This window comes from Berghia stephanieae, chromosome 12 (genome assembly GCF_034508935.2).
Source record: "Berghia stephanieae isolate SIO BIC M18660-M18661 chromosome 12, UCSD_Bste_1.3, whole genome shotgun sequence".
Taxonomy (NCBI): Eukaryota; Metazoa; Mollusca; class Gastropoda; order Nudibranchia; family Aeolidiidae; genus Berghia; species Berghia stephanieae.
In genome coordinates, this window is record NC_088371.1 from 27,422,035 (window position 1) to 27,548,493 (window position 126,459).

The 126,459-nt window shown below is 37.1% G+C and overlaps 1 protein-coding gene across 1 annotated transcript; it reads left to right on the forward strand.

The window, feature by feature from the left end:
- The first annotated feature begins 1,864 nt into the window (after positions 1-1,864).
- LOC144957987 (uncharacterized) lies at positions 1,865-117,052 on the forward strand. The gene is made up of 6 exons (XM_078889559.1): positions 1,865-1,992; positions 30,560-31,186; positions 86,604-86,690; positions 106,808-106,834; positions 115,048-115,158; positions 116,317-117,052. Exons 2-5 carry the CDS (start codon positions 31,005-31,007, stop codon positions 115,103-115,105), a joined length of 354 nt encoding a protein of 117 aa, XP_078745685.1. The 5' UTR covers positions 1,865-1,992; positions 30,560-31,004; the 3' UTR covers positions 115,106-115,158; positions 116,317-117,052.
- Positions 117,053-126,459: the final 9,407 nt, after the last annotated feature.

Consider the following 126,459-nt stretch of genomic DNA (forward strand, 5'->3'; position numbering starts at 1 on the left):
CCAAGACAAAGACAGAAAGCATGTTGGAAAACATATATAGAGGGATAGAAGACACAGTATCAGTATCAGTAAGTGCCTCTCTATCCTCTATGTGAGGTAAGGAACCAGACCCAGCTTTTGATTAGAACGAATGGCGAAGTGATAAGAATAAGTAGAGAGGTTTCGGTTATGCAAAACGGCTATGGAATGTGTGAGTGTGAGTGGTAGTGGTAGACAGATCTGCTCACGATAGCATAATATAATATGTAACTGTAAATATCACAGTAAATCATCAGTGGTCGAAATCACCGGGTGCATAAGAAATCCTTTAATTATTTAAAAACATTTTTACATTGGCCGGGTGAAATTAGTTCGAGGAAACCGTGTCCGGGGTAAAAAAAAAAATAGTTCGAGAAAGGGATGGAATGATAACAAAGAATAATAAGGAAAAAATTCGGGACACCGTGCTGGAGTGTATATAATTAATTTTTCCCCCTCTTTATTTCGTTTGTTTGTTTGTCTTGCAGCTATCTGGTCTTATGGCTTGACACTCGACATCTTACAGGAAGGTCCTTTTTTAAAAAAAAACCGAGATAACCCAGGCGTCAACCGCAGTACAGCGATACAAATGGGGCAATAACGGTTTAGCGTTGTGCCGACCGCAGATAAGTGGAAAGTTATCTTTATCAATCCGGCCCGACGTATACTTTTGTGCAGGTCTGATAACCCAAATTGTTATAGGCTCATTGTTATAATGGAAATACCCTCAACCTTACTCGCTCAATCCTCTCCGGGTCTGCCGGCACTTGAGGCGATGCAAGGGATCTCCAGCTGGTCCTGTCAGCAGCTATTCTTGGGGCCATCTCGAGGGATAGACCTCAACCTTACCTTAACCTTAATTCTCTCAGCACCAGGAGGCGCATAATGGGACAGCGTAGCTCAGCGGCACGGTCTTTGCTTCGTATACGAAAGGTACCGAGTTTGATTACCCGCTGCGCTGTGTGGCCTTGAACAAGTCACCTCGCCCTAGCTCAATTTACGGCGCTGCGCTGCGGCTGACGCCTGGGTTATTCCAGTCTTCCCTTGGAATAGATCCTAGAGACACATTCCCCTTAAGGGTTGAATAAAGGGAATTTTATTTTATTTATTTTTTTGTTTCAAGGCCTGAACAGAGTTTCCCTTCATAATTTGTAACAGTCCCTTGCTTTAGTTCTTGTTCGCTGCCAGGAGTAAGTTATAATATTATGCCAACATATATTCTTTCCCTCTCCACCATTTTGCGCCATGTTGTTCTCTAATTCCTCCTAGTGTCCATCCCATCGCTATAGAGCACAATCAAACCCATTTTCCTTTCTCCATACATGTCCAAGCCAGTTCCATCTCTTCCTCTTAACCATTACCATCTCCGTTCCTGCCAGTTCTACCAATACTCTCAAACCGAGCTGATGTCGCCGTCTCAACTCGAAGTATATATCAATGTCCATTACATGGTTTTTTTTTTTAAAAAAAAAGCTTTTATACAGAGCAATATCCACTAAAGTGCTCAAAGCGCTTTACAAAAGGATCCCTGACCAACAGCAACACGTAACATATGGGACGAGACATTTTTCCAACATATACAATGCTGTTAACTGCCAGGTACTCACTTTACTCCTTAGTACGGTGAGAGTATGTGACTAAAGAGCCTTTTCCAAGGACTCAACTATGCACCAAGAGAGGCTCGAACCCAGGACCTTCCGATCCAAAAGCGAGTTTCATACCACAAGACCACATAGACCGTGCAAATCAAGCCCATCATTTGCGATCGGTTATAAGACCTGCATATACGGTCACATCGCTCCCCGTTTACGCTACGCCCACATCTTTACCAGCCTGTCCACCGTCAGGGTCCTCGTCGCGACACCAACGCGTGTGACTGGTCGTGAGTTGTCGCGAGTACTCACTCACTGCAACCTTTATTATTGTTACAACGTGCACGACCAGGGACAGTCCTTTGATTTCATTACACTCCAGGTATGTGAGTTCTCTTTTCTTTGTGCTGAAATCAACGTTTACATATATGCAAGTCTGACAACCGGACCCACTTATGGGCCTGGTTTAACTTTGTTGAAATGAACAATATTATTTTGTGTCATTTTTTTTTTTAGATTTCCATTACAACAATAAGCCCATAAAGTTGTCAGACCTGCAAATAAGTGCACGTCGGTTGAAATTAAAACCGTTTATTTGTCTACAAGTTGATATTTAGTCTAAGCGTGACCCATCGTCTCAAAGCGGTATTATGTCGGATTGAACTGGATGCTGGAAATTGAAGTTATAACCACAAACATGTAGCTTGGGATTCATTTCTAATCGTTATGGAAGGGAATAAATACACGTTCTAGTCGTTATAGATGGGAATAAATACACGTTCTAGTCGTAATAGAAGGGAATAAATACACGTTCTAGTCGTTATAGAAGGGAATAAATACACGTTCTAATCGTTATAGAAGGGAATAAATACACGTTCTAATCGTTATAGAAGGGAATAAATACACGTTCTAGTCGTTATAGAAGGGAATAAATACACGTTCTAATCGTTATAGAAGGGAATAAATACAATTTCTTATAATATAAGACCACGGTTCGTGTTTCTTATCATTTTAATTATAAATTCTCTTTTCAGATTCATCCCGACATAATGCCGTTAGGAGACAGTAATGGCCATATTTGTTTTCGCATCTATCTATCTATTTATCTATCTATCTATCTATCTATCAATTTATCTAATCTATCCATCTTATCTATCTATCTACCTTATCTATTCATCTTATCTATCTACTTACCTACCTACCTACCCATCTATTTTATCTATCTTATCTATCTATTTTATCTATCTAACTATCTATCACATTCTATCTATCTCATTATCTATCATTATCTATCCATCCTATCATTTTATCTATCCTATCTATTATATCTATCTATCTATCTATCTATCTATCTATTATCTTATCTATTTCAATTTATCTACATATCTACCTACCTACAAACCAACCTATCTATCTACTGCATTTTTCTCACCTCACGACAGCGTTGTTTCGGCTGGGTGTTTTTTAAATGTTTTTTTATTGTTTGTTTTTTTTTTTTTTGTCTTTTTTTTTTTTGGGGGGGGGGGGGGGGGGGGTTCTTCTTCATCGGGGCTAAGTTGATGATAGGTCACAAAATTCTGTATACAAATTAAGTGTTATGGTTTAAGGTTTGAAAAACCTTACACAGGGCGAATACAAATAAAATCAAGTTATTATTTCTCGACTCAGGTGTGATACAATACCTGGTCATGGACAATGACGGACATTACAAGTACAAGAGTGCCAATAGAAAAAGGACTCTTGAGAAACTACTTGTAATGGACTTAGTATAATTTTGGTTCCATGTTGCCTGAAAGGAGGGGTGGGAGGGAGGGGGAAGGTGGTGGATAAATGAAGCATTGTGAAGCACATAAATCATGGGGGAATCCACAGGAAAAGGCCGTATCAATGTTCATCATGTTTATTTAAATTCGATTTACTTTGTTACTGGTGGATAAATTAATGAACAAAAAATCGTTAATATTAATAATAACTCCATAAACAAAAGTAGACAAAGAACGCTTTTTTTCAATTCCCCTCTTAAGCCCACAACAAAAACAATTGTGACATAGCGCCTTGTTCCGGTATTACTCGTATAATATCAGGGTGATCTCGGCACTAACTATATTCACTCCTGAATCATCAAGTTTTGTTTGAAGTTATCCATCCCATTGATTGGTTGAACAAAATGTACAATCGTGGTCATTGTGTGCATACACATGTACAAATAGAACGAAGTTGACGTCATTCAGACTTTTTGTTATTGTTTTCTGCCATCCATGTTTATGAGTAGTTCTCACTAAACTGTATTAACCAGACTATTAAAGTTCAAGGTTACACATAGTTTTGTGTGTTGGTTCATAATACTCGAATGAATGTTATTTCTTACAGCGGCTATATAAAAAATACAATGTATAAACATAAATGCGATTTATAGAACACCAATTGGATTCAATAGTCTGATGTCACGTCGCCCAGCAACGGCGAGCAGCGTAGTTCTAAACAAAGAAAATCGGTACTTTTTATTCTTCGTGCTGGCTAGAACTTTTCATGTCATGTGATCAGAATGTTCTAAAGTCAAAACATGATCAGATTTATAATGTTTATCTCCTCTGGATACACTTTTTTGCTCGTCGGAGAAATATTTCATAAGGGCGTCCGCCATTGTTCCGATAGTTTAGAACCAGTTACTAAGTTACCATGGGTCATTACGATGGAAGTGACGTTACGACTGTTGAGTCGTATTTCCAACGAACGGCCTCAACGGCGCATGACAGGACATCGTTGACACAATAATTTAAAGAAAAGAAATGTTACAATTTCAGATGATTTTAATTATTCGGCTATGACAATGTGGTCTAGTGGTATGACACTCGCCTTCGGATCGGAAGATCCTGGGTTCGAGCCTCGCTCGGTGCATAGTTGAGTCCTTGGAAAGGGCTCTTTATTCACATTCTCTCACCGACTCAGGTGTAAAAGGAATACCTGGCCGTTAACAGGGTTGTCTCGGTCCGAAAAAAAATTTGTAGCATCGCCTAACAGGCGTCAGGTTTCGTCCTACATGTTAAGCATTGCTGTTGGTCAGGGACCCCTTGTCAAGCGCGTTGGACCAAATGCGAAATCACGTGGTTTATAGTTGAAATTATATGAAATATATGACATCCATTAACCTGGGGTGTACGTATATGCAGGTCTGATAACCTAAATTGCTATGGGCTCAGTTTTGTCATGGAAATATATACTCTCAAAACAACGCAAGATACTGCACTTCGAAACAACGCTAAAACAAATTCATAATTGAGTTTACGGCAATCAGATAAGAAAAAAAAAAAACAAAAACAAAAAAATCAAAAAAAAACTTGAGCTTTTAAATAATGCAATGTCCACTAAATAAATGTGCTCATAACGCTTTACAATGCGTCCCTGGCCTACAGCAATGCTTAACATATAGGACGAGACATGACGCCTGTTAGGCGATATTATATTTTTTTTTCAGATAGAGAGAACGTTTAATCTGGGTTCAGTGAGAGAATGGTAGGAAAGAGCCTTTTCCAAGCACATAACTGTGTGCCACTCAGAGCGAGTACTCGAACTAAGGACCGTCCGATCCGAAGGCCACTAGAGCACAGCCACACACATTTTCACACATTGCATTGTTCCCAATTAAATTTAACTCGAGTCTTGATTATTTTTTTTTTTAATGTTTTACCACAAATTCAATTTCTAGCGTTATATAAACAGCCAGACAAAAACCGTAGCCATCGTTAACTTATAGCCTGACACTGATCAAAAAAATTACGTCAAAAGACAAGTCTTTGGCCGCAAAAAAAAAAATCGTGGTTTTCAATAGTTAACCAATAATCAACTTGTTTCTTGATCAATGCTAACGATAACCACTAGAGTACTCACGCTTAAATGACGTCAAACTACAAGAGGATCCGTGAGACCGGTACCGCATAAACTTTAGTGAACAATGAAAATTGAGTGAAGGATTGAATGTAACCAATGACGCTACTGCACTATCAAGTCAATTTTTTAATCTGAAATTGTGTGCGAGAAAAACTGTTCAACTAACTGTGGTCATGCTTTTGTGTAGTGAGAAATAGGAGGAAGCACGCACCACAACTAGATATGAGTTGACACGAGTCGATACCACTAGATCTACTCAGTATCACTAAACACCGTTCCGTGTTTAATTAAATTAAAGTGGTCTGAATTTTTACTGTTCCTTGTTATACATACAGAAAGTCTATATTTTTAAAAGCAGAGACAATATGGATGTCGATGCAACTGGACGGAAAAACGTATTTCAGATGATGACCAACTCTTCTCTACAATAAACGTTATCCTGCAAAGTGATCAGAGTCCACGATTGCGTAGAAGTAAAACTTTTTGTCATCTAAAATGCTAAAAACTTTCGAATAATCTCGAAGATCCTGGTAAAGGGTATAAAATTTCCCTTTAAATTATCGCTGACTAAGAATTGGATGAACCCAATACTTCTTTGGTTTTTTCTTTTTCCGAATGGAAAGTGTCAAAGCACAACCACAAGCAACCTCTGTCACATCCAGTTTTGTAATGATCGAGACAAGGCCCTACAATGACGCAGCTGGTAAAAAATCGACCAACTATTTAGTTGTGCTGAGGTAAGACATCAACTCGACAACACGATTTCAATTTTTCAGTTGATCAACTTAAAGTTGTAGTGCGGTACCGGCCTTAGCCTATTAACGATGGCTACGCCAAAACCCACCAGGAATTATCTTTTGACGTCATTTTTTAAAGGTTTGTGCATCGTCTAGTGAGTTTTGAAATATTGAATACAACTCACGATTTGTTTTCTTTTGTGGCCAAAGACGTGCCTTTTGGCGTCATTTTTTGGTCAGTGTCAGGCTAGTTACGATTGGACGTTCAATTAGCTTAAGTTATGATTGTGACGTTCAAGTGTCAGCTAATAACGATGTCGATAAACCTGTTTGAAGAGGTTGTCCAAAATTTCCTAAGGTAACTGTTAATGGATTTGTTTTTAAATGACAATTTTACAGCGGCGAAGTCTCAGGTTTGAGAGTCGTTTTTTGTTGTTTTTTTTGTTTGTTTTTTTTGTTGTTGCCAAGATGAGGGTCATTTAAATCGATCGATATTTGCAGGACGAGTTTTCTGGCCAAATTTTTAAATATGGGATTTTCCAGAGTACGTAGTACGGCTGTTTATGGGCTCTGACCTGAAATATCTAAAACACCATCGCACTCGTGAACACAAAACAAAACAAACCACCCGCGATCGTCTGTTAATTTGTTTGTCATTTGACTCCCATTACGGTGTTTAGTTAAAAAGTCACGCTCTTGAATTTAATACAAATTTCAAAAGATAGAGTAAATGAGTTTAAGTGCATTAAAACACGCACGAGATGGCAGGTTTCTTAACTCGTTACATCCGTGAGTTTACTGTCATTGATGTAGGACATCTATAGAAGGAATGAAGTTAACGCCACTCAGCGCTTGGTTATTGTTTTTAGACAGCCTGTCAGTGATTAGTTATTACTAAATTATAATATCAATCAGACTATAAACGTTAAAAGTCACACGCAGTTTTGTGTGTTGGTATGTTTAATTTGGCTGGCGGATGTTGTGAGAATTTTACTTAAACTCATACCATAAATACAAGACCTCACTTATTTAACCAAGATGGCATTCAAATCGTCATGAATAGCGATAAGACCCACGGATCCAGAATTTATCCCCGTTTCTATTACGCTAAACAGACAAAAGCAATTGCTTGCTATCCTTTAGATAGGACTCACATTTTCTCACCACACTCAGATGTAAAATAAACACCGTTAATGTAAAATTAAAAGAGGAGTTCGTCAAGGATGTATCCTCTCTCCATATCTATTTAACCTGTACACAGAGTTTATCTTCCGTAAAACCGAGCACATTCCAGGTATTGTTATTGGAGGTAGGAGGATAAATAATCTGAGATATGCAGATGATACAGTATTGTTGGCATCGAACGAGACAAATCTACAGATCCTTGCAAATCAAGTAAACCTGAACAGTACAGCAAAGGGTCTAGAGATGAATGTTCAAGAGACGAAGTTAATGGTCATGTCAAAGAAGCCTGAAAAAAGCGCAAAAATCCAAATTAATAATCAAAACATCGAACAAGTAGATTCTTTTAAATATCTTGGACAGACAATGACCAACAACGGAAAGAATGAGCTGGAAGTGAAAAACAGGATTGCTATAGCTAAGTCGAGGTTCAGTCAACTGAATAACATTTTAACTTCGCAACAAACGCAGATGAAAACGAGAATAAGAATACTCAAATGTTATGTCCACTCAACACTTCTCTACGGCTCAGAAACATGGAACTTGAACAAACAAATAGAGAAAAGAATTGAGGCCTTTGAAATGTGGACTTTCCGTCGCCTTGGAAAAATCAGTTGGAAAGAAAAGAAAACAAATCAAGAAGTCTGTGACATCCTTGATATCAGACCGACCCTAATGAAAGTAATAAAAACAAGAAAACTTAAGTATTTTGGACAGGATTGTCGGCAGCCGAATGCAGTCAGCAAGCTGTCAACAGGGAAGATTGGCGTGTCATTTCAAGTCGACCTCAACCCATGAGATGACACTGGAAGAAGAAGAATGTAAAAACAAAACAAAAAACAAACAAACACGGACCGGATGCAGCGTCATTGTTTCTGTCGAAATAAGAATATAATACAATATAAAAGCGCCAAGCGAGCATCATGTCAGGTCATGCCTTGTCCTACATATTGAGTATTGCTGTTGGCTTTGGACTGACCCCATGTAAAGTGATTTGAACTCAATTTAGTTGATTGCGCTACATAAGAGTCCACGTATTTGTTTTTAAGTGAAAACATTATTAAGTCTATAGATAGTATGCGCTTGGCTAAGAAGCTCATAACATTGCCATCCGGAAGTATAACGGACCAACACACAAAACATTGTGTAATCATGAACTTTTTTAGTCGGGGTAATACAGTTTAGTGAGAATAACTCAAAAACGCAGAAGGCAAAATACAATAACAAAGGCTTGGATGACGTCATCTTCGTTCTATCTATACAGTTGAAAACATAGATATGTGCTGCTATGTTGTCTAGTGGTATGACACTCGCTTTCGGATAGGAAGGTCCTGGGTTCGAACCTCGCTCGGCCCATAGTTGAGTCCTTGGAGAAGGCTCTTTACTCACATTCTCTCACCGTACTCAGGTGTAAAGTGAGTACATGACCAATGACGGTGTCTTTGTCGGAAAAAAATTGTAATATCGCCTAACAGGCGTCATGTCTCGTTCTATATGTGACGTGTTGCTGTTGGTCAGGGATCCTTTGTAAAGCGCTTTGAGCACGTTTAGTGGATATTGCGCTTTATAAAAGCTCAATTGCTCTCAGCTGGAAAACGCCAATCTCGCCGTTAGAGATAATGTGGGAGTTTGATGAGGTGGTGCCTTTGTAAATCGTGAGTGGTTTATTAAGTGTTGAATGATTGGACTCCCTCATGGCAAGCTTTTACTCAATCACTCTTGTTGTGTTTTTGACGGAACACCAGAGTATTATTGTGGAATCACTCAACTCAGAAGCGTTAAATGATTACTTTTTTTTTTTTTAGACCCAGTTAAATGATTACTATATATGTGCGGAGAGAACAATTTATTACTGAGTATAAGTTAGAGTAGGCTATATACAAATATATCGCAAAAACATTGTAAGTAGAAAAACAGTATAAATAACTCAAATATAGAAAGTAAGGAACAAAGAGTGCATCCTTCTCCGGGGCATGCCACTCTGATATTTGTAAGCACAAATAACATTTTAAACAATGAACTTAATGAATAATAACTAATTAAGCTGTAACTAAAATCAATTAGCTAATAACAAAGGGGAGCAACTCTTTCCTAGCGTAACTCGATGTTTTAGTCCATAACAACCCCATTGAACAAATCACCACACATGATGAGGTGATCAAACATTTCACGTCGGGAATGAATTTCTTTCAACTTACCATTATTTCTCCCATTATTCGTCTGGTTATGACCAGGCACTCGACACTTTCCATCGTTTGAGCAGTTAAAAAAAAATAGCGAGCTTTAACATAGAGCATTAGCCAAGAAATTAGATGTGATCAAAGTGCTTTACAGGGGTTAACAAGCTAACGGTCGCAGTGAAGGTGTCGGTGATGTTTACCTTAGTTATTTCTTTCTTCTCTATAAAAACACCCGGAGGGCTTTGCAATGTTTGTAATAGGCTTCAACAGTCGTGACGTCACTTCCCTCGTAATGGCGCATAGTAACCTAGTAACTGGTTCTAAACTATCGGAACAATGGCGGACGCCCTTAAATGAAATACTTATCCGACAAGCATAAAAGTGTATCCAGAGGAGAAAAACATTATAAATCTGATCATGTTACGACTTTTATACATTCTGATCATATGACATGTGAAAAAGTTCTAACCAGCATGAAGATTAAAAAGTACCGATTGTCTTTGTTCAAAACCAAGCTGCCCGTGACATCAACTATTGAATCCTATTGTAGAAGTTTCTCTGATAAAACTGATCATCTCAGTGATAATGGCTAATTTAAAACGTAGCTAATTCAACCGATTAATTCCTTTAAAATGTTTAATTACCGTTTAAAACTCCCTTCATTTACAATGGGCTACACTTGTTAGGTTCCTATCGACGTGTACATATACGCAGGTCCGACGTTCGAACCCACTTATGGGCCTAGTTTAACATTGTTGTAATAGACAATATTTTGCGTAATTTTTTTGTTTTTTTTTTTGTTTTTGAGATTTCCATTACAACAATGAGCCCATAATTATCAGACCTGCAAATAAGTGCACGTCGGTTCCTATGCTTGAGACCCATGATCACAAGTACAAAACAATATTTGTAAAGACAATCGTGTGCTTTATATAAAAGGAGGCCGCAGAAATGTGGTTTCTTAGAAGGTTGTTAAGAATCTCATGGACAGAGAAGAAAACTAATGAAGAAGTATTAGAGCAAGCTGAAACTAAAATGTTATTAATTCGTACAATAAGAAAAAGACCAATGCAATTTTTAGGACACCTAAATCGACATAAATGTATTGAACATCTTGCTCTCACAGGAAAGATAGAAGGTAAAAAGAGTTTCAGAATTTTCCCCAAAACTTCACATCCACCCAACACAAAAATAGATTTTTCTTACTCAAACAGAAAATTAACAAGTACATTCTATGGATAATATTGTTCAGCAAAATGAGATCTACAATACAGTGTCAATACAGTTTTTATGACTATAATAACAAATTTTCTTCAAAGTTTATGAGAAAAAAGAATAATAAGATGAGAAAGTTGTTGTTTGCATTGTAACGAATGTGGCGATTTTCCTGTCGTTGGTAAGGAAAGGGCTAAAGGGAAATTTTGCCTCCTTTATTCGGGAACAAAATTTTTCCTTTGATAATAGTCACGTGTTTTAACCATGAAAATAACTGCAACAAAGCAGAGATTACTCAAAATGCTCCAAATTCACAGGGGCAAAGTTTCCCCTTTAGGCAAAGTCACCCCATTTAACGGTATTACGATCAGAGAATGTAAGGAACATCCTCCAAGAAAAACAACTTCGGGCAACCGACATCGAGACTCAAACCAGTGACCTTTACAGCTAGTGTCATGCCATAAAAGATACAGTTTTCGACCACAAGTCTTTTATAAAGGCTGGAGGATAAGTTTGAAACACACACACACACACACACACACACACACACACTCTCTCTCTCTCTCTCTCTCTCTCTCTGTGTGTGTGTGTGTAGCCTTTACAAAAAACAATAGGCTGACACGGACCAAAAAATACGTTATAAAACAAGGTCAGACAACAAAAATACGTTATAAAACAAGGATAGATCACAAAAATACGTTATAATACAACGATAGATCACAAAAATACGTTAAAATGCAAGTCCAGATCACAAAAATACGTTATAATACAAGGCCAGATCACAAAAATACGTTATAAAACAAGGATAGATCACAAAAATACGTTATAAAACAAGGATAGATCACAAAAATACGTTATAATGCAAGGCCAGATCACAAAAATACGTTATAATACAAGGCCAGATCACAAAAATACGTTATAAAACAAGGATAGATCACAAAAATACGTTATAATGCAAGGCCAGATCACAAAAATACGTTATAATACAAGGCCAGATCACAAAAATACGTTATAAAACAAGGATAGATCACAAAAATACGTTATAAAACAAGGATAGATCACAAAAATACGTTATAAAACAAGGATAGATCACAAAAATACGTTATAATGCAAAGCCAGATCACAAAAATACGTTATAATGCAAGGCCAGATCACAAAAATACGTTATAAAACAAGGATAGATCACAAAAATATGTTATAAAACAGGGCCAGACCACACAACTCACGAGTTGTATTCAATAGTTCAACCAATGGGATCATTTGTTTCATTGAGCATTATAACTATATAACGACAACTCGCAAGGCGCTGCACTAATTTAAGTAATGATGTCAAAATATAAGTCCTGGTTTCAGACTATAACTTAACGAAGGCTACGCTCTGTCAGTCAGGCAAACAAGTTTTGTCAAGACTTTTTTTTAAAAGACTCAAAACTCACCTTATCAAGAAAATTGACTTTTAATAACTGTATAATCTCGTGATTCACGCCAAATGTGCGGTTATGTGGTCTTGTGGTATGACGCTCGCTTTTGGATCGGAAGGTCGTGAGTTCGAGCCCCGCTCGGTGCATAGTTGAGTCCTTGGAAAAGGCTCTTTACTCACATTCTCTCACCGTACTCAGGTGAAAAATGAGTACCTGGCTGCTAGCAGCATTATCTCTGTCCGAAATTTAAAAAAAACTATTATCACCTAACAGTCGTTATGTCGTGTCGTCCTACAGGTTACGTGTTGCTGTTGTCCAGGGAGCCCTTGTAAAGTGATTTGAGCACGTTTAGTGGATATTGCCCTATATAAAAGCTCATTTATTTATTTTATTAAAATGTTAGATCGGGTGGGTTTTGTTTGAGCGACGTTGTCGTGTGGCGACGAGGTCTTGAAATGGCCGATAAAATAATTGGGTTTATGAAGCGCTTGAGGTTTTGATCATCATCATCATCATCATCATCATCATCATCACCATCACCATCATCACCATCACCATCACCATCATCATCATCATCATCATCATCATCATCATCACAATCATCATCATCACAATCATCATCATCATCATCATCATCATCACAATCATCATCACCATCATCATCATCATCATCATCATCACAATCATCATCATCATCATCATCATCATCATCATCATCATCATCACCATCATCATCACCATCATCATCATCATCATCATCACCATCATCATCACCATCATCATCATCATCATCATCGGCATCATCATCGGCATCATCATCATCATCATCATCATCATCATCATCATCGTCATCGTCATCGTCATCATCATCATCATCATGTTTTACACCAAAAAAATTGGCCTGAAAACTCATCCTTCAAATACCGATCGGCTGAAATGACCATCACCTTGTCAAAAACTCTCAAAACCTCCAGGCGGTCTCAGGATGGCCATGGCAAGAAAAAAAAAAGAAATCGTGATGAAATAGATATCCTCCTGTTCTTCAGATTGGGGTCCCAATAGCTCAGTTGGTAGAGCACTCGCTTCACACGCAAAGGAACCGAGATCGATCATAGGGTGCAGTCGATATTTTTTTCTGAGCCCCCTGTCTACCCAGTAGTGAATGGGTAGATGTGTCTGTTAGATTTGGCGGAAAGTTCATTGCGATAGAGCGTCCTATACAAAGGATAGCAAAAAATTGCTATTGTCCGTTTCACGCTATAGAAACCGGGATAACCTCCGGCCCCATGGGCTAAATGGCTCTGAAGGACTACCATCAGGTCTATGGAACCAAAGTTTATTCATGTTTCTATAGCGTGAGTCGGGCAATATCAATTGCTTGAAAACCTTTGGAGAGGACGCTAGTCTATTGCAAATTACTTTCAGCCACATATAACAGACTAAACTACCCATTCAATACTGGGTGGACTGGAGGGGTCATAAAAAAATATCTAATTCATCCAGGAATGCTCAACCATCTGAGCTATCGGAACCCACCTGAAATAGATAAAATAAAATTCCCTTTATTCGTCCCATAGGGGAAATTTGTCTCTAGGGTCTATTCCAAGGGAAGACCTGAATAACACAGGCAACCGCCGCAGTGCAGCACCGCAAAATGAGCTAGGGCGAGGTGACTTGCTCCAGGCCACACAACGCAGCGGCGAGTGAACGAATCGGTACCTTTCATTGTACGAAGCAAAGGGTGTGTCTTTTTTACGAAACCCCACAAAGTTATGGGAAGTAGGTAGCAGTGGGGAGTGTACCTGGGACTTAGGGAAGTGTACACCATTGGGCAGTGAACCTGGGACTGGGTTTCGGCGAATTTCGTAATAAAGATATACCGTGAAGCAAAGACCGTACCGCTGAGCCACGCTGGCCCCAGATATGGCGGAAACCAGAATAGATCGGTTGTCCACCCATTTAACACAATCGAAAATAGATCAAAGTCCATTAGAGGGAAATCACTCTCGTCAGTTCACGGCTATTCGATCGTCAATTAATTGAATTGACTTTTAACCTTTTCCAGACGGGATTCGATTTCACTCTCATCGTATCGTTATCATAATATCGTATCGTTTTCATCAAGAGAGAAGTGACAGCGATTTTACTTCGGTTCTTTTCGGCTTTGGTCGATGATGATGATGATGGTGATAATGATGATGATGATGATGATGATGATGATGATGATGATGATGATGATGATGATGATGATGATGATGATGATGATGATACTGTTGTTGACCTTGATAATGATGACGAAAATAAAGATGATTCTGCTTTATCATTAGCCACATCTATCTCATAGAATACCGTAAACATCTTGACCGGTTTGGTAGGCGTAAAGGAAATGAAATAGTTTACCTACTTTGTCACCAATTGGCCACACTTTACGTCAGTAGCTATATTATCATTGTCTTTAATTCTGATAACTGAACGCAATAATTAATTATGGATTTGATTTAACGATGTTGCGCACTAGACAACAACTTGCGTTAGTTTGATAGTATTTCCATAACAACAATAATAGGATCAAAGCAATTAATTTTTTAAATAAGATTTGTATTATGCGTACATGTTCGTCTTGACCACATAATCGCACATCTATCTAATCTTATCCAAGGCCAAGTGTCAATATATTGTTTACGAGTTTAACTTTCAGCATTTAATTATCTAGACGCAATACCTGTACTGGGCGATGGTCTTGTGGTATGACACTCGCTTTCGGATCGGAAGGTCCTGAAGTTCGAGCCTCGCTCGGCGCATAGTTGAGTCCTTGAAAAAGGCTCTTTACTCACATTCTCTCACCGTACTCAGGTGTAAAATGAGTACCTGATCGTTAACAGCGCTGTCTCTGTCGGAAAAAAAATGTTATATCGCCTAAAAACATGCTCTACAACAAACTGTTCATTTTCGTTTCTACCCGTGTGCAAAAAATGTCAAATCACACCAACTACGCATGCGCACAAGCCACAACGCTTAACGACAGTTCCGTGACTGAATGGGAAACAGAAATCGTGACATCACACCTTCCTCTGTTCCGGTTCAAAATTCATTGGAAGTGTGTAACCGGTTCTCCACCGGACTAGTAAAGTAGTAGCGTATCGCTACATACCTCCAAATTCATTTCGTCAACCCAGCTTCGAAAGTCTTCCTCCGCCCTAAGAACTGTTTCATAGCTACCTTCAAGTTTTGTTACTGGAAAATGGAGGACGATGTCATCGCTGGTCTCGAGAACTGCCTGACAATTCCAGCAGGCATAACTGTTCCCAAGTTTCCATCTGCACATATTTATTTGATGCAGTTCTGCCATGTCCTGTTAAGGGTCGATTTGAGGAAAACTAGTATTTCCCGGCATGGTGGAAAGCATGCATTCTTTTGTTGAGATATTTTATGATGTATGTTTCCTCCTCTTGGTATTTCCCTGCTCCACATGTCTCTCCATGGTCCGGACTAACAATGAATAGATTACGTTGCACGTTGAATGATAAGATGGCATTAACTATTTTAATAACAGGATATATATAATGTGACCCATCGTCTCAATACGGTATTGTGTCGGAACGACCCATATGCTTAAAAGCCGAATTAAATGTTAAACTGGTCAAAAATATAGATTGTTGGCATTAGCATAATAAAATATGGTATCCATTATCCTAAATAAAACATACATAAAACTCAACGCAAGTCTGATATTTCTGGCTATAAATTCAATTTTCAGCATCTTAACCAACCCGACTTAATACCGTTTTGAGGCGAAGAGTCAGATATGGGCAGATTCATACTATTACTTGGGGTAAAAGAGCGAGAATGAATGATCTTCATTGACGACCATCATTTATTTAGGCCAGAAAACAAGATGCAATCGCTCTGAAACCAGAAGATCTGTTGTACGATGTGTGTACCCAGTCCTCCGTGGGATTGGCGTCACACTTCCATGGAGATTGGAACCAGTACTTTGACAGCACATTATAGTTGTTCCCTATCATACAGTATGCATTCAAACAATGACTTCATTTGTTCCATTGTAAGAGTTGCCAGATTGCCTTATTTACGCCCGCGTGTATGTGTGACCAATCGTATCTAACTGGTATTATGTTTGGGTGAACCAAATGTTTAAGGTTTATTGTTCATGTTCAGCTTCATTTGTCAAATTATGTCTGCTTTATATTAAATAATAATATAAAATTAATTTTTCTGTTTTTTGTTTTTTTGTTTTTTTTTTTTTTTTTGTTGTTGATTTTTTATTTTTTATTTTAATTTTTCTTTTCTTTTCTTTTTTATTTTTGGTGCTTTTTTTATACCAACCATGAAGTTTCAGTTTGACGTTGTATGGGCTGTGAAAGAATTTGATCTCTAACCTTACAGTCAATGCCTTTCCATCTGACCATCTTACTTCCTATTCTCTCCCTCCCTCCTTCCTCCTCCCCCTTTCCCCCCCCCCTCTCTCTCTCTCTCTCTCTCTCATCCCCCTCTCTATCTCGCTATCTTCCCATCTCCGTCCCTCCCTCCCTCCCTTTCTTTCTTTCTTTCTTTAACTCCATCTCCCTTCTTCACTCCCTCTATCTCCCGCCTTTCCCCCTCTGCCCCCCCCCATCCTATCTAATGATCTCATTACCCGCAATTAATTTAATTTGAGCATTGTATGACGTATGTTATATTATACTTACTCTTGTTATCATTATATTACAAACCCTTTACACACCGGATTCCATTTGAGTCGACCCGTCATACTATAAACTTGAGCTTTTGTATAGTGCAATATCCACGAAACGTTCTCAAAACGCTCTACAATGGGTCCCTGACCAAAAGCAACACGTAACATGTAGAACGGGACATGACGCCTGTTAGGTGATATCACAAATAATAATAATAATAATAATAATAATAATAATAATAATAATAATAATAATAATAATAATAATAATGATAACAATAATAACAATAATAATAATAACAATAATAGTAACAACAACAACAACAACAACAACAAAATAATAATAATAATAATAATAATAATAATAATAATAATAATAAATAATAATGGTGATGATAATGATAATAATAATGATAACAATAATAATAATAATAATGATAACAACAACAATAATAAATAATAATAATAATAATAATATAATAATAATAATAATAATAATAATAATAATAATAATAATAATAATAATAATAATAATAATAATAATAATAGGCAGTTTAATACCGGTTTGAGGTGGCAGGCCACATTAACAAATTTTAATTATTATACCCAAGATGACAAAACCAGCTGAAGCTTTCAATGCGTTCTTGTGTGTAGCCGATTAAACAAACCTACAGGGCTTATAATGCCAAAATACCCTTTCTCATTTTTGCCCCCCAAAAAAAAATTAAAAAAAAAAAAAAAGATTAGAAAAGAATAGGAAAAAAAAAGCAATTAAAAGAGAACAACAAAAAAACAAACAACAGTACAAAACAGAAAAAAAAACAACACAAAAAAAAAAGAAAAAAAAACAAAAAAAAAAACAAAAACAAAAAAAAAAAACAAACAAAACAGCCCCAGAAGAAAACAACACCAAAGAACACCAAACAGACAAGGAACAAAACAAGAAACAACTTTTATAAAATCAGTCCATTAAAATCCCCCTCCCTCCAGTTCTTCAATCCAAGACACTAATCCAGTTGAGGAGGTGTTTTTTTTTTTCTTCTTTTTTCTTGAAATCTGAAAAAGTTTGTATGAAAAAGTGCCAGACAAATCAGAAAGAATAAAAAAAAAACAAGAAAAAACAAACAAGAAAAAAAAAAAAAGACCATTCCAAACAATTACGTTTAATTTTGTACAATGATATGCAGCTATGTGGTCTAGTGGTATGACACTCGCTTTCGGATGGGAAGGGCCTGGGTTTGAGCCTTGGAAAAGGCTCTTTACTCACATTCTCTCGCCGTGCTCAGGTGTAAAATGAGTACCTGGCCGCTAACAGCGTTGGCCCTGTCGGAAAAAATTGCAATATCGCCTAACAGGCGTCATGTTTCGTTCTACATGTTATGTGTTGCTGTTGGTCAGGGACCCCTTGTAAAGCGCTTTAAGCATGTTTAGTGGATGTTGTGCTATATAAAAGCTCGATTAAACTATACATTTTTTTGCTTGTTTGTAGTTTTTTTCTGGTACTGAGTCGTACACACCTTTTGACATAATTTATCTTACTTCAGTGCCAGCTCCCTAATCTGTCACCCTTGATATCCTTAAATTTAGGATTTTTGGGACACATTTCGGGTTATCTGTGCGGCTATGTGGTGTTGTCATAGGAACGGAAGGTCCTGTGTTCGACTCCGGCTCTGTGTGGTGCATAGTTGAGTCCTTGGAATAAGGCTGTTTACTCACGTTCTCTCATCCTATTCAGGTGTATAATGGGTACCTGGTCGTTAACGTTATCTCTGTCCGACAAGATAATTGTTATACACCGCCTACAAAATATTACGTGTAACTGTTGGCTAGGGATTTGCAAAGCGCTTTGAGAACGTTTAGTGTATAACACGGTATATAAAAAGACCAACGTTTATTTAATCATTCATTATAATTTGAAGTAAAATCAACCTGGTCATTTTTGTTTATAAAAAAAAATGTTTTATTTGATTTCAGCAAAATTAACAATGAAAACAACGCAAATATATGTGTATGTATGTATATATATATATATATATATATATATATATATATATATATATATATATATATATATATAATATATATATATATATATATACATATATATATATATATATATATATATATATATATATATATATATATATATATATATATTCTATTTTATCCGATGGTATTTACAAACCTTATCACGTTGTTAGTTCTCTAATGAAGCATCCAAGTGGGTTATTTGGATAAGACCTTACAGCGTCTTATCATAACATCATCTTATTTACCCCTAATGATAGGCTATGTCTATTATCCTGCCTTATTATGTTTACAATATCCACGGATTGGATCTCTTTATATCCATTATACTTAGAGATCTCATCTGGGGCGTGGAGTGGTCGAGTAGTTAAGGCATGGCCCTGTGACCCGGAAAGTCCCGGGTTCGAGCTACGCTTCAGGCACGTTCGTTTTTGTTGTTTTTTTTTTCCCTTGGGCAAGATTATGAACCCCCCAATTTACTCACTTTGGACTACACGGGGGATTCCCGTTGACATCAAAACATCCTGTATGATGGTTTATCTATATACGTTTTTGGAACGCCTAGGCGACTGTATCTAATTGGTTTCAATAGTCTGATGTCAAGTCGCCCAGCAACGGCGGCCATCGTGGTTCTAAACAAAGACAATCTGTACTTTTTATTCTTCATGCTGGCTAGAATTTTTCATATGTCTTGTGATCATAATGTGTAAAAGTCAAAACATGATCAGATTTGTAATGTTTTTTTTTTCATCTCGGTACGCTTTTATGCACGTCGGAGAAATATTTCATAAGGGCGTCCGCCATTGTTCCGATAGTTTAGAGCCAGTTACTAAGTTACCAAGCGTCATTACGAGGGAAGTGATGTTACGACTGTTGAAGAGTATTGGTAGCGTGACGACAGGGCGTAATTGTTTTAAAGAAACATTATATATTTGTGAATGACCGTTTCAAGGTGGTATTACGGCGGATGAAATAAGTACCGGAAGTTGAATTTATAGCCACAAAAATGTAGAACTGAACAAGTGTGTATGAAAGATGCCGGTAATCAGGAGGTCTGAGGTTCAATCCCCAGTCGAGGTCGACTGATTTTTTTTGGGATGGTTATTTTTCTTGTATAGTTTTTTTCTTTCTTGCTTTGTCTGGCACCTTTCACACACACACACACTTGTGTTCAGTTCTTACACCGGTGCCTGTTCCTTAATTTCTTAATTTGATACAGACGTCTAGACACAAAAATGAATAGTTGGATTAATTTCTAATCGTTTTTGTGGAGGATGATTATGTATCTTTATTTTACATTGAAAAAGATTCAGAAGTTCATATTTCTCGCTCATCATTTAATTGGTAAATTCACTCGTGAAGGTCCTAAGCCGAAACATCTGGAGACAAACTCGTTTGAGACGGAAGGGCTTCTCTACATTTCATTGAGTCTATGAAAAATATGCCTCAAGGCATATCTCTTTCCGGGATGACAAACACACACACACATCCACACACACACACACACACACACACACATATATATATATACACACACACACATTATATATATATATATATATATATATATATATATATATATATATATATATTATATTATATATATAAACAAAAACCATGAAATAATAGTGCTCAACCTTTCGATAAAAGGAGCTATTTATAAACATTTCATCTGATAATTATAATTATATATATATATATATATATATATATATATATATATATATATATATATATATATATATATATATATATATATTTCAAAACCTGGAACGTGTAAAGACAGCAAAATACATTGGCATTGAGTTTGCTAAAAACCGTATATGGAACGACCACACATGTCACCTGGCTTCAAAGGCAAACCAAACAAGCGCTTAAATCACCCGACATTTAAAAGATGCCCAATCACAACTCAAACCCTTGCTTTTAAAACTATCGTTAGACCAATTTTGGAGTATGGCAGCTCAATTTGGGACCCATATACAAAGAAAAACATCGACACCTTAGAAAATATCCAAAGAAAAACAACAAGACGCATCACAAACACATTCGATCCTTTCTCAAGTGCGTCTGAAATATCACAACGGATTGGCCTTGAACCTCTGGAAAAGAGAAGAAAGATAGATAAACTTAAATTGTTCCAAACGATCTACTACAAACATTCGTGCCTTAAACTTCCAAACGACATCAAAGATATCGGCACAAGAAATACGAGGGGACACACAGCAAGAGTAACCATCCCAACATCAAAAACAGACGCCCACATGTATTCGTTTTTCCCTTCCACTGCCCGACTATGGAATAGCCTCCCAGCTGAAGTGGCTGAAAACGGTTGCCAACATGCCTTCACGCGATTGCTAGAGTTCAGAACGTGACTTTTTAATCTATGTGTTTTTTGTTTTTTTTAAAATTAGTATTATGTGCAGAGTTTTAGCAAGTTTAAAATGTAAAACACTCCAAACTGTGGAGTGATCCTCGACAATATTGGAGGTTTCCACAAGACGAAGAAGAAGAAGAAGAAGAAGATACATATATATATATATATGTGTGTGTGTGTGTGTGTGTGTGTGTATATATATAAGAGAGAAGCTTATGAGAGATAGATAGATGAGTAGAAGATAGATAGATGATAGATAGATAGATAGATAGATAGATAGATAGATAGATAGATAGATAGATAGATTAGATAGATAGATAGATAGATAGATAGATAGATAGATAGATAGATAGATAGATAGATAGATAGATAGATAGATAGATAGATAGATAGATAGATAGATAGATAGATAGATAGATAGATAGATAGAAGAAGAAGAAGAGATGAGAGAGAGAAAGAGAGAGAGAAAGAGAGAGAAAGAGAGAGAAAGAGAAAGAGAGAGACAGACAGAGAGAGGTGGATAAGATGGGATCTCGCCAACACAGGGTAAATCACTTATTTACCAACGTCCGTCGCACCCCCCCCCCCCCCCCCCCCCCCCAACAAGTGTTGACACTTATCCGGTATACTCAATGCCCGTCGCATTGTCCAATTTATCCCGCTCCGACTTATTACCTGTAAGTATTCTGTTTGGGCTGCTATGTGATCTAGTGATATAGCTGTTGCCTTCGGATCGGAAAGTCCAAGGTTCGAGACCCACTCTGAGCGGCTCATAGTTGAGCCCTTGGAAAATGCTCTTTACTCACATTTTCTCCAGTTACTGAAGTGTAAAATGAGTACCTGGCCGTTAACACCGTTGTATAACAGGCGTCATGACTCGTCCTACATGTTAAGTGTTGCTGTTGGCTAGGAAGACCCTTGTAAAGCGCTCTGGGCACGTTTAGTGGATATTGCGCCGTATAAATGATTTATTTTTAAATTTATTTTAAATTCCCTTTATTCATACCATAGGAAAAATGTCTCTAGGGTCTATTCCAAAGAAAGACTGGAATAATCAAGGCGTCAACCGCAGTGCAGCGCCGCAAATTGAGCTAGGGCGAGGTGACTTGCTCAAGGCCACACAGCGCAGCGGCGGGTGATCGAACTCTGTACTTTTCGGGTACGAAGCAAAGACCGTACCACTGAGCTGCCCCCAAGCTTCATACTCTTGGTTCATAAATAAACTAATAAAATGGCATAACTTCCAACGAGATAGGAACCAGTTTGTACCCCGACATCCCAGGTTGGTATTTTGTCAGGATGAACCAGGTAGACCGGCCATTGGATTCATAGCCTATTATAATGGGGGAATTACATCACGACAGAGCTCCGGCAAAGTCATTTCCTGTGTTATTGTGCCATACTCTGGAAAAACACATATTAAACAATTTGGCCAGAAAACTCGTCACCACCTATATTCAGATTTTTGTTCCAAACGAGTCATCGATCACATGATGTGTTGCTGTCCAACGATTGGATATTGCTTAATGAATGTAAAACACGCTGTTTTGTTTATGAAGATTGTAAACATTCCCATGTGTCAAGATTAACTAGATAATCTATTCTGACGCACTGTGGAAAAACACATATTTAAAAATTTGGCCAAAAATCTCCTCCTTCAAATATCGATCGATTTAAATGACTGTCATCTTGGCAAAAACTCTCGATCCCGGGACTTCGCGACATCAACAATTAACTTGTAGGACGAGACGTTACGCCTCTTAGGCGATCTTATATTTTTTTTTCGACAGAGACAACTCTTTTAACGGCTAGGTACTTATTTTGCACCTGAGTAAGATGAGAGAATGGGACTAAAGAGTATTTTTCAAAGACTCAACTATGCGCTGAGCGAGGCTCGAACCCAGGACCTACCGATCCGAAAGCGAGTATCATACCACTCGACCACATAGCCGCACATCTATCACCGTCTTGAGCCGATAGGTCATAAATGAGTGACAAATATCTTAAACATCTGATTCCAGTGTTGTGTCCTTGAGGAAGACACTTAGCAAGGAAGAAGTTAATTATTCCTATCCATTTTCACTGTGAGTCGTGACGTGACTATGGTCATATTAAGTAAGTACTTGCCTTGTCACCAAGAACAATCAGCCCAACAGTTTGTGAGTAATTATCACAACATTTTGACACGCTAATGACGGAATTGCATGGTGACACCGCTGGCATCGCCATCATTGCCTGTGGTATTGTGAGTGACGCTTCATCCTCCTCTCCTTACCAACTGTAGGAAAATTCTCACATTCGTTACGATACAAAAACATTTTTCTTATCCAGATTTGTTTAATAATGGGGAAAAGATCTTTGTTATATATGATATACAAGAACTTAACCCCCTCCTTACCAACTGTAGGAAAATTCTCACATTCGTTACGATACAAAAACATTTTTCTTATCCAGATTTGTTTAATAATGGGGAAAAGATCTTTGTTATATATGATATACAAGAACTTAACCCCCTCCTTACCACCCATAGGAAAATCATCACATTCGTCACGATGCAACCGACAATTTTCTCGTTCTGATTTCTCTTGTACATCACAACATGTAAAGAAATGCTTTGATTACAGCTATAAATACTACACACTGTGTTGTAGAGCTCTTGCTTACTTTTTTTGTGTTGGGTGGGAGTGAATTTTCAGGCGAAATTCTAAAAATAGCTGGTAAGGAGAAAGTTACCGATGTTTTCTAAAGCTTGTTTTGAACATTCAAATTTTGTAGACGTCTATAGCATGCACTTATTGCTTGTCAGTTTAAGTTTAAAAATACAATTCAGGTGTTTGGTCGACATGACGTTTTAGTAAAAATCTTGAAAATGATCGGTAAAGAGAGAGAATTAAGACCTGTGGGGGCTGGTTTATTCGGGTGACAGGAATGGGAAACAAAAGTGTGATGGCCAAAAAAAAAAAAAACTGGTTCCTATCTCATTGGAAGTGTAAAACAACTCTTCCGGAGGACTGGATTCATACCTTGTGTAATTGATCTTCTGGTTTCAGATCGATTGTATCTTATTTTCTAGTCCAAATTTATGCTGGTCGTCAACATAAGATCATTCCTTCCTCCCTCGTTTTCGTCCCATAATCCTTAGAATCTAACAATAAAACATACTACTGAAATAGTTATGCAACCTTGTTATTCAATATGTAGCTGTAACCTATTCATTTTTAGTCCTCGCCTCCGAGGGATTGGTTAAATACACACTTCCAATGATTTTAGAACCGAAAGGCAGAAGGTGTGACGTCACGACTTACTTTCAAATTCTTTGGAAATATATTTTTTTAATTTAATCTTATTTGGTCTTGGGCTTAATTTCAAACCAATTTTAACATTATACATTTCTGTCTTTGGTGATCAAGGATTAGTAAACAGATTACTGTTTTCAAATAATGTCGGTTCTAAAATCTTGTATAATATTTTATAATATTGTTATGATATATTGTGCCTTTTGTTTTTATTATTTTTTATCTTCAGATTTATCAGATTGAAACTTATCACCATCATCATCATCATCATCATCATCATCATCATCATCATCATCGCCACCACACCCACGATCACAAACACCACAACACCACCACCGTCATCATTGTCATAAAAAAACATCTCCATCAAAATGGAAACACAATGTATAAATTGTGCTAATTTGTTTATCTAATATTATTATCCATCCCACCTAACTCCTCATTATCGCCCGTAGACCAACACCGCCATTAACACCACACATCTGCCGTACTCTGGAAAAACACATATTTAGAAATTTGGCCAGAAAACTCGTCCTTCAAATATCGATCGATTTAAATGACTCTCGTCTTAGCAAAAGCTTTCAAACCTGGGACATGACGCCTGCAAAGCGATATCACATTTTTTTTTCTTCCGACAAAGACAACATGTTAACGACCAGGTACTCATTTTACACCAGAGTACGGTGAGATCATGTGAGTAAAGCGCTTTTCCCAAGCACTCCACTATGCGCCGCTCAGAGCGGGATTCGAACCCTGGACCTTCCGACTTCCGACCCGAAAGCAAATATCATACCAATAGACCACATAGTCCCCCCCCCCCCCCCCCCCCCACACACACACACGCACACACACACGCACACAAACACACACGCACACAAACACACACAAAACAAACCTAAAACAACAAAAATAATGTTTACAAATGTGACCCACCGGCCTAGTATAGATAGTATGCGCTTGGCTAAGAAGCTCACAACATTGCCATCCGAAAGTGAAACGTACCAACACACAAAACTGTGTGTAACCTTAAACGTTTATAGTCTGGTTAACACACCAGTTTAGTGAGAATTACTCATAAACGCGGATGGCAAAAACAATAACAAAGACCCAAGTGACGTCAACTTCATTTTATCTAGATAAAGTCAAGATGATCTGGATGCTGACAAGTCAGTCGTTCTCGGAAAAACAAAAAACAAACATATTAACAATTTTGGCCAGAAAACCCGTCCTTAAAATATTGATCGGTTTAAATTGACCCTCATCTTAAAAAAAAACAACTCTCAAACCTGAAATTTCGAGACATCATCATCATCATCATCATCATCATCATCATCATCATCATCATCTTCATCATCACCATCATCATCATCATCATCATCATCATCATCATCATCATCACCACCACCGCAATCATCATCATCATTATCATCATCATCATCATCATCATCATCATCATCATCATCATCATTACCACCACCACTACCACCACCATCATCATCACCACCATCACCACCATCACCACCACCACCATCATCATCACCATCATCATTACCACCACCACCACCACCACCATCATCATCATCATCATCATCATCATCATCATCATCATCATCATCATCATCATCATCATCATCACCACCACCACCACCACTATCATCATCTCGATCACACTCACGATCACCAACACCACAACAATGATGAGAGTACGGTGAGAAAATGTCGGTGAAGAGTCTTTTCCAAGGACTCAACTATGCGCCGAGCGAGGTTAGAACCCAGGATATTCCGATCCGAAAACGAGTGTCACACCACAAATCCGCATAGCTGATAATTTTCAAGACGACTTTGGACATCAGATGGATTCCTTCATATGAATCGAACGGAATTTGAAATGAAAGCTTTCGCTGAATCAATACAAACATAATATTGTCCAAGAAATTTGAACATTGATAGCATATATGCATTGATCTGCTTAGAAAATAATCTGTCCTTATAAAGATTGCTATTGTAAAAAGACAAAAAAAAACTGTTTATCAATTGGCCAATCTGGTCACACACTGATAAAACACATTTTTAACAAAAGAGGAAATTTGTCTCTAGGGTCTATTCCAAGGGAAGACTGAAATAACCTAGGCGTCAGCCGCAATGCAGCGCTCCAAATTGAGCTAGGGCGTGATGACTTGTTCAAGGCCTTCTTCTCCTCCTCCTTCCTCCTCCTCCTCCTTCTTCTCCTTCTATGTTGTTGTTGTTGTTGTTGTTGTTGTTGTTTCTTCTTCTTCTTCTTCTTCTTCTTCTTTTTCTTCTTCTGCGCAGTTATGTAGTCTTGTGGTATGACACTCTCCTTCGGATTGGAAGGTCCAGGGTTCGAGTCCCACTCTCCCAGTTAAGTCACTGAAAAAGGCTCTTTACACTCATTCTCTCACCGTACTCGGGTATAAAATGATTACTTGGCCGTTAACAGCTTTGTCTCTGTCGGAAAATTTGTAATATCGCCTAACGGGCGTCATGTCTCATCCTACATATTGAGTGCTGCTATTGGCAACAACTTGCAAAGTGCTATGAGCACGTTCAGCTATATGAAAGTTCAAGTATTTTTTCTTTATAGTTTCTAAGACGGATGGATACTTGATGGTCGTAGCCCCCCAAACAACCCGACACAATCCCTTTCTGGTTTTCAACTGTCCCGTGCGTCTTGCCTCTGTGGTTGTTCTCCATGTTCAGCCTGTTGTGTCTTAGAATCACCTCCTCCTAGGCCTCCATCTGCTCCACTTGCCCTCCCAGGCACCCACCCAGGCACCCACCCAGGCACCCACCCAGGCATCCACCCAGGCACCCACCCAGGCACCCACCCAGGCACCCACCCAGGCACCCACCCAGGCACCCACCCTCCAAGCAAATCTTTTCAATCGAATCGTGTCTTTTGGTGTGGCCAAAGCACGAAAAAAAAGAAATTATTTTTCTGATCATGATAATTTCCCAACACTCGGTTGATCCTGACAATATACCGGACTAAGGGGGTGGGATCGACCTGCGCTTATTTGCAGGTCTGATAACCCAATTCACGATGGGCTCATGGTTGTAAATAAAATCTCAAAAATGACACAAAATATTGTCCATTACAACAATCTTAAACTAGGCCAACGATTGCAGGACGCCAGACCTGCATATATGTATACGTCCGGTGAGATGCAATGAACTAAAATACATTTCTTGCCAAATTAAAGAAAATCTGTTTTGACCGATTATGACTGAATTGAGAATTGATGTGGAGATTTTAATATTTGTGTACACAAAATAATAATAGGAATAGAGAGCTCGTAATCACGCACGACAACAAACTAATCCATTTGGTTTTATGGACCATTAAGATGATATTGTTTCGTGTATTTTCTCTTTGCTCATCCTTTTTCTCTTTCATCATAATCATCATCGTCATCATCATCATCATCATCATCATCATCATCAACATCAACATCATCATCATCATCATCATCATGATCATCATCATCATCATCATGATCATCATCATCGTCATCATCATCATCATCATCATCATCATCACCATCATCATCCTCACCATCATCATTGTCGTACTCCTAATAGGCCCGTTTTCATGAACGCGGACTTGAGATTTAGTTATTCACTAGTCTAGTAAATGACCTTCTAGTTTTAAGCCTAAGCGGATCAAGTGACTTAAAAATTCGGATTTCATGAACGCTTTCTAGTCTCAGACTAGCTAGTCTCTTGCCTAGAACTGGGTGTTGTAAGGACGGTGACTAATTCGGCTGTTATTTGCTGGTAACACCACGCTCTCTAGTGCATGATGGCATGTAATATACCCGCCGTCATACTTTCAACGCAAAAGATTTCCAAAGAGGAAATTAGCAACACACCTGGTATAGATTATATTTCGGTCTTTTTCATATTTGAACTTACTTTTGTCATGATGAATCAAATCACGTGATATTGACATTCGACTGCTAGACTACAATGATGTGGTCGACTGTCAATTCTATATTTAGGCCCATGAAAGTTACAGTGAAACTCAACCAAATTGAACCAAAAAAAAAAAATTAAACAAAATAAAATTAAAAGCAAACAAACAAAAGAGAAAGTGTGTTCTGACGAATCACATTATTTCAGTCAGTTACAATGCCAGCAGAATAAATTTTGTCTCCTCTATACTTTCTAATCATTTCTTTTGGTTGTTCTTTGACGCAAATCCTTCGATTTAGAGTCTCCAGTCACTCGCACTCACGAGCCGATAATATTCAGTTTTTTTTATTTTAGTTTTTTTCCGAGTCGAAACTCTCTCATCTAAAAATAGCTGCTATCTTGTTGACGCTATGACGAAACCTAATTACTAGTCTCAGTGTAAGCTTGTGAAGTCCTGCCTCAGCAAATGACTAAAACTTGGCCGAAGGTGCCGTGATTTTAGTCTCGGACTTGCTTAGTCAGCTCAAATGGAATCCAATTTTTTCAAGTCCTAGACTAAAGTCAGAGGTAGTCAGAAACTTAGCGCTAGTCCGCTTTCATGAATACGGCCCCTGATGCTCCTCAATTTCCTCTTCATCCGTCCATCTCTTCTCACTCAATCAACCCCCCCCCCCCCCATATACACATACTTTTTTTTAATTCATCCAATACCATTTAATCCTCGGTTTCTTCTTTGATTAAACAAAAATCAAAAATGTTAAAAAATGAATGAAAACCCTTTTCTGCTGATATTTGGAAACGCCGGGAGGCAATTCAAATTCCATACTTCCGTATTTCTTTGATAAAATTGAAAATAAAGGGGAGAAAAGCTCTAGTACATCAAATTTGATAATTTAGGACCGTTCAATCAAAGTAGTCCATAGTTGACATTTAAAACCTCGTAAATAATAAATACCGTCTCCAGAGGGGAGGAATGGGACATGGACATTTGTCATCGCAGAGTGTGGGCAGCCAACGTCAATGAGGACGACGCTGGATAGTAAGTAAGTAAGTAAGTAAGTAAGTAAGTAAGTAAGTAAGTAAGTAAGTAAGTAAGTAAATAAAAAATATCCTATCAATTATCGGAGCGAGTTAAAACGGGAGGAAAAAAAGTGCTGGTCATTAAATTTCTATCAATGAACATGGGATTTCGGGTAAATTTCTATGCGAAATGTTGGAAAATAGATAAAGTCTTAGATTGCTAAAAACTTTAAGCTCATAAATCGTGTAGTTTTAACTCTAAATTGACTTTTCAGGATCCGATTCATACCGATCTAGTACCGTTTGAGTTTGGTCTTTGATTCCCTTGACATACGTTGGGGATAGAAAGGAAGGATGGAATCAAAACGTGTATTGGCCCAAGAATGTGTCTTGCCGTGACTACCTTTCATGTGTGAATTAATTGACACAAAATAATAATAGTGATAATAATAATAGTGAAAATAATAATAACAATATAATAATAATAATAATAATAATAATAATAATAATAATAATAATAATAATAATAATAATAATAAAAATAAAAATAATAATAATAATAATAATTTCCATTCGCCCCTCTCCACCAAAAGTGCTCGGAAGCGCTTTGTAATATATATATATATATATATATATATATATATATATATATATATATATATATATATATAATATCACGTGCGACCTCATATATCATTCAATAAACTCACTCACAAAAAAACTGAAAGGAAGTAACTCTGTCTTCAAAGAGGCTTTAAAAGAGGACAGGGAATCACGATGTCTGGTGTCTGCTGAAAGGGCATTGCACACATAGGTAGCTGAATGCGCGAAAGCATGTCGTGAAAAATTCGACTTATGCATTAAACGGTTATCTTTGAACTTTACTTTCATTATGAGGGAAGTAGGGTCGGGGGGATGTGTCACATACTCTATAAAATAAACCTGAATTCTATTCTTGTTCATTTTGCTTTCAATCCAGCCAAACAGTTTGAATCAAGACCCCAAACCTCCCAGCCACCGACGGAAAACCATCAGACGATTACAGCAACGACGAATCAACATAACATCAGAGAGACAAGCGTCAATAATTTCATTATATAAAGTATCATATTTTAAAAAATAGTACTAAAGTCAAAAGAGATCTAAACTGGAGTCGTAAATTCATAAGAATAGAAGTAGGGTTTTGATATTTCAACAATACTTTTTCAAGAGAAAAAAATCCCTCTCAAAACAAGAAAATAGAAAGTGGGTCACCATAGTACTCTCATCTTGAAATTATTAATTCGACAATAAACAACGGCCAGAAGAACTTTCTGACAAAACCAAATTGATCAAAGTTGTCATTTTAATTTGACATTTTCTACAGCACTAACTTGTACTCTGCCAATTTCTCTACGCACAAAATTAAACGCACACCGCACAAAATGGTCACGTCTTGCAAATCCTGCCTCCTGTCAGCCGTCGTCTTCACGTCAATGCTATGTCTGTCTCACTGTCTCCCAGCTTCGTTTCACCCGAAACAAGTGTTGGTATCGAAACCGGGAGCAGCACCTTTGACGAGAAATCATCAGCTGTTTCCAGATATTTGTGACAACATGTGTAAAAGGTAAGTGTTACAGAATGTGTGTGCGTGCGTGCGTGTGTGGATGTGTGTGTGTGTGTGGATGTGTGTGTGTGTGTGCGAGTGTTTTGCGGAATAGGAACATTGGTTATACCGTATATTATCACCTTTTACTTTTTGGGAAAAGCAGATTTTGCTCTAACTGTGATGTCGCGCGACGGTTTGGTCCGGAAGGTACATCTGGCTGAACTGAGAAAACAGCCAGCATATCTGAAAAGTGACTAAACATGTCAAAATGCTTTTTTTTTTCAATTTTTGAGTTTTTTAGTTATTTTTTTCTATCATAAATCGTACTTTTTAAAAGTTAAAAACGGTCTCGAAGTAATATAAAATTTATTTTTAAAGGGAGTAAACCCTGTTTTCACCCATTGAAAGAGGGATGATTTCATCAATGAAACAGGTATCAAATTAAAGAGAAAAGAATGATCTATTTCAGAAATATCAAAAGGTTGAAAATGTCCAAAATGTGATTCGCAGCTTCAAAACTGCATTGTGTTGAATGTATCAGTTGTAGAGTGACTTGCAATTTATAACAATAAGAAAATAGACTTATTCTTTCCTTTGTGACGTAAGCAAGCGTTAATATCCCATTAATGAACAATCATGAGTCATCAATCGTGCATAATGATCTGCGTGAAAAGTGATGACGTAATTGTACATTCATCTGTCGTCTATCTGGTTATTAAGTAATTTATTAATTATTTCATTGTTGTCTGAAGAAGGCTTTTGAGTCCTTGTTACGATAAAAAAAATTTTAAAACCACAACTATACACCAGTAAAGTAACCTCACTGCCTATAATGTCATGGTTTTTTTGCTCACCTTGTCCATCCTGACATAATACCGTTTCGAGACGAAATGGTCACATTTTTTCATTTATTCATTTTGAAAAAGCTCTTAATTATTTTGACATAGGAACTACATCATAACAAATTATAAGGTCATATTAATATGTGTCAATTTAAATGGTATCCGTTGACGACCAGACGACATCTGACACAGGAGGATGGGTGTGTTTATCAGTTGACTGTCGTCGATGCCTAGCAAGACACGTACTCTTTTTATTTTTAATTTGGCCAGAAAACTCGTCCTTCAAATATCGATCTAATTAAATGACCCTTGTCTTCGCATAAACTCTCCAACCTGGGACTTTAATCAAGTACTAGCATGGTCCCAGGTTTGATAGTTTTTGCCAAGATGAGGGATTCATTTAAATTAAATCGATCAATATTTAAAGGACTAGTTTTCTTGCCAAATATTTGAATACATGTCTTTCCAAAGCACGCCCGCCATTAACGGGTCAATGAGCTTGTACCATGGCGTACTAAAAGAGTATTATAATAGGGCTATGGCTTGTACTTGTTCTGTTCTGTCTGTATTCCCGAAAGGGTTTAAATTGCTGTGGATCGAAATGTGAGTATGTAAGAAAAGCGTCTGTGTGTGTGTGTGTGTGTGTGTGTGTGGATGTACACGTGTGCCGATCTGTATGTTTGACTCTTGAGAGAGAGAGAGAGAGAGAGAGAGAGAGAGAGAGAGAGAGGAGAGAGAGAGAGGGGGAGAGAGAGGGGGGGAGAGAGAGGGAGAGAGATAGAGCGAGAGATAGAGCGAGAGAGAGAGAGAGAGAGAGAGTAAAGAGAAAGAAAGAAAGAGATAGATAAATAAATTAGTAGATGGATGGATAGATAGATAGAGAGATAAATAGATAGAGTAGTAGTAGTAGTAGTAGTAGTAGTAGTATTAGTAGTGGTAGTAGTAGTAGCAGCAGCAGCAGCAGCAGCAGCAGCAGCAGCAGCAGCAGCAGCAGCAGCAAGTAGTAGTAGTAGTAGTAGTAGTAGTAGTAGTAGTAGTAGTAGTAGTAGTAGTAGTAGTAGCAGCAGCAGCAGCAGCAGTAGTAGTAGTAGTAGTAGTAGTAGTAGTAGGAGTAGTAGTAGTAGTAATAGTAGCAGCAGCAGCAGCAGCAGCAGTAGTATAGTAGTAGTAGTAGTAGTAGTAGTAGTAGTAGTAGTAGTAGTAGCAGTAGTAGTAGTAGCAGTAGTAGTAGTAGCAGGAGTAGTAATAGTAGTAGTAGTAGTAGTAGTAGTAGTAGTAGTAGTAGTAGTAGTAGTAGTAGTAGCAGCAGCAATGATGATAGGAAAGATGATATGCCATTGTTCTATACCCCAATAGAATGCCGGCGTACAAGAATACATGAGATAGTAGGTTATGATAAATGGTGGTATAGCCATCATCTCCGACCATCCAGTGGAATTACTGGAATAGTTCAAAACATGAAATATTTTCACGATTATCTTCAAACGTGACATACCGTGTTGATCTGGTATATGGGAGTAATGAATCCGACGTGTACATATATGCAGGTCTAACAAATGGTTAACACCCCCCATCCTCCTGTGTCAGATTTCGTCTCGCCGTAAACGGATACCATTCAAATTGACACATATTAATATGACATTATAATTTGTTATGATTTATTTCTTATGTCAAAATAATTAACACCCGATTACCCAATTTATTATTGGCTAAGTTAACATTGTTGTAATGGACAATATTTTGCGTCATTAAAAAAAAAAGATTTCCATTACAACAATGCGCCCATAATGAATTTGGTTATCAGACCTGCAAATAAGTGTACGTCGAATGAACCAGATGAGTTTAAAGTTCAAATGATCAAAATTGGGAAATTCAGTATTTCGGGCGATTTTTCTTGGAATACAAAACTCATTCTATTCATGGCGATACTAGGATGCTGGAAGCTGTGGACTGTTATAAGTAATGAACACAAATTTAAATTAAAGAACAGTTTGGAAAATAACAAAATATCAAACACAGAATGATTCGGGTTCAAAGCCCTTCTTCAGCCAATAAAAAACCCCAATAAAAGCATGAATACATCACTTAGTATGCAGAGGGACTATGTGGTTTAGTGGTAAGACACTTGCTTTCGGATCGGAAGGGCCTAGGTTCGAGCCTTACTCGGCGCATAGTTGAGTCCTTGAAAAAAGGCTCTTTTCTCACATTCTTTCACCGTACTTAGAAGTAAAATGAGTACCTGGCCGTTGACAGCGATGTCTCTGTCACACAAAAAAAGTTGTAATATCGCCTAACAGGCGTCATGTCTCGTTCTACATGTTACGTGTTGGTGTTGGTCAGGGACCCCTTGTAAAGCGCTTTGAGCACATTTAGTGGATATTGCGCTATATAAAAGCTCAATTTAATCCATAAGGACGGCACAGAAATACTATTTGGCACATCTGACTCAAATATCCTTTGCCGACTGTTTAGATTTTAAATGTATTCATGTTTTTATTGTGTTTGCTATTGGATGAAGAAGGGTTTTGAGTCCGAAACGTTCCGTATTTGATATTTTGTTCATTTCAGCTTTTCTTCATTTTTGTTCAGTACTTTTTACCTATTCAAGACATACATTTAAAAGGTAATTTTATAAGTTAAACTGTGAATTCAATTTTAACTATCGCTCGATGCATAGTTGAGACCTCGGAAAAAGGCTCTTTACCTACATTCACTCACTGTTCTCAGGTGTAAAATGAGTACCTGGCCGTTAACAGCTTTGTCTCTGTCCGAAAAAATGTAATATCGCCTAACAGGCGTAATGTCCAGTCCTACATGTTAAGCGTTGGTGTTGGCCAGGAACCCCCCTAAAGCGCTTTGAGCAAGTTTAGTGAATATTGATGCTATATAAAAGCATACTTTTTTTACGCCAAAAGAATACCGTTATGCTACGATTGGTAACAAACGTATGAAAACAGTGTGCACGGAGTGTTTCAGGATATAGATAGTATGCGCTTGGCTAAGAAGCTCACAATATTGCCATCCGGTATTGCCATTCGGAAGTATAATGGACCAACACACAAAACTATGTGAAACCTTTAACGTTTATAGTCTGGTTAATACAGTTTTGTGAGAATTACTCATAAACGCGGATGACAAAAAGCAATAACAAAGACCTGAGTGACGTCAACTTCATACTATCCATAGAAGGCTAGGTGGAATTGTTTTAATCATTCGAAACATGGTTCTACAGTTTTCTTCGATCGTGTCAAAACAATGTGCCAACCGGGCACAGATTATTCCAGGGTATAGAAAGCTGGGTGGAATTGTTTTAATAATTCGAAACATGTTTCTACAGTTTTCTTCGAACGTATCCAAACAATGTGCCGATCGGATTTCCATGAATGGCTGCCTTTCATGATATAAGATCGTGACATTCAAAAGGAATCGGTCACCGTCCCTGAAGTCTTCAATTTTTCATAGAGAAACAAAGACTGGTCGAGTCACTGGGAGAAGGGTCAGGCCTATTTCGATTTATTGGGGAGAGCTATTCTTTTCTTCTTCTACTCTTTCTTCTTCTTCTTGTTCTACTTCTTCTTCCTCTTCTCCTCCTCCTTCTCCTCCTCCTCCTTCTTCTTCTTCTTCTTCTTCTCCTCCTCCTTCTCCCCCTCCCCCTCTTCTTCCTTCTTCCTCTCTTCTTCTCCTCCTCCTCCTCCCTCCTCCTCCTTCCTCCTCCTCCTTCCCCCTCCTCCTCCTTCCTCCTCCTCCTCCTCCCCTCCTCCTCCTCCTCCCTCCTTCCTCCTTCCTCCTCCTCCTCCTCCTCCTCTCCTCTCCTCCTCCCCTCTCCTCCTCCTCTCTCCTCCTCTCCTCCTCTTCTTCTCTCTCTCTTCTTCTTCTTCTTCTTCTCTCTTCTTCTTCTTCTTCTTCTTCTTCTCTTCTTCTTCTTCTTCTTCTTCTTCTTCTTCTTCTTCTTCTTCTTCTTCTTCTTCTTCTTCTTCTCTCTTCTTCTTCTTCTTCTTCTTCTTCTTCTTCTCTTCTTCTTCTTCTCTTCTTCTTCTTCTTCTTCTTCTTCTTCTTCTTCTTCTTCTTCTTCTTCTTCTTCTCTTCTTCTTTCTCTTTCTTCTTCTTCTTCTTCTTCTTCTTCCTTCTTCTTCTCTCTTCTTCTTCTTCTTTCTTCTTCTTCTTCTTTCTTCTTCTTCTTCTTCTTTCTTCTTCTTCTTCTTCTCTTCTTTCTTCTTCTTCTTCTTCTTCTTCTTCTTCTTCTTCTTCTTCTTCTTCTTCTTCTTCTTCTTCTTCTTCTTCTCTTCTTCTTCTTCTTTCTTCTTCTTCTCTTCTTCTTCTTCTCTTCTTCTTCTTTCTTCTTCTTCTTCTTTCTTCTTCTTCTTCTCTTCTTCTTCTTCTTCTTCTTCTTCTTCTCTTCTTCTTCTTCTTCTTCTTCTTCTTCTTCTTCTTCTTCTTCTTCTTCTTCTTTCTTCTTCTTCTTCTTCTTCTTCTCTTCTTCTTCTTCTTCTTTCTTCTTTCTTCTTCTTCTTCTTTCTTCTCTTCTTCTCTCTTCTTCTTCTTCTTCTTCTTCTTCTTCTTCCTTCTTCTTCTTCTTCTCTTCTTCTTCTTCTTCTTCTTCTTCTTCTTCTTCTTCTTCTTCTTCTTCTTCTTCTTCTTCTTCTTCTTCTTCTTCTTTCTTCTTCTTCTTCTTCTTCCTTCTTCTTCTTCTTCTTCTTCTTCTTCTTCTTCTTCTTCTTCTTCTTCTCTTCTTCTTCTTCTTCTTCTTCTTCTTCTTCTCTTCTTCTTCTTCTTCTTCTTCTTCTTTCTTCTTCTTCTTCTTCTTCTTCTTCTTCTTCTTCTTCTCTTCTTCTCTCTTCTTCTTCTTCTTCTTTCTTCTTCTTCTTCTTCTTCTTCCTTCTTCTTCTCTTCTTCTTCTCTTCTTCTTCTTCTTTCTTCTCTTCTTCTTCTTCTCTCTTCTTCTTCTCTCTTCTTTCTTCTTCTTCTTCTTCTTCTTCTTCTTTCTCTCTTCTTCTTCTTCTTCTTCTTCTTCTTTCTCTTCTTCTTCTTCTTCTTCTTCTTCTTCTTCTTCTTCTTCTTCTTCTTCTTCTTCTTCTTCTTCTTCTTCTTCTTCTTCTTCTTCTTCTCTTCTTCTTCTTCTTCTTCTCTCTTCTTCTTCTTCTTCTCTTCTTCTTCTTCTCTTCTTCTTCTCTTCTTCTTCTTCTTCTCTTTCTTCTTCTTCTTCTTCTTCTTCTCTTCTTCTTCTTCTTCTTCTTCTTCTTCTTCTTCTTCTTCTTCTTCTTCTTCTTCTTCTTCTTCTTCTTCTTCTTCTTCTTCTTCTTCTTCTTCTTCTTCTTCTTCTCTTCTTTCTTTCTTCTCTCTTCTTCTTCTTCTTCTTCTTCTTCTTCTTCTCTTCTTCTCTTCTTCTTCTTCTCTCTTCTTCTTCTTCTTCTTCTTCTTCTTCTTCTTCTTCTTCTTCTTTCTTCTTCTTCTTCTCTCTTCTTCTTCTTCTTCTTCTTCTTCTTCTCTTCTTCTTTCTTCTTCTTCTTCTTCTTCTTCTTTCTTCTTCTTCTTCTTCTTCTTCTTCTTCTTCTTCTTCTTCTTCTTCTTTCTTCTTCTTCTTCTTCTTCTTCTTCTTCTCTTTCTTCTCTCTTCTTCTTCTTCCTTCTTCTTCTTCTTCCTTCTTCTTCTTTCTTCTTCTTCTTCTTTCTTCTTCTTCTTCTCTTCTTCTTTCTTCTTCTTCTTCTCTCTTTCTTCTTCTCTTCTTCTTTCTTCTTCTTCTTCTTCTTCTTTCTTCTTCTTCTTCTTCTTCTTTCTTCTTCTTCTTCTTCTTCTTCTTTTCTTCTCTTCTTCTTCTTCTTCTTCTTCTCTTCTTCTTTCTTCCTCCGCCTCTCCTCCTCGACCGCTTCAACTGGATAGATGGATGGATGTGGATAAATAGAAAAATAGACAGACGGATAGATAGATAGATGGAGTGACAGATAGATATATTGAGATATTGATAGCTTAAACCATAGATGGAACGAAGTTGACTTCACTCAGCTCTCTGATACTATTTTTACACAGCCTGTCAGTCATTCGTTCTCCCAAAATTATATCAGACTACGTATAAAAATTAAACGGTCACACATAGTTTAGCTTGTTGGTATGTTAATTTGACTGGCGGATTGAGTGAGTATTTTAGATAAACGCATAGCATCGATAGATTTTTTTCAGCAACAAAGTCACCCTGACTTAATACCGTTTAGAGGCTGTGAGTCACATTTATCTTTTGTCCACGTATATAATAAATATTACAATGATTTCCGTCCATTTTGTGGCCAAATTAGCACTTTAACTCTTTCGTGGTTTAAATCATATCTCACCAATAGGTCACAGGCAGTGAGTGTAAATGGCAAAGTTTCTAACGATGTCTATATAGAATATGGCGTCCCGCAAGGTTCGGTTTTAGGTCCTATACTTTATACCCTTTACACTTTACCATTAGGCAGTGTAATATGCTCCCATTCTGTTAATTACCACATATATGCTGACGACACGCAGCTATATAACTCTGCTTCTCCTCATGGAATCTCTCCTCTCTTGTCTGTCATTTACAAAATTGTTGTGACTCCATCAAAAGTTGGATGCTTGCAAATAACTTATTGTTGAATGAAGACAAAGCTGAAGTTGTTTTGATCGGAACTCAGCAAAAATTAAAGTCTTTCCAATTTTCAAATCCTACTCTAACCATATCTGATTCTGATATTTCTATTTCTGAAAAGGCTAAAAATTTAGGTGTCATTCTGGATAGTTCTTTGTCTATGGATTAGCATATAAACAATAATGTGAAAATTATGTACTTTGAGCTCTGTAGAATCTCGCAGATGAGGTCGTTTTTACCTTTCAACACCTTGAAGATAATTGTCTCTGCATTGGTCTTGTCACGTCTTGACTACTGCAATTCACTGCTCGCTGGTCTCCCTAATAACAAAATAAACAAGCTTCAGAGAGTACAGAATTGTGCGGCTAGGTTAGTCCTGGGAAAATCTCATTACGATGATACACAGGACATGCTTCGAATCCTCCGCTGGCTGCCAGTCCGGGCTAGAATTGAATATAAAATAGACCTTATCTGCTTTGGTGTATTTGAGTCTTCTGCCCTCTTTACATTCAACACTTACTCCAACCATACGTACCTCTGAGAAATCTTAGATCCCACGATTCAAAATTGTTAGCATCTCCTAAAACTAAACTTAAGTATTTTGGTGATAGGTCTCTTATGAAATTCGGACCCACGATTTGGAATGATCTCTCTCAATCTGTGAGATTCTCGAGCTGAATAGACATTTTCAAAAAATCCCTGAAAAATATCTTTTCAGGAAATATTTACTTAATTGAATTTTAAATGAATTGTATGTGACATTTATATTGATGATGTATTGATGCCCTTTTATGCTCTTAATTGTTTTGATACCTTGGTTGAATTGTTTTTTTTTTTGTTTTTTTTTTTGTTTTGTTTTGTTTGTTTGTTTGTTGTTTGTTTGTTTGTTGTTTTTCTTTGTTTTTGTTTTTTTAAAGCGCTTTGGGGTTTCGACGAAAGGCGCTATATAAATATGCTTATCATTATTATTATTATTATTATTATTATTATTATTATTATTATTATTATTATTATTATTATTATTATTATTATTATTATTATTATTATTATTAAATAACTCAATAAATTAGACCCTTTTGGGAATGAGATTAGCGGAAGAGTAGCGTCCCTTGATTGGACGTCACCCATAGTCTGTGACGTCACCGGCGGAAAAGTTATTAAAGAGAGAACGTTATATTGGTTGTGCGCATGCGTCTCTCGTCCTCGCAACTCTTGGGTTGGTTAATCTGCCTTTAAATATTGTTTAACTTGGTCTATGTTCTAAAAAAAAATAAAACTAGTAAACCAATTAAGATTAATTTGGCCTTAAATTGATAAAACGACTTCTTTACATCTTGGCCAGAAAACGATAACATTATAGTATGCGCTTGGCTTAGAAACGCACAATATTGCCATCCGGAAGTATAGCTGAACAACACAAAGAGAATTACTCATAAACACGGATGGCAAAAAACGATAACAACGACATGAGCTACACCAACGTCGTTCTATCTATAAATATCGATCGATTAAAATGACCACCAACTTTTTAAAAAAAAACGGATTAAACCCAAGACGTCAAAGAAACTAATTATAAACAAACTACTTTAGATAAGACTCTGGTTTGATCATTTTTGACAAGTTGGTGATCATTATAATCGATTGACATATGAATTAGAAGTAAAAGCTGGCCAAAATGTAAAAAAATACCCTTTGTTAACGTTTACAGTTGTTATATATTTTGGCTTATTTTGACAAATTATTTCGTCAAAATCAATTAATTAAGATAAAATGTTTTGTGTTTTTACTCTTGTAACGGGAAGGAAATGCTTAAGGCATTAGATAGGTACAAATAGGTTGATGAAATGGTAGTTCATTGCCCCCTTATGCCTTTAAGTAAAATACTCACATCTTCTCGGCTATGTAGTCTTGTGGTATGACACTCGCTTTCGGATCGGTAGGTCTTGGGGTTGAGCCTCACTCGGCGCATAGTTGAGTAATTCTCTCGCCGTACTCAGGTGTAAAATGAGTACCTGGCCGTTAACAGCATTGTCTCAGTCCGTTAAAAAAATTGTAACATCGCCTAACAGGCGTCATGTCCCGTCCTAAAATGTTAAATGTTGCTGTTGGCCAGGGACCCCTTGTAAAAAGCACATTTAGTGGATAGTGCGCTAGATAAAAGCTCTTTTTTTCATCGCCCCATTATGCATTTAAGTAAGATAATCACATCTTTACGCCAGCTGAAACGCATCAACACTCAAACGACGCGTAACAACCTTTATAGATAGTATGCGCTTGGCAAAGAAGCTCACAACATTGCCATCCAGAAGTATAACGGACCAACACACAAAACTCTGTGTAACCATGATCGTTTACAGTCTAGTTAATACCGTTTAGTGAGAATTACTCATAAATGAGGATGGCAAAAAAACAAGAACAAAGACCTGAGTGACGTCAACTTCGAAGATGACGTCACTCAGGTCTTTGTTATTGTTATTGCCATCCACGTTTCTGATTAATTCTCACTAAACTGTATGAACCAAACTATAAAAGTTCATGGTTACACATTGTTTTGTGTCTTGGTCCGTTATACTTCTGGATGGCAATGTTGTGAGCTTCTTTGCCAAGCGCATACTATCTATAGTCTGATAAACGTTATTGAAAACTAATCACTTAGCTGGCGGTCTAAAAAACAAAAACAAAGAGCTGAGTGACGTCAACTTTAAATCGTTCTGTAGAAGGAACGAAATTGACATCACTTAGCTCTTGTATTGAAGCCAGATATTGTTATCAGTAGTTCTCACGAAATTCTATCAATCATATTGTAATAAATGTTTAAAGTTACACATAGTTTAGTGTCTTGGTAGATACGTTATATCTGGCAAGCCGATGTTGTGAGTATTTTGGATTAACGCACGGCGTCAATGACACAGTCATTGGCTTAGGATTTTGTATGGTCCAGTGTTAGGATACTCGGCGTGTCGGGGTAGGTCCCTGGTTTGTGTCTTGCCTAGTTATGGGCAGCTCAAAATGAGTCGTTTGAAAAGGCCCTTTTAATTAATTCCCCCCTCCCCTCCTTTCCTCTTGGCTCTGACTTGACCGACAATTGTCATAACCGCTGTAAAATTCCTAAAAATGAAATAAACAAAATCACCCTCGAAATGTCAACAAAAGAACTAAACCCAAGACCTCTCTCAACCAAACAAGCTATCCGTATTCCTGTCTGTCAGTTACTTCATGTATAAAATTAAAGCTTTATATTAATTTTATTGCATTTAAACATGAGCTTTTATATAGCGCACTATCCACTAAACCTGCTCAAAGCGCTTTACAATCCGTCCCTGACCAACAGCAACACATAACATTTAGAACGGGACATGACGCCTTTTAGGCGATATTACAATTATTTTTCGGACAGAGGCAACGGCTAGGTACTATTTTACACCCGACTGCGGTGAGAGAATGCGGGTAAAGAGCCTTTTCCAATGACGCAACTATGAGCCGAGCGAGGCTCGAACCCAGGACCTTCCGATCCGAAAGCGAGTGTCATACCACTAGACCACATAGCCTCACAGTTCTTGCATTTGAAATTGAAACCTGTTATGCTTGAACTTCAATCCATAGAGATACCAGCATTCATCAGTAACATTTATAAAATGGAGAGTTGAAGGCACACCCAAGCAATCTCCTTCACAAGTAGGCGATAATGATATAGTACGAACAAACCGGAAATGACTTCTAAAATATTTAAATGACCCGGAAGTGATTTTAAAATCAACAGCTTTGCTACGGGATAGAGCCGCGATTTCCCGTTGCCGGCAACACTGATGAATTCTTCCGTGAGTTACCGACTACCTACTCGTATTCGTGAATACTTCTGAACAAAAGAGAAAATGAGGCAAAAATTTGTCAAAATCAAATTTTGCTCTAATTTTAATTTTATTTCTAGAGCAAGCATTTTAAAAATTGCTACTAGGCCTACATGAATCAGCGGACAACTTATTTTCTTGAATAAGACTGAGAGACGGAATAATTTTGCAATCAAACATAACGTTTCCCATAAATTTGACAACGGTCGACGACAACAAATACCGGGTCTGTAATTTTCAAGAAGTTCCGTTGAGACGTACAGTGAATGCTCCGCGTCGGATCTGGGACAACACACAAACACACAAATATTCACATACACACTTCCACCATCACACCACCGCCACACACATACCACACAGACACGCGGACATAAATACATGAGTGAACTTCACTCACTCAATAGAGAGAGACCGTGGCCTTCGTAAAGTTATGGCCTGATACTGACCAAAAAATGACGTCAAAATGAGTCTTTTGCCACAAAAGTGAACAAATCGTGAGTTGTATTCAATAGTTCAACCAATGAAATAACTTGTTTCCTTGAGCACTACTAACGACAACTCACTAGGCGGTGCAAACACCAAATAATGACGTCAAACTGCCTGTCCATTTGGATTTCAGTGTCAAGCCGTAGCCATCGTTATGTTATAGATAGAATGCGCTTGGCCAAAGAGTTCACAACATTGCCATCCGGAAGTATAACGTACCAACACACAAAACTGTGTGTATCCATGATCGTTTATAGTCAGGTTAATACAGTTCAGTGAGCATTGCTCATAAATGCGGATGGCAAAAAACAATAACAAAGACCTGAGTGACGTCATCTTCGAACTATCTATACTTCCCTCGTAATGACGCATGGTAACTTAGCAACTGGTTCTAAACTATCAGAACAATGCGGACGCCCTTATGAAATATTTCTCCGACAAGCATAATAGTGTATCCAGAGGAGAAAAACATTGTAAACATGATCATGTTTTGACTTTTATACGTTGTGATCAAAGGACATATGAAAAGTTCTAGCCAGCATGAAGAATAAAAAGTACCCATTTTCTTTGTTTTGAACCACACTGCTCGCCGTTGCTGGGCAACATGACATCAGACTAGTGAATCCAATTACGAGTATATTAGAAGCTTTTGGATTATTGTTCCCTCCAAATATAAAAATATAAGATCTTGGTCTATTTGTGACCCATCGTCTAAAACGGTATTATGTCCGAACGAACAATATGCTTAAAAGCTGAATTTAATGTTAAACTGATCAAAAATATAAATTGTTGGCATCAGCACCCTAAAATACGGTTGCCATTCTCAAAAAATCATATAAACTCAACGCAAGTCGGATATTTCTGGCTATAAATTCTATTTTCATCTTAACTAACTCGACTTAATAGCGATTTGGGGCGAAGGGTCACATTTACTAAAACAATTATGTCCGGATAGAAAGTATTCAAGAATACTTTAGATCCGGGATGCAAGTTGCCGACTGATTGTAATCGGTTGACCAGGGATTCATTCACTTATTCATCCCAGCCCTACTACAGGATCGTTTCTCCATTTTCCGTAGCTAGTTGGAGTTGTTTGTTTTGTTTTCAATGGCTGGGCAGATTTGGACCTGGGGCAAAATTTTAACTTCTATGACCCATTTCTTTGCTCAACTCACCCAGTTGCCCCTGAATCAATATTCCAGTTTTAAAAAAAAATTAAAAGAAAAAAAAAAAAGAAGAAAGTCCATCAGGGCCATTAGATACATTATATCAGTCAATTCTCTTCATGAATTTTATATCAAGAAATATCAGGATTATACGGAATTAAAGTGGCATTTACTTACAACATTCATTAAATCATATGAATACATTCAAGACTGCTATATTACAGTTCATCACATTATTTTTGGGCAGATGAGCCACGTGAAGCCGGAGTTTATCCCTGTTTCTATAGCGTGAAAGGGACAAAAGCAACTGCTTGCTACCCTCAGAATAGGACACCACTATCGCAAAGTACTTTTCGCCAGATTTGACGGACCTATCTCCCCACAACTGATAGGGATGGGAGGGGGGGGGGGGCGGTCAGAAAAAAAATCTCGACTTCATCCAGATTGATCTCCGTCCCTTTGCGTGTGAAGCGAATGCCCTACCAACTGAGCTATCCGGACCTCAGTTCCAGTCTCAAGGATATCTAAATGTGCGACTTTCTGGGCTAATGTTATGACACTTTCCTTTTGAAGTCAATTCTAGAGACAAACGAACTTCGTGCTATCGACGTCAAGGTGAACGTTTCAATGGCCAAACCAGAATTGAAGTAACAAATCGATCAAATGGATCTGTAACGGTGTAGGGAGTGATGATTGATGATAGAACGAATATATATCAACACAATGACTCAACTCAGACCTATACATCCGTGATATTCTTGACCCCAATGGTCGTCCTGTTTATTCGGAATCAGAATAATCAATTGGTGATATTCCAGTTTGGTAACTTTTCGACACATAGACTGGACACATATCTGCTTTCCCAAACGATTCAAATGTAAGGGTGATGAACCTGTGACCAGCAGTGAAACCCAACACTGACATGAATCCCATTGAACATAACATGTGGGATTTTATGAAAGGAAAGCTAATAACCAAAAAAAAAAAGAGAAGAACAAAAAGAAAAAAAGAAAAGGAAGCTGTATAAAATTCGATGAATTATTCGGAAGACTAAATATAATTTGGTGATATACCAGCAGAAACAGTCAAACAGCTAACATCATCAATGAGCCAAAGAGTTGTGGCATTGATCCATTCTAACAGTGGACATACAAAATACTGAAGTGCGTCATGTGTGCTGATTTCAATTTTGTGCTTGATTTCGCAAAATCAATTTTATATCTGCAACTTTTCAACAGTTTACACAAATTCAATAATTTAAACACGAAATGAAAACTAGTTTTGTCGAGTTTCCAAAATATATAAAATGCCATTGTATTTTTTTCAACCAGTATTGAATGTTTAGCGGGATAAAACTGTCTTTTGTAAACGACTGTAGAATATGTATGTATAAGCACCTGCCACCACCATTATTGCCACGCTCATTGTCACCGACCTCACAATTGATTGCCCTTAATATAGCTTGATATCGTAAAGTGATAAAATAGGTTATGGCCTGACCACCACCACCACCACCACGACCACCGCCACTGGCAGTCTATGCATACGTCACACAATGAATTCTATCAGTAATACAAACAAACATATTTCTATTCCATAAAGTACAGTCACCTGTTGGATGCCTTTTAAACTTTCTAACAATATCCGCCACGGCCTATACTGACGTACTTTGGAAAAACACATATTTAACAATTTGGCCAGAAAACTCGTCCTTCAAATAGCGATCGATTTAAATGACCTTCATTTTGGCAAAAACTCTCAAACCTGGGACTTCGCGAAGTAAAGTGCCTTACCCAAGGACACCACGTTGGGACCAAAAAAAATAAAAATAGAATCTCTCTTTTCTGATAATGCCACTCTCATTGTCACTCATCTGACACCTAATTGTCCTCAATAAAGCTTGATACAACCATAGAATTGTTAATGGCCACCACTGGAGGTCTATGCATACGTCACACAATGAATATTCATCAGCAACACACAGAAAGGCCGTTCGTTCTTAATGCCAGTTCTGCCGTACTTTGAAAAAAAAAGACATTTTAAAAAAATATTTGCCCAGAAAAGTCGTCCTTCAAATATCGATCGATCACGATGCCACCCATCTTGTCAATGACTCTCAACCCTAAGACTTTATTTAAATCCAAAGTTTGAGACTTTTTAACAAGGTCAAGGTCATTTTAATCGGCCGATATTTGAAGGACGAGTTTCCTGACCAACATTTTCAAAAATGGGTTTCTTTCGTTTATTCAAAGTACGAGAGAGAGAGAGAGAGAGAGAGAGAGAGAGAGAGAGAGAGAGAGAGAGAGAGAGAGAGAGAGAGAGAGAGAGAGTGGGCGGGGGGGGGGGGGATGCTAATTGACTAAGCTCGGTACCTTTAATAATTCATTCTCTCTCTAGGGGTTCCTGACTTGGACAACGCTAATCCCTAACGCCATCTATGCCATTTCGTCGGACAAAGATAGAATAATTAATCAATTATGCCCTTCCGCCACGACATCATAAGATATCATCGCCTAGGCATTCCATGAAGGAATATGGATAATTCATCAAACAAGATGTCTGATGTCAACAGGAATCACCCATGTTGTCCAAAGTGAGCAAATTGAGGGGTTAATGATCTTGCCCAAGGAAATAAAAAATGAAAGTGACTGAAGCGGGGCTCGAGCCGAGACCTTCCGTGTCACAGTGCAATGCCTTAACCATTCGGCCACTTCGCCCCCAAAGATAGAATAGCGTATATGAAAAAATTCTGACTTTCGATGTGTTTTTGGTTTAGGTCGGAGGCTCGATGGCTTAGTTGGGAAAGCACTTTGTTTTTGTTTGTTTTTAAGACTTTTACGGCGCTTGCAACACATTAAGGTCATATCAGCGCCAGTAAAAAGGAAGAAATTGATTTAGTAAAAAGTTCTATAATTATTAATCAAGCATCCAAGAAAAAGGTAAGCAAAGGGGAGTTGGTTCAAATAGATGTAGATCCCAGGAGCCCACTATCAAAGTACTAAGTTTGAGATCACCTAAAAATCTCATCCAGACACAAGCAGACGGATACACTCAAATGTTTACAAATCATATATAATATGTAAACAAAACAATACAGTGCATAACAGAGAGATGATTTACGAGAAAAAAAATATCATTTAACTATACATTTGACTTCTTTTTTTTTTCTTGCTCTGGCTGGCACCTTTCATACACACTTGTTCAGTTCTTTATCTTACATCGGTGCCTGCTCCCTAAATTCTTAATTTGATATAACTAAAACATCAATAGATGACTTAAAGACCCAGAAAAAATAAGCCCGTCCTATCTGCAATAAGATCTTGGAATCTCATCATAGAAAAAGACATGCTTATATGTTTCCCTACCGTCGATCTTGGTTTTTAAATAATGCCATTATTTTCTAATTTGTTCTTGTTGTTAGCTGAAAAAGTTGTTTTGAACCCGAAACGTTCCGTGCTTGGTAATTTGTTCTTTTTTTTTTAAAGCTGTTATATTCATTTTTGTTTACTACTTTCTACGCTCCACAGTCGTACGTATGACCGGTAATCAGAAGGTCTGAGGTTCGATCCCCAGTCGAGGTCGACAGATTGTTTGGGATGGTTTTTCTTTTCTTGTATTTTCTTTCTTGCTTTGTCTGGCACTTTTCATACACACTTGTTCAGTTCTTTATCTTTAATGCAGATAGACGGCAGACGAGTGCTACTTTTTTTCAACATCGCCCATAGTGTCAGATATTTTGGTCATCAATTCGTGACTGACGTTGTCTTGGAAAATTACTGCTGTGCCCTTCATTATTTCATCATCATCATCATCATCATCATCATCATCATCATCATCATTATAATCTTCTTCCTCTTCTTCCTCTTCTTCTTCTTCTTCTTCTTCTTCTTCTTCTTCTTCTTCCTGTAAACTGCAAGACACCTCTGGTGTAATAATGGAAGATTTGACAATTAGGGAGGGTTTAACAACATTAATCGCTCAACACATGTACACATTCATCCATTCAATTTCATTTTATCAGCTCTCTAAAACGTTTAACGTTATCAAATTAAGAAATTAAGGAGTAGGCACCGGTGTAATAGAAAGAACTGAACAAGTGTATATGAAAGGTGCCAGACAAAGCAAGAAAGAAAAATACAAGAAAAAAAAAAAAAAAAATTTAAGTTTTTGAAAGCTTCGGATAAACTCGCTTACTACCGTGTACGTATTTACTTTGTCTCATATTCATTTTTAAAAAAGGCTAAACGTATAAATCAGTTTATATTTTTACTAGTTTGATATTTGAATCTATAAGTAAAACTCTCTTTTTACTTTCTTTTTTTTTTGGCGCCATTTGAATTCGTTGGTCTGTATGTGAACTGGCAAGGTATTTTGTTGTTTGTTTTTTTTTTTCAGATCAATCGATAGAGCGCCATACTCGAAAGCATTGCCAATCTCTGTGCCCCTCCCCCAATTCATTGCACTCAACATCCATCATATGACCTCCTTATCATCTCAGCTGATGACACATTTCCGGCCAATTCCTTGGGGCTGTCATACAATTTCTTTCCCTGTCGTCCATTCCATTTCTCTCCATCAATCATCACATCCATAACTGTTTTGAACTGTATTATTATGTCACATCTTTTCTCTGTTCATTACGTAACCAACAATATTACACCCCTCTGCCTAAATAGTAACGCGTAATGATATCAAGTTTACTTAAATACTTTGTGACGTCGGATGGTCAAACGTTGAATTTCACTAAAATTAGATTTTTGAAAAAAGAAGTATCATTTAAATATTTTTGAAAATGTCTTTTACTCAGAGATGACGAAATCGGAATCGATTGTGGGGTAGAATACAAGATTTCTTACAATCTTGCGTTTTGGAATTCGAACTTCTTTCCCAACGCGCACTCGCAAGCTCGTGCAACGGTTGGGAACACGTCCGGAATTCCAAAAAGCAAGAATGTCAGAATCGTATACAATAGACAGTATGCGCTTGGCGAAGAAGCTCATAACATTGCCATCCGGAAGTGTAACGGACCAACACACAAGACTGTGTGTATCCATGAACGTTTATAGTCAGGTTAATACAGTTCAGTGAGCATTACTCATTAACGTGGATGCCAAAAAATAATAACAAAGACCTCAGTGACGTCATCTTCGAACTATCTATACTGTTGATAGAATGCCGTTCAGGAAAATACTTACCATATTATGTTACTTATCGATTCTGTTTTTTGTTTGTGAAGTTTAAGATTCATCTTAGCAACGCCACTACCTCATTATCCCATTCGTCTGTAGTGTTTCATTCATCCTGTCTTGTTGATAAAGGGGAAACCCTAAACGTCCATTTTATTTGTTTTCGTAAATTAAATTGAAGCTTACATTCAATTTCACACTGTTAATGATAAATCATGAGAACTTAATTGAGGTATCGTATCTTTGAAAATTGATGCTCTGCTTAGGTAAATAAATGATCTCAATATCCGATAAAGATAGAATGAAGATGACGTCACTCTGGTCTTTGATATTGTTTTTTTTTGTGTTTTATTAATACTTTTCACTAAACTCTATTAACCAAACTATAAACGTTCAAGATTACACATAGTTTTGTGTGTTGGTCGGATATATATTCCGGATGGCAATGTTGTGAGTTTCTTAGCCAAGCGCACACTATCTATAACGTACAACACAAAACTATGTGTGACCTTGAACGTGTATAGATAGAACAAAATTGACGTCACTCAGCTCTTTGTTATTGCTTTTAGCCAGCCATTTTTAGGAGTAGTTCTCACTAAATTCTATTCATCAAAATTTAAACTTTTAAGTTTACACTTTGCTTTGTTTGTTAGTAAGTTATATCCGGCGGACAGATGTTATGAGTCTATTTTAAGTAAACGCACAGAATCTATAGATAGAACGAAGATGACGTCACTCAGGACTTTGTTATTGTTTTTTTGGAATCCACGTTTATGAGTAATTCTCACTAAACTGTGTTAACCAGACTATAAAAGTTCGTGTTTACACAGTTTTGTGTGTTGGTCCATTATATTTCCGGTGGCAGTGTTGTGAGCTTTTAGCCAAACGCATGATTTGATTTAGTGAGAACTAATCACCAAAAATGGTTGACTAAAAACAATAACAAAGAGCTGAATGACGTCAATTTAGTTCCTTCTATAAATTCAACTTTTTGTCCCGGGACCAATCCGACATCATAACGTTTTGAGAAGATCAGTCACATATTGGGGAAAAGGTGATATTTGAACGATAAAGAACTGAACAAGTGTGTATGAAAGGTGCCAGACAAACCAAGAAAGAAAAATACAAGAAAAAAAGAAAACGTCCCAATGATGTAGATGTCTATCGGTGCTCTGTGCGTGATGGGGACAGTGGTAAGATTCAAATAATATTATGACGAGGTCATGGTCTGGATGCTTGGCCTTGGATACGTAAGTCATTAATATTGGTCTTTGGCCATTGGATATTGGTCACTCTAACAGATTGTGGGAAGGTGTTGTTGTATTAGGGGTCGCCTTTGCATCATTATTATCACTATTATTATTATTATTATTATTATTATTATTATTATTATTATTATTATTATTATTATTATTATTATTATTATTATTATTATTATTATTATTATTATTATTATCATTAATATTATTATTATCATTATTATCATCATTATCATCATCATCATCATGATAGTGTATGTGTATGGGTGAGAGAAGGTGTGTGTGTGTGTGTATGTGTGTGTATGTGTGTGTATGTTGGTGTGTGTTTGTTATCGAGATTATGTGAAAATTTACCATGGGTTGCGTGATATCCAGGTTGGTCTATACGATAGATATTTTGGTTTTGGGTTACGATCCGAGTATATATATAACAATTATATGACCGAGCAATTTCCAATTATTCCTGGATTTTGTAACCGGAACCACTGGTTATCGCCTCGCCCGCCCTCACATCGCATAGACAAAAGGGTGTCATTCGCCGTCAGTATCACATTCGTAATGATGTCTGACCCCGGTAATTGTATATCATTTATATATATATAGATATATATGTAATACGTAATGACATCATCATTATTATCATATCGTTATCAAGGTTTATCATCATCATCATCGACATTATCATCATCATCGTCGTCGTCGTCGAAATCATCATCGTCGTCGTCGTCATCATCATAATAGAAATCATCATCATCATCATCATCATCGTCGTCGTCCTCGTCGTCATCGTCGTCGTCGTCGTCGTCGTCATCGTCGTCATCGTCATCGTCATCATCATCATCATCATCATCATCATCATCAACATCATCATCAGCATCAACATCATCATCACCACCACCACCACCACCACCACCACCACCACCACCACCACACGCATATTGCGCTATATAAAATTATTATTATTATTATTATTATTATTATTATTATTATCATTATCATTATTATTATTATTATTATCATTATCATTATCATTATCATTATCATTATTATTATTATTATTATTATTATTATTATTATTATTATTATTATTATTATTATTATTAATGTTGTTGTTGTTGTTGTTTAACTCTCTCCTTACCGGCCATTTTCCGGATTGTCCCCAAAACTTCACACCCGACCTGTACAAATCTAGATTGAACTAAATGCAAAAGCTCTTAGTTCTTGCTATCTATATATATATATATATTTCTTTCTGCTAAACGAGCTCTTCAACACAGTGTTAATATAATTTAACTATAGCAAACATTTTTTGTTCAATTATTATGATGTACAAAAGATCAGAATGAGAAAAATGTTGGCTGTATCGTAACGAATGTGACGATTTTCCTATGGGTGGTAAGGAGGGGGTTAATATATTAAGGGACTGTATCAACGATCCTTCTTATTCTGTCAAACACATCGATTACTATTATAAGGACAACGAAGACGTAAAGAACATAATTTATCAAGGCGTGATGGTGTCTACCAGTGTAGGTAAATATGTCACAACGCTTAGTGGACAGTCCCGTGTGTTTCCTTCTCTATAATCATTATTGTGTCACCAATCAAGGGACTGAATTTGGCATATTATATGTATATATCCTTTCTTTAAAAAATATAGCATTGTGGAGAACTTTGGGCTTATTTGAGTCAATAAAAAAAATGATACGGCGCACAACTCTACTGAAAGATTTGAAAATTAGAAATGTATTTTTTACAGATAGATAAACAGATAACTTGATTTCCTTTTATAATTTAAAGTCAGTTTGAAAGTTCGTTGAGTCACACAGATATCATAAAATACGTACCGACGACACTAACACTCTCAAAATCAACCAATTTCGTCACTGTAAAAAGTTGTCAGTTTGCGTCATCTATTTATGACATCAAGTATTATTATTACTTCCGTTGTGTTGTTCATTTAGCGGTGATCAGTGTTGTTATATAGTAGTATGTTCTAATTGCGTGTATGTTTGTGTGTGTGAGTGTGTGTGTGTTTGTGTGTGTGTGTTGTGTGTGGTGTATACATGTGTGTGTGTGTGTTGGCATTTTTCAGAAAATCGTGGCATTCATAGTGATATTATTCACTTGATCACATGAAGGTATTCGGATTTAAACAAATTTTAAACAAGTTTCACCGATTAACAACGTCAACTAATATTACTGTCGTTTTTATGCCATCGATGTGATAATTATTGCCTTGGGAAATATTTAATTTAACGTTGTCGGCAAACTGTCAATTGTATCTGTCTAGCTTCTAGCCCGAACAAACTTGATATTTCTCGCGTCTGCTTCAGATTTTCATTTGACCTCACATAAGTTAGGTAAAGGGGAGACATTCCGAAATTTGTCATCATAAAGAAGCATTTTAAAAACTCTAGAACAAACCTTGATAGATTTGTGAAAGTTTAAAATTTCCTAATTTGACCATTGTTTTGATTTTCGGCCGCCATTTTAATTTGTGAAGTATTGAAAGGTAGTGCAAAACATTCCGAGGTTTTTTTTCTATTAGGGTTAGCCATAATGCTCGGGTGTTTATTTTCCTATTAGGGTTAGTTAAAGGTAGTCTAGGTTTTACTTTTTCTTGGGGTTAGTTGAGTGAATATTATTTAAGTTGTTTCCCTTTGTAGGAGCTTTCGGAAGGCCTCCCAAGTCAAGCGTGGTAAAGACTTGAATGATAAACTAAAATCATGCCGAATAAAGCATGGCAGCGACGACAAGAACATCGATTAAAGTGTGCATCTAATCGTAATCACGCTAATCAAGAAAATGATTCAGGCAATATCGAATGAAAATAGTTCTTTCCCCGCGAAGTTGCGGGCTTTTTACTAGTATATATATATATATATATATATATATATATATATATATATATATATATATATATATATATATATATATTCATATCTTTATTATATATATAACATTATACATATGTATATATGTAATCGGCGTACCCCCCCCCCCCCCCCCCCCTCTTCGGCAACTCTCAGAAATCCCGTCGAAAGGTCATGAGACCTATAGGCTTTAACCTTTAATTACAAGGCTATAATAGGATAAACTATTGTATCCTTTCGCCAATATCATGGGAATTATACCGGCTATTCTGGGACCACAGAATCGAATAAGCTACACCTATTCAACACACACTAGCACGTACATGGCCCACACCGGACTGTAGGGTATCTATTATGCAAGGCATCGCAGAAAGTAATCCGACATACGGATATACGTCTCATATCGGTGGGGTTATGCGGTATATTGGTAAAACGCTCTCCTTCGAATTGGATGGAAGGTCCAGGGTTCGAGTCCCGCCCTGTGCGGCGCATGGTTGAATCCTGCCGTGGAAAAGAAAGGCCCTTTCCTTATATTATCTCACCGCACTGGGGAGTAAAATGAGTATCTGGTCGTTAACAGCGTTGTCTCTGTCAAAAAAACAAAAAAAAACATTGAAACATCAACCTACAGATTAAGTGTTGCTGTTGGCTATGGAGCCATTATAAAGCGTTTTGAGCATTATTCTTTCTAGTGGGTCCAAATAGCTCATGGCTTCACAAGCAAATGGACCGAGTCGATGGCGATGGCGGGTGCTGTTGAGATTTTTTTCTGACCCCCCCCCCCCCACCAATGATTGCGTAGCTTGGGTCTGTTAGATCTGGCGTAAAGCTCTTTGCGATAGACTGGCGCCCTATCCAAAAGGTAGCAAGCAATCGCTATTGTCCGTTTAAAGCTATAGAAACCGGGATAAACTCTGTATTGGCCTAATGGCTATGAAGGACTACTTTTCCTTATATCATTTCTCTGTCTTTGCCCGGCACTGCTCCATTCTTACCTTTTCATGTTGAGATCCTGTAACAGATTCTTACATTTATTCTCGTCACGTCTATACGCTACAAAAGTGTGACCAGTACTATTGAATAAATGTAGATGCGGCTATGTGGTCTAGTGGTATGATACACTGCTTTCGGTTCGGAAGGTCCTGAGTTCGAGCCTCTCTCTGCGCATAGTTGAGTCCTTGGAAAAGGCTCTTTAGTCACATCTTCTCACCGTACTCAGCTGTAAAATGAGTACCTGGCCGATAACAGCGTTGTTCCTGTCGGAAAAAAGTATTATCGCCTAACAGGCGTCATGTCTTGTTCTACATGTTACGTGTTGCTGCTGGCCAGAGACTCTTTGTAAAGCTCTTTGAGTACGTTTAGTGGATATTGCGCTATATAAAAAAGCCCAAAGCTCAAGTTAAATAAATAATGTTATTTGGTCACCTTATCGGTAAGATGTGTTCAAAATTGGCCTCAAAATGGCTGCCACTTCCTGTGTCACGGCCATTTCAACTAAGTCGATCATTTTGCATGAGTTGGTTTGTGGCCTGTATTTATTGGAACAGGAAACAGTTTTTAGTTTGTTCTATCTCATCTTATTTTATTTTAAATGTACTTAAGCTTTATTTTGTTTTGTTATCCTTGTTCTGTTTTTTGTTGTTGTTGTCGTTGTTGTTGTTGTTGTTTTTTTTGGAGGAGGGGGGGGGGGGGGATGGGTCTTTTCTTTGTTTTTTGTTTTGTATTTCTTGGTAAGGTCTGTAGAATGCTTTGGCTGTTATCCATCTTAAGAGTGCATGTGTGTGTAAGTGTGTGTGTGTGTGTGTGCATGCGTGCGTATGTGTGTGTGTGTGTGTGTGTGTGTGTGTGTGTGTGTGGGAGGGAGGGAATGGATAGGTTGGGGTGAGGGCGACAGACATGGATGTTAATTTTGTTGTGCTTCAATTTAATCAAAAACCAATTTGGAACTGTCAACATAATACACTGACAAAATATGTGTTTCTTTTTCAAGGGTTTTACGGCGCTTGCAACACATTTAGGTCATATCAGCGCCAGTAAAAAGGAAGAAAATGTGATATTAAAAAGTTCTAGAATTACACTTAAAGCACCCAAGAAAAGTAAGACATAGGGGAACTGGGAACAAATAGGGATCGGAATATATTCCAAGAGCAAACCATCAAAGTACTTAGTTTAAGATTACCTATAAGTCTCATCCGGACACAAGCACAAAATCCAACAAAGAGGAATACATTCAAATGCTTACATTATACAATCAAAATAACAAATATGATAATACATAACAGAGAGATGATTTACAAGGAAAAATATATCATCTCCCAAAACAATAATTATGCATTTGACTGTTTCCCTCCCAGCCAGGACTCCGGCCAGGGTCAGGACAAAACAAAGTAATCTCATTCCAAGGCAAAGACAGAAAGCATGTTGGAAAACAGATATAAGGGGACAGAAGACAGTATGTACCCCCCCCCCCCCCCCCCTGCCCATCATGGGAGGTTAGGAATAGGAACCTCACCCAGACTGACAAAATAATGATAGTAATAATAATAATGGTGATGATGATGATAATAATAATAATAGTATAATAATAATAATAATAATAATAATAATAATAATAATAATAATAAATAATAATATAATGATAATGATAATAATAATAATAATAATAATAAGAATAATAATAATAATAATAATAATAATAATAATAATAATAATAATAATAATAATAATAATAATAATAATAATAACAATAATGTATAATAATAATAATAAAATAATATAATAATCATGATAATAATAATAATAACAAATCGCTTATTGTCTTCCAACATAATACCAGTATGGCGCGACGTGTAACAAATGAAAAAGAACGTGTTTTGCTAGGTTCGATAAAAATTAGGTTAGGATGATGAAAGTTAACGATGGCAGTGAATCTATGGACTTGATTTGGGAATCAGAGAAGAATAGAATACGTTTATCTTTAATTGGCTTTGTTTCGTAGTTTTCCTGCCCTGACGTCACCAGATTACAGGTATACAGTAGTCTTGATTAATCCCTTCCTCTTATTCTTTTTCTCCTCATTCTTCTGTTTCTTTATCATCATGATCATGATCAACATCATCATCATCATCATCATCATCACCTTCATTATCAATATATATATATATATATATATATATATATATATATATATATATATATATATATATATATATAATCATTATTATCATCTTAATTATTATTATTATTATTATTATTATTATTATTATTATTATTATTATTATTATTATTATTATTATTATATCATCGTCGTCATTATCATCATTTTATCATTATTATTATTATTATTATTATTATTATTATTATTATTATTATTTTTATTATCATTGTCATTATCATCATTATTATCATTGTTGTTATTCTTCTTCTTCTTCTTCTTCTTCTTATTATTATTATTATTATTATTATTATTATTATCATTATTGTTATTATTATTATTATTATTATTATTATTTATTTATTATTATTATTATTATTATTATTATTATTATTATTATTATTATTATTATTATTATCATTATTATTATCATTATCATTATCATTATCATTATCATCATTATCATCATTATCATCATTATCATCATTGTTATCATTGTTATCATTATTATCATTATCATCATTATTATTATTATTATTATTATTATTATTATTATTATTATCAACATCATCATTATAAATGATATTAAAATCACCTCATCCCATTCTCTCTTTTGCTATTAAACACACACACTCTCTCTCTCTCTCTCTCTCTCTCTCTCTCTCTCTCTCTCTCTCCTTGCCTTTTATCATACCAATCATTCTAATCCATAGAATTCAATAAAACAAAGAATGATTCTAGAAATTTCCTGGAAGAATTATAGAAAGTAAACATAATCATTTTCTCTCGGTTCCCTCGCGGTTTGAATCAGCGATTTCCATCCACGACATCAAATTATCTGTGTACACAATTATAAACCGTATAAAAACGAGAAAAAAAAAAAAAAAAAAACAAAGGGGGGGGGGGGGGGAGATTGTCGTTCATTACGGATTACAGTAGAAGAAACTTCCTTTAAAATAGAAATGGAAATGAAAAATCAAATTTCAAAATATGTTGAAAAACAACTGGGTGCAATCCATCGCATCGATTCAGAGTTTTGTCGTGGTGAATTCAATTGTCATGGATGAATCTAGAATGAGAACGGGTTGAGTCAAAGTGCTCGTATTTACAGGTCTGGTGGAAAGAATTGGCATTGTTGGATTGGAGAATATTTATTTTTATTGGTTGGGCCCATAACGAATTTAGTCATCAGATATGTATATATGTACACGTTGGATAAAGTTGAAAAAACTTCCCTAAACCTCGAAATGGAAAAAAAGAGATTATCAACATCGTCATCATCATCATCATCATTATTATTATTATTATTATTATTATTATTATTATTATTATTATTATTATTATTATTATTATTATTAATGATATTATAATCACCTCGCTTCATACGCCGAATAAAGTCGAAGAAACTTCCCTTAACCTCGAAATGTAACAATAAAAGAGATGAAAAAGAAAGTGAGAAACACATAAATGCAACTCATCGCGTCGATTCGGAATTTTGTCGGGATGAACCAGATTGGGAAAGATGAATTGAGAGTGAAAACGGGTTGAGTCGACCTACACGTATTTGCAGGAATGATAAGGAATAATTGTGTGGCTATGTGGTCTAGTGGTATGACACTCGCATAGTTGAGTCCTTGGAAAAGGCTCTTTACTCACATTCTCTCACCGTGACTCAGGTGAGTCAAATGAGTACCTGGCCGTTAACAGTGTTGTCTCTGTCCTAAAAAAATTATAATTTCGCCTAACAGGCGCCATGTCCCGTCATACATGTTTGGTGTTGCTGTTGGCCAGGGACCTCTTTGTAAAGCGCTTTGAGCACGTCTAGTGGATATTGCGCTATAGAAAAGCTCAATAAGAAATGGAACAACAAAAAAAAAGGATTTACTATCTGTGACATGTGTCTAAATAAAATACCCACGTTTAACGCTTGACCAATGGAACTTACACAGAAAACGTTTATAATCTGATCGAGAATATCGTGTGATAACTAGTCACTCATTTGGCCGTATAAAAACATCAACACTGATTAGAGAGGGAGGTCGATTCCATTCACGTTATTGTTTATAAACAACCAACCATGTTTGTCCGAGCACGCGCGAAGGTGTGTCACAAATACCATGTTTTGATTGGTCAAAAATATATTGGTTAATTATGGGCTTGTTCTAACATTGTTGTCATGGACAATATTATGATTCTTTGACAACTTTGTTTCAATGACAACCATGAATCCACAACGATTTGGGTTATCAGACCTGTAAATATATAGACGCCGATTACCTTGGAAGAAATAAAAAAATAATAATACATAATAATAAAATTCCCTTTATTCATCCCCAAGGGGAAATGTGTCAGTGCATGACATAAACAGTCTGAAGTTAAAAATTTTGGATTTGCATTTTGTTTTTCATTTTCTGAAAGCATATGCTCCCCAGATCATTTTAATCTTTATTTGAAGTAAATCGGGTGACTTTTCATGAAGTTATGGTCAGATGTATGGGAAAGGTATCCAGCAGCTTTTCTCAAATTTCATACTTTTTCAACTTGACTAGCTGTAAAAAATATTCAGAAGTGAAATTAAGCTTTGATATTTCCCGAAGATGTACAAAAAGGGTTGATTTAATCCGACTGATTATGTCATTCACTGTAACATATTATAATAAACGTTAATAGAAATGTGTGGATCTTATAATAATAACAAAATTACTTGACAATGCACAAAGACATGTTTACAATTTAATACAACAGGCAACATAATGTTTTAATGCATTGAAATTAAGACTGATTTCAAATGTATCCACAGTTACCAAGTTACTCACTCGAACTACTCACTCCTCTTCCCATACAATTTTAAACGGTCCCATGTTCTTTCACACACCATTGCTCTTTTTCTGAATTTTAAGTAGCAAAACCCATTTTCCTAACAGGCCTGTAATTTGACTGGAATCTATAAATTAAGCTTCAAAAAGATTTTCAAACGTCATGATTTACACTAACCGACGTATCCTTACTTGCAAGTCTGATAACCCAATTCCTTATGGGCTCATTGTTGTAATGGAAATCTCAAAAAAAAAAAAAAAATATGACGCAAAATATTGTCCATTACAAGAATATTAAACGAGGCCCATACGTCGGTTCGGATGTCAGACCTGCATTAGTGTGCACGTCGACCCAAACGTAATAACGTTTTGATGTGATATGATATCTCATAGTTGGCAATGAAGTACATATAACAATTTAAGCCATATTACATAATCTTTGCCGAAAGCATCTGATGGATGATAATGATAAACTTGGGATGCACTTTCGAAGGGACTTGGCCATTTTGATGTGCCACATTTTGGGAATGATCTTTATCATGAACAACAAACGATCAGCTGGTCATGGGAATGAATGAGTGCGTGAGTGCGTGAGTGAATGTGTGTGAGTGTGTGTGTGTGTGTGTGTGAGAGAGAGAGAGAGAGTGACAGTGTATGGGTGGGTGAGTGAGTGGGTGATTAGTGAGTGCGTGAGTGAGTGAGTGAGTGAGTGAATGAGAGTGAATCATTAACCATATTTTGACTAAAATTTACAAAAGATTAACCTTCAAATCGAGTTTTGAATGTCCGATTCATCCCAAAGTAATACCGGTCTGTGACGACTGGTCACAATCACTGTACTGGCGTCCTTGAATTGGGGAGCGGGGGGGGGGGGGGCGCCACTGAAATGAAAAACGATTTGAAAATCTTCAACTGTGGTCGGTCGAACAGATTACGACTGTAATTCCCACTTCAAGGGAAAACAGCTCGGCTTTCTCAAATCCCAACTCAAACAATTCTAAGGTAGCTCAAATTACAAAGTCGCTCCACTGATTTCAAGAGAAAAAATGCGCGCATTAAAAATAAAAAAGATATTATTATTATTATTATTATTATTATTATTATTATTATTATTATTATTATTATTATTATTATTATTATTATTATTATTATTATTATGATTATTATTGTTATTATTATTATTATTATTATTATTATTATTATTATTATTATTATTATTATTATTATTATTATTATTTTCCCACTTCAAGGACGCCAGTACTATCAAAACAGATCGGCTTTCTCAAAGTCTTTTAATGATTTGAAGAAAAAATAATGCGAGGATTCAAAAATAAAAATATTGAAAAGAAACAGCCGAGCTGATATAAAAACATGTGTTAGTTTTTGTGTGTGTGGATATTACTCGCTGCTTGTGCGGCTATGTGGTCTGGGGTATGACACTAAGATTCAAATCGGAAGGTCCTTAGTTCGACCACACTCTTAGCGGCGCATAGTTGAGTCATTAGAAAAGGCTCTTTACTCACATTCTCTCACCGTACTCAGGTGTAAAATAAGGACATGTCATTTAACGTTGTCGTTGTCTCTGTGGGAAAAGAAATAATATAATATCGCCTAGCAGGCGACCAACAGGGACCCTTTGTAAAGCTTTGAGGATGTTTAGTGGGTTTTGCGCTATATAGAAGATCAACGTTGATTTAACCGAACGACAAGAACCAGATTGTGTAATGCAGGAGTCTTTTTATCTTTTTATGTCTATCTTATTGCACCTATCTGGCTACACGCTATGATAAGAGAAACGGAAAGAGGCTAAGCCCAAATGGACCCTGTTTTCGTACTCAGGTGTAAAATGAGTACCTGGCCGTTAACAGCGTTGTCTCTGTCCGAAAAGAAATGTGTAATATCGCCTTACAGGCGTCGTCACGTCCCGTCCTAAATGTTAAATGTTGCTGTTGGCCTGTAACCTCTTGTAAAGCGCTTTGAGCACGTTTAGTGGATATAGCGATGAAGAGAAGCTACTTTTTTTAAAAAAATTTTTTATGGATCGATATTTGAAGACTGCGTTTTCTTGACATTTTGTTATTCAAAAACACGTTTTTTTTAAAGAGTACTACTCACTTTGATCGAATGTTGAGAGGGCTTTTTCGACAGGAAGTTGGTCATCAACAGGACAATGGCGATATAAACACACTTGTGGAATATGGGGAGATACGGAGAGTGTTTTAAAAGGTTCCCAATTATCTGTCAATAGACATTCGTGATTTTGTTTGCGGTGTTTGGGTGGGGAGTTGGGGCCGGGGGGGGGGGGGTATATTATTTATATTCTTTTTAAACTAACGTCATTACGGAAGACTATTAAAATCGTCGACGCTATGGATAGTTCGAAGTTGACGTCACTCAGGTCTTTGTTATTGTTTTTTTTTTTTTTTTTTGCCATCCGCGGTTATGAGTAATTTTCACTAAACTTTATTAACCAGACTATAAACGTTCATGGTTACACACAGTTTTGTGTGTTGGTCCGTTAAACTTCCGGATGGCAATGTTGTGAATGTCTAAGCCAAGCGCATACTATCTATAAGATAGTTAACAATGAAGTACACAATTCCAGCCTTAATATTTCATACTTGGGAAAATCAGCAGCTGCGGGGTGATAAACATGGGATGCAGTCGTCGGAAGTGACGTATCATTTTAATATGCCATTTTTCCCTTCAAGATGAGGGTCATTTAAGTCGATCGATATAGGACGACTTTTCTGGCCAGATTTTAAGACACGTGTATTTTCAACGTAAAACAGTTAATTGGCTAGGGTTGTCTGAATATCATATTTATAGGACGAGACAGTTAGGTTACACCACACTGCGAGCGAAGCGAAGCGAGAACATTAAAAAAAAAAAAAAAAACAAAAACAAATATAAGTGACTGGCAAAACTGAGGGGAGCGAGAGATTTGACCATTTTTCTTCGCTCGCATCGCTCGATGCACACCTTGTCTCCAGTCTTACACCTCAGACTCTGAAATAAACGATTACACATTAAGCATGGATCGCTTTGAATCGCTCGCTTTCCATTGCTCTCAGTGAAGCCACAGAAGTAAATCGCTTCGCTTCGTCTCGCTCGCAGTGGATCCATAGCCTAATGCTCAGGCGGCACATATCCTACAGTAAACAAACCAGAGACCCACCAAATACACATCATTATACCTGCCTCGTTACGACGAACACTTCAAACTGACGCCACCTCACTATTTTCCTCAAAAATAAAGTAAAATAAAAGGGGAAAAATCCATCCGTAGACAGAACGAGACGCCATCAACATATCGACCAACCCAAATTCAGATTTTACTTCTATTTTTAGTTCACGGGTCACTCCAAAGTATGTAATTATCGGTGGTAGGCGGATCAAAACATCTGAAGTCCCGATTTTCACGATCGGCGGATCAAAACTCTAAACTCTACACACGAACTTTGTGCAACATGTAATGTTTTATTTGGTTTTGGCCGGATCAGACCTCTGATGTCATCCCAATTAAACAAAACATGGTGCGCAAACAAACAAACAAACAAACAAACAAACAAACAAGCCAAAATACCCCAAAACAAACAAACAAACAACCCCCTCCCCCTCCCAAGTTTGTATTACTCATCATATCAATTCTAAATTCCCTTTTTCGCACCCCATGTATCCCGGCATAATACTTCTTTGAGCTGGTTGAGCATAATTCAGGTGCTTGGTTTGTTACACCAAGTTTTAAGTATAATTCTAACCTTATCAATCGTCATTCTCTACCTGGCTGGGGTACCCGTTTACAACTGAATAGAGAGTGGTAAAATGTGTTTAGTTATGTACACAAATACAAACCGTCAGTATAAGGAAATCCTTTCTGACTTCATTGCGACTCTTCAAGTTATTGATTTCTATTTACTGTTAGGTTGGATTCAGCACAGGAAAGGCTTTTTAAAAAAAATTATAACTTTTTAAGAAAGCATCTTTAAAGATTTTGGCTTTTTGAAATGCTTTTTCAGATATTTGATTTTCCTCAAAGTTACTTTCGCCAAAAAAATAAAAATAAATAAACAATAAATAAATAAATACATTTTTTCCACATGGCCAATGACACCATAACAATACGTGGATTTTTCAAAACGAATCATATTGAAAGAAACATTTTATGTCAAAGACTTTCATTCCAAGTGAGATATATCTGTATGTATATTTTTTTTTAATGTATGAATATAAAACATTTCTCGTAGCTTTTGGTCTATTTAAGTTGTCTCATTTTCCATTTTCCCCAACTTGTGACGCCCACATCCTTTATCTATTAATATCTCAATTGTCATCTGACACTGTTACCGATCGGGTATCTTATAATAATCAACATTCGTTAGCGGTTTTTGTTTTTTGTTTTGTTTTGTGTTTGTTTTTTTTGTACTGGTACTCGATTGCCTTTACTGTCGTCCTCTGAAATAAAACACGTATTTCAAAATTTGGCCAGAAAAATCCTCCTTCAAATTACATCGGTCGACTAGAACGAACCTCATCTGGCCAAGAAACTCACAAGCCTGGGAATTCCGTGAACACTTCTATGAAGTCCCAGGTTTGAGAATTCTTAGACAAATTGTGGGTAATTTTAATTGATCAATATTTGAAGGACGAGATTTCTGACCAAATTTTTTTGATACGTGTTTTTATTTTTTTTCATTTCCAGATTGATGGTAATTGAAAAAAAACAATTCACACATTTTTCTAGAGATAATAGTAAATACATAATAAAAAAAAGTGCAAAGTGACTTAATTTTTTAGGAAAATAGGGCCCGAGACAAATCGAGACAATAAACTCAGAAGCTCCATGCGTATACAATGTCAAGTCGGTAAACATAGCATTGGGTATTGATGGTATGTACGTAACATTCAACGTTTAGTAGTAGTGATCGTGGATAGCTCATGCGGTAGAGTCACGCTCTCACCGGCCAGGCGGAGTTGTCGTACCAGCAAGGTCGCGGGTTCAAACCCCCATCACTGCCGCGAGAAAATGTTATTCTCTATTGTCTTCTGGCACATTCCTACTCACTTCATCTCTTGTTGTTATCAACATTCAAAGTTTATAATCTGTAAGAGATAATTTAACGAGACGTTATCACCCAACTGAAGTGAAAAGTTTCGAAAACCTGTGCCTAATTGAAGTTACATTGACAATAAAAATATGAGCGAGATGATGTTTACCGACTTGACATGGCCTGATCTATGTAAGCATAGACTGCTATTAAAACATTTTTGCCACACTTAGAATGTCCAGTCTTTGTATTTCAGTCTTGGTTAGGGCTATGACCGTAGCCATTGTTAACTGATAGCCTGACACTTACCAAAAACTGACGTCAAAAGACAAGTCTTTGCCGCAAAAGAAAGCAAATTGTGAGCTGTATTCATCAGTTCAACCAATGGAATCACTTGTTTCCTTAAGCACTAATAAACGACAATTCACTGAACAAATCTAAAGATGACGTCAAACTATAACTCCTAGTGGGTTCTAGTGTCAGGATATGAGTAAACGATGGCAATGCTGGGACTTACAAAGGCTACGGATTGAGCGTAGCCTTCGTAGACGTAAAGCCAGACAACGTCAAAAAAAATTACGACACAATACAAGGCAACGACTACCAAACGACAGTAAAAGGTTGGTTTATATCAATAATAGGAATAGGCTTCAACAGTCCTGACGTCACTTCCCTCGTAATGACGCATAGTAACTTAGTCACTGGTTCTAAACTATCTGAACAATGGCGGACGCCTTTATGAAATACTTCTCCGACGAGCATAAAAGTGTATCCAGAGGAGAAAAACATTATAAGTCTGATCATGTTTTGATTTGTATACATTGTGATCACATGACATGTGAAAAAGTTCTAGCCGGCATGAAGAATAAAAAGTACCTATTTTCTTTGTTTAGAACTAAGCTGCTCGTTGCTGGGCGGACGTGACATCAGACTATTGAATCCGATTGTCCCTGACCACTACTAACGACAACTCACTTTTCATTTTCCTTTGATGAATCTCGACGTCAGGGTGACGTGATTTAGGATTTTTTAAAGGAAAATGTCAAGCTGTCACTTCTATGGAGAATAGGATTTTTGAATCGGCGATCAGGATTACTGCGTGATGGCCTTTATGTTCCTAATCAGATGCACGTTTAAATTTTGAGATCCCTTGATTTGAAACAGAGACGATGCATAGTCAGGATAGAAATCAAAGCGTTTAGTGCCGGATATCTGGAGGTCCTGAAAGCTCACTTGATAGAGCACTCACTTCAGAGGCAAAGAGTTCACTTCCGGTCCAAGGCACAGTCGAGATTTTTTTATCTGACTTCAACAATGATAAAGTGAATGGGTCTGTTTGACCTGATGTAAAGTGTGTACTTAATCAATTTTGCGATAGATTAGCGCTCTGTACAAAACCTTAGTCTACAAATACTTTACATATCACTGTTTGAAATCGGGTTATACTCTGGTTCCACGAGGCTCATGGACGCTTTAAAAATCATGGGTTTTATTTTTGTTTGCGTTTTGTTTGTTTTTGTTGTTTTTGTGTTGTTGTTGTTTTTTGTTTTTTTTTTTGTTTTTGTTTTTTTTTTTGGTTTGTTTCTTTAACCATTATTTTGTACGGGATCATTCTCAAAAGGTCTCTCCTTTGTCTCTTACGTAAACCAACACAAATACAACCATTATCGTGTCTGGTTTGGGCCAGATTGCTATTCAACAAAGTATTTTAAAATGGTTCCCTTGTCATAGGGTGATCGACCAACAAATTCGTTGAAACCAGCTTAGAACTGTCTTGTAAAGAAAAAATCGTTTGTTGTTTTTATCATTATTATTATTGCTGTTGTTGTTGCTGTTGCTGATGGTGGTGGTGATGGTGATATTGTTATTTACGTCGTCGTCGTCGTAATAGTAGTAGTAGTAGTAGTAGTAGTAGTAGTAGTAGTAGTAGTAGTAGTAGTATTAGTAGTGGTAGTAGTGGTAGTAGTAGTAGTAGTAGTAGTAGTAGTAGTAGTAGTAGTTGTAGTAGTAGTAGTAGTATTAGTGGTAGTAGTAGTAGTAGTTGTTGTTGTTGTTGTTGTTGTTGTTGTTGTTGTTGTTGTAGTAGTGATATAATAGTTTGCTGTTGTTGATGTTGTTTTTCTTGTTCTAAAGATGATGATGATGGTGATGATGATGATGATGATGATGATGATGTTTTATCGTCATTGTTGTTTTTGTGGTTGGCTAAATTGGTTAGATTAAGGGGCGGCTTAGGTCTAATTATTAGGAAAATCCTTCAAAAAATTAATTTTGAGATTTTTGATAGAAAACAATATTTTATTATCTTAGAAATTATTAATATTGAAGTCCAGCTTCTCAAAATGGACTATAAAGGCACGAAAAACACAGGCGAAAATTTTACAGGTAGTAAGAAAAGTGTGAATACGGAAAGCTATTTTTCTATTTTTTCAATATGTCATTTTGTGTCAAACATTTTTCTATGTATTCAATGAAATTATCTGAAAATTTCCACAGTTATCACAGAGATAATGTATAAGGTCACCATAGGGAGATGTTTTATAAGGTATGTGTATTTAACATCAATTTTGTTGTAACATTTTGATTCGCAACTTTGTAACGTTTTAAAAAAAATTCCATAAGCTAAAGCTGTAAAATCTCTCTATATCGTGACATAAAAAGCTACAATGTTGATAAGAGGGAAGAATATGGAGGTTATTCTTTCATTAGTTTTTTGTGGAAAGTTTGCCACAAGATTGTTATATTTGTTTATGACAGATCCCCAAATCAGGACGCAAAACTGCTGTCAACACAGATTATGTTCATTTTAAACACAAAAATGTTATCGTTTTTATCCTATAATGACGGCACAGAATGATTAAAACCACCCAATATTGGTAATTAATTTTTAAAGAAAAGACCCAAACCGCCCTTTTAGAGAAGTCTCTCTCCTTATGTTTTGTTCGTTATAATTCAAACTATTTTATTCTGTCCTATAGATAGTTCGAAATTGTCGTCACTCAGGCCTTTGTTATTGTTTTTTTTTTTGCCATCCGCGTTTATGAGTAATTCTCACTAAATTGTGTAACCTGACTATAAACGTTCATGGTTACACACAGTTTTGTGTGTTTGCCAGTTATACTTCCGGATGGCAATGTTGCAAACTTCTTAGCCAAGTGCATACTATCTATACAATGTCTCAATGGCCGACGGCTTTTGTCCAATTTATTATCAATTAATTTTGACTGTACTGACATACTTTGATAACACGCATTTTGTCTTTTTTGGACAGAAAACGTGAACTGTCAACTGAGGTCACTTTGCCTAAAGGGGAAATTCTCCCTCCTGAATTTTGGACCAATAAGAGATTGTTTAGTTTTATGGCAATTATTTCCGCTGATAAAAATAGAGTAGAAAGTGGGCTGCGCAGTAATGATATGTCAAATACATGTTTGTGTGTCCACTGCGAGAGAGAGAGAGAGAGAGAAAGAGAGAGAGAGAGAGAGAGAGAGAGAGAGAGAGAGAGAGAGAGAGTCTTTTAATGGGCACAATAACTGCAACAATGCTGAGATTATTCAAAATGCTCCAAAATCACAGAGGCAAAGTTACCCAAATTTGACGGTACTTCATATTTGAATAGAAGGAATAAAGTTAACAGATATAGTAAAGAGCGTTTGTTCAAAAAGGACGCCTAACAGGCGACTAGTACTGTAGGAAATGGAAATACAGTTTCATATGGCTTGCTGGAGGAAGAAATGAAACATTGTGAATCGCATTTTAATAACATTAACATTATTCATTTGATGACAGCAGACACATAAGACCCAAAAACAGAGACGTATGAAACAATGCGCGAAAATCCACATATCCGTGACAAGTGAGCAATATAAATGTTCATATAATTCATTATTCATGTTTCAAGTAGGATGGTCAGAAAAACTCACTCTCGCAGTAACGAATGTTTGTTATAAACGTTTAAGGTTACACATAGTTTTGTGTGCTAGTATGTTAACTCTGGCGGACAGATGTTGAACATGTTTTACTTAAACGAACAGTATCAATAAATTACGATGTCTTCCGAACTTGATGAAAGGTCTTCACACCTGACACCTTTCTGGAGTCCCATGAATGATGCGATTTGGCACGTTAGAGTCGCATCTGATCCATCCATAAATAAAGATCTGAACAAGTGTGTATGAAAGGTGCTAGACAAAGCAAGAAAGAAAAATACAAGAAAAAAAAAAAAAAAACAGCCAAAAAAATCAGTCGACCTCGACTGAGGATCGAACCTCAGACCTTCTGATTACCGATCTGACGGTAATCGGAAGGTTCAATCCCCAGTCGAGGTCGACTGATTTATTGGGATGTTATTTTTCTTGTATTTTCTTTCTTTCTTTGTCTGGCACCTTTCATACACACTTGTTCAGATCTTTATCTTACACTGGTGGCTGCTCCTTAATTTTTTAAATTTAATATAATATAATCCGTCAATAAATGAAGCATATATTTTCTGGCGATAATTAAAAGGGAATTTTTTTCGATGTAAATAGACACATGAATAAATGAATAGATAAATAAATGATAAATGAATAAATGATTCATCTTAATATTAAATCTCTCAGCGATGGGCCCGGCCCGACAGCTCCGTTGGTAGAGTACTTGTTTCACACGTAAATGGACCGAGATCGATCCTGAGGTAGCTGAGTGTGGTAGATCTGCGGAACCGATAAATTAGCATCCTGTCCAAATTGTAGCAAGCAATTGTTATTGTCTGTTTCACGCTTTTGAAACCGGGATTAACTCTGGCTCCATGGGATTAATGGCTCTTAAAGACTTTCTTGTTGTTGAAAATCTCTCAGTGCCAGGAGGCGTATAATAAGGCCTTAATATTTGCTTTCCATTACCTCCATTCCTTGGTTACGATCCTGGTCCCTCCCCCAGGAGTGACATCTAAATTCGTTCCCTTCCTATTCAACCATCCTATTCAACCCCCTCCTTACCCCCCAAAATCGGAAAATCGTCACATTCGTCACGATGCAGCCAACATTTTTTTACATTCAAATTTCTTTTGTACATCATAATATTTGAACAAAAATGTTTGCTATAGTTAAAGTATATCAACACGGTGTTGAAGAGCTCGTTTAGCAACAACATTATGTATAGCAAGAACTAACAGATGTTGTGTTTGAGTGAAATAAATATATTTTTGTGTAGGTTGGGGACAATCAGGAAAATGGCCGGGGGGGGGGGGGGGGGGAGTTAACATGGTTGTAATGGGCAAAATTCTGTGTGGTTTGAGAGTATTACCAGCTGCAAGATCTGCCTCAGATTGCCACAAGTTGTGACAGCAGCTCTAGACACACTAAGATGGCCAAGACTCCAGTCTCGTAGAAATAACGCACGCATACATCTATTTCACAAAACAGTCAAAAGCAAACACTCAGCCAACAACATTCCAATCTACATTAACAATTCAAAAAGCTGATACTCGACCAGGCTTCATCAGATCGACAAATTCCACCAGCAAGTGCAAGAATAAACACATACAAATACAGCTTTTCCCCTCGAACAATACGTGCATGGAACAAACTACCACATGACATAATAGATATCACAGACCCAGCATCGTTTCAACGCGTTTTCCACATATTATATAAAATCACAGGGAGGATTGAATGACTTGAGTGACAGGATTAGTGTGGTGTGATAGATAACATTGATGTGTATAGGGAATGAGATTAGCGGAAGAGTAGCGTCCCTTGATTGGACGTCACCCATAGTCTGTGACGTCACCGGCTGAAAAGTTATTAGAGAGAGAACGTCATGTTGGTTGTGCGCATGCGTCTCTCGTCCTCGCTTCCGCGCACAACCAACATGACGTTCTCTCTCTAATAACTTCCGCCGGTGACGTCACAGACTATGAGTGACGTCCAATCAAGGGACGCTACTCTTCCGCTAATCTCATTCCCTATAAGATTGGCGGTGATGGGCACAGTGTGCCTTTTGCATCTTATGGTCTTGAACTTGCACTTAAACTAGCACCTCTACAATGAGTCACAACACACTTTGATACGAAGCCATCTAGGCTGTCACATTTGAATATTCAGTTATTTCCCTTCAGAGTCATAAAGTCATTGAAGCCGGAGTTTATCCCAGTTTTTGTCACTTTTAAACAGACAGTAACAATTCCTTGCCATCCTTTGGATAAGACAGTAGTCTGACTATCCGCCAGATCTAATAGACCCAGCTACCCATTCAATGGTGGATGGACATGAGGATCAGAAAAATAATATCTGCACCAGTCCATGTGAGTGTGAAAGCGAGTGCTCTAATAACTGAACTATCGGAACTTCCTCCTCCGGCAAAACGGGACTTCCCCTAAAACAAAAAGAACGTTGCCAGGTTCCCTCCACTTGCCTGTACCCAACCACCCCAATAATAAATACAATGGTTTACGTGGAAAGGAGTGGGATGTCATTTCCTCCACGATAATTAGAGGGATTTCAACCCTCACCTCTTCACCTCATCATTTCCTCCCCTGTCAACTCCATTCCTCCATGGAATATTCTTGTTTTGTTAACCCTTTCATGGCGAGAGTGAAATTTTAGATTCTCTAACTATCCGTCTTGAAATATGAATCAATATGAACACTTATTCATATATACCAGGGCAATTTTCAGATTCAATTTCATGTTTATTTAGGTTTTTGACAAAAAATTACTAAATTTGATGGCAACATGAAAGAGAAAAAGAAATGAGAACAATAAATGGTAAATGAAACCAACAAAACAAGATGGTAAAAAACCCCAAAAACTTGAGTTTTTATATTGCGCAATATCCATTAAACGTAAACGTGCTCAAATCGCTTTACAAAGGATCCCTGACCAATAGCAACATAAAGGAGAAATAAAAGAGAATAAATGGTAAATAAAACCAACAAAACAAGATGGTACTAAACAAAAACAAAAACCTGAGATTTCATATCACGCAATATCCACTAAACGTGCTCAACGCGCTTTACAAAAAGTCCCGGACCAATAGCAGTACGTAACATGTAGAACGAGACATAACGCCTGTTAGGCAATATCCCATTTTTCCCCCGACAGAAGCAACGCTGTTAACGGCCAGGTACTCATTTTACACCTGAGCACGATGAGAGAATGTGAGTAAAGAACCTTTTCCAAGGACTCAACTATACACCGAGCGAGGCTCGAACCAAGGAGCTTCCGATACGAAAGTGATTGTCATACCACAAGACCACATAGCCACACAACTACTACTTATAATGGTGGCAAAAAATAGTACGAGTAATAACCAAAAAAAAATACAACACAAATATTAAAAGAAAAGCGCATATATATTCGGATAATCCGTATGAAATTGAGCTTCACGATCGTTCATTTATTCCCCGCATCAGACCATATGAACCATATTTCCATTTTATACAGTATCAGTCACCTGTTAGGCGTCCTTATTGTACAAACGTATATAACATCCGTCACTGCCCATAGCCAAGCAGGATTCATACCTGAGTCGAGAGGGGTAGTGTGTCTAAAGTGCCGTAGCCAATGACAGTGTAACTGTTTTGTTTATTCGCCTTAATAACGCCATTATCACATATCCCATTCGTCTGTAGTGTTTCGTTGATAAAGGGGATACCCGAAACGTCCACATTATCAGTCTTCATTTACTAAATTGAAGCTTCCATTCAATTTCACATTTTCATTTTTTTTCATATCCAATGACACAATGTCGGGATCAGAATTTACTAGGATCAATGTCACCAATCCGCCACTGACCACGCTTAACATTGCTTGGCTTTTATGAGAAGAACGAGACACAGTGAAACGGAGCAAGCGGTAAAATGTTAACTCTTTTGTGTACAGAGAGTTGTTGAAGACATACATGATTATATCGTATCCCTCTGTGAGTGGACGTCAGGACAAAGTCGAACACAGTGTCCAATGGGTCAATCTTGTTATGCATGGAGTTGTTTAAATAACAGACATTATGTCGAATGAATGGGCGGGGCCATCGACACTCTTGCCTGCTGGCTCGGACACAAACATTATCTCACATTTCCCATTTCCTTAATAATTAAACGGATTTTTACAAGTTTTCTTGTAACCTTGGGATGGACATTAGCATGACTGTAATCTGCTGCGGTTTATTGTTTGATTTGTTTTTTTTTTTTAGTTTGGGTGGGGGGGGGGGGGGGGGGGGCTTTGCACTAACATAAAGAAAACAACCTCGGTTCAAGCCTCGCTATCGCATTTGGTTTTCAATTGACCGGAATTTGGAAGTTACCTTGGGATAGCCACCGACATGACTGAGATTAGTGAATTTAGATTTTCTAGCCACATTTTGATGTTTTATTCCGAATAACCCGGGTTCTATCCCTGCTGTCGGAAATACAGCCTTGAACGCCTGAACCCAGGACCGTGACCAATGGAAACAATAAACAACGTGGATAGAGAGAGCAGCTATACTTATCGACCATGACTGACTCACACAATTCTCAGCAAGCGTCATTCGGACTGCGAAGCTTACTACTACATTACAACAATATTTAAATCACTCACTCACTCACTCACTCACTCAATCCTCTCCGGGCCTGCTGGCACTTGAGGCGATGCAAGGGATCTCTACCTGGTCCTGTCAGCAGCTATTCTTAGGGCCATCTCGAGGGACAGACTTCTTTGCTAGAGGTCCCTCTCTACGGTACGTCTCCAAGCCTCCTTGGGGCGGCCTTGCTCCTCTTTCCTTGGGGTGTCCATCACAGAGCCTTCCTTATCAATGTTTCCTCAGGTCTGCGACAGACATGCCCCAACCATTGCCATAATATTTAAATCGAGCCCAGAAATTTGCGTCCTATTATCAGACCCGATAAGGTGTGCAAATAGATTAACTCCCTTTGAAAAAAACAACTAACAAGAGTATGGGGTAGTAACTATCTTAGTCCTTCAGAGCCCATGGACCGGTGGTTTATCTCGGTTTCTGTAGCGTGAAATGGACAATAGGAATTGCTTGCTATCCTTTGGATAGGACGCTAGTCTATCGCAGGGGTAATAACGGGGTATCTTTTTTTCATATAAATTGATTGCCCTGTAGGTAGATTTCCTAATCACGAAATGAAGTCAAGCGTTATTGAACATGATCAGTATACGAACTAGATCACATTTGGGTTTGTTTCCAATTTTGTAACTAATAACTAACTAGTTAACTATCGTACTCTTGAAACATTTGAATCTGCAGATTTGGCCCGAAAACTCGTCCTTCAAATATTGATCGATTGAAATGATCCTCATCATGGCAAAAACGATCAATCCTAGGTTTTTAAGATGACTTCACAAAGTCCCAGGTTTGAGATTTTTATTTGCCAAAATGAGGGATCAATTTTTGAAGGACATGTCTTTTTGGCCATCTTTTTAACTACGAGGTTTTCGGCTGTTAACTGGTTACATTCAGTTATCCAAATCTAGTTCAGCCTGAAATCTTGAGCTATATAAAAAAGCTCAAAGCTCAAGTTAGATAAATACCAATGCTATTTTGTCACCTTATCGGTAAGATGCGTTCAAAATTGGCCTCAAAATGGCTGCCACTTCCTGCTTCACTAAACGTGCTCAACAGAACAAAATCAAACTTAAGGATATTTGAAATAAAAAAAGACGAGATAGAAAAAAATACAAACCGTTTCCTGTTCCAATAGGTAAAGACCACAAACAAACCAACTGATGCAAATGATCGGCTTAGTTGAAATGGCCGTAAGGCAGGAAATGGCAGCCATTTTGGGGGCGATTTTGAACACATCATACCGAAAAGGTGACCAAATAACATTGTTGTTTATCTAACTTGAGCTTTGAGCTTTTTTATATAGGGCAATGTCCACTAAACGTGCTCAAAGCGCCTTACAAAGGGTCCTTGACCAACAGCAACACGTAACATGTAGAACGAGACATGACGCCTGTTGGGCGATATTACAATTTTCTCGACAGAGACAACGCTGTTGACGGCCAGGTACTCATTTTACACATGAGTGCGATGAGAGAATATGAGTAAAGAGCCTTTTCCAAGTATGCGCCGAGCGAGGCTCGAACCCAGGACCTTCCGATCCCAAAACGAGTGTCGACATAGCACCACAAAGTGATCCACATATCCCACCAATTTGTCCACATAATAGCATCATACATTTTGTATCGGGGAAATGCAGCTCATCTGTGTCAAAAACCTGCTCTTTCAAGGGACTCAATTCATAAAATATGATAATCCAGATTAGAGTTAAGCCCCGTGGATTTCTTCTCGTCCTTGTAGCGCGATTGGCTGATACGCCCTTCATGAATAACCAATCAGAGTGTAGAATTAATCACAGAGACCTACTCTACCGTACTCTGAAAAAAACCCATATTAAAAAATTTGGCCAGAAAACTCGTCCTTCAAATATCGATCGATTTAAATGACCCTCATCTTGACAAAAACTCTCAAACCTGGGACTTTGCAGGACGAGTTTTCTGGCCAATTTTTTAATATGGGTTTTTCCAGAGTACGGCAGTATTGAGGTGTTCATTCATTCATTCATTCATTCATTCATTCATTCATTCATTGATGGACGGACAGTGTTGGACGAAATTTTGGGTGCGATTGTGTCTTTTTCATTATGGATATTTTATAGATTGGTGAAATTATGTAATTTGATGTTTTATGGTTTCAACTTTATATATATAAAGAGAGAGAGATAAAGAGAGAGAGAGAGAGAGAGAGTGAGAGAAAGAGAGAGAGAATGGGGGGGGGGCGAATAACAAACGAGAAAGATAACGGCACACGAGAGAGAGAGAGAGAGAGAGAGAGAGAGAGAGAGAGAGAGAGAGAGAGAGAGAAAGAGGGAGAGAGAAAGAGGGAGAGAGAAAGAGGGAGAGAGAAAGAGGGAGAGAGAAAGAGAGAGAGAGAAAGAGGGAGAGAGAGTAAGAGAGAGAGAGAGAGAGAGAGAGAGAGAGAGAGAGATTAGTTTGGGTGGGGGGAGGGTGGGTATGAGGTTTGATTGACTTGTTCATAGTGTCATAAAGTTGCCGTATCTTGTTTAATATGTCTGCCTTTAATCAAACTACAAATGACAGGACGGCAAGATGTAGTAAAACCAGTGGGATGAGTGGGAAATGGTGCGGAGCACAGACTGGGATGAAGCTTTGGAAGTTTATTCTCATACTTTTTAAAAATGAAAAACAAATCAAAAAGCAAACAAGTTTATAACGGGAGAGGAAAACTATTGAAGTGATAAAAATGAGTGGGCGAGGTTATAATTTGGAAGTTGTGGGGCAGGATGAGGAGTAGGGGGAGGTGGAGGGTGAGGAGGAGGAGGAGATAATAATACAGGTTATAGTAATGGTCCTTTCATTTTCTTTGTGTTCTTTTTTTCTTTTTCTTTATTTGTTTGTTTGTCTTTTTCTTTTGGAGGGGGGGGGGGGGATCTTTATTTTCAGTTTTGGATTGTTATATTATACGGTTTCATGATATTTTTTTTTTTTCAATATAAAAATGTTCAGCTATTTCTTTGGGGTTTTTTTTTATTTATTATTTTTTTTGTTTTTGTTTCTTATTGTTTTTTTTTCTTTTTCTGTTTTTTGTTGTAGTTGTTTTTTGGGGGATTTTTTATTTTAAAAAATTAAGGTACCTGACATCTTCATTATGTAAAAGGGCCATAACTTTAAAACCCCTAGCGACTTAATCTATTTCCTGGTTATCGAATCTTGTTTTATGACCCTCGGTTGTCTCCCTTGATAACATCCCCCCCCCCCCCCCCCGCCCCACCCTCCTCTCCCCTGATCCCAGAATCCGCCTCCCCGCATCACCCATCCTCCACCCAACAGGTTAATCCGTGAGACCTTTTTCGTCAACAATTTCACTGCGATGAGGAAATATAATATTGAAGCAGCGTTTTAAAAAATATAAGAAATTGACTAGATTGCTATTTTTTGAATACGACGCATCGCCATTAAACGGTCATAATTTGCCTTGGTCGTTTTTAAAATAAAATATAAAATAAAATAAAATTCCCTTTATTCATCCCATAAGAGATTTTTTTTTTAGTTTCTCTTCCAAGGGAAGAATGGAATAACCCAGGCATCATTCGCAGTGTAGCTCCGCAAATTGAGCTAGGGCGAGGCGACTTGCTCAAGGCCAAAAAGCGCAGTGGCGGGTGATTGAACTCGCTACCTTCCGGGTACGAAGCAAAGACCGTACCGCTGAGCCACGCTGTCCCAGATATGATTTATTTATTTATTTGTTTGTTTGTTCTTGAGCGTTTTACGGCGCTTGCATTACGACATTTAGGTCATATCAGCGCCAGTAAAAAGGGGGAAATGGGATAGTAAACATATTCTAGATGTACAGTTTAAAGGACTTGAGGAAAAAGTAGGACAAAGGGCAATGGTACAAATAGGAAATAGATGTAGATTCCAAGAGCACACTATCAGTGTACTTAGTTTGAAATTACCTTAAAGTCTCACCCAGACACCAGCACAAGATTCCACTAAGAGGAATACACTCAAATATTTACAAATGATATGTTTAGATATAAACCACTGCATAACAGAGAGATGATTTACAAGGGGAAAAAAATAGCATCTCCCAAAACTATAACTATGCATTCGACTGTTTCCTTACCAACCAAGGACTCCGACCAGGGTCAGGACAAAACTATGTAATCTCTTTCCAAGACAAAGAGAGAAAGCAAGTCGGAAAACAGATATAGGGGGGTAGAAGACACCGTATGTACTTGGAAAAGGCCCTTCAGTCACATTTTCTCACCGTATAGCGTACTCATGGGTAAAATGAGGACCTGGCCGTTAACAGCGTTGTCTCTGATCTAAAAAAATGGAATATCGTCTAACAGACGTCATGTCCCGTCCTACATGTTAAATGTTGCTGTTGGCCACGGAGCCCCTGTAAAGTGCCTTGAGCACGTTTAGTGGATATTGCGCTATATAAAAGCTCAATATTTTTTTTTACTTCCCTGTCCACTATGGGAGGTCAGGAACCCATACAGACATAATATATTTGAAGTAGCGTTTAAAAAAAAATAATTTAAAAATTGACGAGATTGCTATTTTTTTATTTGACGCATCGCCATAAAACGGTAATAATTTGCCGTGGTGTTTAGATACTAAAAATGGAATTGACGGTTTTAAAATGTGACCTATCGTCTCAACACGGTATGATGTCAGGATGGACTTGTTTGTTTTTGTTTTCTAAGAGATTTACGGCGCTTGCAACACATTTAGGTCATATCAGCGCCAGTAAAAAGGAAGAAAATGGGATAGTAAAAAGTTCTAGAATTACAATTAAAGCACCCAAGAGAAAGTAAGACAAAGGGGAACTGGGAACAAATAGGGATCAGATGTAGATATTCCAAGAGCATACCACCAATGTAATTAGTTTGAGATCACCTATAAGTCTCATCCGGACACAAGCACAAAATCCAACAAATAGGAATACACTCAAATGCTTACATTATACATTCAAAATAACAAATATAATAATACATAACAGAGAGATGATTTACAAGGAAAATAATATCATCTCCCAAAGCAATAACTATGCATTTGACTGTTTCCCTCCCAGTCAGGACTCCGGCCAGGGCCAGGACAAAACCAAGTAATCTCATTCCAAGACAAAGACAGAAAGCATGTTGGAAAACAGATATAGGGGGATAGAAGACACAGTAAGTACCTCCCTGCCCACTATGGGATGTAGGAACCCCACCAAGGGGATGGACTTGGTCCTGGAAATGAATCTATAGCCGTAGATAAAGATCTGAAATTGTGTGTGTGTGTGTGTGTGTGTGTGTGTGTGTGAAACATTGCCAGACAAAACAAGGAAGAAGGGGGTGGGGGAGGAAGAAAAAAAAACAAAAAAAAAACAAAAAACAAACAAACAAAAACAAAAACAAAAAAAACAAACAAAACAAAACAAAAATCGTTCCTGCCTTGACTGGGGATCGAACCTCTTATTTCCCGATCACCGGTCAGACGTGTTGTCACCATTACACCATACTGTCGCACTCTGGAAAAAATCCCAACATATTAAAAAATTTGGCCAGAAAATTCGACCTTCAAATATCTATCGATTTAAATGACTCTCATCTTGGCAAAAACGCTCAAACCTGGGACTTCACGATGTCATTTAAATCGATCGATATTTGAAGGACGAATTTTCTGGCCAATAAAAAAAAATACTTTTTTTCCAGAGTGCGACAGTTAATTGGTTAATTTTAAATTCATTTTTCTTGTCCGATTCATCCCTATTTATATAAAATTATATTTAAAAATGGCTTGTCATAAAGGTAGCAGGCAATAGTTGGTGATCTTTTAACAATTCGGATGAACTCAAGATCCATGGGATGAAATACTATCTACAACTGTTTTGTTTTTTGTTGTTTGTTTTTTTTTCTCTCAATTCTATACATGGTCCACTACAACGTAGCAATGACTATCCCGCACAAATCTTTGGGCCTCTTTTTCGCTCACGAAGTGCCCGAATTCGCGTCAAAATATGGGACGAAGCCGTTTCGTATATGCTATTTTAAAAAATTAATTACGACGCTGAATATGACTGAAAGTTGGCACACAGTCAGAAAACAGGTCATTTTAGATTATGTCAAGCGACAAAACTCGTGCGATTACCAGAAGACCGTTAAAAATAGATTTTTACTCTTTGGAGTAAAATATTTCTAAAACTACTGGGCGTGGAGGTTTTGTCGCTGACAAGGTAATACATGAACATTTCTTCTTTTTGGTTGTAAAATTTCATATGAATATGACGAGTACTTTTCCCGTATTTTACAAAACACCATCCTAATTTGCTCTTCAAGTTTCAATCTTTTAATCCACTTATTACGCAAGATACAACGAAAGGTCGAAAAAAAAATGCCGAAAAAGCGTCCCATATTTTCGCGTTTTTTTCCTCTTTGCGGGTCATCCAAATAAATGACACCTTTAAAACTGTATAACTTATTTATTTATGAATGGATTTTCAAAATTCAAAAACATTTTTACTCAGTGGAGACAGGGCTTGGATTTTAGACAAAAATTTTCTTCAAAAAGAGAAAAAAACATTTTTCATAGTCATTGCTATACAACGTCTCATAACGATATTATTAATATTCTTTTTTTTCTTCTCAATAATCATTAGACAACTCATAGCGGAGACTTAGGGTCCACGCATCATTTCAGTCAGGAATAGAATTTTAGTACCAAAAAAAAAAAAGAAAAATGAGAGAGAAAAAAACCCCCAAAACAAAACAGTTTTAGATCGTATTTCAGAACTACATCCCCATGAATCTTGAGTTTATCCGATTTGCTAAAAGATCACTAAAAAATTGCCTGCTACCTTTCTGACAAGACAATTTGTTATCCTCTGCTGCTGGATCAAAACAAAATTTGATTATTTTTGTTGTTGTTATTGTTGTACTTAGATGAAGAAGGGTTTTGTGTCTGAAACGTTTCGTGTATTTATTAATTTATTTGTTTATTTGGTTTTATTCATTTTCCCCCTCAATCCTCATTAGACAATTCCTTGCGGAGACTCAGTGTCCACACCTCATTACATCTCTATTAGAGAGGACCTACTATCTCGTCGGGGAAAAAATCAGTTTGAGCGCCCTCTACAAATCACCAAATACCCTCATTATAATGGTGCCCTTGTGAAGAATATAGGCATTACAATTGTCCTAATTATGGGGAGCTTCTTTGGTGTAATGGTAGCACGTCTGACCGGTAATCAAAGATCGATCGATTTAAATGACCCTCAACTTGGCAAAACCTCTCAAACCTGGGACTTCGCGAAGTATATGTACAATTAGGGGGTCCCGATAGCTCAGTTGGTAGAGCATTCACTTCACACGCAAAGGGACCAAGATCGATCTCGGATGCAGTCGAGATATTTTACAGACCCCCCCCCCCCTGTCTACCCTGCAGTTAATGGGTAGCTGGGTCTTATACCTGGTGGAAAGTACTTTGCGATAGACAAGCGTCCTATAAAAAGGGTAGCAAGCCATTGCTATCGTCCGTTTTACGTTATAGAAACTGGGATAAACTCAGGCTCCATGGGCCTAAAGGCTCTAAATGACTACTTTTTTATAATGTTTAATTATAGTATCGAAGCTGAGAATCAATTTGTTATTTGATTTATTTCCTTCGAGGTTCAAGCAGCAGAAATTGCATTATCTTTAAAGGCCAATTTAACTGTAAATTCAAATCTGAGAATATGTGTATGAAACAGTGCCAGACAAAACAAGAGAGAAAAATACGAGAAAGAAAAAAAAAAAAAACTTCCAAAAATCAGTCTTGCTGGCTGGGGCTTCCCAAAATTTTACTTTATTTTATTTTATTGTTTGTTTGTTCTTTTATGACATTTTTCCAGAGTACGAACGATAAGGAGTCTAAATGAGAGCTCGTAACGAAAATAATTAGTAAAGTAAAGGAGAGAGAAAAGGAAAAGAAAAGGTGGGGGGGGGGGGGGTTACCAACATAAAGTGGTCTAGAGCTGGTAACAAGTAGGAATCCGTTCCAGTCAACCAATCAAACGGCGTCCTTCTAATCCAACTTGAGATTCACTAGAGTAAGAAATGCTAGACGGACACGAGTTGATGCCAGAAAAACTGATAAAACGCTTTTTTACGTGTTTTTTTTTTTACATTTTTGGCCAGAAAATGATGTCTTCATGTGTGACTCGTGGATTCAAAACGGTGTTACCTCGGGATGAACCGTGTGTCAAAAGTTGGTTTATTGTAAAAACAATTCGAGATATAAATTTTTAGGGTTTTTTTTTTTTTGGCCACGTAACCCTCTCCTTACCAACGATAGGAAAATCGTCACATTCATTACGATGAAATCAACATTTATTTTCATTCTAGTTTCTTATTTATATCACAAAATTTAAAGAATTTTTTTTGTTTTACCTATAAAAACTTGACACTGTGTTGTAGATCTCATTTTGCTGAAGAACTATTATGTATAGAATGTACTTTTGCTTGTCTGTTTGAGTAAGAAAAATCTATTTTTGCGTTGGGTTGGCCTGGTGGTGCAGGCCAAATTCTGGAAATGGCTGGTTAAGGAGGGAGTTAAAGTACGGTATCTTGTCCTCCATAAAACATCTACACACATGAACTAAATTGCAGATTTTTTGTCTTCTTACAATAAATTCAATTTTTATTGGCAAAACCACCCCGATGTAATACTGTTTTGGAGCGGTGAGTCACAGATCGGTGGTCGGCTCACCAAACCTCTGAAGTCCCGATTTTCACGATCGGCGGATCAAACCTCTGAAGTCCCGATTTTCACGATCGGCGGATCAAACCTCTGAAGTCCCGATTTTCACGATCGGCGGATCAAACCTCTGAAGTCCCGATTTCCACGATCGGCGGATCAAACCTCTGAAGTCTACATACGAACTTTGTGCCCCATGTTTTATTTAGTTTTGAGTGGATCAGACCTCTTTATAATGTAAATAGCAAGCAAGAAGATAACAAAGCAGAACAATAATCTAAGGGAAGCTATGTGGTCTTGACGCGCGCTTTCGGATCGGAAGGTCCTGAGTTCGAGCCTCGCTTGGCGCAAGTTAAGTCATTGGAAAAAGGCTCTTTACTCACATTCTCTCACCGTACTCAGGTGTAAAATGAGTACCTGGCCGTTAACAGCGTTGTCTATCGTAATAAAAATTGTAATATCGCTAACAGGCGTCGTGTCTCATCCTACATGTTAAGTGTTGCTGTTAGTCAGGGACGCCATGTAAAGCGCTTTGAACATGTTTAGTGGATATTGCCCTATATAAAAGCTAAACTTTTTTTTTTGGTTTATTTTGGTTTTTTTTAAAGATCTTTGTTGAGCCAGATGGCTATAGTTGTTATCGGCCTTTCCCTGAATGAGTTTCCACAATTTTTTTGAAATACATGTTACGTATTGCTGTTGGTCAGGGACCCCTTGTAAAGTGGTTTGAGCACGTTTAATGGATATTGCTCTATATAAAAGCTCAATTTTATATAAATGTTGTTTTTGTTGTTGTTGTTGCTGTTGTTGTTGTTGTTGCTGTTGTTGTTGTTGTTGTTGTTGTTGTTGTTGTTGTTGTTGTTGAGGTCTTGGATGAGCCGGACGGGTAAGGTTGCTATTGGCCTTTCACTGAATGAGTTTTCACACATTTTGAAATACGCGGTCTGTCTCCATTAATCTAATAGAACCTTCTGTTCCTTATGACTGTTGTTAAATTAAAATTTAACTAATTTGAGCTTTTATATAGCGCAATATCCCCTTGAAGAATACCAAGGGCCGAGACGTCGTTTGTTCTGTGTTGTTCCCTTATATATATGAGTCACATTTACTCACGTTATTTTTCTTTCCATCTTATTGGCTTATTTAGGCACCTCAAGTTTTCAATATCCACTATTCGTGCTCAAAGCGCTTTGCAAGGGCTCCCTGACCAACAGCAACATGTAACATATAGAACGAGACATGACATGACGCCTGTTAGGCGATATCATAATTATTTTCAAACAAAGACAACGCTGTTAACGGCCAGGTACTCATTTTACACCTGAATACGGTGAGAGACTGAGTAAAGAGCCTCTTCCCAAGTACTCAACTATGCGCCGAGTGAAGCTGGAACCCAGGACCTTCCGATCCGAAAGCGAGTGTCATACCACATGACCACATAAAGTAGTCCTTCAGAGCCATGAGACCCATGGAGCCGGAGTTTATCCCGATTTCTATAGCGTGAAACGGACAATAGCAAGTGCTTGGTATCCTTTGGATAGGACGCTAGCCTATAGCAAAGTACTTTCCACCAGATCTAACAGACCCAGCTACCCAATCACTGTTGGGTTGACAGGACTGTCAGAAAAAATTCCCACAGCACCCGGGATCGATCTCGTTCCCTTTGCGTTTGAAGACAGTGCTCTATCAACTGAGCTATCACCACCCCCTGAAGACCGTTTAAGGTTGCACATTGTTTTGTGTGTTAGTATGTTATATCAGGCTGGTGGATGTTAAGAGTTTTTGTCAACTAAACGCAATGCATCAATTGCTTACTTTCAAGATATGAAGTGAGTAGAAACGTGCCAGAAGACAATAGAGAATAAAAATTTTTCGCGGCGGTGGTGGGATTTGAACCTGCGACCTTATTGGTACGACAACTCCGCCTGGCAGGTGAGAGCGTGGCTCTACCGTGTGAGCTATCCACGAACACAAAAATATTCGTATCAAACCCAAGTCATTTCTAGATCCCTCTCTCACCCACTTCTGAGACCGCCGATTAGTTCGCCCACCACCATCGCGAAGTTATTTTTGACCAGCAGTTAAGCTTAATAGCCAATATTCTCAACACAAACATATAACATAGAAACGATTGAGACATCGAGTATGCTCCGGTGTATGGGATGAATTTTTAATTCACTAAAGTGAAAAAAAATTTTTATTCTCTATTGTCTTCTGGCACTTTTCTACTCACTTCATCTCTTGTTGTTACCAACATAAGTGCCTGCTCCACTCACTTTTCTGAATTAAAAATTGCTTACTTTGTAATTTGTATATTTGTTTGTGTGTGTGTGTCTGTGTGTCTGTGTGTGTGTGTGTGTGTGTGTGTTTGGGTGTGGATGTGTGTCATGTGTAATTAATTTTTTAAAAATAAATAATTTTAAAAAATGAAATTCCCTTTATCCATCCCATAAGGGAAATTTGTCTTTAGGATCTATTCCGAGGGAAGACCGAAATAACCCAGGCGCCAGCCGCAGTGCAGCGCCGCAACTGAGCTAGGGCGAGGTTACGTGCTCAAGGCCACACAGCGCAGCGGGTCATCGAACTCGGTACCTTTCGGGTACGAAGCAAAGGCCATACCGCTGAGCCACGCTTAAACTGTAAGAAGGCGAATGGTTTTGTAACCGAAATGTTTATGTCGTGTGTATTTACTTCCTAGTATTGAACTCTTTCGTTTAATTTCAGTTTGGTTAAATATTTTACTTTTCCAAGCCGCAGGCAAATTTCCCATCACTCCACACAATTGACTTTGACGCGAAGGTGAAGCTCTCCAAAATTAGAAAACTAAAAAAGGAAACTAAAAAAAATAATAACAAAAAATCACTTTACCGCCGACAGCAAATCTATCCGCGTCTGGGAATTTTTTGTAGTATACGTGTTGTTGTAAACGTGATGGTGACGAGGGTTTTAAATTGTTGTCTTATTTTACTAGTAGACGGCCCATAATATTTACGCGGAAATATAAAGGTAATTACGAATAGACACTCATTTATTTGAATTATTATACTACTGTATTGTTTGTGCAAATTAACATAGATCGAGACGAACTATTTGATCAAAATCAGTCTCTGTAATAAAGTCTGTAGATGTGCGCAAATGAATCTGACAACATGGTGGTTAGATGATGATTTCCAAGGTCAAATCGAGGACCGTTCATTATACCTTAGCATATTTTCTAAATTATTATTTAATTTGAGTCAACATATTATGATCAAATTGCTTTTAATTAAAAAAAGAATTGCAAGTTGCTCGTATATCAATCGAAAAAAAAACAGTTTTATAATTTTCAGATTTGCCAGGAATGTTGTTCTCGTTGTCAAAAATTTAGCATGGATTGTACGGAACTATTTGGATCCCCAATCCTATTTAAAAAAAAAAAAAAAGAATAGAGTTTTAGTTCCAAATTAAATGTGACATGTCGGGTGGGGTGGTGGTTTGAATGCTAAAAATAGCATTTACTGTCAATAATGTGAGACCGGGGTTAAGTCTTTATGTGAGTCGCCTTCTCAAAAAAGTCTTCTGTATGTCGGGATTCAATAATAGATCACCGATGGTCGGCGGATCAAACCTCTGATGTCCCGATTTTCACGATCGGTGGATCAAATCTCTGTAGTCTCCATACGAGTTTTGCGCACCATATTTTATTTAATGACGTCATCAGAGATCTGATCCAACCAGAATATGCCAAACACACAAATAGGTCAGGCCCAGTTAGTGAGTATTTCTCACAATGTTTTGACACACTGGTAACGGAATTGTATCGCAAAACATAACGACACGATGCAATTTCTCAATCATTTGTGTTAAAATTGTGAGTGATGCTCAGGATTTGTGAGCTGTTTACTCCAGGTGATAGACAAGCACTTAAGGTAGCAATGTGTCTTCAGTTCACGGTCAGCGGTTGATTTCAGGGCCAACATATATAGATAGAATGCGCTTGGCCAAGGAGTTCACAACATTGCCATCCGGAAGTATAACGGACCAACACACAAACTCTGTGTAACCATGAACTTTTATAGTCTGGTTAATACAGTTTAGTGAGAACAACTAACAAACGCGGATGGCAAAAACAATAACAAAGGCCTGAGTGACGTCATCTGCATAGTATCTTTATATACTTTATTTTAAATGTTCGAGCCCAAAATAAAACAGCTTAAATGTTTATCCGAACAGCTTTAATAAAAGATACGATAACTGACGTCATTTTCAAAAGTGTATGCACCGTATGGTAATTGAAGAACTGAAGACTCATACTATACGATAATAGTTAAAAATGGCATCCATGACATGCACTGCAGCAAGAGGTCACAGAAGAACCATTAATTGGTGACCTTTATTTTATTATTTTTATTTTTTTTTGTCTGCTGGAATGTGTTAAACAGAACCGCGGAATTAAAGTTTGTTGGAAATAAATAGTAGGATAAGGAACGGGCTAAATCGCAATGAATGTTTTGATCTGTTAATGCTTGATAATGCTCGAACCATTAATTAAAAGTGCCCGTCATGTAAACAAATGAAGGCTGGTTTTCCAAAACTCGTTAAGTCGATATTTCTACTTTTTGAGAATTTCCATCCATGAGATAAATTGAAATGAAAATTTTATTTTAAGCATCAATTGGCACACGAACTTCCATAGATTTGTATGAATTTGAAGTTTAAATATGATAAGATAATAGACTGAATGAGAAATGTTAGGGGAAATAATCTTCGATGTCCCAAAATGGGGAAAAAACGGATTTAGAGAGTTTTGGAAAACCAATCTTCAAATGGATGTTGATTTTGTTGTCATTGACTCGCGAAAGGCTGCGGGCTGAAATTGATCCTGAAAACAGGTGTATAAAATAAATTATGTATTTTCCTCCTCATTTTTTCCACAGCGCTACCACATACCTGTGTGTCATCCGATGCAGAAATTCGGGACTTTTCTCCAAGAAAAGAAATTTTGGAGGATTCTTCAATTTCAAGTAAGTCCAAATTTTCGTCCACATTAACCTTCTCCCCTTACCGACTATAGGAAAATCGTCACACTCGTTCCGACACAACCAACATTTTTCTGATTCAAATTTCTTTTGTACATCATAAAATTTAAAGAAAATGAGCAGTATGTTATAGAGCATGTTTTGCTAAATAAATTATGAGTTGCAAGAACTTACTGCTATTGTGTTTAAGTGATATAAAATCTATTTTTGTGTTAGTTGGGTGTGAAGTTTTGGGGAATATCCTGAAAATGGCTGGTAAGGAGATAGTTGGTAAAGAGATGTTTGCCATACCTCTGGAAGTAAATACTAGTCAAGGTGACGGAACGTGCAAAATGGCAGGGAATATTCTGATTATTAATGCTTAGTAACGCTCGAATCATCGATTGTGGACGTCAACTGTCAGGTCAACAAATGGATGTTGATCAACGCACGAAATAAAGGGATTATTTCTGACGTGAACACAACAAATCCATCACCAAAAATAACCAAAAGCTTTCAACGTGTCACGTGATACGTAATACGTGACATTGAGCACGTGGTGTGTAACTGTATCTGTAACCATAATAGGCTTCAACAGTCGTGACGTCACTTCCCTCGTAATGACGCATAGTAACTGGTTCTAAACTATCGGAACAATGGCGGACGACCTTATGAAATACATCTTCGACGAGATGAAAGTGTATCCAGAGGAAAACAACATTATAAATCTGATCATATTTTGACTTTTATAATTCTGATCACATGACATGTGAAAAATTCTAGCCAGCATGAAGAATAAAAAGTACAGATTTTCTTTGTTTAGAACCAAGCTGCTCGTTGCTGGGCGGGCGTGACATCAGACTATTGAATCCAATTGGATGTTATGAAGGACAACTGGGCTATTAACACGATTTCGGACAGGTCTGTTCAAGTTATTCAGACGCCATTTTAAAATATATGAGACTGATTTTATTTAAAGATCAAGAACTCTTACGATGATAAGGTTAAACATGAAACAATGACACCGTGTGGTGATCTAAACTTGGCTAACAATTTATTTTTTTAAAAAACAAGAGAAAATGAACATATGCGTTTTGAAAGTAAGATGGGATAGCCTCTTCTCCAAGTACCAAGTCTGTGCCAGACATCGGTGATCCTGGTACGCCATTCATCTCTCTGATCAGATAACCTCAGAAAACTAATATTACTCTTCTCTTTCTTTGTCACCCAGCTGTTCAAACTATTCAAATATGTTTTTCTTGGTCTACCTTTACTCTTTTTACCTTCTATCTTTCCTGTGAGAGCAAGATTTTCAATACATTTATGTCGATTTAGGTGTCCTAAAATTGCATTTGTCTTTTTCTTATTGTACGAATTAGTAACCTTTTAGTTTCAGCTTGCTCTAATACTTCTTCATACGTTTTCTTCTCTGTCCATAAGATTCTTAACATCCTTCTACGAAACCACATTTCTGCTGCCTCCAGTTTCTTTCTAATGTTTTCGGTAATACGCTTCAACAGTCGTAACGTCACTTCCCTTGTAATAACGCATGGTAACTTAGTAACTGCTCTAAACTATCGGAACAATGGCGGACGCCCTTATGAAATATTTCTCCGACGAGCATAAAATTAAAAGCGTATCCAGAAGGGAAAAAAACATTATAAATCTGATCATGTTTTGACTTTTACACATTCTGATCACAAGACATATGAAAAGTTCTAGCCAGCATGAAGAATAAAAAGTACAGATTTTCTTTGTTTAGAACCACGATGGCCGCCGTTGCTGGGCGACGTGACATCAGACTATTGAATCCAATTGCCTAGTTGTCCTTAATATCATCCAATCTATGAATGACTTGTGGAGAACCCGTCATTTTGCAGGCAAACAAAGCTACTACCAGGGGAGGTTGCTGGCTGTTTATTTAATCAAAGCATGAATCGAAGATAACACATTCTATCACCGTACTCAGGTGTAAAATGAGCAAATCGTCGGAAACAGTGTTGTCTGTGTCGGAGAAAAATATCATGTTGCCCAAGAGGCATTATGTCTCGTCTTTCATGTTGCTATTGGCTTAGGACTATTAACAGTCACTCGTCTGTTTTAATGCTTATACCATTGTATTGTGGAAATCGACATAAAATATCGGTTATGTGGTCTTGTGGTATGACACTCGCTTTCGGATCGGAAGGTCCTGGAGGTCCTGGACTCGTTCGAGCCTCGCTCGGCGCATAATTCAGTCCTTGGAGAAGGCTCTTTATTCACGTTTTCTCACCGTATTCAGATGTAAAATGAGTACTTGGCCGTTAACAGCTTTGTCTCTGTCCGAAAAAAATTGTAATATCGCCTAATAGGCGTCATGTTACGTCCTAAATGTTAAATGTTGCTGTTGGCCAGGAACCCCTTGTAAAGCGCTTTGAACACATTTAGTGGATATTGCGCTGTATAAAAGCTCATTTTAAAATTAGAGACGTGTCCTTAATAACATAACATAACATGTGGTATAGGGCAAAATAGGATAAGATCCTTTGAATGCCCTTAATAATAATTAGTAATGCCAAATCTATTGATTAAATATTACAATAACGATACACGTGGTAAAGATAGTATTTCAACTTAAATGTACTCATGTGGTGTACAAACATATATCTTTAACCGTGACATGCAAAGCGCACACACAACCACACACACACACACACACACACACACACATACACACGCGTATAGAAGATAACCCTAATAATATAATAATGCATAATATATACATACAAGATTGAAAGCCATGTCAACAGCAGAGCAAACAAGTATTATTCGTCATATATAAATCTCCCATCATATAATTCCCTGTCTACTAACACCTTGAAATAATCCATAGATTTTGCATTCTTTGTTTCAAATTTCAAACTGTTCCATTTCTGAACAATACGAATACCGAACCAGTTTTGTCTTATGTTTGTTTTGCATCTAGAGACAAAAATCTTAAACTTGTCCCCTCTAGTAAAAGTAATATTAGAATATGAAAAAAAATCAGAAAAGTCTATCCTATCCAGACCATGTACCAATCTATAAACCTGAATTAAATCCCCACGAATTCTTCTATATTTCAAACTGGGTAAGTCAAGAAATTCTAACCTTTCCTTATAAGATAAATACTGTATTGTATAAATTTTTTTGGTAGCTCTCCTCTGTACACTTTCAATACTAATAGATTGTCTTTTATATAATGGGCTCCAGATGCAATTTCCGTATTCTAGAATTGGTCGAACGAGCGATTTATACAAATATAAAAATGTGGTTTTATCAAGACTTATAAAGGTTCTATATATTATTCCCATCATTCTGTTTGCACGGCTTACACAATTATCAATATGTAAATCAAAATTCAAATGTGAATCAAAAGTAACTCCCACATCCTTTTCATAAGGCACAACGGAAAGTAGATTTGACATAGAAGTATCGGTAAAATAATTATGACATGGATTATTTTTTCCTATATGTAATACTTTACATTTCGAAACATTAAAATCCAAATGCCATGTTGTAGACCATTTGAAAAGTGAAAATATATCATTTTGTAGAATGTTATGATGTTCAGTTGTACTATAGATCTTTGTATCGTCTGCAAACAGTTTGCAGGCTGAATTTATGCCACATGGTAAATCATTTATATATAAAAGAAATAAAAGTGGTCCCAATACGCTTCCTTGGGGTACACCGCTAATTACATTCTTAAAATCCGACCCCACACCATTGACAATGACCCTTTGTATTCGATTATTAAGAAAGTCTTTAATCCAGTTAAAGATATTCCCTTTAAATCCATATGTTTTTAGTTTAATGAATAATCTCTCATGAGGTACAGAATCAAAAGCCTTGCGGAAATCAAGATAAACAACATCAATGCATTGATCACGATCAATTAACTTGGTAAAATCCTCCATCACCTGTAAAAGTTGAGTAATGCATGATCTCTTTGATCTAAAACCATGCTGGTTATCGTTTAGCATCGTATGACTTTCAAGAAAGTCCATTATTCGGTCTTTCAAGATAGACTCCATAACCTTACAGAGTATGCATGTTAAGCTGATGGGTCTATAGTTTGCAGCATCTAGTTTGCTTCCCTTTTTATGAATGGCAGTAACATTGGCTTGTTTCCATTCAATGGGTAAGGTACCAGATTCAAGAGACTTATTATATATTGTTGATAGCGGCTGTGATATTTCAAAGGCCACTTCTTTCAGTAAACGGGGATGAAGGGAATCGGGTCCCATGCTTTTAGTCACGTCTAAATTCAACAATTTTGCAAGTATGTCTTCTTGTGTAATATAAAAATCGGGGACGTTTAATTGATTTGTAACATTGAACGTTGGTATATTTGTAGTGTCTTCTTGAACAAACACAGATGAAAAATAATTATTTAAAACATTAGCTATATCTATATCCGAAGTAACCTTGGTAAAACACTAACACCTGGTTTTCTTTTCAACTTTCTGTTTACGTATCTCCAAAAGCCTTTCGGACTACTCTTACATTCGTGTGCCAATGTACATTCATACGTTTTCACAGCATTTTGAATCGTGTATTTGGTATTATTTCTAACCTTGACATAATTATGAAAATTATCTGTTGTAGGATACTTTTTGAATTTCTTATACAATTTATGTTTCTTATTAATTGTACGTTTAACGTTTTTTGTCAACCACAATGGTTTATTAGAACTAAATTTTTTGTTACATCTTAATGGAATGTGTTTAGATTCTATACATTTTAGTTTGTTTTTAAAAAACAAACACGCTTCATTCACACCGTAGCCTTCAAGAGTATCCCAATTCACGGCATTTAGGTCTTCTCTACAAGAGTTGTAATTACCTTTGAAATAATCAAAATAAACATGTGAAGGATGTTTGGCGGATGAAAGATTTAACGATATAAGAAGTGAGTCATGATCACTTTTACCCACCGAAGGCAAATGGTCAATGTTATTAATCCAATAATCATCGTTACATATGACCAAGTCGAGTATATTACTAGTTTGGTTCAGTCGGTGTATTGTAGCCTGTGTCACCAGCTGAATAAAGAAAGCATCCCTAATTGCCTCGACAAATAGATAGTCGGGAAAAGTTAGACATGGTTCTGTCCATTTAATGTTAGGAAAATTATAATCTCCGACAATGATCACGCAATCAAATTTCATTCTACCTACTGACTGTAAGGTTTCTTTTATATCCCTAATGAAAGTTAATTTGTCTGAATTATGAGACCTATATATATTTCCTACAAGTATGTGTAAATTATTATATTCAAAATCACACCATACACTTTCACTAATTATAGGATGATCAAAAGAGAATATATTGGCATTAACACAATCCAAAACATAGATAGCAACACCCCGACCTGGGTAATCATTCAAAAATAAGTTATACCCATCGATAAAAAATTCAATTTCTAAATCAATCTCAAGTTCAATTTTTGGCATAATTTCAGTAAGACATATTATCATGGGATTATGTTTCTGTATCATACATGTTAATTCTGATCGTTTGTTAAGTAAGCTATCGACATTAGAATATAATACAACAAAATCATAATTTGACAAAGGAAGATGAAAAGGCACATTTGTTGAGGTGTCACTATCAGGTGTTCCAGACAGGTCTGTGATAAGTCATTGGTCTGAGTTTTGTCGTGTCGATTTAAGGCGTCTTGAATGAAATTCTCTTCCCCCGGGACTGTAATAGGTTTTGCGTTGGGTTTGGTGATGGTCTATCTGGCGTTGTGATGGTAGAGGGGTTGTCGACGTGATGCACATTTGGTCTTCAGTCTGTTTAATTGTACGAATTCGAGGGCTGGGCGTGTCGGCGCCAGTTGATTGTATTTGGGCATCGAGGGGACTGTCTGGATCCAACCTCAGTCTCACACTATAGATGGTTACTGCCATGACTTGTCCGTTCATTGACCATGCCGAGTCAATCCTTTCGTCATTTTTTGCTGCTTTGAGCAGATTGAAATTCTTCTGCTTCAAATATTGAAATGCCCGAGCCTTTTAACTTTTTTCTGGCCTTGAGCACCATATCACGATCCAATCGCCTGACAAATTTGATAATTATTGGCCTGGGTCGATTTGTTTTCGTTCTCCCAGTACGGTGTAAAGTGTCAATTCCGGTGATGTCAATTTGAGTTTCTAATCTATTGAATAAATCCTGAACGAGTAAGAGGCAGTGATCGTTGGTTTCGTTTGTTTTTTCTTGGATTCCAAAAATGCGGAGGGAATTTCTCCTCGAATAGGTTTCTAATTCGTTGTTTCGTTTTTCGGTCATTTCAACTTGTTTTTTTAGATTTATGTTGATCATTTTCATTTCCATTATTTCATCTTTATTTTGTTGTAATTCATGTTTTAATTCCATGTTTTCTTGTCTTAGTTGGATAATTAGGTCTTTGAGGTCTTTCATTTCGTTTTTTATGGTATTTTGTAATGTTTGAAGTAAGTCTTGGTTGTCGAGCTCTTTAGAAGGGGTAGATTGGGGGGAAGGAATATTTTCGAAATTATCCGAGTTTCTTTTTGCGTCCTTTCGGCATCTTGCCCAAATTGGGGCGGTTTGTGTCTTTTCTAAAAAAAATTAATTACCTATATTGGGCGGTTTTAATCATTCAGTATCGTCAATGTAGGTTAAAAAACAACATTTATGGTGAAAAAATTTAATTATCTGTGTTGATACCCATTTTGCGACCTAATTTGGGGGTCTGACATAAAAAAATATAACAGTCTTGTGGCAAACCTTCTACAAAAACTATGAAGGAATGACCTCCATATTCTTCCCTCTTGTCAACATAGAGAGATTTTGAGGTTTTAGCTAATGGAATTTTTATTAGAGCATTACAAAGTTGAGAATCAAAATGTTATGACAAAATTGACCTTAAAAAATCAGAATTAGGATTATAATTCAAAATTCACATATCTTATCAAAAGAATCTCTCTGACGTGACATAACACATTATCTCTGTGATAACTGTGGACATTTTCAGACAATTTCATTGAATAGATTCTGAGAGACGTTTGATACAGTTTCCCATACTCTTAGAAAAATGACATATTGAGAAAATAGCAAAATGGCTTCCCGTTTTTCACACTTTTCTTAGTACCTGTACCATAATCGACTGTGTTTTTCGTGCCTTTAAAGTCTACTTTAAGAATTTGGACTTCAATTTTATTATTTCTAAGATAATAAAATATTATTTTCCACCAAAATCTCAACGCGGATGGCAAAAACAATAACAAAGGCCTGAGTGACGTCATCTGCATACTATCTATAGGGAGTCTTTAAAAATTGATAATTTTACTCCAACACCATAATCAAGACTGACTGTCTGTATGGAATGAAGGCAAAGCCATCTGAAGTACTTGTCACCCCAAGCAGCAATGCCAACCGAGTCATCGATTTGTTGCTGTCCAACCATTGGATAATTCTTTATTAAGTGTCAACACGCTGCTTTGTTCATGAAAGTTGTAAACATACCCATGGGTCAAGCTGAACGAAATATATATTGTGTTCGAAAATTGTGGACACGTTTCACTATGTAGGTCACTTTGAGCACATGTTGCAATGTGACCCAACTAAGAAGGAACGATATTGACACCAAGTTCTCACTAGATTATAGATAGAACGAAGTTGACGTCACTCAGGTTTTTGTTATTGCTTTTTGCCATCCGCGTTTATGAGTAATTCTAACTAAACTGTATTAACCAGACTATAAACGTTCATGGTTACACACAGTTTTGTGTGTTGGTCCGTTATACTTCCGGATGGCCATGTTGTGAGCTGCTTAGCCAACCGCATGCTATCTATAAAGATTCAAGGTTACACATAGTTTTGTGTGTTGGTCACGTCATATTTCCAGATGGCAATGCTGTGGGTTTTTTAGAGGCTTCAACAGTCGTGACGTCACTTCCCTCGTAATGACGCATAGTAACTTAGTAACTGGTTCTAAACTATCGACTCAATGGCGGACGCCTTTATGAAATACTTCTCCAACGAGCATAAAAGTGTATCCAGAGTAGAAAAACATAAATCTGATCATGTTTTGACTTTTATACATTCTGATCACATAACATGTGAAAAAGTTCTAGCCAGCATGAATAATAAAATGTACCGATTTTCTTTGTTTAGAACCATCCTGCTGGTTGCTTGGCGGACGTGACATCAGGCTATTTAATCTATCGCTCAGTTATTTCTAATACTTAGACAGCCATTCTAAATATTAGTTGTCACTTAATTATCAATTAGATTATAAACGTTTAAGATTACACATACTTTTGTGAATTGGCACGTTATATCGGGCGCGTGGATATTGTTAGTATTTTACCTAAACGCATAGCATTGATAAATGTTCAAGGTTACACATCGTGTTTTCTGTTGTTACGTTACATACGTCTGGCGGATGTTGTTAGTATTTTATTTAAAACGCATATCATCAATCGAGATCCCCATTCACTCATCAGTGGCTCAATAGACAGTATGCACTCGGCTAAGAAGCTCACAACATTGCCATCCGGAAGTATAACGGACCAACACCCAAAACTCAGTGTGACCATAAACTCTTATAGTCTGGATAATGCAGCTTAGTGAGAATTATCCATAAATGTGGATGGCAAAAAGCAATAACAAAGACCCGAGTGACGTCAATTTCATGCTATCAATATATTGTGAGAAAAACTCACAAACTGTGAAGCTGATCGACTTCGGCTGCTAGGCATACATAAATGTAGCTGTGGATAAGAATCAGAACTTGCAAAGAAGGAGATGATAAAGGGGGCGGAAAAAAAAGGGGGGGGGGGCGGTTGGATGAAATTTGTTCTCTAATTGAACAAACATCCATCCCTTGATTTGAAGATCATTCATCATGAGATGGCAAAATGTTTTTACAAGGTCTAGCGTTTGTGTGTGTTTTAAATCGGATTTAAGCATTGCATGAAAGGAGCCTCATGTTCCTTCAAAGAACGATAATACTATTATTTCGTATTATCTTCGCTGTATTTATCTCCCTCTTTACACAGTAAATAGAAGACAGTTTAATGGGCTTCATTAGAGTCAGACTCCATTTCATTTTTAACGTAGAAAAAAACAAAAACAAACAAAAATAAGTTTCTAAAACATCAACTTGAGCTTTTTGATATCTCGCTGGGATCAAGTCAAAGTGCTGAAAGTGTTATACGAGGGGGGGGGGGGGGGGGGGTCAAACCGCCTGTAATACTTTACATGAAGGGCGAGACAGGACGCCTGTGAGTTGTCGTTCGTTAGTAGAGCTCAAGGAAGCAAGTGATCTCATTGGTTGAATGAACTGTTGAACACAACTCACGATTTGTTTTCTTTTGTGGCCAAAAACAACTTGTCTTTCGACGATCATTTTTGGTCAGTGTCAGGCTATAAGTTAACGATGGCGATGGGTTGATCGTAGCCATCGTAAACATATAGATAGTTCGAAGATGACGTCACTCAGGCCTTTGTTATTGTTTTTGCCATCCGCGTTTGTGAGTTGTCTCATAACTGTATCCTGACTATAAATCATGGTTACAAAGTTTGGTGTTGGTCGTATACTTCGAGCAGTTGTAAATCCTTGGCAGGATTCTATCTATATAGTATGAGATGACTCATAGCTGTTATTTTTCATCGTTTGTGATGTTCATAATGTATACCTGACTATAAGTTCATGGTTCCGTTGTGTTGTCCGTTATACTTCCGGATGGCAATGTTGTGAACTCCTTGGCCAAGCGCATTCTATCTATAAATCGTAACCGTAATGATTTCAAGCTTACAATAATAATTTGTGACGTCAAATTATCAAGTGTTAAATTTCACTTTTAAAAAAGTAAGATATCCTTTATGTGCGGCTATGTGGTCTTGTGGTATGACACTCGCTTTCGGATAAAGTTAACGTCACTCAGGTCTTTGTTATTGTTTTATTTATTTTATTTTTTTGCCATCCACGTTTATGAGTAATTCTCACAAAACTGTATTATCCAGACTATAAACTTTCATGGTTACACATAGTTGTGTGTGTTGGTCCATTATAGATAGTATGCACTTGGCTAAGAAGCTCACAACATTGCCATCCGGAAGTTTAACGGACCAACACACAAAACTATGTGTTCATACAGTTAAGTGAGAATTACTCATAAACGCGGATGGCAAAAAAACAAAAACAACAAAAAACAATAACAATGGCCTGAGTGACGCCAACTTCATTCTATCTATAGATAGTATGCGCTTGGTTAAGAAACTCATAACATTGCCATCCGGAAGTGTAACGGACCAACACACAAAACTGTGTTTGTTTGTTTATTTGTTGCTTTAGGTCTCTTCCAACACAATTGAGGTTATATGAGAGACCGCTGAAACAAAAAAACAAGCAATCTAACAAAAATAGTACAAATGTAAATCAAAATCATAACCTAAAGATATCATAAGCTAAATTATAAATAACCAAGAACAAACAGGCAGAAGATTCACAGAAAAAAAAATATCCCTGTCAAAAATACAATCACAAACCAAAGAAGCTGGATAGGCTAGTAAAGAGAAGAAGAAACGACATCACGATCGGATCGTACAACCATGCGAACATCATAGGTATATGATTCAAGGGTGATGCTCCCATCCAACCACCTGCTCAAAACTGTGTGTATCCATGAACGTTTATAGTCGGGTTAATACAGTTCAGTGAGCATAACTCATAAACGCGGATGGCAAAAAACAAAAACAAAGACCTGAGTGACGTCATCTTCGAACTATCTATATCTACTTCCATATGGCAATGTTGTGAGCTTATCAGCCAAGCGCATGTTATCTATAGATAGATTGCGCTTGGCTAAGAAGCTCATAACATTGCCATCCGGAAGTATAACGGACGAACACACAAAACTGTGAGTATCCATGAACGTTTATAGTCAGGTTAAGACAGTTCAGTGAGCATTACTTATAAACGCAGATGGCAAAAAAACAATAACAAAGACGTGATTGACGTCATCTTCATTCTATCTGTAGCGGGAAGAAATTGTATGTATTTTATTAAAGCCCATACTATCAATACATACATGCCATGTTTACCGACTTGACATTGAAAACCCATATACGGAAGGAGCCCCCTGAGTTTCATGTCTCCATCATTTTAGACTGTATTTATGCCGCTCGATAAGACACTAGAATTTATCCTAAGTTTTATTTCAAAATAATTAGTAACTTCCATTGTCCGCATCAACACCATTCCGGTATGATACCGTTTTAGAGACGGTAGGTCACATATCGGTGGGTCACAAAGCGGTGGTCGGTGGATCAAATTTCAGAAGTCCCGATTTTCACGATCGGCGGATCAAAACTCTAAAGTCTAGAATTAAGGACTTTGTGCACCATGTTTTATTGAATTTTGGACGGATCGGACCTCCGACAATATTGTACTTCGTAATTTCCACTAGCTTTACTTTTCACACAGCAATAATAAAGGCGTTGGGTTTTTATATTAAATCTTGTTATTGATACATTGCGTCTATCCAAAAAGCTCACAACACCCACCAGCCGGATATACACATACCAACACATAAAACTAAAGTGTTACCCCGAACGTTAATAGATAGTTCTAAGATGACGTCACTCAGGTCTTTGTTATTCTTTTTTTTTGCCATCCGCGTTTATGAGTAATTATCACTAAACTGTATTAACGTGCCTATAAACGTTCATGTTGGTCCGTTATACTTCCAGATGGCAATGTTATGAGTTTTTTGGCCAAGCGCATACTATCTATAGAGAGTATGCGCTTGGCTAAGAAGCTCATAACATTGCCATCATAAAGACCCGTGTGACGTCATCTTCGAACTATCTATAGTCTGTTTGATACAATTTAGTGAGTACCACTCATAAAAAGGCTGAATAAAAACAAAAAATAGTTGAGTGACGTGAATTTCGTTCTTTCTTTTTATATAAATAGATAGATAGATAGATAGATAGATAGATAGATAGATAGATATATAGATATATAGATGGATAGATGGATAGACAAAGAAATAGATAGCTAGACAGACAGACAGACAGACCAGATAGATAGATAGATAGATAGATAGATAGATAGATAGATAGATAGATCGATCGATAGATAGATAGATAGATAGATGATAGATAGATAGATAGAAGAGATAGATAGAAGAGATAGCAAGACAAGAAGAGAGAGACAGAGAGAGAGAGAGAGAGAGAGAGAGAGAGAGAGAGAGAGAGAGAGAGAAGGGAGTTGCCAAGGCCTATTATTATGGAAATTGAAATCATTTTATCCCACGAGATAATTCAAAATGGATCAAAATTTCACTTGACATTCACGCTCCGTGTCTCCTGTCAATAAACAATCACGAGAAAAAGCTACAACAACACAAGCCGCACATTAAATCATTCCAGTGCTTGTCTGCATGGTAATAAATGGAGACATCAAAAGTATATTTTAAGAAAAAAAAATGTGAGGGTTTGTCTAACAAAAATATTACAATGGAAAGGCAATGGGTGGAAACAATGGACGTTTCAGGTAAAAATCCTTCGTCAGCAAAACAATAAACAAAGAACGTAGGAAAGAATGTTTAAAAGGAATTGTAGAGTCTGTATTCCTGGAGTAAGAATAATGCTACAATTCTCACTGCATTTTGTTTTATTTATCTTTCAATAGTGCGACTATGTGGTCTTGTGGTATGACGCTCGCTTTCGGATCGGAAGGTTCTGGGTTCGAGCCCCGCTCAGCGCATAGTTCAGTTCTCGGAGAAGACTTTACTCACATTCTCTCAACGTACTCAGGTGTAAAATGAGTACCTAGTCGTCATCAGCGTTATCTCTGTCGAAAAAAATGTAATATCACCTAATAGGCGTTGTGTCTCGTTCTACATGATATGTATTTTGGTCAGGGACCTTTTGTAAAGCGCTTTGGGCACATTTATTGGATATTGCGCTATATAAAAGCTCAAGTTTGTGTGTTTAAGATCACCAACCATGAGCTGCTTATTCTCTATCGTCAGTCATTTTGGGAGTATTGAAAGAGAGGCATAAAGTAATGCCTAGGACGAGAAGCGAATCAAAGTTAAATTGATCTGAAATATAACATTTAACTACTTTTAAAAGCCCCCCCCCCCTCCCCCCCCCCTCACACACACACCCAAACACACACACACACACACACACACACACACACAGTAAGACTGCCGTACTCTGGAAAAACCCATATTTGAAAATTTGACCAGAAAATTCGACCTTCAAATATCGATCGATATAAATGACCCTCATCTTGGATAAAAACAAACAAGAAACTCCCAAACCTGGGACACTGCGAAGACCCAAGTTTGAGAGGTTTTTTTTTCCAAGATGAGGGTCATTTAAATCGGTCACTATTTGAAGGTCGATTTTTCTGGCCAAATTTTCAAATATGGGTTTTATCCAGAGTACGACAGAAGAGGCAATATACACTGTCATCAAAAGGCAAAAATATCTTTTGTGTGGAAGAAAAAAAAAGAGGGGGGGGGGGGGGGAAGAGAAAGAAGTTGTTTATTCATTCTAGAATGCCGAGTATATAAATCATTCCGGTAAGAATCAATATCTTGTCACGTGACATCAATTTTCAATTCAAAGTGAATGATTATTAGTTTTCTTGCGGCGATTTATCACCAAAAGAAGCAAAACAAACAAGCAAACAGAGAAACAATCAAATAAACAAACAAGCGTGGTAACTCTTCAGGGTTGAAATCCGTGAATACCAACAAGGTTGCCTCGGGCTTGGACGCCGTTCCCGCCAAAATGTGACCAATCATATCAAAACGGAATTATTTCCGGGTGAATCTTCAACGTCAATCATACAAGTCGCAACTCATTCCGTCCAGCCGAAGATAATCGTGAGTGCGATACCGCGAAGTGAGATAAAAGAGATGGGTAGGTAGGTAGACAGACAGACGGACGGATGGATAGATAGATATATAGAAATATAGATGATCTGATTATAATGGTATGACATTACCTTGGCGTGTCACGTATCCATCCGTTATCAAACTGTAAATCCGTCGTGAATTTTTTTGTTGAATAATATTTGGCGTGTTTGTCATGTTCGCCGAAAATTGTTGAGGTGTGGACCCACCATTAGGATAAAGGACTTAATAGAGCAAGGGTGGATGATCTTTCTTGACGACCAGCATAAATTTAGGCTAGAAAATATAAGATGCCATCACTCTTAACCCAGAAGGTCAATTACACAAGGTATTTATCCAGTCCTCTGGAAAAGTGGTTTTACACTTCCAGTGTGATTGGAACCAGTTTTCTATTTGTTTGTTGACACATCACGCTTTTGTTCCTAATAGTCTGATGTCACGTCGCCCAGATATTGGTTCTAAACAAAGAAAACCGGTACTTTTTATTCTTTATGCTGGCTAGAACTTTTCATATGTCTTGTGATCAGAATGTGTAAAAGTCAAAACATGATCAGATTTATGTTTTTTTCCCCCTCTGGATACGCGTTTATGCGCGTCGGAGAAATATTTCATAAGGGCGTCCGCCATTGTTCCGATATTTAGAGCCAGTTACTAAGTTACCATGCGTCACTATAAGGGAAGTGACGTTACGACTGTTGAAGCGCATTAAAAGTAAAATTGATCCAAACAATGAATTTCACATTTTTACTACACACAAAACTGTATTCTTTCTTCTTTATAGAATAAATAAATTAAACCCAGGTGTCAAAAATGAATAAAGTTTAAGCATCTCGATCAGCCCGTTTTATGACGATGGGTCACAACTAGATAATTATAAAGGACATTTACAGACTGAAACAATATTTGCACATAACATAAAGCACCCAGATCAATGAAATCATAAACTCTAACGAATATTCCACACCACAATTTTCACGAAATTTTAAAACAGGGATCTTTTCGTCCTCTGCATTCTGACTGGCACACGAACCAGACATACAATGGGGACGACCGGACGTGAACTTATTTGTGAACACATCAGATGTGTTCAAATCGTTAGTCACATTGCATAATGTGTTAAAAGTGACATGTTTGCAATTGCCTAAAATATACCATTGAATTCAATGGGCATGATCTCTATATTAACTTTCCATGTGCTCGAGGTCATTGGTCACATTGCAAAATGTGCTCAATGACCGACTTAGTGAAAAGTGTTCACACCTTTTAAATATCTAACATCATGATTTGTCATTTTATTCAGCTTTACACATAGGTATGTTTATAACATTTGTAAACAAAGCAGCGTGTTTACATTTGTTAAGATATATCCAATCGTTGATCATGTGGTTGATGACCTGGTTGGACGAAAACATGAATATAGATAGTATGCAGATGACGTCACTCAGGCCTTTGTTATTGTTTTTGCCATCCGCGTTTGTGAGTTGTTCTCACTAAACTGTATTAACCAGACTATAAAAGTTCATGGTTACACAGAGTTTGTGTGTTGGTCCGTTATACTTCCGGATGGCAATGTTGTGAACTCCTTGGCCAAGCGCATTCTATCTATAGATCGCTCCCATTGATATAAATAGTGTTCACAGTTTTCGAAATATAGACGGAATGAAATTGACGTCACTCAGCTCATTGTTATTATTTTTGACCAGCCATTCCTATGAGTAGCTCTCACTATAGATAGAACGTAGATGACGTCACACAGGCCTTTGTTATTGTTTTTGCCATCCGCGTTTGTGAGTTGTTCTCACTAAAGTGTATTAACGAGACTATAAAAGTTCATGGTTACACAGAGTTTTGTGTGTTGGTCCGTTATACTTCCGGATGGCAATGTTGTGAACTCCTTGGCCAAGCGCATTCTATCTGTATTCCATAAATCATACTATAGATAGAATGAGGTTGACGTCACTCAGGCCTTTGTTATTGTTTTATGCCATCCACGTTTGTGAGTTATTCTCACTAAACTGTATTAACCAGACTAAAAACGTTAAGATTACACATTGTTTTGTGTGTCGGTCCGTTATACTTCAGGATGGCAATGTTGTGAGCTTCTTCGTCAAACGCATGCCATCTATATCTGGCTGGCGGATGTTATGAGTTTTTAAAAAAACTAAACGCAATGCATCAATAACTTAATGAAGGCCACTGTTCATCCCCAGAAAAACACCTTTATGAGGCAATTTGTTTCAAATTTTCCAGCCAAAATAAAAGAACGGTGTTATGCTAGAATGCGGTATAGATAGAATGCGCTTGTCGAAGAAGCTCATAACATTGCCATCCGGAAGTATAACGGACCAACACACAAAATGTGTGTATCCATGAACGTTTATAGTCGGGTTAATACAGTTCAGTGAGCATTACTCATAAACGCGGATGGCAAAAAACAATAACAAAGACCTGAGTGACGTCATCTGCATACTATCTATGAGAAAGATAATAAATTCAAGGCCCGCCTCGTCACGACAGCCAAAATAAAAATACGTTAAAAAATGATCCATCACGATTTAGCATTTAACGCAATCAAAACGCAATTGCCATTTTAATTTCATGTTTGATGGAATGGGAGTGATGGGGGGAATCGATCGGGGCTTGCCCACGACATCAATAATCTATTTATTTTCTTCATTTATTGATTGATTTATTTCATTTATTCATGGATATGTATTTATTCATTTATTCATTCATTTATTTATTTTAAACAAGTTTTTGATTGATTCTTTTTTTTTCCACCAGTTTTTTTGTTGCGGTTGACGCCACTAAACCATTTTTATTGATTTCATTTTATTGGGTTTTTTATGTTTCCCTGTTACAAGAATGACAATCTAAAATATCAATAACATGCACACACACACCTACAAACACACACCTACACACACACACACCCCTACACACCTACACACACACACACACCTATACATTCATACACACACACACACACACACACACACAAAGACACACTTTCAGTTATTAATCAAAAGAAGAAGAAATCCCCCCAAAAACACATCAATAGGGAATGAGATTAGCGGAAGAGTAGCGTCCCTTGATTGGACGTCACCGGCGGAGGAGTTATTAGAGAGAGAATGTCATATGGTTTTGCGCATGCGTCTCTCGTCCTCGCTTCCGGTGAAAGCGGCATGAGACACTTCACCGAAAGCGAGGACGAGAGAGACGCATGCGCAAAACCATTTGACGTTCTCTCTGTAAGGTGACGTCCAATCAAGGGACGCTACTCTTCCGCTAATCTCATTCCCTATATTAAATAAATGTAAAACATTGACAGAGACTTTAAAATGTTTTTGTAAAAAAAAGTAATGTTTATGTTTATGCTTGGATTTTAAACCATTTGAAGACCAAGTGTTGACAACGGTCTCCCACCATAAAATAAATGATAATTTGATTTGTTGTTTACTTGAAGTTTGTTGTCATCAGATGAAGACCGTAGCATTCGAGATGGACTCAACTATGCGCCAAGCGAGGCTCGAACCCAGGACCTTCCAATCAAAGAGCGAACGTCAAACCACAAGACAACCTGGCCGCGTATAGATAGTATGCGCTTGGCTAAAAAGCTCATAACATTGCCATCCGGAAGTATAACGGACCAACACACAAAACTGTATGTATCCATGAACGTTTATAGTCAGGTTAAGACAGTTCAGTGAACATTACTCATAAACGCGGATGGCAAAAAACAATAACAAAGACCTGAGTGACGTCATCTTCGATCGATCTATAGATAGTATGCTTGGCAAAGAAGCTCACAACATTGCCATCCGGAAGTATAACGGACCAACATACAAAACTATGTGTAACCATGAACGTTTATAGTGTGGATAATACAGTTTAGTGAGAATTACTCATAAACGTGGATGACAAAAAACAATAAGAAAGACCTGAGTGACGTCATATTCGTTCTATCTATAGATAGAATGAAGTTGACGTCACTCGGGTCTTTGTTATTGTTATAAGAGACTCTTAAGCGGTATAAAAACAAAAACAATGATCAGAGGTCGATTTCATTCACGTTATTGTTTATACACAACCGACCATGCTTGTTCGAGCACGTTTGAAGGTGTGTCACAAATGCCATGTTTTGATCTTCTGGTTTATTCACTCTTTATATAATACCGATTTGAGAATGAGGGTAAAAAATACAGAATTGACTGATTTCATGTTTGTTTGCTTGTATGGAAATAACTCACTAATTGCTTTTCCGGTTCAATTATTTTGTCCTTAGTCCCAGATCATGTCGATCAATTTCCTTCGTCATTTAGGTCATTAAAAACGGGATTTCAAATTGGGCTTTTCTTTTACTTTTTCCACTAATTGAGAATTTAGAATTGGGCCTCGGGCATAACCATCCGGGACACCATAATATCTCTTCCAATTGGATCAGCTCTTAGCCTACAATCAGAATTACCTACAATGTATTGAGTGAATGGGCTATCGACCGAGTTAAGTCCCTTCATTGGTGGACAAAGATTTATATTCAAATTCAAAAGTTTATTTTTAGGCAATTGCCAATATAACTCATACAAGAATATAGTATTTCCAATCAACAAATCGAACAAGTAAAATCAATAATGAAGGAAAGGAAACAATAATAATTTAGATAGATCGAAGATGACGTCACTCATGTCTTTGTTATTGTTTTTTGCCATCAGATTTTATGAGTAATTCTCACTAAACTGTATTAATCAGACTATAAACGTTCAAGGTTACATATAGCTTTGTATGTTGGCCCGTTATACTTCCGTATGGCAATGTTGTGAGCTTCTTAGCCAAGCGCATACTATCTATAGGAAGCAGAAGTCGTGACATCACACTTTCCACTCATTGGAAATGCGTCAGCAATCCTCTGGAGGAAGTTACATGAATAAACAGATTACATTTTGAATCATAAGGTGACATAAATATTTAAGTAAAATTGAGCTTTCTAAAATTGAGCTTTTATATAGCGCAATATCTACTGTACGTGCTCAAAGCGCTTTACAAGGGGTCCCTGACCAAAAGCAACATCTAACATGTAGGACGGGACATGATGCCTGTTAGACGATATTACTTTTTTTTTCGGACAGAGACAACGCTGTTAACGGCCAGGTACTCATTTTACACATGAATACGGTGAGAGAATGTGAGTAAATAGTCTTCTCCAAGGACTCAACTATGCGCCCTTGCGAGGCTCGAACCCAGGACCTTCCGATCCGACAGCGAGTGGCATACCACTAGACTACATATCCACACCAAAAAGTAGCAGGATGTGGGGGCAGAGTCTTAGGATTACGGAGAGTAAAAGAGGCGGATGGGTGATCGTTATTGACGACATTTATTTAGGCTAGAAAATAAGATGCCATCACTCTGTGCGGCTATGTGGTCTTGTGTTATGGATACTCGCTTTCAGATCGGAGGGTCCTGGGTTCGAGCCTCGCTTTGCGCATAGCTGAGTCCTTGGAAAAGGCTATTTACTCACATTATCTCACCGTACTCATGTGTAAAATGAGTATCTGGCCGTCAACAGCGTTGTCTATGTCGGAAAAAAATGAAATATCGCCTAACAAGCGTCATGTCTCGTTCTGCATGTTACGTGTTGCTGTTTGTCATGGACGTCTTGTAAAGCGCTTTGAGTAGGTTTAGTGGATAATGCGCTATATAAAAAGCTCAATTTAAGAATATCAGTTGCACAAAGTGTTTATCCAGACCTCCAGAGGACTGGCTTCATATTTCCAGGGAGATTTGAACCAGTATTTTGACAACACTCTATGGATGCTATGCAATCTCTCTATCTTCCAGTCCGAATAGTTGAGTTTATTCGTAGAGGCCGACCCGCTGTTTTAAGACTAGATGGAGGGTTTGTTTCGAAGTCTGCAGGCAAAAATGACAGTTCGGCCAGCGTCAGGCATTGGACATGCTTTTTTTTTTTTTTTTTTGGGGGGGGGGGGGGGGGTGGGTATGCCACCGGAAGTTGCTTTCTTAGATCTTTCTAGCCATAAAAGAAATTAACCCAAACAATTTCACAAGCATCACCCTGATCATAAAAAAAAAAAAATTATAATCCATTGTGATCCACTATTTCTGTGATCCTTGTTTGTTACTTTTTTCACATTTATTTAACTAATTTATCTCCCCATTTTTTCCCCTTTCACAGTTCAGGGGAGAGAGACAGAGCTCAAAGGTAAGTTACAGTTTTACAAGTTGTTTCTTATTCGTATATATATTTTTAAAAAATGATTGACAATGACTCATTCATTAAAAAGGTTGATTCTCACTTTTTAAAAAGCTGAAGCATAAATGTAGAGCAATATCCACTAAACGCTTGTTCAAGGCGCTTTACATGGGGTCCTAAGCCAACAGTAACACTTAAAATGTAGGACAAGGCATGACCCTGGAAAAATGCTCTTAACTTACATTCTCTCACATAAGTTAAATAGGAACCTGATCCTTAGCACCTTTGCTCTATCGGAAAAATAATTATAATAAGCCAAACAGACTTCCTGTTTTCGTCCCTTATTTTAAATGTTGCAGTTGGCTAGGGAGCCCATGTAAAGTGCCTTGGGCATATTAGTGGATATTGAGCTATACAAATGATCCAGTTTGTTTATTTTCAATATTCAACTGCTCACTTAGAAACGTATTTGGTTTGAATCAGCGTAAAGTCGGGGGGAGGGGGGGGGGGGGTCCTCACCCCATCTGAGCAGCTTGGTTGATTGGGTTGGAAAGATTTGGTAACAAAAAGTAGTACGCGAAAGACCAGTGTGCTGGGCAGATATTTGTTTTGTTAAAAAAAAATACAAAAGAAAAAAGAAAAAACAACCGTCAAATGCCACAAAAGCCCGGATGAGTTTTGGCGCCGTGAGCCGTGTGTCGAAACATTGTTCTTGAGCTTAAGGCCAGAATGTTTATATTTCTTATAGGGAAGGAGCGGGGACACCTAGTATCTTTTTTAAAAAATTGATTCAATCTTCAAACAGGCAAATATTCTAAATATTTATAACGAAAATTGGCAAATTGGTCTTTTCATTTCGTCTAACGATTGTCGCCATGGTTACTAAATAACAGCAATTTAGCACCTATGATTGAGAGGCAATAGCATTTTGTCCACAATAATTTTGTCGGAAACTGGTTTGAGTTTTCAACAATGAGCAATAATAATAATATGTTTGATTTTATTAAGAATTCTTTCAAGAGAAATACACAGACTAAAATGCTTTCAAAAATCTCGAAGATTCACAGAAATAAACTCAGGAGGACTATTGGTGCTACAAGAAACCAAAGCAAGAATTGAGTTTGAGGTTTGTTCAAGAACTCTCATTCACAACCTCCCAATACACTGAAAGGGTTTAAAACTTGAGGAAGAAAGATCTCTAAATCTATTTTTAACTCTTCGCAAGAGTATAGAATCTAGAGCTCTCTGTCTAATCTTTTCCGGGATTTACCCATATGTCTTAAGTCTGTTCTCATTTATCGGGTATGTTTTGACATTCCTTTTCCTCTTGAAGGAGAAAACATTGATCTATTTTCAATTCGATAAAGTCAAGAAAAGATCAAAATGATTACTTTTCTCTAATCTCGAGTTTCATCCAACCTTTTTCATTTAAAGAAATTACTTGTTACAAAATAAGAAATTTGTTATGTACCTTGTTCCGTTCCTCTCCCGAACACACACACACACGCACATACAAACACACACCCACACAAACACACATACACACACATAAATCAAGGACAGCGGACTCAATACAATCCGACGCAAGAAGAATTTGCCTTAAATATCTGTCACCCGTCTGATCAATAGCACGATCAATACAGCTTGGCTTTTACACTCGGATACGAATTGAAACCTCAAATTATTGAATCCAATCTGTTTTCCTGGCGTCCCATTTCCAACACGAAAGACATCTGTCCGCTAATCGGGCGTTAATCCCATTTTCACGATTTATCAATATGGCAACCGGAAATGAAGCAGCCAATGAAAATGCTTATCCGGCCAGTGAGAATGTTTATCCCTGGCTAATCATATCATTGATTTCCGGTATGCGGATGGCCAGGCCTGTTGGTCAACCAGAATAGAGTAAACAATTAAAAGTAGAAGGAATTGCTGGCAGTGGCAGGAAACGGAATTGCTTTAATTCTCTCCTTATCGGCCATTTTCCGGATTGTCCCCAAAATTTTACTCCCAACCTATACAAAAATAGATTTATTTCACTCAAACACAAAATCTGTTAGTTCTTGCTATAAATATTTATTTTTTTCGCTAAACGAGCTCTTCAACACAGTTTTAACATACTCTAACTATAGCAAACATGTTTGTTCAAATTTTATGATTTACAAAATAAATCACAATGAGCAAAATCTTGGCTGCACCGTAACGAATGTGAAGATTCTCCCTATGGGTGGTAAGGAGAGGGTTAAGCAAGAGGTTGCCATAATAGTTGTGACTCTCCATTTCGGTCTGCTGTTGTGTCGGGTTAAACTATACTGAGAATAGAATATTATAAACAGTGAATGACATAATCAGTCGAATGGTGAAAAGCTTCGAACTGAGATATTGCCAAGTATAGTTAGAATGTCAATTTAAAAAAATAAAAAATGAGTTCTTGTCATAAATCGTTACATCAACCCGTTTTGTAGATCTTCATGAAATAGCAAAGTTTAATTTCACTTTTAAATATTTTTTACAGCTAGTCAAGTTGAAAAAGTATGAAATTTGAGAAAAGTTGCTGGATACCTTTCCCATACATCTATCCATAATTTCATGAAAAATCACCCGATTTACTTCAAATAAACGTGAATATGCTCTGGTCATGACATGCTTTCAGAAAATGAAAAAAAAATGAAAAATCTAAATTTTCACCTTCCGACTGATTTTGTCATGCACTGACACAGGTTGTATCTTTAAAAATTGAGTTACAAGAAGTGGATTTTAACGGAAAGTGAAACATTATTACTTTTCTAAACATCAAAAATAATAAAAAGACATATTTTCAAATTCTGACAAATTGGAGTTTAGATTCAAAGTTCTTCTAGCTTTACCAAAAATAATACAATGTTGGTCCTGTTGTCATGTTTTTCTAATAGAAAATTAGAATTTATTCTGGCACCGCGATTCATACGGGTTCCCTTATAATCAGCTTCACGTTCAACCAAAACTTGCATCTAAATCTCGGATCCCAAACTTGGAAGACAACTAAAAGCATCATCAACAAGAAGAAGAAGGAGGAGAATAATAATAATAATAATAATAATAATATATAATAATAATAATAATAATAATAATAATAATAATAATAATAATAATAATATAAGAAGAAGAAGAAGAAGAAGAAGAAGAAGAAGAAGAAGAAGAAGAAGAAGAACAACAACAACAACAACAACAAGATCAAAAACCCCGACTCTAAGTGACCAGGGTGTTGCGTAGTCCCTTCAGGTCATGAGGTCCAGGTATCCGGAGTTTATCCACAATATTATTTCTTTGATACCTCAACTATGGGAACGAAATGTCCCACTTACCTCTTGAAGACTAAATCTATACCCAATGCGTATCAAGAGCATTAGAGAATTTAATCACACACACATTTCATATAATTTAGTTACATCACCGGGGTCCCATTCGGTTCTAGATTAGTAATTAAGCTCTATGTGTGTATGTGTGTGTGTGTGTGTGTGTGTGTGTGTGTTTAAGGGTGAGCTAATGTTGAAGGACGGGGTTTATTTTCTCATTTCGTAGTCATTTCGTTGCTATTGTGTGGATGAGATAATGTAATTAGCGGATTGATACACCGAAATACCGGAAATAGACCTGCTCAGAAGTGAAAGCTAGAAATAAATTTGTAATGATGAAAAGATATTTTGTCCTGAATTAATAGATCTTTCTGTGCGGCTATGCGGTCTAGTGGTATGGAATTCGTCTTCTGACCCGAAGATCCAGGGTTCGTATCCCGCTCTCAGCACTGCCGCGCATAACTGAGTCCTTTGAAAAATCTCTTTAATCAAATTCTCTCACCGTACTTGGGTGTAAAATGAGTACCCGGCCGTTAACAGCGTTGTCTCTGTCGGAAAAATATGCAATATCACCAAACATGCTTATATATTAAGTGTTGTTGTTGGTTAGGGTCCCCTTGTGAAGCACTTTGCGTACCTTTTGTGGATATTGGGCTATTGATAGAACGAAATTGACGTCACTCAGTCTTTGTTATTGTTTTAGCCAGCCAATCTAATGAGCAGTCCCCACTTAATTGTATCAATCAGAATATGAATGGTTAACGTTACACACAGGTTTGTTGTTTGGTACGTTATATTTGGCTGGCGGAATGTTGTGAGTAAATTACCTAAGAGCATAGCATCAAACTACCACCCATAGCGGGAGACTTGAACTCTGCCGTACTCTGGTAAAACCCATATTTGGAAATTTGGCCAGAAGTCCCAGGTTTGAGAGTTTTTGCCAAGATGAGGGTCATTTAAAACGATCGATATTTGAAGGACGAGTTTTCTGACCAAATTTTCAAATGTAGGTTTTTCCAGAGTTCGGCAGAACTGTGTCCCAATCCGTATTAAACAATTGATGATTTTCAATGTTTTGTTTCAGTGATACTATTTGTACCAACATCCGTCATGTGATCAAATCTTTGACACAAATTGTGACCCACCGTGTAAAAACAGTATCAGATAAATCATGATGAATCGGGTGACGAAGAATAAATTTAGAATTGAAGGGGTTTATTCTTTCTATACAATGATAAAGATCGGAACAAGTGTATATGAAAAGTGCCAGACAAAGCAAGAAAAATGCCATCCCAAAATATCAGTCTACCTCGCCTGGGGATCGAACCTCAGACTTTCTAATCAGAAGGTCTGAGGTTCGATCCCCAGTCGAGGTCGACTGATTTTTTGGGATGTTTTTTTTCTTCTTGTGTTTTTCTTTTTTGCCTTGTCTGACACCTTTCATACACACTTTTTCAGATCTTTATCTTACACCAGTGTCTGACACCTTTCATACACACTTGTTCAGATCTTTATCTTACACCAGTGTCTGACACCTTTCATACACACTTGTTCAGATCTTTATCTTACACCGGTGCCTGATCCTTAATTTCTTGGTTCTATACAATGCCCAAGTCCAGCTTGGCCTCAAATCGAACTGCGAGGATGTTTTGTTTTTGCTTTTTTTCTCCCTATAATATCTCAACAATTACATCTTCTGTATCGTTTACTGATAAGGAGGAAAAATCAAATTGTGATGCATCAATACGACTTATTAGATCACCGGCATCATCTCCATCTTCAGTCGAATTTATAAACGGCCAAACCTGACTTGGGTACTGTACAGAACTAACCCCTTCAATTTGACTCTCTAGATCACTGTCATCATCATTGGCGTCAGTCGCTTCTAGAATCATCCAAACTGGACTTGGGTACTGTACAGAACTAACCCCTTCAATTTGACTCTCTAGATTTCTCTAAGTCTAAAGGTTTCAGACAACAATGATACCTAAGAGGAGTGAAAGGTTGTTGTCTGAGATAGAAAATTAACAAGGGCGAACTATTACCCGAATCCGTCCCTCTCCAAAAACAAACAAACAAACAAATAAACAAAAAACCGCATAATAATATCATCTTGAAATCACGCCAAAATAGATTTTACATTGCTACACAACAGGAAAAATACTTTAAAAATAACTTGGCCTGTAATTTGTTATTGTATAGACTGAGGAAATAAAATGACCCCTCCCCCGATCCCCACCCTCTCACCAGCCCGCAACTACCAACTTGCCTTAAATTCTTGGAATGGAACTGCTTTTAAGTTTTAAGGTCACAGTGACTTTAAGAATAAATCAAGATGGCTCTTTGAGATAGAAAAACAATGAGGAAAGGGTGAACCAACACAACCAAATACTAAGAACATCACGTTGAAATCACGCCAAAATAGATTTTGTAGCTGTCACACAATGACAAAATGCTTTTAAATTTATTTGGCCAGAATTTTTGTTTTTATTTCAAATATCGAGGAATCAAAAATCACCCCATCTCACATCACCACGCGTCAAATTTTCTAGAATTCTTTAAAATGAAAATTATTGAATTAAAATTTTAAGATTTGAGAAAAAAATTGTTTGAAGTTGATCTTTTAAAGTTATGGATATTCGAAATAAAATCATTTTTGGCCAAAATACAGGAAAGACGATGTTGGTGGACGGTGAAGTGGGGGGCTATGATTGAGTTTGGGGACGACGTAAAGCCTTGTCATGAATGGACAAATTGTCGATGATCTCTTGGGGGTTGAAGGACAGGAGAGAGAGAGAGAGAGAGAGAGAGAGAGAGAGAGAGAGAGAGAGAGAGAGAGAGAGAGAGAGAGAGAGAGAGAGAGAGCTGTGAGTGACAAGTTATTTGAAAGGAACATGTACAAACTTATTTTTGGTACCTATAGTATTGGTACAGCGATTGGTGTGGTCTTTGACTCATAAATTGAGAGTTCCACCACTTGTCATCTTGAATAAATCACCTCTACTATGGAGGGGCAGTCCATTTTTCTACTACTACTACTACTACTACTACTACTACTACTACTACTACTACTACTAAACTTACTACACTACTACTACTACTACTACTATACTACTACACTACTACTACTACTAACCTACTATTTACTACTACTACTACTATACTTACTATACTACTACTAACTACTACTACAACTACATACTACATACTCTACTCATACTACTACTACTATACTACTACTACTACTACTACTACTACTATACTACTACTATACTACTACTACTACTACTACTACTTTCTACTACTACTACTCACTATACAACTATACTACTACTATCTACTACTACTACTCTACATACTACTTACTATACTACTACTAACTACTACTACTACTACAACTTATACTACTACCACTACCTACTACTACTACTACTACTACTACTACTACTACTACTACTACATATTACGTATTATAGCTAAGTAATACTACTAATTCTACTACTACTACTATCTACTACACTACTACTACTACTATACTACTACTACTACTACTACTCACTACTACTACTATACTACTACTACTACTACTACTATACTACTACTACTACTACTACTACTACTACTACTACTACTACTACCTACTACTACTATACTACTATACTATACTACTACTATATACTACTACTATACTACTAACTACTACTACTACTACTACTACTACTACTACTACTACTACTACTACTACTACTACTACTACTACTAAACTACTACTACTACTACTACTTACTACTACTACTACTACTACATACTACTACTACTACTACTACTACTAACTACTACTACTACTACTACTACTACTACTACTACTACTACTACTACTACTTACTACCTACATACTACTACTAACTACTACTACTACTACTACTACTACTATACTACTACTAACTACTACTACTACTACTACTACTACTACTACTACTACTAATACTACTACTACTACTACTACTACTACTATACTACTACTACTACTACTACTACTACTACTACTACTACATACTACTACTATCTACTACTACTACTACTACTACTACTACTACTACTACTACTACTACTATACCTACTATACTACTACTACTACTACTATCTACTATACTACACTACTACTACTACTACATACTACTAACTACTACTACTTACTACTACTACTACTACTACTACTACTACTATTAACTACTTACTACTACTATACTACTACTACTACTACTACTACTACTACTACTACTACTACTACTACTACACTAACTACTACACTACTACTACTACTACTACTACCTACTATATCTACTATTACTACTCACTACTACTACTACTACTACTACTACATACTACTACTACTACTACTACTATACTACTACACTATTTACTACTACTATACTACTACTACTACTACTACTACTACTACATATACTTACTACTACTACTACACTACTACTAACTACTATACTACTAACTACTACTACACATACAACTACAACAACTACTACAACTACTACTAACTACACTACCTACTACTACTATTACTCTACTACTACTACTACTCTACCTACTACTACTACTACTACTACTACTACTACTACTATTACTACTATCTAACTACTACTAACTTATACTACTACTACTATTACTACTACTACATACTACTACTACTACTACATACTACTACTACTATACTACTATACTACTACTACTACTACTAACTACTACTACTACTACTACTACTCACTATACTACTACTACTACTACTACTACTACTACTACTACTACTACTACTACTACTACTACTAGTACCACTAATACTTTTAAAATTATTGTTGTCATCTAACACAGTTTTGATGACAAGATGTTTATGGAGTTGCTGGGACGGCCCTACGATAGCATGGCCTAACAACCTCTTGTAGTTGTTTCCCCTTGTTAAGAAATGGCCGACGTGCTAAGAAGGTACGTATTTTATTGCATGATTTCTCATATCATATCATATCATATCATGTCATATCATATCATATCATATCATGTCATATCATGTCATATCATATCATATCATATCATATCATATCATATCATATCATATCATATCATATCATATCATATCATATATATCATATCAATATATCATATCATGTATATCATATCGTATCATATCATATCTATCGGTATCGTATCGTATCATATCATATCATATCATTCATATCATATCATATCATCATCATTCATATCGATGTATCGTATCGTATCGTATCATGTCATATCATATCATATCATCATTCATATCATATCATATCATATCATATCATATCATGTCATATCATGTCATATCATATCATATCATATCATATCATATCATATCATATCATGTCATATCATATCGTATCATATCATATCGTATCGTATCGTATCGTATCATATCATATCATTTAGTATCGTATCATATCGTATCATATCATATCATATCGTATCGTATCGTATCATATCATATCATTTAGTATCGTATCATATCGTATCATATCATATCATATCGTTTCGTATCGTATCGTATCATATCATATCATTTAGTATCGTATCATATCGTATCATATCATATCATATCATATCGTATCGTATCGTATCGTATCATATCATATCATTGAGTATCGTATCATATCGTATCATATCATATCGTATCGTATCGTATCGTATCGTATCATATCATATCATTTAGTATCGTATCATATCGTATCGTGTCACAATGTCATATCATATTATCGTATCATATCATATCATATCGTTTCAGTGATAGGGATTTAAAATGGACCAACTGAAATGCCCTAATATGCCTTAAAACATAAGAAACAATATATTGACATTATACATTGAACCGGATGCTAAAAATACAATTAGTTTTAGGCTGGATTTATAAACTTCAGTCAGAATATGCCCTCTTTGGAGAGAGAAGGTTTTGATCCATAATTCCAGAAAACTTAAATTCTCCAATTCTAAATATTTTGAGGAACTGCTAAACTCAATAAAATGGGAAATGTGGGCTATTTACCATCAGCGCCTCGAATACTATGATTTATTTATTATCCACAAAGCTTATTATTTCTTGATTTCTTTCCTCAGAATGGCAAAGGGTCATTTGGTTTTATGGGCTTCTCAAGAATTTAACGATCAACACTGATAAAGGAGAAAGACCATTCGATAGCCTAGCTCCATTTATGTTTGTTGCATTCTTTTTTAAAGTTTTGTATAAAAATGAATATGATAGCTTTAAAAAGTTGTTTTGTTTAAACTAATTTCCACGGAACGTTTCGGGATCAAATCAAAATAATTCTCAGCTAACAGAAAAGACAAATAAAACGATGTTATTGTTGTTGACTGAAGAAGGATTTTGAGCCCGAAATTTTCCATGTTTAAGTATTTTGTTCAATTTCGACGCTGTTGAGCTAATTTTTGTTCAGTGCTTTTTTTACAACCCACAGCTTCTAGACAGCTTGGTAATGTTTACTTTGATGTGTGTTGATTATTTTGGAATAATATCGCATTAAAATTTGATCTCGAAAACAGCTTTGGGTAAGATATCATAATTTACTGTAATGTTTGCATTTGTTTATTTATTGAATTCATTTCGATTGATTTTTCGTAATTCATATCAATTCTTTGTTTTTAGTTATCCACATATTATGTATTCATGTATTTATTTTTCTATTGTTGGTATTTTTTCTATAATTTGTACTTATTCGTCATTTTGCATTTATTTATAAATTTGGTCTTTAAATTATAAAAACTAATGTTATTATTTCATGTTGTTTGTTTTTTAGGTTTTTTCTTTATCCAAATAAAATTCCATTGGAAATTATTAGTTACATGGGGAAATTGCTACTTTAAAAAAAAAAATTTTTTCCAATTAAACAAATTGAGATTTTTGAGCTTTTCAACGCATGCTCAAAGTGCCAATAGCAACACCCAACATATAGGGCGAGACATGACGCCTGTTAGGCGATATTACAAATTTTTCGGACAGAGACAACGCTGTTAACGACTAGGTACTCATTTACACCTGAGTACGGTGAGAGAATGTGGGTAAAAAGCCCTTTCCAAGGACTCAACTATGAGCCGAGCGAGGTTCGAACCCAGGACCTTCCGATCCGAAAGCGAGTGTCATACCACAAGACCATATAGCTGCACAAATGGAGACAATTGCCACATTTTTTTTCCTCAAATTTTTTTCCAACATTTACAAAGTGGAGAAAATTGTTTTTTTTCTTTTTACTTGATATAAAGAGTAACTTACTTCTTAGAGGAAAAAGGGGCGTCCAAAGACTAGATGGATGAATAGGGTGAAGGACGATGTGAAAGAACTGGGCCTGGAGGAAGATGTTACATGTACAATGAACCTAGATGCATGGAGATGTGGCATTCATTATGACAATTCTGCAAAAATGCGGGATAAGCTGAAAGAAGGAGAAGCAGAAACTTGTTACTTTTTTTTCAAAGTGGAGACAATTGCTAATTCTTTTTTTTTTCAAAGATTTACTATCGCATGCTGAACAAACACCAGAGGATCTCAGAGGATTTCGATATCTCATACCTCACAAGTAGAAGGATTGGCATCGATCCCGAGCTCAGAGCCAACAGCATCATTTCCCATGCAGGATGAGGTGACAGCATCATTTTCCATACAGGATGAGGCGACAGCATCATTTCATACAGGATGAGGCGACAGCGTCATTTGCCATGCAGGATGAGGCAACAGCTTCATTTTCCATACAGGATGAGGCGACAGCATCATTTTCCATACAGGATGAGGCGACAGCGTCATTTCCCATGCAGGATGAGGTGACAGCATCATTTTCCATACATGATGAGGCGACAGCATCATTTCATACAGGATGAGGCGACAGCGTCATTTGCCATGCAGGATGAGGCAACAGCTTCATTTTCCATACAGGATGAGGCGACAGCATCATTTCATACAGGATGAGGCGACAGCGTCATTTGCCATGCAGGATGAGGCAACAGCTTCATTTTCCATACAGGATGAGGCGACAGCATCATTTTCCATACAGGATGAGGTGACAGCATCATTTTCCATACAGAAAGAGACAACAGCGTCATTTGCCATGCAGGACGAGGCAACAGCGTCATTTGCCATGCAGGATGAGGTGACAGCGTCATTTGCCATGCAGGACGAGGCAACAGCGTCATTTGCCATGCAGGATGAGGTGACAGCGTCATTTGCCATGCAGGATTAGGTGACAGTGTCATTTGCCATGCAGGACGAGGCAACAGCGTCATTTGCCATGCAGGACGAGGCAACAGCGTCATTTGCCATGCAGGATGAGGTGACAGTGTCATTTGCCATGCAGGACGAGGCGCGATTTTACCTTTTTTTTTCTCAGAATGTGTCATCGCTAATATAGGCCCGGTACTCGTTTTACACCTCAGTGCGTTGAGAAAATGTGAGAAAAGAGCCTTTCCCAAGGACTAAACTATGCATCGCTCAGAGCGTGACTCAAACCCAGACCCTTCCGATCCGAAGGCGACTGTCAGACCACTAGACTACATAGCCGCACTGTAAAGCACAGGTTACACTTTTGTTCGACAGAGACAACGATGATACCAGACAGATACTCATTTTACACTTGAGTGCGGTGAGATAATGTGAATAAAAAAACTTCTACAGTGAATCAGCCTTACGCGCTCACAACGGGAGTCGTGCCAGACGATTTTCATGACACAGAATCACAATGGCGGTCAAGGCGGAGATGCCAAGAAGATTTTTGTGGACTCCTGAGAACCAATAAAAACACCCCAACAAAACGAGCTTTTAGCGCAATATCCACTGTGGCCGAGAGGTTAAGGCATTACACTGTGACCTGGAAGGAACCGGGTTCGAGCCCCGCTTCAGGCACTTTCTTTTTTTTCCTTGGGCAAGATTATCAACTCCCAATTTGCTCAATTGGACAATATGGGTGATTCCCATTGACCATCAGATATCTTGTTTGATAAATTATCTATATTCCTTCTTGGAATGCCTAGGCGACGGTATCTTATGATGTCGTGGCGGAAGAGCATCATTTAAATTTGATATCCACGTAAACGTGCTCAAAGCGCTTTTCAAAGACTCCCTGAACAACAGCAACACATGACATGTAGAATGAGACATGACGCCGATATTACAGGTTTTTTCAACAGAGACAACGCTGTTAACGGCCAGATTCTTATTTTACACCTGAGTACGGTGAGAGAATGTGAGTAAAGAGCCTTTTCCAAGGACTCAACTATGCGCCGAGCGAGTCTCGAACCCAGGACCTTCCGATCCGAAAGCGAGTGTCATACCATAAGACCACATAGCCGCAAAACTGAACAGTGAGGATTAACGATGATAATGATGATGATGATGACGACGACGACGATGATGATGACGATGATGACGATGATGATGATGATGACGATGACGTCGACGATGATGATGATGATGATGATGATGATGATGATGATGATGGTTATGATGATGATGGTGATCTCAAAAGGACCGCCTCCCCCCCCCCCCCACCGAATGTCCTTTATACCGCCAACTGGGTAATTAGTTCTCTTCATATCCGCTCTGTCAGATTACAAACATTTTTGTTGCAAATACTTTGTAAGAAATGACGTGAGTAGAAAAGGGCCAATGACAATAATAGAGAATAAAAACTCAATAAGTCGCGAGATGAGCTCAGGACAGTCACTATGTTTGAAACCACTTTTTTTCGGATTAGTGGATGGCATCGACTGTAGAGCGTCCCTCTCGTGGCCAGGCGGTGGTGTCGTAACATTTGGGTTGTGGGTTCGAACCCTCATCGCCGAAAAGTTTATATTCACCATTTGTCTTTTGGCACTTTTCTACTCACTTCATTTCTTGTTATTATCAACATGAGTGCCTGCTCGACTCATTTTTCTGAATTAACATATGAACATTAACATATGTGTGTTGTTTCGATTGATCTGGCGGGCAGAACTGGTGAATAATTTACTTTAAAGCATACTTACCATTAATAGAATGTCAAGCCGATGTGGTGAAGGTTGGAGGGGGGGGGGTGAAAATAATGCAAAAGGAGATAATCCATGAAATCTTTTAAAGATGTATAATATAGTAGGTTACTTCCCTATACTCATCCCCTAAGGACATTTTGAGATAAGACTAAGGGCTAACCCAAACCGGAGACTGACTCCGACTACCCGGCACTGCCGTCTTCTGGCGTCTTCCGGATGAAGACGTCGAGCACGGACAAAATACTAAGCATAAAGAGAAAAGCCGCTAGACCTACCCATACCAAGCACCTGATGTCCTCTGTCGTTTTTTTTTTTTTTTCGAGCCAGCATGCCGGCCTGAAGACGTCGGTGTCTGGCGAGTCGAAACTGTAATAGCTCAGAAGATAGCCGCCACAACGTAGCGCCACTTGGTGAGCAATAGGGGCTAAGTAGTTTTCTTAATGAGAGTGATCGTATGATAGAGTGAAACACCCTCATTTATCTGGCTCGCAAAAAAAAAGACTTTTGTTCTTAAACCGTCCACAAATATGTCCTTTGATGACGTTCTTTACAAACATTTAAAAATAAGAAATGACGTGAGTAGAAAAGTGCCAGAAGACAACAGAGAATAAAAATTTCGCGGCGGCGACGGGGGCTCAAATCGTAGCCATCGTTAACTTATAGCCTGACATTGACCAAAAAATGACGTCAAAATGCCAGTCTTTGGCCACAACAGAAAACAAATCGTGAGTTGTTTTCAATAGTTCAACCAATGGGACCACTTGTTTCCACGAGCACTACTAACGACAACTCACTAGGCGGTGCAAAAACCAAATAATGACGTCAAAATGCCATTGTTTTTGGGTTTCAATGTCAGGCTATAACTTATATATATAAACCTATCAAACCCGCAACCTTACTGGTACGACAACTGCTCCGCCTGCCGGAGAGAGCGTGACCCTACCGTATGAGCTATCCACGATCCCAAGAAGTCAGGAAGAGAAGTCTCTAATAAGACTAGGGTTAGAAGCGATCTGGGGTCGTGGATAGCCCATACGGTAGAGGCACCCTCTCCCCGGCCAGGCGGAGTTGTCGTACCAGTAAGGTCGCGGGTTTGAGCCCACATTGCCGCCACGAAATTTCTATTCTCTAATGTCTTCTGGCACTTTTTTTACTCACTTCATTTCACAAACTTTATCGACCCACCTCAGGTTGGACTAAAGTCCAACTTCTCACCAAATTAGCTGTCACAAAAATCGCAAAACTCTCAAACCTGGAACTTTAATCAAGGCCTCGCGTGGTCCCAGGTTTGAGAGTTTTTGTCAAGATGAGAGTCATTTAAATCGATGGATAATTGAAGGACGAGTTTTCTGGTCAAATTTTTAAATACGTGTCTTTCTAGAATACGGCGGTTAACTGGTTAAAATGAACTTTTACTGTGTGATATGAATTGTAGGAGTATTGAGTACAGAGAAATGCATGTAGTCACACACACACACACACACACACACACACACACACACACACACACAAACAAACAAACATATAGATAGATTGAAGTTGACGTCACTCGGGTCTTTGTTATTGTTTGTTTTTTTGCTACCCATGTTTATGAGTAATTCTCACTAAACTGTATTACTTATTTAATCCTCTTCGGGCCTTGAGGCACATAGGGCATCCACCAGACATCTCCATTTTTTGCGATCGGCTGCTTTTGCGGTGGCTGTATAAAAAGCCTTGGAGATCTAGCAATTGATGAACTTCACATATTATTCAACAATATATACAATACTGGGAAAATTCCAGAAGATCTCTGTAACTCTATTTTCATAGCAATACCAAAGAAAGCAGGTGCAGTCAGATGCGAAAATTTTAGAACTATAAGTTTAATAAGCCACATCAACAAAATACTGTTGCGTATAATTATCAACAGGCTAAGGAATAAGATTAACCCCGAAATCGCAGAAGAACAATATGGATTCCAACCTGACAGAGGGACAAGGAACGCAATATACCTCCTCCGTGTTTTAAGTGAAAGAGCTATACAGGTTCAGACCCCACTATACCTCTGTTTTGTCGACTACAAAAAAGCTTTTGATAGAGTACGCCACGGAGAAATACTAAAACAACTGCACTCCATTGGTGCTGATGAGAAAGACCTCAGACTCATGCAAACATTATACTACACCCAGCAGGCATCTATCAAAATCGGAAACTCTACAGGAAATTCCATTCCTATTAAGAAAGGAGTCCGTCAAGGGTGTGTTGCCTCACCAGATCTGTTTAATCTATACCAAGAAACAATCATGAGGGGCATAAATAATATGGAGGGAATAAAAGTAGGAGGTCACAACATAAATAATATAAGATACGCAGACGATACGGTACTCATTGCAACATCAGAAATCCAACTTCAAAAGATTGTTGACAAAGTGGTAGTAGATAGTGAAGCCAAGGGAATGGAAGTGAATATCACCAAAACGGAATGCATGGTAATACAGAAAAACCCCGAAAACAAAACACCTGCAATATAACGATTCACGGCGAGCAACTTACCAACGTAGAAAGTTTTAAATACCTAGGTTCAATAGTGACAACAGATGGAAGATGTAACCGAGACATACGAGCAAGAATAACTCAAGCCAAACAGGCCTTCATGGACCTGGGAAACATTTTGAAAAACAAACAGATGTCGTTCGGGATTAGATTCCGAGTCTTGAAGTGCTACGTGTGGCCAATCTTGTTATACGGATGCGAAAGCTGGACTACAAATGCAGAAACACAAAAGAACATTGAAGCTTTTGAAATGTGGTGCTTGAGAAGGATGCAGAGAATATCGTATACTGCACACAAAACGAACGAAGAAGTGCTAAAACAAACATACCAACAAAGGAAACTAATGCCCTTAATAGTGGATCGACAACTATCCTTTTTCGGACACATAGTAAGGAAAGATAAGAATGAATACCTGGCAAGTTGTGGAAAAATACCTGGTAAACGCGCCCGGGGGAGACAAAGAAAAACACTCATAGACCAACTGAAGGGCTTCACCAACCTAACAATCCAAGAGCTGTTTGAAAAAGCAAGAGACAGGGAGGAATGGAGAGAGATAATTCATGCAGTATCCGATGCCTGGACCAGGCATGGAACCTAGAAGAAGAAGAAGAAGTATACCAGGACAGGCCTGCTTCCTTTAATTCTTTCTCCATGGTCCTTCGCCAGGTTTCTTTGGGTCTTCCCCGCTTTCTCTTCCCATCTGCTGTCCAGTACAGGGCTGTCTTGGGAAGTGTATTAACCAGACTATAAACGTTCAAGATTAAACAGTTTTGTGTGTTGGTCCGTTATACTTCCGGATGGCAATGTTGTGAGCTTCTTAGCCAAGAGGACACTTAGGAAACTCCCAACATTGCCACCCGGAAAAATAACGGACCAACGCACAAAACTGTATAGATAGTATGCACTTGGCTAAGAAGTTCACAACATTGCCACCCGGAAGTAAAACTGGCCAACACACAAAACTGTGTGTAACCTTGAAGGTTTATAGTCTGGTTAATACAGTTTAGTGAGAAGTACTCATAAACGCGGATGGCAAAAAACAATAACAAAGACATGAGTCACTTCATCTTCGAACTATCTATATGACCATGAACTTTTACAGTCTGGTTAATACAATTCAGTGAAAATTTTTCATAATCATGGATGGCAAATTAAAAAAACAAACCAATAACAAAGACCTGTGTGACGTAAGCTTCGGTGTATCTCTGAAGTCTCTCTCTCTCTCTCTCTCTCTCTCTCTCTCTCTCTCTCTCTCTCTCTCTCTCTCTCTCTCTCTCTTACTCCCTGTATGTATGTATTCTTGTATCGAGGAATAGCAATTTGAATGAATGTGTTTATAGATAGTATGCGCTTGGCTAAGAAGCTCAACATTGTCATCCGAAAGTATAAAGGACCAACACACAAAACTCTGTGTCACCATGAACGTGTATTGCCTGGTTAATACAGTATGATGAGAATTACTCCTGAACGCGGATTTTTAAAAAAAATCAATAACAAAGACCTGAGTGACGTCAACTTCGTTCTATCTATATGGGTGCCTATCCATGCAATTTTCAATCCCAACTCAGATTAAAATTGTGAAGGTAAAGGTTAATAATAAAAAAAACAAATACAAGAAGTAAAGTAAATATTCAAATATCCGATTTAATACGAAAATGGACATTGAAGATTTTGTTATCAAAGTTAAAGTAACACACAAGAAATGTTATTAGTTATGATTCAAACTGTGTTCATACAAATTACAATTATGTTATAATACATCACAACAAACACATGCCAGTTATGATGATGACTTATGGTTAGAGGAATGTTTGTGTTGGGAAATATAGGATGATTATTATAGTAATAAGAGAGTAATAAGAATGATAATGATGATGATGATGATGATGATGATGATGATGATGATGATGATGATGATGATGAAGCTGATGCTGATGGTGGTAGTGGTGGTGGTCGTGGTAGTGGTGATGGTGATGATGGTGGTGTTTGTGATGATGATGATGATTATGATGATGATGATAGTATAATGTAGAAGAATAACAACAATAATAACACCATTGGTAAAGATATCAACACTTATGATGATGATGATGGTGAATAATAACAATTGAAATAATGATAACAATAATAATAAAATAATAACTAAAATAATAAACAATAATAATAATAATAAAATAATAATTAAAATAATATAATATAATAATAATAATAAAATAATAATAAAATAATAATAATAATAATAAAATAATAATAATAACAATAATATTTATGATAAAATATTATTAGAATTAATGAATGATTTATAATAACATGTAGAAGCTCACATGCATCCAAGTAAAGGCAACACACAAATCGAGTCAATGAAGTGTATGCTGGTTATACAGTATGATGAGATTCTCGACGTCGATTTTTAAAAAAATCAATAAAGACGAGTAGTCAAACTTCGTTCATAATACATATATGAGTGTATCATGCAATTAATCAATAGTATTATAATTGTGAAGGTAAGGTTAATAATAAAATACATATATAAGAAGTAAAGTAATATTCAAATATCGATTAATACGAAAATGAATTGAAGATTGTTATAAGTTAAAGTAACAGCTATAGAAGTAGTATATATAGTATAGATTCAAGTAGTTCAGTACATATATTAAATATAGTAGTAATAATAAAAAACATGAGTTATGATGTGGATCTGTATGTGTAGAGGTAATGTTTAGTAGTATGGTAATATATAGTAGATAGTATTATAGTAGATATAGAGTAGTAATTTAGAAGATATGAGTAGATATATAGATATGTAGTAGTATAAATATATATATGTATGATAGTATGTAGTAGGTTTGGTGTGTGTATTGGTTAGGTAGTAGTAGTGTATGGTGATATAGATGTAGTTTGTATAGATGATGATGATGTATGATGTGATATAGTATAGTAGAAGTAATAAAATATATAGTACATTGTAAAGTATATAAGGATTAGTAGTGATATGGTGAATATAATTAAGAATGAAATAAGTAAATAGTAGAAGTAATAATATATGTATATAGAATAAGTAATAGTAATAATATTATAGATATATATAATATATATAATAATAGATAATATAATAAATTAATATATAATATAATAAAGTATATATATAGTAGTATAGTAATATATTATTAGTAAGTAGTAAGTAAGATATAGTAATAATAAATAGTAGAAGATATAGAGTAAGTAGTAGTAGTAAGTAGTAAAGTAAGTTAGTAGTAGTAGTATAAGTAGTAGTAGTATGTAGTAGTAGAGTTATGTAGTAGTGAATAGTAGAGTAGTGTAGTAGTAGTAGTAGTAGTAATAGTAGTATAGTAGTAGTATGAGTATAGTAGTAGTATGTAGTAGTATAGTAGAGTAAGTAGTAGTAGTAGTAGTAGTATAGTATAGTAGATAGTAGTATAGTAGTAGTAGTAGTATTATAGTATAGTAGTATAGTAGTAGTATAGATAGTAGTATAGTATTAGTAGTTAGTAGTAGTAGTAGTATAGTATAGTAGTATATAGTAGTTAGTAAGTAGTATAGTATGTGATAGTAGATATAGTAGTAGTAGTAGTAGTAGTATAGTAGTAGATAGTAGTAGTTAGTAGTAGTAGTATAGTATAGTAGTAGTAGTAGTAGTAGTAGTAGTAGTAGTAGTAGTAGTAGAGTAGTAGT

What these genes read in the sequence shown, in the direction of transcription:
- LOC144957987 (XM_078889559.1), top strand. Translation starts at nt 31,005, where the DNA reads ATGGTCACGTCTTGCAAATCCTGCCTCCTGTCAGCCGTCGTCTTCACG. An exon ending in TGTGACAACATGTGTAAAAG is followed by an intron (nt 31,187 to 86,603) that starts GTAAGTGTTACA and finishes TTTTTTCCACAG; the next exon opens with CGCTACCACATACCTGTGTG. An exon ending in GAGAGAGACAGAGCTCAAAG is followed by an intron (nt 106,835 to 115,047) that starts GTAAGTTACAGT and finishes CATCTAACACAG; the next exon opens with TTTTGATGACAAGATGTTTA.